At 37.4% G+C, this 144,179-nt stretch overlaps 1 protein-coding gene across 1 annotated transcript; it reads right to left on the minus strand.

The window, feature by feature from the left end:
- Nucleotides 1-35,534: 35,534 nt before the first annotated feature.
- SESN3 (sestrin 3) lies at nt 35,535-116,956 on the minus strand. Its single transcript, XM_027849353.1, has 10 exons — nt 116,753-116,956; nt 74,141-74,206; nt 65,325-65,522; nt 63,426-63,608; nt 59,759-59,992; nt 58,874-59,021; nt 47,930-48,048; nt 47,028-47,218; nt 46,026-46,170; nt 35,535-43,489 (listed from the first exon to the last, which is right to left on the minus strand). Exons 1-10 carry the CDS (start codon nt 116,837-116,839, stop codon nt 43,403-43,405), a joined length of 1,458 nt encoding a protein of 485 aa, XP_027705154.1. The 5' UTR covers nt 116,840-116,956; the 3' UTR covers nt 35,535-43,402.
- Nucleotides 116,957-144,179: the final 27,223 nt, after the last annotated feature.

Below are 144,179 nucleotides of genomic sequence, written 5' to 3' on the forward strand. Positions count from 1 at the left end.
CCTTTGGCCTGGTTGGCTCAGCATTGAAAGCCTCAAGGCATTCTCCAGGACCACAGAGGCCTGAGAGAGGAAGCCAGGGCATAGAGGGAGCTGGAATCCAAACCTGTCCAATGGGCCAGGACAAGGAGCCCAGAGCCTGAAAGACAAGACTGAGCACTAGCACGGCCTTCAATTCAATTCAACTCAACTCAACAGAGCAGTTATTAATCAATTATTAATTAGGCAGCTAAGAGGGACAGTGGATAGAACACTGGACTTGGAATCAAGAAGACCTGAGTTCGATTTCTACCTTGGACAGGGGTTAGTGTATGACCCTTGGCAAGACACTTGACCTTGCGCAGCCTCAGTTTCCTCATCTGTAAAATGGGATAATAATAGCACCTACCTCCCATGGTTGTTGTGAGAATCAAATGAGGTAACATATGTAAAGTGCTTTTCAAACCCTAAAGAACTACATAAGAACTAGCTATTATTATTATTAATCATCGTCATCATTAATCATCTATTCTGTGCAAGACATTTGACAAGTAGCAGAGTGGATAGAGGTCTAGCCTAGGAGTCAGGAAGATTTGGATTCCAGTCCTGCCTGGTGTGAACCTGGGCAATTCACTGAAGCCTCTCAGTGCCCAGGGCAAGTCTTCCCAGACTGGGAGTTGTAAAACGGGTGCTGATTTGCAGTGGTAAAGAGAATTTCCTCATTAGGGATTCCCTAGACCAACAAAATCATAGGACCTGGTTTTGTTTTCTTAATTTGCAAGTTACTGCATTAGTCCTTAGGAATACAAAGATGAGAAAGACAGATCCTGCCTTCAAGGAACTTATAGTCAAGTGGGAGATAGGCAGTTTGATAGAGGGATAGAGATAGATAGAGAGAGATAAAGGGATAGAGAGATAGATAGACAGAGACAGGCATTCAGATAAATACATAGATGAGAGAGAGATAGGCAGGCAGGCAGGGACAGACAGGTAGAGACAGGTAGATAGATAGATAGATACATAGATACATAGATACATAGATACATAGATACATAGATGGATAGATAGATAGATTATTTTACTATGTGCTTCTCTGTGATAAGGGAGATATGAGGCATGTATACAAATAGTTAAATAAAAGATAGAATATAAGTGCCAAGGTACAGACAACGTGATATGTGAATGGGACAAATCATTTCAGGCTAGCTAGCTAGCTAGGGTAATATGGAAAGGCTTCATGGAGAATGAAGTATGTGGGGGCAGCTAGGTGGCGCAGTGGATAGAGCACTGGCCCTGAAGTCAGGAGGACCTCAGTTCAAATCTGTCCTCAGACTTGACAATTATTAGCTGTGTGAACCTGGGCAAGTCACTTAACCCCAATTGCCTAAAAAGGAAAAGAAAATGGAGAATGAAGTATGTGACTTAGTCTTAAAGCAGGGGTTCTTAAACTCAGATCCATGGACAGATTTCTGGAGATTCGTGAATTTAAAAAAAAAGTTTTGATATAGTTCAATATGATTGATTTCCTCTGTAGTCCTTTGAATTTTATTTCATGCTTGTAAAAACGTTATTCTGATATGTCGGTCCATGAGGTTCACCAGACTGCCAGAAGGGGTCCCTGACACAAAGAAAGTTAAGAATCCTTCCCTTAAAGGGTAGACAGGAGTGAGGAAGAGAGGAGAGGGGAGAAATTCCCATATAATAACTCATTTTTATGGTGTTTTAATGTTTACCAAGCACTTTGCTCATGACAACCATGTGAGATAGGCAGCACCAGTATGATCATCATCCTTTTACCTATGAAGAAACCTGGAGAGGTTGAGTGCCTTGATAAAAGTCATACAGCTAATTAGGACTTGAACTCTATAGCTGCTTGTGGCTAACCCCTGGAATGATCTTGTATTTGCACATATGTGAGAGTGTATTTACGTGTATGCATGTATAACATGCACCCATGTGTGTACATGCATATATATTGTATTGTGCACATGTAATATGTATATGTGCATGTATAGGTACACAATCACATGCCTATGCATGAATAAATGCATGCATATACACACACATGTGTACATGCAAACATTCAATAAATATTCAGGTGTCTACTCTAAATATTCAAGTGTGTGCTCTAAATGCTGGAGATACAAAAAGAGGTAAAAGATAGTTCCTGCTCTCAAGGAGCTATATATACACACATACATTGTATGTTTGTGTATGTATGTATATATGTGTGTATATATATTTTATATATATATATTTCTTCCCCCGATAGATTATAAGCTCCTTGAGGAGAGAGACTATTTCACTGTCTTTGTACCCTCAGTGCCCAGCACAATGCCTGGTACATAATAGGCACTTAAAAAAGCTTTTTGACTAAGACCAACCTACTGGGAAAATGGCCAAGGAATCCAATCCCCAATATACAAAGTGCCACTGATGCGATTCCCCACACAGGGAGCCTGCTTGCAGGAGAGCTGTGATAACTTCTAACGAAAGCACCTCGGTGAGATTTGAAGCTTGTGAGCACATTCTGTAACCGGATCCAATCTACTAACCACATGGTGAACAGCAGCTTCTTTGATTAGTTGTGGCTTTAGAGCTGGAGCTGGAGGTCATTCAAAAGGCACTGTTTGACCTCGTCTTCACTCTTGGTTTGACCGACCCCTTCTCTTGGTTTGACTTTTTCCCAGTGGGGCAGCATTCCAGTGAGAAACAATGCTGCTGTGGGAGAGGCATTGGGCCATCCCCATCTGAGGCTGACACGTTGCCTGATAAATATGGCTTCAGTTTTTTGTCCTGGTGTTTGTTTTTGCATTTTTGGTAAAGAGATGACTAGAGCTTTGCGAATTACAAAAGATCAAGAGAATAAACCACTCGAGGTGGAGGAGTCTAGCAGTCTAGTCCAGGGGTCTAGTCTGCGCCAGGCTTTGTGGCCAGCCAAGCATTAATGCCCCAAGGAGTGGGGAGTAATCTTTGGGATGCAGTCCAGAAGTGGCTGAGATGACAACTCTTCATCTAATTTGGATGAAGAACAGAGAGGAACCAACATTGTTAACAAATTTTGTTCGGTCTAAGAATCCTCTCTCCGAGTGGAATATAATGCCCCCAAATTGATGGAGGGGGAAATGTTTGTGATCTGTTCCTGTCGTATATCCTAGAAGCAAATATTATAAAAGCTGCATGATGTCAATTGGTTAAATACAACTGGGTGCTAAGCAGTGGTGGAACAAGCTTGATGGGGACTTGAGTCCATAGCATTAGAGAAGAGATGTCCCAGTCTCTCAGGAGCACCATGAAAACCTTGAGGAGGGGATGTAGACAACCTTGCTTAAGGAGAGCAAGGCTACAGTGGTCACTACCAGCTCATTTACCACTGTACCTTACTCGAGGGTTCTCCTCTCTTCATCCCAGGCCAGCCAAAAATCAATGTGAAACTCCTTTTTTTTTTTTTTTTTTTGGTGAGGCAATTAGGGTTAAGTGACTTGCCCAGGGTCACACAGCTAGTGAGTATTATGTGTCTGAGGCAGGATTTGTACTCAGGACCTCCTGACTCCAGGGCCGGTGCTCTATCCACTGTGCCACCTAGCTGCCCCAATGTGAAACCCTTAATAGGTAACTGTGCATTGGCTAGGCAGGGTGTAGGGACTGAAGAGAGTGACTCTGACTCCTAGGAACTTTTTGGACCAGAACCTATGGGACCATATTCCCAGGAGGAGCCCTGGACCAGCCCAGTGCCTACCTAATTACCTACTTAGCTTACCCCCCTCCCTGACCCCAAATAGGCCTAGAAACAGGCAGATTCTAGAGATTCTAAAGATACTCTTACTCTGCTCTATAATTATTCTCACACTTTTCCCTTATCTCTAGTTTACCTTATCTCACCTATACTCTGCCCCTCCACAGAATGGCAGACTCCTGGAGGCAGGGCCATTACTCATCTCCAGCTTCTTTTGTGTCCTCCTATTGTGTCTATACCTCCACTGAAGTCCTACTCTGGAACACATTAAGAACCAGCCTGCACAATTATCAATTAACAAGCATTTATCAAGTGTCTACTAAACTTGGCAACACTAATATTATCTGGGAGGTGGTATGTTGCAAGAGAAAAAGCAATGGATTTGGAGCCGTAAGAACTGAGTTCAAATCCTGTCTTTGCCCCTTATCTCCCGTGTGACTTTGGGCAAGTCCCTTAAGCTCTCAGTCCTGGTTTCCTCCACTGTAGGAAAAGGATTATGGGCTTGGTCACATAGCTTTTCGAGCTCTGAGTCTGTGACATTCTTCTGAAGTTTGGTCTTTTCTCATAAATTATCTAAGGTCCCTTCCAGTTTTAAATCTATAGGCCTAGGGGAACTTCTAGCTTTTTGTAATAGGGGAGGAAGGGAGACATTTAATGAGATCATGCCATTTTATCCTGGTTCAGCGCTAGCCACAACAATAAATCTCAAGTAAAGGGACAAGCATGGGTTACAAGAATGGATTGAGGCAGCTGCTTTCTTTTTCTAACAGGATTAGACCACCTCAATTCAGAACCTGCCTGTGACCCTCAGATCTGGCTTAGTTGCTCAGAATACATGAGATATGTGTTTGCCTCCAACCTTTTAGGGGAGTGATAGGGAAGACAGTATGGAGACTAGTGAGGATGGCAATGACATGTGATCAGACTAGGCCTGGTCCTCCAAGAAAAAGCCATCCAGTGGACACAAGAGCGGCAAGAGTCTCTCTTCTGCTCTTGTGACCCCTCTGTAGACCTCCTCTCACACTCTGCAGGTGAGAGGAACATCCTGTCATCTCTTCTCTTTCTTTGCTCTTTTCCACCTCTTCATCTCTGGCTAGAGAGGAGCACATGGTAGCTCTCTTACATCTGCTTGGTGTGGATCTGGGAGGACTTGATGCTTTGTGTCAAGGCCTAGCTGAACCTGTTTGAGGCCTTTTAGTTCCATATCATCTGCAAGAATGGTTTGTGTCTGGGTCTTGAGAGTTACTGTGAAGAATTATGTCTTCAGTTTATGGAAGTTGGTTCAGATGGATTTGCACATTCATCCTGAGCCAAAAATACCTCTGAAAAGGCATTCCCCAGCATATCCTCATCAAACATTTCTCTCCTCTCCAGCAGAATTGTCTCTGTTTAGGCTGATGGGGGAGGAACCAATCTCGTGTCCTATGATTCACTCCTTTGAGCTACTGAGAGGTGTTGGCTAGAAGAGGGGGAGGTATTTAGCTAAGTCCCTAAATCCCTTCCCAAAGCAGTTAATGAACACCCCATCATGGTGTGGAGGTGGCTACACTATTCAGAACTGCGGAAGCTCTGACACATTCTGCTAAACTGAAAGGACATCCAGCATTAGCCTATGTGAGTCCATTACCTTAGGGCCAGCTTAGCTCAGTGCAGAGAACCTTTTCACTAGAAGGCTGGCCATCAGATAATGACTATTTTGGGATATAATCAGTCATAGGGTCAGATTCTGGCTTTGCTGCTTGTTACCTGTGTAACCTTGGACAAGGCATTTAACTTTTCTCTGCCTCAGTTTCCTCATCTATAAAATGGGGTGAGAGGGGGTTGGAATTAGAGTCAGTGGTTCCCACTTTAGTGGCTCACAAACCTCTCAGGGGTCCATGACAACGGTCCAGGAAGTTGATGCTAAAAAAATTCCTTAACGGCACCTTAAGCAGCAAGTAATTACAAAATATTATGAGTAATATATTACCTGAGTTGTTGTTGTTATTATTGAAAGGTATTCACAGAACAAAAACCATTTTGTTTTTATTATTATTGGTTACAATCTAGCCACTGGACTGGATCACAGAATCATAGATAGATTTGGAAGGAACCTTGGAGCTCATCTACTCCAACCCACTCATTTTGCAGTTGAGTAAACCGAGATCTATAAAGATTAAGTGACTCGCCCAGGTAATATAAATGACAGAGCCAGAAAAAGCCAGGTCTTCTGATTTCAAACTGAATATTCTTCCTACTATACCACATTGCCTCTGAAGTGTCTCCTAGATTGAAGCCCATGTTCTTAAGAGCCTATGAATACCAAGGGATGTTGGGGGGGTGTTCAGTGTGGGTGAAGGAAGTACCTGGTCCATGAAATCACAGAGCTTTGGGAATAACAACAGCCTCTGCACGTGAAAGGTGCTCTGGAAATGCTTCCAAGAAAACACACTTGTTTACAAAGAAAAAAAACCAATGGGTGGAAGGCTGTACTTCCCTAGAGTCAAAGCCAACCTTTCATGGGAAACAGGAAGGGCACAAGGCAGGTAGCAAACAGAAGGAGGTAATACCAGAGACCAGAGGACCTGGATTACTGACCCAGAATCACTCAGGGAGGGTCACTGCTTTTGAGGGGTTGAGTTAGGCTGGGTTTTGAAAACCTGGCACCAAAGAGTTACCAGAAGGTTATGGCAGATGCAGCTAGTAGTTTTATTTCATCAGGGGGACAATGACATTTTTGTAAGCCTCGGTATTCACAGAGACTTGGTCATGAAAGGAAGGGATGAGCTAGGAAGTAGAGCTATCCAACCTGTTTGAAAGCAAGTGTCACTCCTCACAGAAACCCATTTATTAGGTCAAGCCACATTCCGAGGAACAACTAAAGCTTAACCAGCACTGTGTTCGATCTCTTCCATCTCTCTGTCCTCGTGGAGTGAATCAGGTAAATAAGCCAGGGGAATTCAGACTAGTGTGTGGATATGTGCATGTATGTGTGTGTGCTTGTGTGTGTGTGTGTATGTATGCTTGTGTGTGTGTTTTTCCAAAGAATTAGCTCACCATGCCAGCACACTCCTGGAAAAGCAAAAACAGCAATAGTAAATAGCAGACAGCAAACACTGGGCAGAGATTCCCACCCTGCCCACCCTGGCCTGTGGCGAACCACCAAGCATACTAGTGAGGGATTGCCATCTCAACCCTGCAGCAATTGTTAGGCCTGTATCCCACCAAGGCTGAGTTGGCAAGAGAGCATGTTTTCAGTAACTGCGGCTTCAAAAAAATCTGAGTTGGCAAACTTGGGCTGCTGATTCCAGTGCTCCCCACTATAGCTCAGTTCATCTCTTGGGGAGATAGTTTATGGTTGCCTGTGTGGACCCTATTCAGAAGCTACATTTAGAGTCAGTCCTAGGGAAGAGAGTGAGGCAACTCTGAAAGCGGCAGATGACAAACGCTTTTAGGAGCAGCATAGAATCAAAAGGCTTGTGGTTCTAGCACCTTACTCATTTGTTGTTTGACCTTAAACAAATCCACTGTGCTTCTCTGACATCAGTTTCTTATCTATAAGATGGGGATATCCACAAGTAGGGTTGCAGTAAGGATGAAGCGAGATAATGTGTATAAACTACTTGGCAACCCAAGTTGTGTTTTGGGGGGAGAGAAACCTCAGAGATATGTCAAGGTTTATCTCAATCAGTCAATCAATCAATAAGCATTTCTCAGTTGGCTTCTATGGACCCAATCTTGTCTAAGATGCTGGGGATGCAAAGATGAAAGTGAAAGAATCCCACCTTCTAGGAGTTTACGTTCTACCAGAAGAGACATATACGTAATTATATACACAAAATAGGTGATCTAGCTGGGGAGGTTGCTAAGCATCTGAGGGCATCAGGAAAAGGTACATGCAGAAGGAGATATTGCAGGGCAGAGCCAAGATTGTACTCTCCCCTCCAACTTCTCCATGAAGGTCTAGAAAAAGTACCAAACTGAGTCCTTACTGAGAAAGTAAAGAAAAAAAATCGCAGCGAACTAGTTTTCCAGTCACTTTCCCAGGATGGCATAGAGAGACAGAAAGAAGTCTCTGCAGACACTGGGGACAGGGTGTAAGTATGTGAAGCAGTCCAGTGTAGGTATTAAAAGATAACCCCAAAAGGTATCAACTGACAGCTCTGTCACTACCCAGTTCTGGTTCACAGGTCCAGGTCATACTAAGGAAGAAACCTGCATAGGCGTAATGGTCCAGAATGAGAATTGTTTGTGGGTCCTAGGCTGTGTACCGAGCAAGGAATGAGTTCAGAAACCAGCAGTAGCTGTGTGGCGCTAACCCCAGGTGAAGAGTCAGGGTGAGGAACAAAGGGAGAGAGTCTTCAGTTCCAGCCTTCAGTCCAGTTTGAAGCCTGCATGGGAATAACCATATCCAGAAACCCAGACCAAATGGGAACCTACAATTATGTCACTCTGAAACTACTGGTGTTTCTAGTTGGTTGAGAGTAGCTGAGTCCAGTAGTCTACTGAAACTCCAACTAGGGGCAAGCTCACAGATTGTGTTGCTCAGACTCAAAACACAAGGCTTAGATTATCAGAGCACCTATAAGATTTCACTCTCAATCAGACCACTTTGGTAACATTGAAAGTTTTCAGGTCCCTGGTCTGAACTGGCCTTGAGATCATAGATTAAAATAAAAGTCAATACCCCAAGAAAGCAGCAACAGGGTCAGTCCAGATCTTCCCACCAGAAATATACAGAGCTCATCCCCAACATTAAGTCTGAAGTCAAAAAGTAGGTTGGAAGAATGAGCAAGAAAAAATAAAGAATCCCACCATAAAGAACTACTATGTGGCAGGGACACTCAAGCCATAAACCTAGAAGAAGAAAATGACTCCAAAATATTTACAAGCAAAAACTCAAAGAAAAGCAATTGGGCACAAGTTCAACTAGAATTTCTGGAAGAGATAAAGTAAGAATTTTTTTTTAATGAGTTAAAAAGGATTTTTAAAATCTCACATAGTCAAGGTGAACAAATAGGAAACTATGAGAGAAAGGTGGGAGGAGTGAATACCACATGAATCTTACTCCTATACGAACTGGTCAAAACATAGAAGAACACACATACAGTCATAGAAATACCTTTCACTTTGGAGAGAAACAGAAGGTAAAGGGGAGGAGAGGAGGAATAAGAGGGAGTTTAGATTAAAGAAGGAGCTAGTCTGAAATAAAACAAGTTCTGACTATGAAGGGTGGACCACAAAGAAAGGTTTAAAAGAAAACAAAGAAAATATAAGAACCTGTGATTGGGTTCTGAGTGAGGAAAAGAGAAGAGGGACAGAAGAACAGAAGCAGATTGCATAAAACCTAGAGCACTGGTGCTGAATATATTACTTTCTCACTACCCTCTTCTTTATAAAGAGGGGTCAGGAAACAAAGAGAAGAAAAATTATATAAGATAAAGATGGAAAGAAATACATCATTAATATTAATAACTGTGAATGTAAATGGGATGAACTCACCCATAAAATCAAAGAGGATAGCAGAATAGATTAGAAATCAAAATTTACCAGTAGGTTGTTTATAAGAAACACTTTGAAACATAGATTTACACAGTTAAGTAAGGATCTGGATAAAAATCTATCATGCTTCAGCTGAAAACATTCAGGGAAAGAGGTCTAATGGACATGGAACTCTTGGGAGTTGCAGCCCTGGGGTCAGGAGAGTAAATAGGGCAGGCTAATATTCAATAATGCGTGCAAGGGGTAGGGAAGTTTTCCCTGGCTCATTGTTGGCACCTGGGTCAAAGCTTTGGATGCCTCCCGCTAGTTCCAGCTCTACCTAAAAGACATGCTACATTTGTCAGTAGCAACAGCTCCAGAACAACTGGGCTTGGTGAGACAAGTTGAAAGGGAATAACCTGATGGTTTCACTAAATCCTGTTTACAAAAAATCAATTCAAGTCAATAACCACTTATTAAGTCCATACTGTATATAGTGTTCAGTATAAGGTGCTGGTGATATAAAAATAAATATATACAGTATCTCAGAGTTGAAAAGGATCTTATATGCCATCTAAACAAATTTGTACCTATACAGGTGTCCCCTCTACAATGTCCCTGACAAGGAGTAATCCAGCCTTTGTTTGAGGCACTACCACAATGGGAGCCAACAGCTTCCCAAGCCTGCCCATTCCAATTTGAGATGGTTGTCATTGTTAGTCCTAACCTTCGGGTGAAATCTGCCTTTTTGCTCCTCCCTCCCCACCCCACCCCACTCTCTTTTTGGTAGTAGCTGAGATCTCTGGAGCCAACCAGAACAAGTCTAATCCCTTATTCATGTGATGAGCACTTCAAATACTTGAAGATAGCTATGAGATAGTGGAAAAAGCCCTGGATTTAGAGACAGAGATCTGTGTTTGAATCCTGATTCTATGACTTATTAGTTGTGTGACTGGGCAAGTCATAACCTTTCTGAACTCAATTTCCTCAAATATAAAATAAGAAGGTTGAATTAGGTTACCAAAGGTCCTTTTCTGTTCTACATCTATGATTCTACATCATTTCTCTCTTCAGTGAAGGCTTTTCTTTTCTAGTAGACACATCCTTAAATGCCTCAACCAATCCTAATAGAACACAATTTCAAAGCCTTTGCCAACCTGATCACCCTCTTCTGGATATTCTACCACAATAATGTCAAATTCAAATAGAAACTGACCCCTGCCTGAGTGTATTGACTTAGGAAATCACAGATCAACTTCATCTATATTGTATTATATTTTAGGAGGCAGTTAGGTGTGCAGTGTATAGCGCTCTGGGCTTGGAATCAGGAAGACTCCTCTTCCTGAGTTCAGGTCTGGCCTCAGGCACTTACTAGCTATGTGACCCTGGGCAAGTCACTTAATTCTGTTTGCCTCAGTTTCCTCATTTGTAAAATGAGTTGGAAAAGTAAATGGCAAACCACTCCAGGATTTTTGCCAAGAAAACCCTAAAGAAGATCCTGATAAGAGAAGTGATAAGTGATTGCCTTAGGGTGGGTGCTGTGTTGGTGAAAAGAAGTGGTAGGTCAAATAAGGTGAGTGAATGAATTCCCCTAAGAAGTGAGTATAGAAAGAGAAGAGGTGAAAATATTAAACCTTGGGGTACAGTATTTAATGGATGAGTTTAAAAAAAAAAGATGAGTAAGGGGAGGGGATTAAGAATTTATTTATTTATATAGCACCTACTATGTGCTAAGAGCTTTACAAATATTATCTCATTTTGATCTTCTCAACAACCCTGGGATATAGATGCTGTTATTATCCCCATTTTACATTTGAGGAAATCGAGGCAGACAGAGGTTAAGGGATTTGCCCAGGGTCACACAGCTAGTAAGTGTCTGAGGCCAGATTTGGACTAAGGCCCAGCACTTTATTTTCTGTGCCACTTAGCTGTCTCTAAGAGAGGCAAGTAAGAGAGAGAAGATTCTTGGGCAGAAGCATGAATAAATATTTATGAATTTGAGTCTTCTTGTCATTATTTGTCAAGTATCTCTTCTTATTTCTCAGAAATGGAAAAGACCCTTATCAGGAAGCCATTTTAATAATCTCAAAATTTTCTCCAACTCTACCTTACCCCCATCTTTAATCTCTCTTTATCTATCTACTCGCTTATTCCCTACTGCTTTGAAACAGACTCAGGTCACCCACTCTTTAAAAAAAAAATACCTCAATTGCCCCTCCCATCCCTTGAACAATCATCCTATAGCCTTCCTTCTTTTCGCAACCCAACTCCTAGAAAAAAAAAACTGTCCATAATAATTGCCTTTCACTTCTCCTCTCACTTCCCAACATTCTTCCAATCAGGTTTCCTCCTTCATCACTCAGCTGAAATTTTACTCTCCAAAGTTACCAAACAAAATTAATAGCTGAGAGAAATTATTATTTTTCTATTATATTTAACCAATTATTAAATTGGGATTCAGGCTTTTCTCCTCAATTTCCTTATTTAAGGCCCAGCTCTTGTTAAAGTCAGTTTCTGAAGGACAAGACTGATTGACAAGCCCTCAAGGAACATGCTCTTCAGTCTTGGGTGAGACCCCTCCCAATTAGGAGACCTAACTTCTGTTTAGAGTATAAACAGAATCCAATCTGGACAAGTTCTTACCCTAGGGAAAGGAGCCCCTATCCTTGCACCCTTTTCATGAAGGAGAAAACCAGAGTGATCTGGATAGAGATGGATCAAAGTGACTGAGTCTCATGATCAAGCCACATTCTCAGCAGAAGGAGCTGAAGACTTTTAGCCCACCTCCTCATTAAATGTCCACCAATCAGGTTTAATTTTCAGTTGTCAAAGGAATTCCTTTTCAAGGCTTAGTTAAAGCTTTCAGACTCTCCATAGAATGCCTTTGGTTACCAAGAAAAACCACTGACCATCAATTTATTGATTGCTGGCCAACCTAATTAATAAATTGATTATTAATTACCCAGAAACTCTGTCTCTCAGATTTTTAATTCATTTTATAGCCAAAACTGGTTATAAATCTTCATCCTTCTTGACCTTCCTTAAGCATTGACACTTGTTGACCTTCCTCTTTTCCTGATGCCCTCCACTCTCACTGCTCCCTTTTGGTTCTCCTGCTACCTAACTGATCACTCCTTCTCAGGCTCCCTTAGGATTGTCATACATAGAGTCAGAGTTGGAATAGTTACCATCTAGTCCAACCACTTTATTTTACAAATGAGAAGACCAAGTCCCTGAGCAGGGGAGGGACTTGCCTAAGGTCACAAATAGAAGAATAAGATTCAAACCTGGGACCCATGATTATATCATAGTCAACTTTTAATCACTCCAAGTGAATTGTAATTCTAATTGTATTTTCCCCTTAACATCTCTACCAACTATTCAGAGGATAAAAATCTTTTAACATCGATATAAGCAAAATACAATTAGGAAAACAAATCTGCTGGTAGTGGAGGGGTGGAGAGAGTGGGGAGCAATGAAATACTCTCCCAATAAAGAGGATTATCAATTATTTGTTACTTTGGATTATCCAGTGCCCTGCTAATTCCCACTTATGTTGATATCAAGGTTCATGGTAACTAATTAAAAAGGGGAAAATGAGTTTAATTAAAATTGTGCTAGAAAAAGACAAGCATTTCCATTAGAAACCTACTTTGAAATACTTACTAGAGATATATAAGCCTTTATAATATAGCTGCACCATTTACTTGGCCCAGCACAGCCTGGACTAAACCCTGGGGTCAATATCAATTGATGTGCATTAAGAGAGAACAGCTTAAGCATGCTCTGTTGTCATGGGAGGTTTTGCAACAGCATGTTTGTTCTCTTTAAAAAAAAAAAAAGCTATTTTCAGATGAAGAAACTGAGGCACAGAAAGGGGAAGAAACTTGCCCAAGGACCTACAGGTGAGCTCAGATTTAAACTTAGGTGCCCTACCATCAAATCCAATGTTTTTTCCAGTGCTCCATGCTGTCCCCAGCACTCACTGGGCACTCGAAGGGATTTCAGCATGTACTTCCTGCAAACCAGTCTTCATTGTTCTAGTAACAGTTTGCCTTTCCTACAAATGCCATGGCTCGTCATCAGAGTGAAGGCAGAAAGAGAGTACCGCATGTATTTAAAAAGACCAAGATGGAATGGTGAAAGGCATCAGAGATGTTCTATTGCCAGAGGTGGTAACCAAAGAGGGTGCCCAGGCAAACATTCAATTGCACCCTTTCCTTATTGCACATGCATTCTGACTTCTCATTTGTCATCAGGTCATGAGAGTGATAAACTACAGTGTTTCTGCTTCAGGAAGATTTTTCTTAACAACTTGTGCCAAACTATAATTTGACAGCTCCAAATCAAATGACCATCATGGACAGGATCAAAGCCCACCTTCTTTTTTTTAAACTTTTAATTAACTTATTTTCATTTATCAACAATCACTTCAATAAGCTTTTGAGTTTTAAATTTTTCTCCCCTTTTTTCTCCCCCTCCCTCCCCAAGATGGTGTGCAATCTGATATAGGCTCTACATATACATTCATATTAAACATATTTTCACATTAGTAGGGTTGTAAAGAAGAATTAGAACCAATGAGAGAAACCACAAAAAAAGAGAAACAAAAGAAAAGAGAGAGAGAGCAAATAGTATGCTTCAATCTGCATTCAGACTCCATAGTTCTTTTTCTGGGTATTGATGGCATTTTCCATCATGAGTCTTTTGAAGTTGTCTTAGATCCTTGCCTTGCTAAGAAAATGTTAGTCTATCAAAATTAGTCATCGCACAATGTTGCTATTACTGTGTACAATGTTCTCCTGGTTCTGCTCACTTCACTCAGCATCAGTTTATATAAGTCTTTCCAGGTTTTTCTGAAGTCTGCCTGCTCATCATTTCTTATGGAATAATAGTATTCCATTACATTCATATACCACAACTTGTTCAGCCATTCCCCTACTGATGGGCATCCCCTCAACTTCCAATTCTTTGCCACTACGAAAAGAGCTGCTATAAATACTTTTGTACTGTGGGTCTTTTCCCCATTTTTATGATCTCTTTGGGATAAAGACCTAAAAGTAGTACTGCTGGATCAAAGGGTATGCACAGTTTTATAGCCCTTCAGGCATAGTTCCAAATTGCTCTTTCAAATGGTGGGATCAGTTCACAACTCTACCAACAATGCATTAGTGTTCCAATTTTCCCACATCTTCTTTAACATTTATCATTTTCCTGTTTTTTCATGTTGGCCATTCTGACAGGTATGACATGGTACCTCAGAGTTGTTTTGATTTGCATTTCTCTAATCAATAGTGATTTAGAGCATTTTTTCATATGACTGTAGATGGCTTTAATTTTTTCATCTGAGAACTGCCTGTTCAAATCCTTTGACCATTTGTCATTTGGGGAATGACTTGTATTCTTATCCATTTGACTTAGTTCTCTATATATTTTAGAAATGAGGCCCTTATCAGAGACATTGGTCGTAAAAATTCTTTCCCATTTTTCTGCTTCCTGATTATCTTGGTTGCATTTGTGCAAAAACTTTTCAATTTAATATAATCAAAATTATCCATTTTGCATTTCATAATGTTCTCTATCTCCTGTTTGGCCATAAATTCTTCTGTTCTCTATAAATCTGACAGATAAATTATTCATTGTTCTCCCAGTTTGCTTATAGTATCAGCCAAAGTCTACCTTCTTAAAGACCATAAATAAGACATCTCCTAAATATACTAGCTCTATTGTTGCTATTTTAAAAAGTGTTTTTGCTTCATGTCAGACTCTTTGTGACCCCATCTAGAATTTTCTTGGCAAAGGTACTGGAGTGGTTTGCCATTTCCTTCTCTAGCTCATTTTACTCATGAGGAAATTGAGGCAAATAGGGTTAAGTGACATGCCCAGGGTCATATTGAAGAGGGGTGGGGTTTTGGGGTGCTCTTAGATGCACAGAGGCACCCCAAGATCGTGGGAAAAAGCCCAAATCATGGCGCAGATCTGCCTGAATGAATTCAACTCAGATCTTCTTCCAGCCAGAGAAAAAGTTTTTCTAAGATAAGCATATAGGCCAGACTCCAAAACAACCCAAACATCAGTGATCTAAATAGGGTTAAAGGTGGTCAGGTGACACTTGCAAGGACGAGCAGCGTGAGGCAGTCTAGAAAGCTCAGCGTCTGAGTGGGGGCTGGGGCTAGGGTGGTCAGGCCAGGTGATGCCTTTAGGATGAACGGGCATGAGGGGTCTCAGCTTCTAAGCTTGAGAACAGCTCAGCATCAGAATAGGGGAAAGGTGAGCTTTAAGTACAGACTGAGGGAGGGGCCATCCAGTTTGGAGTGACCGGAGGAGGGGTCCAAGGAGTGGCCAAGCAGTTTGGGGTGAGGGGACGAGGGGGTCTAGGGAGATCTGGATGGGGGTGACCCGCAAGGTGGGGCAAACTGAACACTGGCCCTAGCTAGGATTAAGGGTGGGAATGGCCAGGAAGGCAACACAATGGGAAAGCCAGTTGATGGGGGAGGTGGACCCTCTGGAAAAGGGTCCAGGTGAGAATTTCCGTTTGGAATGTCTGAGTGATTTGAACAGACAATGAGAATAGATAATGAAGAGAGCGGGGAGGGGAAGTTTGCTTTCAAAGTGAAATAAGGCAGTTTCTAAAACTTTTAAGGGTTTCCTGGGACCGGTAAACAAAACTGAAGCCAGGTTCTTTTTATCAAAGAGAGATAAGTGAGTCTACAAGGAATCTAAAAGTTTTAAGTTTTTTGGGGAATTGTAGGTAAATATGGCTAGTAAGGGTCTGAGGCCAGATTTGAACTCAGGTCTTCCTATCTCCAGGCCTGACACTCTATCCACTGCACCACCTACTGAATTCCCCATGACTATTGCAATAACTATTTGTTTCCTCCTTCTCTCAAGTCTCTTGGACTCCACACTGCTTTCCACTTAGCTGCCAAAAAATGATTTTCCATAGTATTCCCCTATGTAATAAACTCAAATGTCTCCTTGTTGCTTCTAGGATCAATGACATTCCTAGGCTTACAACCTAGGAGTCATCCTTGACTCCTCACTCTCTCTCACCCCCCACCTCTCATATCCAACCTGGTGCTAACTACAGTCAATTCTACCTTCTCAGCATCTCACTGCTATCACCCTGGGACAAGCCCTCACCGCTTCACACTTGGCCTATTGCAATAGCCTGCTTTTTGGTCTCCCTGCCTCAAGTCCTTCTCCATTCCAATCTATCCCCACCCAGTAATTAAAGTGATCTTCCTAAAACAAGTCTGGCCTCTTCTCCCTCCCCCTCCAGCCCCCACCCCCATTCAATAAATTCCAGTGGTTCCTCATTACCTCCAAGATTAAATATTAAATTCTTTGTTTGGCTCTTAAAATCCCTTACAACCTGGCCCATTTTCAGTCTTCTTATACCTTACTCCCCACCCCCCACCTCTAACAGGTACTCTGATCCAGTGACATTGACTTCCTTGCAGGTCCTTACACAAGACACTTGATCTCACACAACTCCATGCATTTTCACTGGTTGTCCCTTATGCCTGGAATTCTCCCCTTCTCATTTCCACCTCCTGGCCCCCTGGCTTCCTTCAACTCCCAGCTAAAATCTCACTTCCAAAAAAAGTCTTTTCTGATCCGCCTAAATGCTAGTGCCTTTCGTCTGTGATTACCTCCAATTTATCCTGTATATATCTTGTTTGTACATAGTTTTTTGCATGTTGTCTCCCCTGTTAGATTATGGGCTCCTTTAAGATTAGGTTTGGTTTTTGTTTGTTTTGTGTTGTTGTTATTGTTGGTTTATTTTGTCATCCATTGTATCCCTAGCCCTTAGCTTAGTACCTGGTGTTTAGTAGGTGTTTAATAAATGCTTTTTGACCTTACTTGAGGCTAGCATTTAGAACCCTTTACAGCTGGGCTCCAACCTACTTTTCCAGCCTAACTGTACATCACTCACCTTCATTCATTCTATAGTTCAGCCAAACTATGTGTGCCCTACACACAGTTCTCTCCATCCTGTCTCCATACCTTTGCATGGCTTTCCCCATGTCTGGAAATCACTGTCTTCTTATTTCTGACTCCCAGAATTCCTCAATTCCTTCAAAGTTCATCTCAGTGCTACTTTCTATAGAAGGCCTTTTCTGGACTCCACAGTTACCAGTTCTTCTCTTGCTCCCAAATACCCTATATCCATTCTGTATATAGCTATGTAACTGGGATTTGTGCATGCCCACATCACCCAAGTTGGAGACACGTGAGAGACAGTCAGAACCTGATTCTGGAAGAAGGCATTCTGCATTCCCATACTACATAAGTGAGAACAGCTACTTTCCATTGGCTATGCAGCTGGAACAGGTGGAATTTTTTAAACTACAAGACTGGGACAGCCTTGCCCTTTTTTTGCAGCTACATCCAGGGTGTGAAAATCTGTTTACTCAAAACACAGGCACCGTGAACTAAATTAGGTGTGGGGTGAAGGTCCACCTCCCCCTGCTTTTGATCCTGTGGCCCTGAGAATTAAACCTGGAGTTTTGATCTGTTTCATTTGTCCTTTTAGGCAGTAGAGTCCCCAGATCCAAAGTTTGAGCTATGGTGACCTTGAGCCAGGATTTCAGAATGGATATTGCTGCTAGCTCAGAAGAGAAACCCTGAGAAGCCAGTGTGCTGGAATGCAAGCCCAGAGGGGAGGTTTTAACTTGGCACTTGATGGAACTGTGCTATACAGGAACTGAGTTAAACTCTAAAACCTAATCCCCCTCCCTACCCAGAGACATAGGTGGTGGGGCTTATGCCCTCTAGGAATTGGTGGGAGGAATATTTATATGTTTGTTCTTGCAATACCTTTGAAAAAAGTATTTCTTTGCAAAAGCTAATCTTTATTAATGTTAAGGGCTTAAATGGAACCAAGGTACAAGGGATCCCTAAAATTGGAGGAATGTAATCCTCATTCTTTTTTCCTTAAGGGCTCAGTTGCAACCTCCTACATGAAGCCTTCCTTAATCCTTCCAGACAGAAATATCACCTGATTATTTTAATCTCTAAGGCCTCTTTGATCTCTTCTTCATAATTAATACAGTTTAGATCCAGCCATTTTGGAGAGCAATTTGGAGCTCTGCCCAAAGGGCTATAAAACTGTGTATCCCCTTTGATCCAGCAATACTTGGTCTGTACCCCAAAGAGATCAAAGAAAAATAAAAAGGATCTATATGTACAAAAACATTTATAGTAGTTCTTTTTGTGATGGCAGAATTGAAAATTGAGGGGAGCCCATCATGGGGAATGGTTAGATAAGTTGTGGTATATGATTGTGATAAAATACTATTGTGCTATAAGTAGCACAGCAAGATGATTTCAGAGAAACCCAGAAAGACTTACAAGAACTGATGCAAAGTGAAATGAGCAGAACCAGGAGAACATTGTACACAGTAACAGGAATATTGTATGGTGATCAACTTAGCTACAATGATCCAAGACAATTCCAAAGGACTTAAGATGAAAAATGCTATCTACGTTCAGAGAGAGAACTAATGGAATCTGAATGCAGATTGAAGTTTACTATTTTAATTTCCTTTATTATTCTTGGGGGAGGTATATCTGTATTTTCTTTTGTAACATGGTTAATATGGAAACACATTTTAGATAACTATGCATGTATAACCTATATCAAATTGCTTGCCTTTTCAGGAAGTGGGGCGGGAAGGGAAGGAGGGAGAGAATATGGAACTCAGAATTTTTAAAAGATGAATGTTAAAATTTTTTCTTTACATGTAATTGAGAAAAAATTAAATTAAATGAAAAATACACTTTATATTTATTTTTGCATGTGGAAATACAGAGTGTGGGAAATAAAGTAAAGTAGATAATTTAACCAAGGAAATAAATTACTGTTGATTAATTTGCATAAAGAAAAAATAAATTCTTCCAACTAGGCTGATAAGCTTTACTTAAATCCCTAAAAAGAAAGTGATAGAACTTATTATTAAAGAGAAGGTTTGGGAACATTTAGAAGGAAAAGCTGTAATCACTGTAGTGAACAAAAGGTTTATCTAGAGTAAGTCATCCCAAGTCATATCTTTAATAATTAGTTCTGGAGGAATCAGTGAAAGTTTCTTGTAGGGGGTTGTACTCGAGCCTAAGGAGGAAAGGATATCAATGGATAAAATTAGGAAGTCAGATAGATTTGGCTTTAGGCATATGGGCTAGTGTATATGAAGGCATAGATGCAGGAAAGTGCAGAATGAGAACAGTGAACAATGAGTAGTTCTATTTGGGAAAAACATAGAATGAGTTAAAAAGTAAATAGGGGGCACAGCTAGGTGGCACAGTGGATAGAGCACCAGCCCTGAAGTCAGGAGGACGTGAGTTCAAATCCAGCCTCAGACCAAACACTTAACACTTGCTAGCTGTGTGACCCTGGGTAAGTCACTTAACCCCAATTGCCTAAAAAAAAAAAAAGTAAATAGGATAAAATAATTTTGGATAGGTAGGTTGGAACCAAATTATGGAAAGCCTTGAATGCCAGGTTTAGGAATTTGTATTTCATCCTATAAGCAATAGGGAGTCACTGAAGATATATGAGGAAGGGAATGACATGATTAGCTCTTTGCATAAAGGGCAGCCATCTTTGTGTAATTGTGTGAAGGGAGGAAGGAATAAAGCCTGGGAGAACAAAGGAGTTTAACCATGGTAGTCCAGATCTGTGGTGTCTGACTAGAAAAGAAATGGGGACCACTCCACTAAACCATACAAATGGATCCTTATGGGTTGCATATTGATTTAGAAAACCACATATTAACATTATCCATATTGCATTTCATTTTTATTTATTTTGTTAAATATTTCCCAATTTACATTTTAATCTGGTTTGGGCCAGACTCAGGAGTGTTGTGGGCTATATGAGGCTCCAGACCATGTGTTTGACACCTCCTGTGCAGATGAATAGTAACGGACACCTCAAGTAAATTCACGGCAGCATGAGTAGAAAGGACTGTTCGTACTTCCAACTGGACTTACCAAGTGATCAGTGCCTCTGTCCAGCCCCATCTGGAATAGTATCGCAGCATCGTTCTCTTATTTCATTGGTTAAATATCCACAGGGGGAAAAAGCCACGAAATAGAGTGGGTAAATAGAGCATTTTGTAAGAAATGGGCCAAATACTAAACAGAATATCACATTGGTCCATGGGATAAAACTACATGGGATCATCAAACCTCAGAGTTACAAGAGACTTTGGAATCAGAGTACAACCTCCCATCCAAAGCACCAACTTGTGCCAAAGAATGATGAGCTAGAAAAAAAAATTGAAAATCATCTAGTACAACCCTTATATTTCTCAAAGAAGAAAAAGGAAGACTTTGAAGATTAAATGACTTACCCAAGGTCACCCAGCCAGAAATGTTACAACTCCAGGTTCCCAGACACCAGTCCAATACTCTATTCCTTGTGTACTGTTTAGTGGAAACATTTTGAATCTCAACCACTCTCATGTCTATCTAGGAAGTAACATCATTAAATAATAATCTTGCTGTTTCCAGTATAATCACTCTGAATAAGAAACTATATTTCTTTACTCTGTGTATCCCTTAGCTCTGCTAATTATGTATCAGGTTGGCAGCCCTGGATCAAGGAGGCAGCAATTTTAACCATTTAACTTGGCTACATAACCATGATCTAGCCCCAAAGAGTACCATATCCAGAAACAAAAAGCCTAATGTTGAATGCTATTCATCACCACAAGTTGATTTGCTAAGGGAAAGGATATTTTTTGTGTTTTGAAGAGATATGAATAGGTCTGATTAGTTCAAATAATCCCTTGAAGTGGTCACATTATTCAAATTCACATTGTATATTTTCATTGGGCTGGAACCAATCACTAGATTTTATGTAATTATAACTGAAGAGTATGAATTCCAATGCATATGGTCACTTTAAGGGGCTCATTATTGACATTAATGAAAACCTAGATATATTCTTTACCATCGTCTCCTGACACATCATTACAGGTAGAGACAACCGTGGCTTGACTGAGGTAGGACTAGAGCCCACTGGACACACCGGAGATTTTCATTGGGTGCTGAATCAAAAGCATGTTCACGCACAAGTCAAGATATTATCCTTGTGATGTTATCAGTCCTCTTCCAGAAGGAAGGATGAACAACAACCTCAATAATAATGTGAGATAAATAGCATAACAGGATGCTAATTGACTGAGAACTCCATTTTTCAAGGAAGTTGAATTGTAGGTACACCCAAGGAGAACTCAGTGAAAAAACAAAACAAAACAAAACAAAACAAAACAAAACAAACATTTAATGGCTTGTTCATATCCTTACACCATTTATCTATTGGAGAATGGTTCTTCTTCTTATAAATTTTGATCATTTCCTTCTATATCTTGGGAAGGAATCCTTTATCAGAGAAATTTTTTACAAGGATTTTCCTCCCAGTTTATTTCTTTTAATTTTAACTTTATGAATTTGTGCAAAAACTTTTAAGTTTTATGTAATCAAAATTATCCATGTTATCATCTCTGTTACTCTCTACTTCTTGTTGGGTCATGAACTTTTCTTCTATCCATAGATCTGATAGGTATTTTTTTCCACATTTCTCTATTTTTAAAAATGATAACACCTTTTAAATTTAAGGTCACATATACATTTGGAGCTTATCTTGGTCTAAGGTGTGAGTTATTGGTCTAAACCTAATTCTTCTATACTGCTGTCCAATTTTCCCAGTGGTTTTTTTTTAGTCAAATAGTGAATTCTTATCTTGGTAGCTGGAGTTTTTATGTTTATTGAACGCTATACTATTAGGTTTGTTTACTTCTGGATGAGGTGTAGCTAATCTACTCCACTGATGGAACTCTCCAAATTTTAACCAGTACCAAATTGTTTTAAGAATTACTGTTTGCAGTATATTTGACAATCTGGTACTGCCCCCTTCTTTCCTAGTTTTTTTCATTATTTCCCTAGAGATTTTTGACCCTTTTTGTCTCTATATGTAACACTGCTACCCTGGTCTCCCATTGCCTGAAGGTCGGGTATATTACATTTGACCCCATCCCCAGGGTTCTCTGGGACCCTTCAGGGAGATTGGGAGGGGTTTAGTTTCTCTGCCATTGGCTGTACCTGCACCATTAGTGTTCCCCCAATTTTAAAGGGTGATCCCCTGCTCCCTAGTTCCACTTAACCAATAACAGTCAAATAAGCTTTTACAAAGGAATGTTTGCTTCGAAAGATATAAGCACAAATATACAAACTTATTCTATAACATGTGGGGCTTCATCTTTATCTCCCCTTGCACCACTTTCTTTACCCTTGGGAGGGGAAGGGGATTAGGTTCATAGCATTGATCAGTTTCTGTAGGGCACCCAGTTCCTGTTCAAAGTCCTAAAACCTGTGCTGGGCTCAAGTCCTAGAAGCCCTGTCTTCTCTGGGCTTCCCTGCTGAGCTGGCTGGCTACATCACCAAAACCATCATGACTTGAATTTCTGAGTTCAATTAGGGATCACTTCTGGCATGTTAAACAGAGAAAGACAAATGAAAGAGAATAGAAATAAATCTCCTCAGGCCCATTTCTCTGAGGTAGAGTTAAAGAGGGAGTAGGGGAAGGAAATCCTTCCCCTTTCAGTTCATGGTACCTACCCACACTGTGGTTGAACTGAGATCTATACCCTCTGGACACTTTGGGAAAGATTCTGAGCCAAAAAGAGAGCCCAAGAAAGCAAAGGAACCAGAAAGAGACTAATTATCTCAGCCTAGCCAATCAAAGAGGCTACACACATCCATGTGGTAGGGGAGGCAGAGTGCCTCCTTGTTAGGTAAACTGAGTATATTTTAAAGACCCCTTGCACATATGAATTTTGCTATTATTCTTTCTAGTTCTATAAAATAATCCTTTGGTGTTTAATTGGAATGACATTGAATACAGAAATTAATTTAGGTAGTATTGTCATTTGTATTCTATTAACTTGTCCTACCCTTGAGCTATTAATATTTCTCTAATTATTTAGGTCTGCTTTTATTTCTGTAAACAGTAGTTTGTAGTTGTATTCATATAGTTCTTGTATGTATCTTGGTAGGTAGACTTCCAAATATTTTATGCATTCGGGGGTTATTTTCGATGCAATTTCTCTTTCTTCCTCTTCCGGATGGATTTTTATTGATATTATATAGAATGTTGATGTTTTGTGAGGATTTATTTTATGTCTTGTAACTTTGCTGAAGTTAATTGTTTCAATTAATTTTGTAGTTGGTTTTCTTTGAGTACACTATTACATCAGTCAGTCAAAAAACATTTAATAAGCACCTGAGAGAGAGAACTAAGAGAACTGAGCTGTGTTGTTTCATACAACTCCACCATTTTGGTCCCATTGAGAAGAACTTGAAGTTTGAACAGATTGACTTCTTTTTTATAAAGAAATTTGATCCTGAGGACTTAAGAAAAACAACTAAATCTAGCCCAAGACCAACTGGGACAAAGAAAATGGGAAAGGGGAAAAGATGAGGGGGAACCTCCATTTCCTTGTGGATTTTTCCACTTCTGCCACAGTGTCCTTCTTATGTTAACAGTGCCTACATCCTGAAGCTTTCTTCTCACCCCAGAACCCAGATCTGAGAAAGGAACTGCACTAAACATATTCACTTTGATAATTTTTAACCCAGATCAGCTCCGTACTCTCTAGACTACTTTTCTACCTTCTCCTCCCTTTTATTTGTAGTTATTCCTTCCACATCATTGTGGTTAGGGACTCGGAGCCCCTGCCATCTGGAAAATCTGCATAAAATTTTTTGGCCCACCCTACATAGCAGAGAAGAAGTCTGAATTTTTTCTTTTTTCTTTTATGAGGTGTTTACAGTACCTTATCATAAAATTTGTGTTGATATTGTGCAATACTATACATATATTTTATGCATTTCTGAGTTTCTAGACTTTTTCTGTCCATAGCTTTCACAAAATTCCCCCCAAATTCCCATTTGATTTCTTATGTCCACCTGAGATATATCCAAACCTTGATGGGGAAAGTCACCATGTGGAAGGGATAATTGTATTGTCTTCCCCTACCCCAATTAGATTGTAAACTCCTTGAGGGTAAGGAATGTCTTTTTGCTTGTATTTGTATTTCCAGAGTTTAACACTGTGCCTGGCAACATAGTAAATGTTAATTAATCCATGTTTTATCTAATGATCTAATCTAAACTAATCTAATCTCCTTGTTTGAAACCATTCACAAATACACTTGATTATCACTGCAAGCTAAACAGCTTTCAGTTAAATTGTGCTTAGATTATAAACTGGGCTACTTCCCTGATTGGCTACACCTGAGAGATGGCACTGTTTAATTTAAAAAGGGCTACCACCTCCCTCCTTAGAGTTGGGGAATAGTCATGGAATGTTGCATGTGCTCATAGATGTAGTCACTGTCAACAGATTTTGCTTAATCTCTTTTCTTTTTCTCAAAGAATGCTTGAGTTGGGGTAGGGAAGAATAGATATATATGTGTATATATATATGATATATAAATATATATGTATGTGTATATATATATTATATATAAATATATATGTATGTGTATATATATGTGCGTATGTGTATATACACATATATACATAGAAATGACTAATATGGAACTAAAAGGAATCAGTCAAGCTATGGGTGGGGAGAGAACTTTTCGATGAGAAAACTTTCTACCCATGTAGATAGTCCACTTCTCTACTACTTTTAGTTTTAGAGAGATTGTTGTTTGTCCTTCATTCTAGAAGAGGACCAATGACATCAGGAAGGTTGAGTCTTGACTTGCAAGTGAATTGGATTTGAGTAAGGGAGGGCTGTGCAAAGTCACTAACCTCACCCTCTCCTCCAGAGCCATCTGGGTCCAGTGGCAAGATATAGATCAGGATGACTGGAGATGGCCCCAGATGCAGTGGGAGATCTTGACCTTTTTAAGCTAAGGTCTTTCCCAGGTCTTTGTTTGAGGCAACACCCATTCAATGATTAAGGCTAGGTAAGAAATGAGCCAAAAAAATGGCCTCCTTTACCTACTCAAAAAAAAAAATCCACCTGGGAGGAGAAGACCCTCAGGGTTTCTGGCTAGAACAGAAACAATAGTTATTTATACTCACTCTGAGCCATCAAAACCCAAATAATGACCAGGTGAGGCTTGGGCTATTGCTGGCCAATCAGTGAGAGCCAGAGTGATTTGGGTTTTAGGCATGATCAAGTAGCTCCATTTGAATCTCAATGGGCTTTATCAAAGCCTGGTTTTTCAGGGCTGTATTTTAAAAAATCATAAAAGAAAGCACATGGGGCACAACCAATATTTATCAAACACGGGGACCTGAACCCAGGTTTTCTTGATTCTGAGGCCAGCTCTCTATTTGCTGTACTGTGATGCTTCTCAAAAAAAAGGGGGAGAGAGAAAGGAAGGTGTGTGTGTGTGTGTGTGTGTGTGTGTGTGTGTGTGTGTTTTAAAGAGTGCTGGACACAGCATCAGGAAAGACCTGGGTTTCATACATCACAGAATCACTAACTTTCAAATTGAGAAAGGATACAAGCAGTTATTTGGTGCAAACTAACTCCCCTCCTGCCCCTTAATAAAAGGATTTGTTCTGTAAAGTTTGGATTCAGTTAAAGGGCCGCACTTGAAGACCTAGAGGGCCACATGTGGCTTTGAAGTTGTAGGTTCCTCACTCCTGTTTTACATGATTGCACATGTATAAGCTATATCTGATTACTTACCATGGGGGTGGGGGGTGGGGGAGGAATAGATAGAATTTGGAACTCAAAACTTTACAAAAAACAAATGTTAAAAAATGTTTTAACATGTAATTGGGGAAAAAATAAAATATTATATATTGAAAAAAAAAAAGGAACAGAATCTTTTAAAGTCTTTTCCTGCAATTTGTCCCCTTAAGTCTTTCCACTGTGTTATATGCCTGGCCTGCTGAACAAGGAAAGGGGGTTCTTCACCGTAAAGGAGGGCCTGGGACATCGCCTAACCTAAGCCATGATATTTTCAAGCACACAAACCTGAGACTGTAGCAGAAGAGGCCACATCATTAAGAGCCAATGAGTTTCCCAAAAGTGTTTTTTAAGTTAGTGCTAGGGAGTGAGGCCCTCTTCCTAACCAAACAAGGAAGAACTTTGTTGTTCTGGTATCCCACGGAACCCAGTTGCCTTGTGGCAACAGGAACCCAGTTGTTACTCAAAGGAAGCCTGTGATTATGGCCTAGCATTTCAGCTCTTAGTGGCTTGGGGTGTAAATTCACAGGCACTTTCCCCCATTTGAAGGTACAAGGGGGTATCATTCTGTAGTTTTATTTAAGAAATCAGTCTGGTGAGCAATGGCTTGGGTTTTTAGCTTTCTGGGCAATTAAAGGAAGAAAACCACATCCTTGTTTCAAGGAAGAAAAACAGGTTTCTAGACTGTTTCAAGTCTCAGTAACTCAGCCCTGACTTTTTCCCCTTAAGTTATGTTAAAATGGGTCTTCCAAGGATGGGCAGATTTAAGCTCTTCTTCCTACTGTCTTCATCTGCTTTCCCATCTCTAAAAAGGGATCCATGCATTCAATCCCATTTTTACTCTAAATGATAGCCATGCACACCCACCAGGCCTCTGCTTGCTGTTACCATCTTTGTTCAAACAACTGGACCACTTACTCAGGCCTCCAAGTATTTAGCATCCCAGGATAATAGGAATGTTAAGAGCTAGATGACACTTTCAGGATCATCTCATTCAACTACATTTGTTTGTTAGTTAGATAAATGTAGGGTCTTCTCCAAGATCATGCAGCTAAGATATGACAGAGCTAAGATGACCAAGGTCAATATACTTTCTATCATACGATGCTTCTTCAGGATAGCTTCTTCCCAATGGAAGTCAATAGTTTTTTGGGATTTAGTGTGTAAGCCAGAAGGATCATCCATTATTCACTGTCCCCACTTTAATTTTTTTCTTCAATTCACTACTATTTAACTAGTGTGGACAATTTCTGGGTAACATATTTCCAAGCTTTTCACAATATTTTTGTTATCAAAAATATATAGCTAATGCCACGTTGTTTTTGTGTTAGTAATACAGACATTTAAAAAATACAAATGAAATCAAAATAAACTTAGTAACTAATAAATATAAACTCTATGAAGGCAAGGATTGTCATTTTTCATTGTCATAATCCCAGTATCTTAAAGCAGATACTTAGTAGATATTTTCATTTATTTATTTATTTTTGCAAGGCAATTTGGGGTTAAGTGACTTGCCCAGGGTCACACAGCTAATAAGTGTCAGATGTCTGGTCTGAGGCTGGATTTGAACGCAGGTCCTCCTGACTTCAGGGCCGGTGCTCTATCCACTGTGCCACCTAGCTGCCCCAAATATGTTTTTAATTGAATAGATAATCCTCATCCCCAATCAATGGAAAGACAAATATATCTAATTTGTAGGACTTAACAGATTGAGCTCTAACCCTGGGCTCAAAATCCATTTGCACAAATGGACTCTTCCTTGATGTTTCATGCCTGCATAAAAGGCTGGGCAGAGTTGAGAGCTTGAAGAAGAGGAGAGATCCTGGTCTTACTGCTTCCAGCTCCTAGAAAAAAATATATGCATTGATGGACTCAGTGTAGATTGAAGCCTATTTTGTTCATTTTCTTTTTCTTGGTTTTTTTTTTTGCAACATGGTTAATATTGAAATGTTTTGCATGACTTCACATGCATAATGGGTATAATATTGCCTTCTGAATGGGTGGAGGAGGGACTGAGGTGATAGAGAGAATCTGGAATTCAAAATTTTAAAAAGTGAATGCTAATATTTTTTAAAATCATTTCAGTTCTGGTACTTACTCTCCAAATTCTCTTCCAGTGCCTGAAAGGAGAAAAAGGCTCTGGGAAGAAGTCAACATATGAAGAGGTCAGCATGTTGAACATGTCCCTATCCTTAGCCTACTACACTGGACACTTCAGGGAATTTCCCCTGACATGAGAGCTGGCTAGCTCTCTCTCTCTCTCTCTCTGTGTCTCTTGTCTCTTTCTGTTTCACTCTCTGTCTCTCTGTCTCTCTGTCTCTCTCTCTCTCTGATAGTTCTCCCACTTCTAGTAGGACAGCACGTTCACTTTGTGCATAGTCTGGCATGCATCCTTATCTGTATAACTTTCCAGATTTCTGTTTTGCTATCAACTTGGCTAAATGGGTTTATTTGCTGTTTGCTCCATGTGTTCATTATGGAACTGGCATTTGGTGGGAAAAGAGTCAAGCCTTGGATATATAGCTCAGATATATAGCCCTTAAGTGATAGCAATTGAGAGCTCAGCTTGAACCTAGAAACTATGTCATCTAGACTAATGATATGTGGGGGAGAGGGGGTAGATAGGTATCATTCTAGTCCAGTACCCCTCTCTTTGAAGAGAGTAGAGTATCTATCCTCTGGCCCCAACCTACTGTTTCTCCTCCTTGCAGGTATCTCCTTTGAAGGAGGATGGAGGATAGCAGATTCTAGACCTATTTGTGTTTTCCTTGGAACCACATCTAGATAGACCCACATGAACAAGTGTAACTCCCATGGGCATAAGAGACAATACACACTACCTTCTTGCAATTATTATCTTTAGATATAAATAGCTTTTATAGATATTCAATTATGAATTACTTACTATGAGTAAGGAACTAGACACTAAAAATAAAAATGCTCTCTGCCCTTCAAGGTGCTTATTGTCAATTAGGGAGAATGTGTCATGGAGACAAATGAGCATAACACACAGAATTTGACAGAAGCAAAGGAAAGGTCCAACATTCTAACCCAAGAAACACTTACTAAGATCAAGGAAGACACTGAACTAAGTACTGGGAAAACAAAGACAAAATGAGAAAAGCAAAACAAAACAAACCACCTCTGTCCTCAAAAAGCTTACGTTCTTTTGGGTCCAGACAAAGTGCTCCAAGAATATTTGGGGGAGAAATCACTTTTAGCTGGGAGGAACAGGGAAAACTTAATAGAAAAAGAGACACCTGTGACAGATCTTGAGGCAAGATAACACTTTTAACAGGCTATGATAAGGTGGAAGGATACTCCAGGCAAGGGGGACAATGTGTGAATGCATGGAGGCAGGAGAGTTAAGGAAAAGATTAGGGAATAGCTAGCTTGGTGAGAATTTACAATGCAAGACGGGAGTAATATAAATAAATCTGAAAAGGTAGGTTTGAGTAATGTTCTAGAGAGCGTTATTCCAGTTCAAAAAGTTTATATTTTATCCTAGACATAGGGCAGGGTACAACATGGTCAAACAGATTCAACTGGCAGGTATATGGAAAACAGAGTGAACAGGTAAAGAGCAGAGACCCTGAATGCAGGGGTTAGTGGTCAGGTATGTAGGTAGAAGAGGATACGTCATAAATGGTGAATGTGGGGTTGGGGGAGTAACAGAGAGGGAAGAATCAAAGATAACTCCAAGTTAACAAACTTAATTTAACAAATGTCTGTTAAGCACCTAGTATGTGGCAGGCACAGTACATACAAAGACAAAAATGAGAAATTCTTATCCTCAAGAAGCTTATGTCCTACTGGGGAGGAAATTAAATTGTCAAATAAGTATAAAACCTTTGGCATCTTTGAAGGGAAAAACAAATCTTGTTTGGGTGTATACTTTTTTAGCATTCTTGTTTAGAAACTTAACCAGACTAAATCATAGGTCCACTTTGCTTCAATCTGGACAAAGTCAGTATGAACAGACTTGTTTAAATTTCAGTTCTGCACGGATGGACTCAGCGTAGATTGAAGCATATTTTGTTCACTTTCTTTTTTGTGCTTTTTTTTTGCAACATGGTTAACATTGAAATGTTTTGCATGACTTCACATGCATACTGGGTATAATAGGGCCTTCTCAATGGGTGGAGGAGGGACTGAGGAGAGAGAGAATCTGGAATTCAAAATTTAAAAAAGCGAATGCTAAATATTTTTTTAAAAGCATTTCAGTTCTGCTACTTACTATCCATATGACTTTGGGTAAGCAACTTCACCTCTCTCGGCCTTCCTTTTCTCATCGTTAAATTGAAGGGGAGGACTTTCGAGATCCCTTCTGTCTCTAAATCTATGATAAAATAAATGACTGTGCTCATTTATGTCCCAATACCAAATCTCCCACTTTTCCAGGGCTGCTTCTGTCCAAATTTCATAGGATTTCTCAATAACTTTCCACCATTCTTTTTCATTTTGTGGAGGGGTTCAAGGCAGCCTTCTTTTCCTTGTTGGCCCTGTTCTAGCTTCCGGACTTTCAAAACCATGCTTCTGCTGTTCTGTCATTATGGAATTTCCCTGAGTGCCTTCATCACTCCCAGCTCTATTCTTGATTAGTAAAATTCAAAATCATGCCCTATCAAACCCACCCCACCCCAACTTATGTATCTTAATCTCTGCCCCCATTTATTTTTCAGCTCCCTTTTATAGGTTGGGTTTTTTCCCCATTAGAATGCAAGCTCCTAGAAGGCAGGGATTGTCTTTCTTTTTTGCTTGTATTTGTATCCCCAGTATCCCCTTAGCATAGTGTCTGGTACTTAGTAAAGTGGTCAATAAATGTTAATAACTACTGCTCACCTTGAGATAGAGAACTGACAGCCTCAAAGGGCAGATTGGAGCATAGTTCCTTCTCTTTTTCTTTCTTTTGCCCTCTCTCTGATCTTCTTTCTTCTTCTATCCCTTCTTCCCTTCCTCCTTTCCTTTCTTCCTTTTCTAGGGGTGGGGGAGGGAATGTGACTAAAATAGAAATTTGGGGTTTTGTTGCTCTTGCTTTCTCAGTGGGTGTGGGAAAAGGAGGGGGAAGGTAGAGAACTTGGAACTGAAAATAAAATAAAATTGAATTTTTAAAAAGAACAATAAATAAATAAATGTTAATAAAAGTGCTAAACAAAACAATTAAGTGCTTATCTTCTTTCTGTGAATAAATGGGCTAGTAGATGGTTAGCATAGGATACAAAAAGAATCAGAGGATGCAGCACACGTGTTTTGATAGATCCTCTTCAAAGGATTCACCGAAAGGCATGAACTACAGCAAGGGTGGGGAACCTGTGGCCTGGAGGCCACATGTGGCCTTCTAGGTCCTGGGTGAGCCTTTTGACTGAGTCTGAGTTTTATAGAACAAATCATTTTGTTAAGGGGATTTGTTCTGTGAAGTTTGGATTCAGTCAAAGAGCCACCTGCACTAGAGGATGAGGACTGGTGAGTGTAGACACTGTAGACAAATGGAGAGAATGCCCACACAGACCGAAAGGAATTCGAAGAAACATGGGAAGACTTGTATGAACAGATGCAGAACAAAGAAATTAGAACAAAGATAACAAGCTACACAGTGACCCTGGTCATGTAAATGAAAACAACTAAAAGGCTTATTTCAGATTAAATATGAAGACCAATCTGGGCTCCTTCAGAGGACTAACAATAAAATAGGTCTTTACTCCTCTCAGTAGGGAGGTGGTGGTTAGAGATACAATGTTGCACAGATGGTTACATTCAGTTGCCCTGATGGTTTGTTTTGCTTAACTATTTTTTCTTTTGTTGTTGTTGTTCCAAGGGAGGTGGGGGCGTAGGGGGTGTGGAGAGGGTACTGGGAAGTCACAGTAAGATAAGAACAAAAAAGTATCCATAAAACCTTAGAAATAAGCTCTACCTTGATAAAGAGAAGAGGAAGAAAAGGGCCCTATTGGCTTCTTGTGGTGGTTTGAAATGACCACACTGGATCCTCTGCAAAGTCACAGAAGGCTTTGTAGGCATTTAACTCTGACCAAGAGAAAAATCTAAAGTTACTTAAAGCCAAAAAAAAAAAGGAAAATAAAACAGAGATAAGTCAAAATGGAGGACTGTCAGAGGATGCCCTCTAGAATGACACATTCCCTCCTGGGGTCTGCTTTGCTTGTTTACAGCAGTTCCAAACTCTCTAGGGGAAGGGGAATTTGGTGTTTTTTAGAGCTTTCTGTGGTCTCTGGCTAAGGCTGGCTCTCCCCAGCTTTTGCAAATATTGCCTTCTTCATCTGCTCTGTGGGTTGCACGTAAACTGACCCAAAGATAGATATATGGCATTTGAAGGGGGAGTCCCTGAAACGGAAGAACAGACTCATATTTCTTGTCCCCAGTTCACATGGACAGAGCTGAATGATTTCCAGGTTAGGATCCCCACCTTCCACCCCTTAAATAGCTATGCAGAACAAAGTAACTCAAGCCAAAAGGAGTGAAATGCTTGTGTGAGCTTTGCCCATGGTATTTAAAACAAAACTAAACAAAACTCTCATAGTCTGTCACCCACTCTTAAATAGGTTCTTAACTTTATAACCTGCCAATAAAGAATAACCCCCTTGAGGGCAGGCCCCAATTTTCATTGTGTCCCTGGTGCTGAGGATGTTTACACATAGCTGGGACTTGGTTAAGGCCTTCTGGATTGGATTGGGTTGGTGCTTTCCACAAAGGCACTGACAATCATGAACTATCAAAGAGCAGATTTATTTGGATGAGGCAGAAATCTAGCCAAAGCCTTGGAGGTAATGATGAGCATGGTGAATGAGTATGGTTAACACAAGCCTTTCAGGAGGTGCTATCTGACTGTTGTAGTTAGAGGTTCCACTTTTAAGTTAGGAAATCCCAGTAAGAGCTTGGTTTTTAGCGCAGTATGCTTTTTAGTTGGCTGATTTAAATAGCTCTTGAGGAAGAAATAGTTTGTAGAATGAGGTTAAAAAGTTTAAAATAAACTGCCTCCTGATTGGGGGGTCTTGAACAAAATAACAGCATGTTCATGTTAAAGAACATTTGGGGGGTCTTGAACAAAATAACAGCATGTTCATGTTAAAAAACATTTTTGTATCCCAAGGAATGATGAATACGGAGAATTAAAAGAAATGTGGAAAAATTCATATGACATAATGCAGGGTAAAGCAAGCAAAATGAAAAAGAAAAATGGACCCAACGACTATAGAAGTGAATAAGCAATGGAAAAAAAAATCAAATTTCAAAAACGGATAAAATTGGTTCTGGAAAAACTCATGCCCTTCCTTTCTTTTCACAAAGGCTAAACCAAGTGTAGGGCTGCAAGTACCATTGGTTACAATCACTTTTCTGTCTTTCTGCTTGACTGTTTGGTGGGGGAGTACACATTATAAGAGATTTCACGGTGAACTACTTTGTGTGATGGTGTCGAAACGAAAAAAAAATTAAAAAAAAAAAGAGGAAGCTAAAACAGATCTAAATGCCCCACTGCTAGTGACATCTTCAGTCCACTGAAAAGGGAAATTGTCCTGAAGGGACATTTGTCTCAGATAAAGTGTCCCTTATTACCTACTCCCAATGTTAGTCTTCTCAAATGCTACTCATTCTTCAAAATCTAAATGCCACCCCTTCATGAAGCTCTCGTAGGTCCAAATTAGTAAGTATTTATGAAAATGATAAACCAAGCATTATATTACACACTGAAGGATACAAAGATAGAAATGAAGAGGTGTTTCCTTTAGCTGTCTGACAGCACTTTGTTAACCTCTGTGGGGTCTAATTATCTTAATCCTTAATTTTAACTATAGTTGTTTGTCTATTACTTTCTTGCCAACTAGATTGAAAAGATCTTGAGTGATGGCTTCATGTCTTTGAATCAATCACAGCTCTTAGTACAATGCTTTGCACACAGTAGGACAATATTAAATATTATTGAATACTAGTTTCAAAAAATGTTAATGATACAGGTGACCATTGACCAGGAAATTAAAGTGCACTGTGGGAAATTCTGTCTTTAACCTGTAGTGAAGGCCATTCTATGGAGCACTGATGGGGAGGGGTCTGTGCCTGTACTCTGTCCCTTTTCAGTGGGCCTTGAATGCTGTGGGCCCTTGCTAAAGAACACAATCCATGGTAGAGGTCAGGGAAACAGTCATGCACATTCCAGAGAAGACCTCCACGGAGGGGTCGCACATAGAGATGATATTATTTTCATTAGAAGTCAAAGCAAAAGACTTCCTTTAGGAAACATGCACAACTGACCTCACACGTCTTCTTCAGGTTTCAGAATGCTGGGCCTGTGAACAGCTTAAGCACTGTGTCCTCTCTCCAGTTCAACATGAATCATTTTTTTTCCCCTGAACTTAACCCCCCCCAAAAGGAAGCATTTCCATAGATTCAGATCACAAAAGAGGATTGCATATGACACTATGAATCTCCATTTTATGTATTTTTTAAAAAAAGTTTTTACTTCCTTCTGAACCCTTTTGTGATTTTAAAATGTTTCAGGGGATTTTTTTGCATCATTATTGCTAAACATGTTAATGCGCCTGTTGAATTTGATGTATTTCTGTGCCAACTGTCCAGCCTTCCTTCGTTCCCCACAAGAGAGTCATTTGATGCCCATGTATCCCAATTATGAGAAATAGCAAGCTTCACCCCTTCCTTCTTTCTACTCTAGAACATTCCTTTTTCCTTCCCTTCTCTGTCCTCTTTAAACCACAAGAATAGAACCTAGCCACCCATCAGTACTGTTATTTTTCTTCACTTCCTCAACACCCTATGAAGACATTAAGACTGGGGGAGGAGTACCTGTTTCTTCTTCCTCTATTAGAATGTTAGCACTACATCATCATATAGCTCCTTCCAATCGCTCAAATTTACCTAAGTTGCTCTGGAAGTTCCTATTCAACTCCAGTCTTTTCATTACGAATGCTTGACAATTCTCTGTTCTACATTTATTTTTCCACCTGTAGGATTATACTCAACCTCACAAGGCAGGTTATTCTCAGTTGTAAGCCCATATCTTTTTGCCTTTTGGAATATTGTTCCAAAATATTTTGTTTATAGTAGAAATGACCAGGTTTTGTGTGGTGCTGACTGTGGTTTTATTCGGACTGCTTTGAGTTAATAGAAAGGTAAGCCTCAAAAGTCACCTAGTTTGGCGCCTTTTCACAGCCACATTCTGGATGAGTGACCCTGGGTAAATCATCTAACCTCTCTGTGCTCCAGACACTTCTCTAAACCTGCAAATTGCAGAGCAGGTACTGACTTGCTTTGACAGAGGGAGTTTTCTCACCTGGAGTCCTCCATATCAATGAAATTACAGGGCTGGGCCCAGTACCACATGGACCACCAAAGGACTCAATGGCATGCTAAAAGGGAATGCTTCCACAATGACTATACATTTAAATTTATACAACAGGTTTTATGTATTTTGTACATAAAAGAATTAATGCAAATATCACAAAGTATTTTAAAAGTCCCCATTATATTGATGGGTCAGGAAGAAAAGAGGAAGAAAATACTTCCAGGACATTTGATGACATCTTTTGGAGCATAAATAATCATGCAAGATGGAACCATGGCAACCAGTCTTACTCACCTACAAATGTTCATCAAGCAAATAAAAGGCAAATATCAGGGGTTGGTTTTGCCAATTTTATTGAACCAATAAAATTCCTACTAATAACAATGAAAGAAATTTCAGCAAGTATAAATGTGATACAGTTTAACAAACCCCATTGTTCCGTACCTATAAATAGAATTTCAAAATGTCATAAAAAGTGCAGATTTATGAATTGTTGTTAACATGTTAATACACAATTCCTTTATTTAAAATGTTGTTTGTCTCGACTCTCACTAACAGTTCCTTTTGCATCTGGTCAAATAATATTACCATTCTCCCCCAAAGAAATTCAGACTAAAAGCACTAGAATATTATACTCCAACTGATCTGTTCATGTCAGTTTATAGTCAGTTACAAAAACAGCAACATAAGAAAAAAAAACAACTAGTAATGCAAAAAGCTCTCATGGTTCCCCTAAGAAAATGTCTTAACTGCTGACTCATGTAGTGGGCACAGGTTTTGTAAAGGCATATCATTAACTACTACATTAGACTTTATGTATAGCAGGGCTTGTTTTTAGCAAGGGCAACTTGAAAGTGACTGTTTATCAAGTTTGCTACTTTTGGAATTAAAACTATAAATAGAAGACTGATGTTTGACATCGTATGTGTGAATCCTAAATTGCATCAATGGTCTATTTGTTAAAAGCTTATTCTAATTTGAAACCTTATGTAGTACAATATTGCAGTCTTACAGATCACACCATCTGCCTCACATTGGCCCAAAGTCACGTGCTTCATAAAAACAAATTTAAACATTACAGTAACAAAGCACAGGACTACAAAGGCAAAACATCACAGCTTCTGATTACATTGGATAAAAAGTACCAAGGAACACAAAAGATAATTTGTATTAATACTGATGAATTAAAGAATATAAGATAATAGACGTTCACAGCATGCTACATCTATTGCTCACGACTTCTGGATGAAACCATGTCTAAAACCAAAAGTCAAGAAGTTGGCAATCTGATCTTGATTTGCATATCAGCTACAAAGTCTTAATATATACATTCATTATTGTAGCTGGTCCAGCAAAATCAGTAACAAGAGGAATTTCAAGTTCAAATCCTATCATAAGCTACAGGATACATCCAGTTCTACCATGATCAGGAAAAGTATTATCAGTTTCTAAGAGGTTAATCCAAGTATTGAGGCAGCAGCCCAGGTTTACAAGACTTGCTTCTTTGCCTTGTATAGACTGTGTGTGGATTGCCTGTCCTATTAGCAAAAGGAAAATTCCTAACCACCATTCAGTTTGCTTTCTGTGACTGTCCTGTTTTGGATAGCCCAGGGAATAAGGAAATGTGAAACAACAGAAAGCAAAGGGGGGCAGGAGGGAAAAATCACATTTTTCTCTTGTGACCACAAAACAAAATGATTTTGGACCGAACAAAAGTCCAGCCTATTTTCATTTGAGAACATCTCTAAACATTTAACTTACACAATTGACAGAACCAGTGAAATTCAGCAAAGAAGTTGTTTCTCAACATAACAAGAGAAAATTGTTCGCTTAGCTGTCCAACTGGCATTCCTTCTCCCCTCTATCTGCTACTTCTCCCTGACTGTGGCATCTTAACCCAATGGAGAAAATAGCCTAATTAATCTCACATGCAATTATATGTTTATGAAGAAGCCTTATTCAGGAAAAGATCTCTAGCCAACTTCAACAGCAAGCTTCCTAACATGTGCAGGGAAGCCAGTCAGGCTTCACAAGTAATACTTCCTGTTAGGAACAGAGAAAACCGATCTTTCTCCTTAAAAGTAGTGCTTACATATGCTCTGCTGTGCATTCACCTGCAAGAAATTAAGTTGATAAGTACAAGAAACTCCAACGTTTGAGTAAAATTTCAGTACTAAAACCATCATCATCAGATTTTTCACATGCTCAAAGTGTCCTCTGAGCTCCAAAATAGTTATTTGTTCTAACGGCGATTTTATCGTCTGTCCTATTTCCAGGATTTCTACAGGCACTGAAAAGAAATCAACATCCCAACAATGTGGGCTTTTTTGTTTGTTTTCTTCAATCTGTACTTCATGGTGGGACACCCATAATAGGTTTAAAATATCTTATGATCTGCTTTAATAAAAATAAGCTCCTTAAGTCACTGTTAAATCTTTCTCCCTAAACAGGCCAGCAATTTGTTCCTGGCCTCTTGAAGTCTGCGCTTAGTGCAATGCTGGGCACATAGTAGGCGCTTAATAAATGTGTGCTGATTGACTGACTTGACTTTTGTCAGAGTGAGTTTTTCCTTACTGAGAATGAATAACATCCATAGATTACCACAGGATCATGTTTTATCTATACTATAAAAACATGGTTGCTGTTCATCTGCAAGTGAGACATAGTCATATAAGATAAACTGGAAGTTCCTTGAGGGCAGGGACTGTTTTGTTTCTCTTTTGTATCTCCTAGTACCTAGCATAATGTCTGGCACTTAATAAATGCTTGCTTAAGTGAATGTCCATGCACTCCCCAGACTACCTCACACAAATGGCTAATCTATACTGCAGCAGGACTCTTTTCAGAAGCCCTAAGTGCAAGAATCCTTGTTGATGACACTGCCTGAAGCCCTAGCTGGAGAAGAAACATTTCACAGAGTACTGCATTCTTGCTATACAACACATTTTCACATAGAAAAATGGTATAACTTTTTTTTTTTGTAAGAGAGACAGGAGGTGTGAGTGAGAGAGTGAGAGAGAAAGAGAGAGAGAGAGAGAGAGAGAGGATATGAATTCCTAGGATAGCTCAAACAAGCCCATTTAACACAATATGTAGCTGATTTCACATGTATATTTTACATTATGAGTTAAGCAGTCTTTTGTGAAATAGCCTGAGATCTTAAGCACCATAATTCCATGAGAAGAAGTGTTTTCCATTCCACATAACCAAGTTAATAAATGAATTTTTGGAACAATATACTTTTTTAAGATAGGGATTTCTCGAATCTCCAAAAGATAGCATAGTAAACTGGATGAATGGGGGGAAAATTTAAGTTCCTATTCTAATGACTTACATAAATATCAATGTTTTTGCCCTACTGTTGACCCATGGAAGGATGGTGACTTCAAATCCCTTCAAAATTCTGCACTGCTGAAATATTTCAAGTTCTGTGTTATATATGAGTAAGATTCCTACTTCAGTAGAAGATAAAAATCTTTTTTAAAAAATATACAACCTGAAATTTTGTACTCCTGAATAACTGGTTACCTCTTTAAAAAGTAAATCCACAAAAATGCTGGACACTCATGGTTAATACTCTCTTCAGAGATGAGGTAGAGGAGAAGAGAAATATTGGCAGGTTGGGATCTGTAGGGTCAGGATACATTACTGAAGTGTCCAGAAACTTTAGTCTGGTGCTTCCTAAGACAAGGTATGGTATCTGGGACAAAGTCTGGGTGGTGGGACAAATCTGAAGACAGAAGATATCTGGGTGGTGAAGGGATTTTAGAAGTTTAATGGAACAAAGTCATTTTCTGGAAGGATGAAGACAAGTAGGAGCTGATGGCTCTAAGCAGATGGCTGGTGATGGTTTGGGGACTGGATAGGCTGGGGGAAGCAGGTGAAAGGCTGAGGCACTTGGAAGAAGATAAAGCAGGCAGGAAAGTTTAAGATTATATTTGCATGTAGGAGTTCCCACACTGAAAATTTTATTTCTGTCTTGCATGCACTCTATTGAGAACAGACATAGACTAAGAATTATATTCCAAATGTTCCCTGAAACATTTCCAAGTCCAGGCAATTCTGGATAGAATTCTTTTCTCACATGGTTCTACTACAGTACTTCCACGTCCATAACCTGCTTCATTCTCTGTCTTAGTTTCAACTGAGCACACTCTGCTACGTAAGCCAAATGAATACCAAAATGAGCTCCACATTTAACAGTCACTCACATTCTGTTGACTGAGATGAATACATTCACATTACAGAACTGTTTGGGAGAGAGACTGCTAAATTTGAATCCCAGATTCCACAGGGGAAAGAGAATACAGAAGATTCTGACCATAGAAATTACACAATTTAAAACTTAATCTGAATAGAGGAACCATGTGTCTCCTTTTTTTGAGTAGTTTAAGCTATATCTATAAAAGTACTCTATTTATATCATTTACATTATTTTCCTGTTGCATACTTTTTACTCTTGCAAGACCATATCATTTGCATAAGAAATTAAAAAGTCCTATTTGATAGAGAGGAGTTTAAGGTCTCACTTTTCCAGAGAAATAATGATTTACAATTTTTTTTAAAACAAAATAAACTCATTTTACCACCAGAGTGCAAAATCACTTCTATAATATGCACTGAAATTGAATCTTTTTTCCTACTGATGTGTCCTTAAAGCTTTAATTAAAAGTTACTATTTTATATGCATGCAGACTGCCTCAAAATGGTGACTGACTATATTGTTTTCAATTACGTTCATTAATCGTTTTATTTTACTGAGGCAGATAAAGAGAAGATTTTGTCAGAGAAAAATCGCCTATGGTGTGAAAGAAAAAGGTGGCTGTGGGACAATGCTAATTGACTTTTTAATATATTTCAAATGTTAACCCTCATAGGAAACAATTTCTAAAAATTAAACAAGGGGATATAACTAAGCCTAAGCTACAACCTTAGGTTGTTCAATTATGCTTTGGCATTCTAAACATACAATGAAAGGCAAAATGGTTTTCCCGTAAGATTCCACCTTAATTGTCTTTGAGCCTCAGAAAGCATCACAAGATGTAGCTGTGATCCTTTTGGGGGTGTTGGCTATGAACTTAATTCAAAGAGGTGCAGTTAACAAGTAGTTCTTTCTCAAAGGCATCATCCCTTCCTCCTAATTATTTTATGAGTTAATTGAAGGTCCATCTGATTGGAAGATTCTCTTCTATCTGCCTAGTTCCTTCATCTAAGCACCCTGTCTGTTTATCAGCTGAGGGTCTTGACTTAAGATTTTATTGGGGCAAACTGGGATAGCTGAGCATATGCTTCAAGGGACTATTAAAATGAATTTTCAGAACATAAACAAAATTCAAGGATTCACATTCACACGAGTATTTTTTTTAAACTTACATTTGCACATTTATGTTTGGCACAATGTGAGCCCAAGGTGTAGGTAAGCATATGATATAATCATAACTTTACACCTATTCTGAACAAATGCCTATTTTAAAAATATTACATTTGAGTATAAAAGCTATACTATAAATCATTACATAGTAAATGCAATACTCTGAAAAAATACCACCCTGGAAAACCGCATCAGAATTTCGAGTTTGCAATATATGCAGAAAGGTAATAGCAAACTCGTAGTAGGTAATATGGCATTCACCACTTGGAATGCTGTGCATGTTGCATTATAGAAGGTGCTCTGGCACCTTCAGAAATCAATTTCTCTAGGCTGATTCACTTTGAGGTTCACAATGAAATAATTTTATTTTCTATTAATAATTCCACATCTGCTTTCCCCATCACTGACAAGATGAATGCTGAGCTCAAAGGAAACTCTGCCAGATAAGAGATCGAGTAAAGGCACTAATATTTCCATATTCCAAACTCTGGATACTTCAGCTTCCGGAAAGAGAACTATCGGTAGGTGGTTATATTAGTTACCTAAACCTTGTTTCACACCTTGTTTTCTAAAAGCTCCTCTGATGACCTGTGAGAACTCCTCCCTTCACGTCTTTGAAGTAAAATTTTTTACACTACAGTACAGTTGATCTGCAACAAAAGTGGGGCCACCAACTGAAGGAATTTCAGTTAAAAAAATATCAAGAGTACTAGGTATCCTCGACTTGAAGCATCTACATAACTAAGTCAAACTGACATTTATGTGGTTGTCTGCCTCTTGCCATTCTCCTGAATAACTTAGTTAATTGCGAATATGTGTGTATATATTTATATATGTGATAATGAATAATGTCAAAATATAGCCTATGTAATAAAAAAAAACACAGAAGAGATTCTGGTATGCAGTTCTTTGAATAATCTCTTTAAATAAACCACCCTGTCTTCATAAAAATTTATGATTTTTCCTCACAAGAAGGATTTCAAGCAAAAGTCTACAATCCCCAAATGCAGATCTTATATTACATTTACAATCATTTTTTCATTTTCTTATCTGGAACTAAAAAACAAAACAAAAAAACCAGTCTAATGTCTTGTCACAGCAAAGGGATGATGAAATGGAAGGGGGAGAACTGATTTTAGTAACTTATGGATCCATGATTATTGCAAGGAAAAAAAAGTTAGTCCTACTTAAAGATGACCAAAATGAAACTCTCAAATGAAATCTCCATGGATAATCTGGGTTTTCATACATTTTTCATGAAAAACTGAAAATTCTTTTAGAAAGCTTGTATATGTTAAAAAAAAAAAATCAAGTCACTTTTAACCTAAAAACACTTAAGCAGTGTGGTTGTGTCCTACTGGATAGGTGTGAGCATCTCTTTAGGCACTTCACTGGTTCATCAACACAACACAAAGTAAAGCTATAAACACAGAAATTTTGTGCTCTCTGAAGATAGTCTAGTCAAGCAAAAAAAAAAACCAAAAAAACCCCAAATGCTAAAAGATGACTTTTTTGGCAGCTAACTTCCCCCCACTTGGATATTCTCTGTTGTCTAAAGAGCTTTTTCTGGGGAAGGGGATGCTTTGGCATTTAAAGAGCAGATTGTTCAACTCCAGTAAGGTAAAACAGAAAAGTTAAGCCTTGTGCAATAAAGAAATTTGACTCAGAATTTCTTTATGGCTATACTTAGAAGGACACTTTTGCAGTGACATAATAGGGGGAAAGTTGGTGGTTTTAATAAAAAAAAACATATTGCACTTTCTTTTTTTTGTTCACTCACATTAATGCATAGAAACACAATTTTTACCTTTGAATAAACTGTTCAACTTATTAAATGAATGAAAATTATGGGAAATAATTCCTGAAGACTTAACAGGAAAAACATATTAGCCTTCCTTTGCTTTTCACAATAGAGAAAAGCAGTATGAGAAAGGAAAAATGTGCAAAGAAAAACTTTTTGGTCAGTCTTGTGTGTATGAAAGTGTCCAGGTGCCCACTTAGTGCATGGTAAGCAGCACTCTAAGCAAGCACTCATGCCTTCAGAAGACTGAGGGTCACTGTCAGTGATAGAAAGGATTGTGCATAATTCCACTTTAATATGTACATCTGAAATGGAGAACTAAAACTTCTGTTGCACGAAAGAAAGGAAAATGGCTGAATTTGGCATTTCAGTAGCATGCTAGAGAATTTATCATGATTACTTTCACATTAAACTGTGGACAATGGTTGCATCACATTTCACGACATCACCAATAGCTGTAGAAAAACCAGTGCCTGACAAATAATCTCCTGGAGACAAAGAAGCACCCAGCGAGCACAGCAGCTTGGCTCCCCAGTGCATGCTTTTCCTCTGCCAGCGTTAGGACACAGCATTAGGATCTGAAAATGGCCAGATGGGGACATTCCTAGCTGGATTCATTCCAATAACCTGAACAATGATGGCTTCAACAGAACATAAGCGCTTCTCCTATACTTGAAGAAAACAAACAAAAACACAACACACACACACCTCAAAGCACTGAAGTTAAGCTTTAACAAAGCAGGTTCATGATTTATAACCATTATCAAAAAAAAAAATCCAACTAGAAATGATGTAAAGTAGTGCTCCTCAGTGTTATGTTTGCTATCATTAGTAATGTTACGCATCAAGAAAAATAAAACACATCATTGCACATGACAGCCGCAAAACAAAAAACACGGCTAAACTTGGACACTAGAGAATTGAATCATTTTTTGATGCTACATCACAAGCAGCTTCTGGTGCGTATCTTCCGTGAAAAGGTCTTCCACACATCTGTGACGTGGCGCTTTCTCTGCAATGATGCTTCAGGTCAAGTGACGAGTTATAGCACGAAGAGCGTACAGAAGTTCAGCTTGCATGCGGGCTTCCATTAAGAGCAGATTTACATGAACCTGAAGGGGAAAGCACGTTTTTTCCTATTAATAGTATGACAAGCAACTTTGCATTCATTTTCCTTAAATCTGATTTCTGATTATTAACAGAAAGAGGTTTCCTAAACACGTAAACACAAGTATCTGTATATTTTCCATTTTTCAGTGAAATCAGTACATTTGTAGAAAAATATACCTCTCTCAGAAGAGTCACATTAGCTTTGCCTAAATATAGTGAAACATAAAAGGTTGACTCAAAAAACTCAAATGAATGATTGCTGGATTCCAAAAGAGGTTATTACTCATAGTAACATTAACCTACAACCAACTTCAGTTAAGAACAACAAACTAAACAAGAAAACTTGATTAAAGATATCTCTGAGTTACTAAGGCTTTAATTACTTGGTTCTGATTAGTCAGAGAAAGAGCAGAATTCATTTTCACTTGAGTAGAGCTTTCTTTATGTTACTTTTCTCAATTATAAGGCTATACTCTTAATGATTTTATCAGCCCCTAAATATTGCAGAATTTGGGTGGGGCCAATTTAATTAAGAGCTGCTGCTTACAGACAGCTTTGTATACTGGCAAATGGGTCATAATATTTACATACACAAAGCGATACTTCTAATTTTACATGATTAATTTATATAAAGTACATTTTCCCACAATTTGCTTTCACATTAACCCATGTAATTTCCTATTTTGCTGTTGTTCTGAGGTGTAGGAATATGCTTTTCTTTTCTTTCAGACAGTGCACTTCTGTTTGTTCTCAGAAATGCCAGATTTCTTGCCACACACCTCTCCTTCCTTCTCTAAAAAGCCAAGACAGGTATTTATTTAAGCTGCTAAAGAGCATCTAGGACTTTCTTTAGAGATACACAGCTCCCTCCAGTCATAGTACATGCAAGAATTCTTATGGGCTGTTTTAGTAAGTGCTTAAGCCTTTTATAGATGCTGTCATATATTAACATGAATGTTATACTGAAATCTATCTTAAAGTGCTAAGCAAATACCAGGTTTCAAGTAACTAAAATAAATTACTATATTTCTTTTAAAATATCTTTATATTATATTTCTTATTTATTCTGACTGGTCTTCTTAATTGTTAAAACCAATGAGTTGTAACTGTATTCAAATCATTTCTCTTTCTTAGCTTACAGGATGTTTCTCTAATTAAGAGGTGATGGTCTTATTTAAAAACACAGAGAAAGGTCTCCTACGCAAAGGGATAAACTAGGAAATGCTAGATCAGCCAACAGTACCAAGCATCATCACAGATAAATGCTCATATGTGATGCTGCTTTTTAATTTTTATGGTTTCCTTCAAGCCTCATCTCAAATCTCACTTTCTTGAGAAGACCTTTTTTGCTCTCCCTAGCTTTCCCCCTACAGTCTGCCTTCCAATTATTCTGTATATTTCTTGTATATATCTAGTACTTACGTGTTTCTCTCCATTAGAATGTAAGCTCTCTGAGGGCAGGAACTGTTTTTCCTTTTCTTTGTAGCCCAAGGACTTTGTTTTAGTTTTTTTGCCAAGTAATGGGGGTAAGTGACTTGCCCAGGGTCACGCAGCTAGTAAGTGTCAAGTGTCTGAGGCTGGATTTGAACTCAGGTCCTCTTGACTCCAAAGCCGATGCTCTATCCACTGCACCACCTATCTGTCCCGAGCCCAAGCACTTAAAAAACAGAACTTGGTGCATAATAAACACTTAATATAAATTTTTAGTGACTTATTAACTGTACCTGGATAACACCATTGATATTTTGGTATCAATTAAATTGTTCTATTTATAACCAAATGATCTCTCTCATTAATACATAACTTAAAAGAATAATGGAAATCAAAGATAAAATATGATTCCTTTTAGACACAATTTCTTTCAGGACCATATTTCTTTCTTTAAGTGCATTTTATCTATGTTACATGATGGACTTAGCCAAAAGTAACTGTATAATCAAAACTGGCTTACCTCAAATCCAGTGAATTTTGTCTAATGGCTAGAGAGTTAATGGAACACCTTAAGAGGGAGATGCTAGGGTAGAAGGTTACTGACCACTCACTGAACAAAATATCTCACTGGTTTTAATTTTTAGTCAGAAATGTTGGTTTCTTTAAGTGTGTATGTTGAAGACCGCACTTCAGGAAAACTTGCAAAAGCAATTGTTATTCTACCTTCTGTGCATCCACATGTGGCAGAAAATATGACCAAGAAGCTAAACAGCGAATCAGATGCAATTGGAATTTAGTGGTCAATAAACAAACTTACAAAACTTTGCTCTCAAAGTGTGTAGAATTTTGTCTTTTTTTTTTTTTAAAGATAATTAAATCTACTTCCTTTACTGAAATGGCTACCTTGTCCTACCATCTTCACATACCATCTTTTGATTTTTTTTCAAATCTTGCATGGTACCCAGATATATCAGTCACTTAATTTTCCTGAGCCTCAGTTTTCTCATCTGTAAAATAGGTTGAACTAGATGCCCTTTGAGGTTGCTTCTAACTCCAGACCTGGAATCTTAGGATCTGGCACAGTGGATTTTCTTACAAAAGGCTTACCTTTTCTGAGTGCTTGAACTGACGCCAATAACTATCATACATGCGCTTGGTAGTTCTCTCGGGATAGCAGGTCACTGTCTTAATGTAAACCTTCAGGCTTCGTTCAAGTAACTGATTAACTTCTCCATAATCATAATCATCATACCTAAGCATTTATAAAATGAAAGCGTCGGATTAGTTCATCTCCAAGATTCTTTCCAGAGATAACATGATTACAATTCTACTTTTTCTGATTTCTACATTTTAATCTGAAACATACTCTGATTTTTTGGTTAGAAATCTAGAATTTACACTTTAATTTAGAAATCTAGGATTATTATAGAAAACAGACTCCAACCATTTGAATTCTTATTCCATTCTCAAAGATTTTTGGAAAAGTTAAGAAACGCAACAGCACGATTTATGGAGTGTCAACATGTTATATCTGTTCCTGACTGGAATGAACTACATTTCTCCATAAACTGCTTCAAAGCCCAGCTTAGAAATCATATTATCCAGGAGCTTTCCTGATCAATAGCATCCAATACTCATTGGTTCGTTGCTCTAAAGTCCCTTTAGCATTTGGTACTAAGTTAATTTGTCCCTATGCATAGAATCTATAAGTTATGAGCTCTGAGGGTAGAGAATATTTCTTCTACCTCTTCTATGGCCTCCCAAATAAGATATAGTTGACAAAATTCAATAAGCACAGCATGTCACTAACATAGTCATTCTTCCAGGAAATTTTTGCCAAATTTCATCCATTCCCTTCCAACCAAACAAAAATTGCTGATCCACCTTCTCCCCATAGCATACTTTAAATACATCTTTTACACATTCATTCACATGAAAATACAAACACTTATCTGAAATAGAAAATATACTCCACATTTTCAGCATTAAGGTGCTTTTGTCAGGAACCCACAAACAATATTTTTTGACAGAAACTTACTCTTTATATCTGAGTATGAAGTCACACAATTGCAAAGCTAATTTCAAATGCATTTACCATAATTCACCTACCTGATTCCAAACATACAATGAACATAGTTAAATAAAGCTCTTCGCAGCATGGTCGTATCCACATCCTCATGAGTGGCCATAGTGTTGTAAGTGAGATTGTAGACCATCCTGAACTTTTCATCAAGAAGGTGACCAATATCAGAGTAAAGCCTGTTAACCAGGGAGAACCCATGATTTTCCCAGGTATAGTCCTAAAAGAATTAAAAGTTCAGATTAAAAAATTTGTGTTGTCTCAATTTTTTCTGTTTCCCCACAAATAGCAATAATTTGCTCAGAGATAATTTGAAACTTTACTCTCTAAGAACTGACTTTCATAATTAGCCTATTTTCTGATTTATCAGTACCATCCAGTAAATTCCCTGGGTTACCCACAGGTCCAACTTGTATTCTCCAGGACTTCCTTAGACAGACTAGTACCACTGTTACAAATTTTTTCTTTTTCTCCTTCCACTACCCTAGGAGAGGGAATTCAGTTATCTACCTTTCTATTGTACATATGAGCAACATCATTTGTTTTTGATGGTCAGAAATACCTTGAAGAATTTGCATTTTCTTATTGGTACTATCTCATTTATGCTTTATCTATGAAGGTGTTAAGTAAGCAAAAGGTCAAAAAGGTTCACTTTCCATCAGGTTCCTGCCAAAGGAAATAATGAGTCCAACACTATCCTTTGTTACCTGAAACCAGTCTAATGCCCAAGACTATACTAAAGCAAATAAGGGATGGGCCTTATACTACATGCCCAATTGTGCCTCTTACATAGTTGGTACTTAATAAATTATTGTTGAGTAGGAATGTTTGTTGAATTTACTTAATTCCTTTATATTTCAATTTATTTTCCAACATTAATTAAAACAGTTAAAACCACAGTATTCTGATTTGCTCTAAAGAAATCATATACCTGAGCTCGGAATGTTGGCAAATGATCTTCTCCTCGTCTAGCAAAGTCTTTGTACCCAAAACCAGGGTCTTCAATATATCTGGAGACATCAGATGTTGAAACTATATCGTCATCAAAAGCTGAAGATGATAATAACATAGAACATTAAAAGAACTGTAAGTAGCCAAGACCTGAACTCCATTTTCCATACTTCACCCCTTTAATGTCGTTTCTGAAATTGAGCGCTCCTGACTTCACTATTTAAATTCATAGGAAACATCTACTGTTAGGGTTTCTGGGTTCAATTTCCCTAATAAACACCAACAATATTTAGTGACCATGTATCTAGGCCAAAGATTTTAACTCAATTGAAAAACTGAAATAAGAAAGCTTACAGGCAACCCTACTGGTTTTACTGATGGGGAAAAGACGAGAATCATCTTAAGGGAAAATACATCCATTTATAAGGCACACATGTCTCATTTATACTTATTCTGCATGGCCACAGAATAGTCCAAGTTAGATTGAGTAAAGTCTCTAAGAAGCTGGATAGCTACTTGTCAGGGTATTTGAGAATGGTCTTATTCTTCAGGCAGAATTGGATTAGATGACCTCTGAGGACCTTCTAACTTATACATTCTTTGTTCTAGTTTAGGTAATGAAAGACCATCTTCAGAGCAGTCAAAGCAAAGCTTCACTAAAAGTATTCTGCATATGATCCAGAAGTATTCATGTACAGTAGCTTTTAATAACTTTTTTCCCTATTAAAAAAACCATATGACATAGATGTTTATGAGATGTGGAACCCCCACACCCTCCAAAAATCCTCAAAGTGACAGGGAGATGTAATAAAAATTTAACACATGATTTTAAAACATTAAGCTATTTAAATACCAGAGGACATGATGATTTTTATAAATTGAGTATTTAATTTTTTTTTTCTTTTAGGCAATTGGGGTTAAGTGACTTGCTGAGGGTCACACAGCTAGTAAGTGTCAATTGTTTGGTGTGAGGCCGGATTTGAACTCAGGTCCTCCTGACTTCAGGGCTGGTGCTCTATCCACTGCGCCACCTAGCTGCCCCTAAATTGAGTACTTTTTAAATGCCTTACATACAGTAATTTTAAGCCACCATAGTTTTTAATCTAGTGTCACATTTGTTTAGTCCTCCAAATCAATTATAATCAATCAAGACTATGACTATTAAAAGGAAAAGTTTTTAGGGTTTTTTTTTTCTCACTTCCAAATATCCTAGAAAATGAAAGTAGATTGCTCTATCCAAAAGAAAACTTGAGGGGGAGGAGAATCCCTTTGGGCAAAAGTAATATTTTTCTTGCAGATTATCTGTTCTGCAATTTACAGCTGGACACAAATATTAAGAAATTTGCCAGTCACACAATCAGTACGTGTCAAATTCAGGACTTGAACCTGAGAGTTTCCTGAATCCAAGGGTGGCTCTTTGATCTAAGGCTTATTTCATAAGTCTGGATCGAAAGGGCCGAGTGAAAATACTATTTTTCCTGGAAAGACTTACGTGAACTGATGCTGAGTGAAGGGAGCAGAACCAGGAAAACATTACCCACAGTAACAGCAACAGGGTGCAATGACCAACTTTGTTAGACTCAGCTCTTCTCAGCAATACAGTGAGCTAAGACAATTCTAAAAGACTCATGATGTTCTCCACATCCAGAGAAAGAATTATGGAGTGTGAATGCAGATCGAAGCATACCATTTTCTCTCTCTCTCTCTCTCTCTGGTTTCTTTCTCGTGGTTTTTGCTTTTTGTTCCGATTTTTCTTTCATAACATGACTAATATAGAAATATGTTCAGTATGACTGTACATACATAGCCTATATCAGATTGCATGCTGTCTTGGGGAGGGGGAAAATTTAGAACTCAAAATTTTATAAAAGTGAAGTTTGAAAACTAAAAATAAATAGAAAATAAAAAAAAGAAAAATACTGTTCTTAACTAGAAAGGGATAAAGAAACTTTAAAAATGAAGCACTTAATTCTTCAGAAATGAGAAAAATGAAATCATGACAGTAACTTAATGACATATATTTTGAATACTATTCACTTGACATGGCTTGTCAGGTAGATTATAGTGGAGTTTACTTTTGGCTACGGTTTGTACTGCATGGCCACAGAGGTCCCTGCTACCTCTAAAATCCTGCAACCCTGTTATTTCTGTATTGTGCCTTAACACTGCATCATTACTTTGATTTTGAAGTTTCAGAGAAGTCCTATTAAATGTAGCTTCTTTTCGCATCATGTTTATGCTTTGCTTTCCATTGCTTTTATCAGGTTAAGAGGGGATGTTTGACTTTGTAGGCCCAAACCTGCCTAGCAGAAAGGCTCTTTTAGGAACATGTACTGGAAACTAAGCACTCAATAAAAGTTCTTTGCTATAAAATAAAAAGAACTACAGAACCTTTTACCTAGAAGGGACCTCAAAAATCACATTCTACTTACAGATGGGAAAATTGAGGCCAAGAAGATAAAAGTAATTTGTCCAAGGTCATATACGCAGCAAGTAGCAGAGATGGGAAAGGCACCATTGAAGCTAGAGCTGGAGGGAACTTGAGAAATGGACTAAGGCCCTCTTCATTTTACAAATAGGGAAACTAAGGCCCACAGAAGTCAAATGCTTTGCCTCAGATCATCCAGATGTAATGGAGCTAGGATCTAAGTCCAGAACCTCTGACTCCAAAGCCATTACTTTTTCCCCACTATACCAATGTAACTTTCCAGAACCTGGATTTTGTGCCTTCTGTAGTCGAGTCTCTACATACTAAAAGAGGAATTAGCTGCACTACTTAGATACCAGAAAGACAAAAGGTATCATTTAATAAGTTGCTGTTCAGTCGTTTCTGACTCTTTGTGACACCGTTTGGGGTTTTCTTGGCACAGAAACTGCAGTGATTTCCTTCTAAATGCTAAATCATTTAAAGATGATTTTAGTTCCTAAAAGTCTCAGATTCTTCATCAATTGCATACTATCAAAACTATGAACTTTGGTTTATATTAGATTTCATTGTGTGTTTCTTAGATATTTTCATAAATATCTCTTACTAATTTTGTTTCCCAATCACTCCCCGCCTCCAATAAAGTACAGAAAGATAATCACTCTTTGACTGATCAAATGTTATTCTTCAGGGTGATGAACTTTGCCTTCTTCAAAATGGGGAAATATTCTGACATTTTGACAGTTTTTGTGGAATTCTAAATTCTTATGCATATATAATTTTAAATCAGGCCATGCTTTCACAATCAAAAAATATCACAAGTCACTAATACCATGATCTCTGATGGTTACAACTTTCAAAGAAAGATGACATAATGAGGAGGATAGTAGAGAACATGGTAACTTTAATAATGCTTGTTCTATTAGGATTATAGGAATAACAATCCAATGTACTCTCTCTCAAAGTCTGTTATTATTCTTTCCTTGACCTATTTGATTATATAATAATAGAAATTAAACCAAAAGTAGGAAAAGTAGTTTACAAAGAATTCTAGGCAGATCTAGAATGCGACATAGAACAAAAGCATTTTATTTGTTATTTTGTTCTATCCTGTTAAATAATGGTTTACATAAGACTTTCTCTCTTTTGTGTTCATTCAATTATGTTTTATTTATGGCTATTAAAGCTTATAATTTTTATATCATACCATCTTGGAAGAACTGAAAATTTACAGGTCCCTAGAAGCATCTCTGAAAACAGCTACACAAAACCCCCAAAGCTTGGGACAGCACACTGGAAGCAGACCCCCTACCTTAACAAAGAGTTTATAACTCAAGTAACTGGCTGGGATCATGAGCAAACTGTGCAAAAAAAAAAATCAGACCATAGAATCTTTCTTTGGTGACCAAGAAAATCAAAACATACAACCAGAAGAAGACAACAAAGTCAAAGCTCCTACATCCAAAACCTCCAAGAAAAATATGAATCAGTCCCAGGCCATGGAAGAGCTCACAAAGTATTTTGAGAAGCAAGTAAGAAAAGTAGAGGAAAAACTGGTACAAGAAATGAGAGTGATGCAAGAAAATCATGAAAAACAAGTCAACAGCTTGCTAAAGGAGACCCAAAAAAATACTGAAGAAAACAACACCTTAAAAAACAGCCTAACCCAAATGGCAAAAGAGGTCCAAAAAGCCAATGAGGAGAAGAATTCCCTAAAATGCAAAATTGGCCAAATGGAAAAGGAAGTCCAAAAGATTACTGAAGAAAATACTTCCTTAAAAATTAGAATAGAGCAATTGGAAGCTAGTGACTTTATGAGAAATCAAGACACTGTGAAACAAAACCAAAAGAATGAAAAAATAGAAAACAATGTGAAATATCTCATTGGAAAAACAACTGACCTGGAAAATAGATCCAGGAGAGAGAATTTAAAAATTATTGGACCATCTGAAAGCCATGATCAAAAAAAAAGAGCCTAGACATCATCTTTCAAGAAATTATCTAGGAAAACTGCCCTGATATTTTAGAACCAGATGGCAAAATAGAAATTGAAAGAATCCACTGATCACCTCCTGAAAGAGATCCCCAAAGGAAAACTCCTAGGAATATTGTAGCCAAATTCCAGAGTTGCCAGGTCAAGGAGAAAATATTGCAAGCAGCCAGAAAGAAACAATTCAAGTATTGTGGAAACAGAATCAGGATAACACAAGATTTAGCAGTTTCTACATTAAGGGACCGCAGGGCATGGAATATGATATTCCGGAGGGCAAAGGAGATAGGATTACAACCAAGAATCACCTATCCAGCAAAACTGAGTATAATCCTTTAGGGAAAAAAAAGGATATTCAGTGAAATAGAGAACTTTCAAGTATTCTTGATGAAAAGACCAGAGCTGAATAGAAAATCTGACTTTCAAATACAAGACTCAAGAGAAACATGAAGAGAAAATCATAAGGGACTTATTAATGTTGAACTATTTACATACCTGCATGGAAACATGATATTTGTAACTCATGAGACCTTAGTATTAGAGTAGTTGGAGGGGAAAAATTATATGTATGTATGTATGTGTGTGTGTGTGTGTGTAAATATATATATATATACATACACACACACACACACACATTTATGTATAAATAGATAGGTAAACAGAGAGCCCAAAGTGAGTTGAAGATGAAGGGGTGATATCTGGAGAATAAAATTAAGGGGTGAAAGAGGATTATACTGGGAGAAAGAGAAAAGGAGCGGTAGAATGGGGTAAATTATCTCACATAAAACAGACAAGAAAAGACTTTTACAATGGAGAGGAACGGAGGAAGGTGAGAGGCCATAAGTGATTATTCTCATCAGATTTGGCTTAAGGAGGGAATAACATACACACTCAATTGGGTATGGAAATCCATCTTACCCTATAGGAAAATGGGGGGGTATAAGAGAGCAGGGGTATGATAGAGGGGAGGGCAGATTGGGGGAGTGGGTAATCAGAAGCAAACACTTCTAAGGAAGGACAGTGTCAAAAGAGAGAATAGAATAAATGGGGGGCGGGATAGGATTAAGGGAAATATACTTAGTTTTCCACAACATGACTACTATGGAAGTGTTTTACATGACTACACATGTATAACCTGTATCAGTTGCTTGCCTTCTCAATGAGGCTGGGTGGGAAGGGAGAAGTTTTAAAAACAAATGTTAAAAAAATTGTTTTCACATGCAACTGGGAAATAAGATATACAGCAAATGAGGTATAGAAATCTATCCTGTCCTATAGGAAAATTGAAGGGGAAGGGGATAAGAGAAGGGGGGAGCGGAGATAGAAGGAAGGGCAGATTAGGGGAAGGGATATTCAGAATGCATGCCATCTTGGGGTGGGGGGAGGGACAAGATGGAGAGAAAATTTGGAACTCAAAATCTTGTGGAAGTGAATGTTGAAAACTAAAAATAAATAAATTAATTTTAAAAAGTCAAAAAAGTTTATAATTTTTTAAAAAAATATTAACTATAGCTTATAAATAGCAATACTAAGGCTACTATAACAACTTGAAGTTCTTGAAAGTCTCAAGTTGAAACCACACCAAGGACAAAAAGAGCTAAGAAGTTTACAATGTACTCAAAGTATGTTTTTTAGTTCAACTGCCATCTTTTACATTATTCAATTACCTGTACAGGGAAGATGACTCCATAGCTGACTGCCTTTGACCTTGGTGTTAGTTAGTTAGTTAGCTACTTTCAATAGGCATTTTAAAAAAGTTTTATTGCTGTGTTTTTGGTTTTGTACTACAAATTATAAATTACACTTAGATTATCCCAACTCCTTGGGATAACTTTATAACAAAGTAAAACAATTAAGCAAAAACTATAATAAATTAACCTCATCTGAAAGTGCATGCAACATTCTACATTTGTAGCATCCCCAACCTATTTTTTAAAAAAATTAATAAATAGAAATCTATTTTTTTCTTCTTTCCATTCCCTCATCCCAAAGGAAAAAAGAGAAATGAACAACAAATTCTTTGTAACAAATATGCAGTTAAGCAAAACAAATTCCCTCACTAGCTATAGGTTGTAAGTTTCTTGAAGGCAGGGACTATCTTTTGCTTTTCTTTGTTTCCTAAGAGCTTAGTACAATGCCTGGCACATAGGAAGTACTTAATAAATACTTATTAACTGACTACACAAAAATAAAGATATCTCATTTTGCAACATAAGTCTGTCACCTCACTGTCAGGAAGCAATGTTTCATCACTGATCCTTTGAAATCAGGGATGACGAATGTATTGATCATAGTTCTTAGAGCTTCCAAAATTGCTTATTTTTACAAGGCTATTTTTATATAAATGATTCTTCATATGTTTGTAAAGTCCTCAAAATTGTTCATCTTTATAATAATGATCATTCTGCTCACCTCATTTTCTATCAGTTAATACAAGACTTTCTATGTCTTTTTGAAATCATCTACTTTCTCATTTCTTATAGCACAATAGTATTCTATCGCATTCATATACCACAACTTATTTAGCTACCTTTCAATTGATGGATTATTACTTTAGTTTCCAATTTTTTTGCCACCACAAAAAGAGGTGAGATAAATACTTTTGGTCACATAGAACCTTTTCCTATTTTTTTTTTAATCTCTTTTGGGTGTAAGTACAGTGACAGTAGTAAAGACAGGCTGAAGAGCATGCATTGTTTAGGAACTTGTGTATAATTTCAATTGCTTTCCAGAATGGGTTGTTCTCATTCACAGGTCTACCAAGAGTACACCAATGTGCCTGTTTTCTCATTCACCCTCCAAAATAGAGAATTTTCCTTTTTTTAATCATCTTTGCTAACTTCATGAGTATAAGGTGTAACCTAAGAATTGGTGTAATTTGCATTTCTCTACTTAGTAGTAACAGAGTAATACAGGAACATTTTTTCATATGACTGCCTAGGCCATTTATCAACTGGGGAATTGCTCTTATTCTTATAAATTTTAATAAGTTCCTTATAGATCATGGAAATGAAATCTTTATCAGAAAAACTTATTGCAAAGATTTTTCCCAATTATTTCCTTTTTAATCTTAGATTTATTAGATATTTGGGCAAAACCCTCTGAAATACAAAGACTGTCATCCATGTTATTTTCTGAGATCATCACTAGCCCCTGTTTGTTCATGAACTTTTCTTCTGTTCATAAATCTGATAGATAAAGTTTTCCATGTTTGCTTAATTTGTTTATAACATGACCTTTCATATCAATATCATGTATCCATTTAGACTTTATCTTAGTAAAAGTGTGAGGAATTGGTCTAAATCTAATTTCTTCCATACTGCTGTCCAACTTTCACAACAGTTTTTTTGTCAAAAAGTGAGTATGTATCCCAGTAGCAGGGGTCTTATGTTTACCAAATACTAGGGTACTACATGGTCACCTGGGTGGCGCAATGGATAGAGTGCTGGAGCTGGAGTGAGGAAGACTCATCTTCCTGAGTTCAAATCTAGCCTCAGACACTTACTAGCTGTGTGATGCTGGGCAAGTTACTTAACACTGCTTACCTCAGTTTCTTATCTGTAAAATGAGCTGGAGAAGGAAATGGCAAACCACTCCAATATCTTCTTCGGATATTTTCTAGATTTTTTTAGAATATTGATTTAAGCTATCAGTTTTATTTTTCTTCATTAGTGATGTTTGATTTGGTTTTCTGCCTTCCCTCTTTTTAATCAAATTAGCTAATGATTTATTTTATTACTTTTTTCAAAAACTAATTTCTAATTTTTTATACATTCAATTTTTGTTTCTGTGTTGTTAATCTCTCTTTTGATTATCAAGATTTCTATTTTGGTGTTTAATTTTTTTTGTTAATACAAGTCTTTAAAGATCAACATTTTCCCTTAAGGAGTGTTTGGTTGCACCCTCAAAATTTCTCTATGTTGTCTCAATTGCTGTCATTATCTTTAATGGAACAATTAGTTGTTTCTATTTGTTTTTTGACCTTCCAGTTCTTTAGGATTAAGTTATTTAAGCCTCCAGTTATTTCTGTCATTGAAAAATACCTATTCATGTCTTCATCATTTATCATCTGGGGAAAGATTCTTATTCTTATAAATTTTAATCAGTTCCTTATGTATCTTGGAAAGGAGATCTTTATCAGAGAAACTTGTTACAAAGACTTTTCCCAACTGTTTCCCTTTTAATCTTAGCTTTATTAGGTTTCTATGCAAAAGCTCTTTATAATGTAAAGAAAATTATCCATGTAATCTTCTGTTTGTTTGGTCATGAACTTTTCTTTTATCCATAGATCTGATAGGTAATTTTTTGGTTATAAGTGAAATCCTATCACTCTTCTATTCACTAAATCTAGTGGCTCCCTTTTACTGCCAGGATCAAATACAAGATCCCCCAACCACATTGCTCCTACTTCCATTCAATAAACTCCAGTGGTTCCATATTAGCTCCAGGATCAAATATCAAGTCCTCTTTTTGGCATTTAAAGCCCTTCCCACCTTTCCAGCCTTCTTATATTTTATTCTCCCCTCCACACACTGAACAATCCAGATGAACTGGCCTATTCAGTGGTCCTTACACACCACACTCCATCTCCCAATTCCATGTGTTTGCACTGGCTGTGCAAACTGTTTCTATACTTCCCTTATCACCTCTGCCTCCTAGTTTCTTCCCTGGCTTCCTTAAAGTCTCAACTCAGATGCTACCTTCTGAAAGACATCTCCCTCTTCTTTATTCCTTCCATTTACACTGTACATAGATCTTATCTGTTCATGGTTATTTGCATGTTGTCTCCCCACTAGAACATGAGCTCTTTGAAGCCAGGGACTCTGTTTTTGCCTTTGTTTCCCCAGGGCCTGACACATAGTAAGCAGTTGATAAATACTTAGTGACTGACTGACTTCATCACAAAGTCAATTTAGGTAGTTCAATATCCTTGTTAGAATAGTAGGAAAAAGTTGATATTCCTTCTCCACATTGTGGAGCTGCAGCTGCTGAAGCACAAGGAGATGGAGCTATACCAAACAAAAGAACTTCATCTCAGACATAAAGAAAAAGATGTTTTAATTCTCACGATTATGAAGATGGCCAGGGAGAAGGGTTCTGATAAAGCACAGTATCATACCAAATGCTGCAGGCCACCTGGCTTTCTTATAATGGCTAAATGTCATAAAGAAAATCTAACATTAAATGATTTTCTAACTTCCTACTATAAAATCCCAGTTTTTTTTTGTGAAGAACACAAAATGAAGGACTTGAAGAATGACAGAAAGAGAACACAGAAAAACTAAAATTTGTACTAAGAAAAGGTTGCAAAAGCTTACTAACAACATGTAGTGAAATAGCTAATTCTGAATAACTGTTACTCCAACTATAATGGCAAAGGCATAAGAAAAGAAACTAGTATCTTTGGCTTTGCCCTTAATATCATGGAAATGTTTGTCTTGATTGAAACAAGTTTTTTGTTTATTGAAAAAAGAAAAATCAGTATTGAAAAGTTTCCTTTATATTTCAAAATCCTTTATAGCATTAAAAAAAAATCTCCAATAGGTATTTTATATAAGGAAAGACTGCCTTTTTTAGTGTGAGAAGTTGATATCCCAAGATGAAAAGCTTGACAAAACCCCAATACTTTTTGATGAACAGTCATGTAACTTTAGAAATTATTGTTAAGAACAAACAAACAAACAAAACCCAGCAATGTGAATGAATTGCTACTTAAAATTTACATCACACATGTAAAGATGTATATCCATTTGGTTTATTATAATTTTGCTGCATGCAATAAAGAATCATATGGGAAAATGAGAGGTACAATATTTGGAGAACACCAAAATAACTGTTTAATGGGTCAACCTGGCTAAAATTTTTTTTACCTCATACCCACCTTTATGATTATGGATTAGTCTACTTAACTAAACTGGTCCTTAGCCAATATGTTGCTAGGCCTATAAGAATCAGATCAGAGGAATCTACATAATAAATATTTGAAAAGGCCAATGGAAAGCTGTATGGTAGGTATAAGTAGGCTACAACTTGTTATTAATGAAGATTTTTGTGGAAAAAGTAACACAAAAGTCATTGTTAACACCAGAAAAGGGGCTATACCAGTTTTCTAGCAAGAAAGAGATAACATGTGAGTAGGCTAATACTATATTTGTTGCTTGCACATGTTAAAAGGATCATGCAAATGTCGCAAGCATATTTAATATAACCTCTAAGGAAGATTTGTGCAAAGACATAGCTAAAAATTGTGCGATAGGATGTGATCAATATCAGTTAAACGTATCTCCATACTGAAGAAATCATGGATTCAAAGTACTAAACTGCCCATAAGTAAAATATTTAAGGTATTTATGGAAATACATATGGAAAATACTGTTAGGAGTCCTGGGTGCAAAGAATACAAATATAAAGGCAAATTGAATTCTCAAGAAAATCTATGTTCTAAAAAAAAATATTTTAAAGAAAGTTTTTTATAAAAGCACTTATGTGACAAAATGAAGGGAAAGTACCTCTGGAAACAACAAAAAGACTTTCTTTCTGCTCCTTCTCAAAACGAGTAGTCATTTCTTCTTGGGAGGCTTCCTCATCTTCCCTCTCTTCTTGAAGCCTCTTCATTCTTTCCATTAGGGCCTCTAGCTCACTTAGAGAATCCACAATCTATATTCAGACAAGATAATTTTGAGAATTAGCACTGTTAAAGAAAACCACTCTAGCATGTCTCATTATGCTCCCAAAGCACTTTATTATGGTAACAGTGATACCCATTTGATTAATTTATTGTTATCACTTAAGAAAATTATGTGGTTGATTCAAATATTAAGAGTATATTATTCTTCTTTTACCAACGAGTTCAAAAACAGGAAATAACTAACAAACATAGAAGTATTATTCCAAAATGAATGCAGACTACATTACATTCTATGTAAATATATGGACGCTACAAATTTGCTATTTTCAAATAACAGTTGTAAGACCAATATTTGATGGTACAAAGATAAACACCATCCAAAAAGTATTTTAAACTCTCCAATTGATTATATTGGCGTCATAAGGTTAGGAATACTCTCCCAGGTTCTGGCTAGAAGGCTCTATGATTCAGGAAACAACTTAAATGTACTAGCATTTAAAAATTTTTTATGATTACTAAAAAGATCCATCTGTATCTGCTATCAAGACTTGAAAAGGTATAATTTAGACAAAGTGGTACTCAGTATTAACAATTTATATATAGTCACAAAAATTGAGTTGAAAATGTGTAAGAGCCTATTTGTAGAAGAGATTATACATAAGAAAATCCTTTCACATCAATAGTCACAGAAAACATATGCAAAATAGCATACAATTTCTAAAGCAAAAATGGCAAAGAAACTAGAAATGGTTTTCACAACACTGACCCCAAAGTTGCTGCTAAGGGATGCATTTTCTATGTTGTTGTCATTGGCGAGATCACAGACACAGAAGTTGTTGACCGATATTAGTCTGAATCCATTGGAAGTATCTGGATCTCTCTCCGGATTAATGCCACTACCAAAAACAAAGCTAGCCAAGGCATGATAATGTGCCAACAGGACCACAGCATGTACTAGTTCAGGCAGAGACCAATTATTCTCTCCAGTTTTGACGAGTTTCTGAAATTAATGAGAGGAAAAAAAGCAAACAGCTTAAGTTTTACAAGGCCATTTTACAAATCAAAACAAAAATTCTTCAATCCCATTTATCCTCTTTTATTCTGAAAACCTTAAAACAAAAAAAAAGTATGTTCATCAGTACATTAAAGACACTATTTTTTTTTCCCAATAAGAAACACCTTAACATTTTAGAGCTTCTTTTTGTTAATGATTCTAGACAGAACTTTTACCTTTGAAGTTTCATATAATCTCATTTTTAAGTATTTTGTAGTTATTAAAAATAGGTAAAAAGTTATACAATTAAATGGAAAGCAATACATCAACGAGCATTATTAAGTACCTAATGTGTTTCAGGCATTTTGCTGAAGGATTCAAAGTAAAAAATGAAAGTCCCTGATATCAAGAAGGAGAAAGGGAGAGAGGGAGGGAGGGAGAAGCAGCGGGAGAAGGAGAGAGAGAGAAAATGTGTGCGGGTGCACGTGTGTGTGTGTGTGTGTGTGTGTAAAACATACAAAAAAAATGCAAGTTAGCCTTTGAGGTAGAATAACCAGCAGAGTCCTTCTGTAGAAGATTAATTTGAGCTGGTCTTAAAAGGAAACTAGAAATTATAAAAAGTAGAGGGGAAAGGGGAGAACATTAAAGATTTGTGAGGAATGCCAGTGGAAAGGCATGGAGAGGAGAGATGAAGTAAGTCAGTATGACTGGATCACAGATCACATGTAGGAGAGTAAGGATTGAGAAGATTTTTAAGGTAGGAAGAGACAGGAAAAACAGAGCTTTAAATGCCAAATAGAAGAATTTCCATTTGATCCTAGAGGTAATTGGGACCACTACAGTTTACTGAGTAGGGGGTAATATGGTAAGACCTGTACTTCAGGAAAATCACTTTGGTAGCTGTGTGGCACGCTAATTAGACTGGGGAGAGACCTGAGGCAGGGAAGTCAAAGAAAGGCTATTGAAATAGCACAGGTGAAAGGCAATGAGGTCCTGAACTAGGTTTATGGCTATGTGAACACAGAAAGAAGGGGATATATGAAAGATGCTGTGGAGACAGAAATGATAGGATGTGTAAACTGACTGGAACATGTGGGATGAGGGAGAATGAGGAGTTGAATGTAACACTGGGTGATCTTGGGTGACTACAGAAATGGGCAAGTCTAAAAAAGATGGGTGAGCTTGGGAGAAAATCACAATGACTTCTGTTTTGGACATGTTGAGTTTGACATGCCTAAAGGACATCTAGTTTGAAATGCTCAATAAACATCTGATATTACTGGAATGGGATCTGGAAAGTAAGGTTGAATACAGATCAATCACATAGAAATTCACTGAACCTGTGGGATTAGCTGAGATCACCAAGTGAGAGTGTACAGAGGGAAAAAGAGACTAGGGTCCAAGACAAAACCTTGAAATCCATCCACGTGTAGCTGGTTATGACATAGACTGGATCCAGTGAAGAAGAATGAGAAGTGATTAGCCAGGTAGGAGGAAAACCAAGAGAGAACAAGCTCAGAGAAAACCCAGAATGGAGAGACTAGTCAACACTGTCAGATGTTACAGAGAGGTCAAAAAGGGTAAGGACTGAGAAAAGTCCATTAGATTTGGCAATCAAGAGACCAGTTGGGTGACCTTGGGCAAGTCACCTAACCCTGTTTGTCTCAGTTTCTCATCTATAAAATGAGCTGGAGAAGGAAATGGCAAACCTCTCCAGTATCTTTGCCAAGAAAACCCCAAATGGGGTCATGAAGAGTTGGACACAAATAACAACTGAACAACAACAGACTATTGGTTTAAAAAAAAAAAGGAAAAAGAAAGAGAGAGTAAAGTAATTGAGGCATTTTTAAAAATGCACAGTTCTTGATGGATTCACAGGGGAATGTTTCAAAAAATGAGAAAGCATCCTTTTAGTCCTAATACCTAAACCAGGGGAAGATAAAGTACAGAATGAAAACTATAGACAAGTATCATTATTGAATACTGATTTAAAAGTTTTAAATAAAATTTTATCAGACAACAGCAAGTTATGTAAGAAATCAGTCATTATGACCAAGTTGAATTTAAATTAGGGATGTATGGATGATTCAATATTAGTAAAACAATCAACATAATTCACCATGTGAAAAACAAAAACATCCAAAACTGCATGATTATCTCAATAGATGCAGAAAAAGCCTTTGATGAAGTATAACATTCATTTAAGCTAAAAAAGCAAAATACAAATCCTACAAAGTCTAGGCAAAGAGAGATCTTTAATATCATAAGCAAGTATCACATGCAATAGAGACATACTAGAATCTTTCCCAATAAATAAGAGAATAAAGCCTTAGGTGTGTTAATAGTCAGCAGGGAAGGAACCAATAAATATAATGAGATTGAGGATCCATTTTTGATTACCACCTCAATGGAGGAATAAATACTTATTCAGGTAAAAGAAAACCTTAAGCCTAGATAAATACTGTATTTCTCTAAGTCCCACATATATTGAGAGTTTCTCAGATCATGGGGTAGGAAATGGACCTGTGATTTCAATGGAACAGAGATCTCTCTGGTGAGGAAACTCTCATTACCAAGGCAGGTTGTCACCTTCTTTGCAACTCAGTCTGACCTCCATGCCATACTGCCCCATGCCCAGAGCACATTATGGTTAGTCTGCAAGGCTGACAAATAAGCGGTTGACCATAAAAATGTTAATGAAAAGTAAAAATTCATATAAGCAGACCTTCAGAATAGCAATCATTTCTCACAAAAAGAAATATTTGTCTTGAAGACTGACTGGAAAAAAAAGATTTTTCTGGTCTGTAAAAAGGGCTTTCTTGGATTAAGGCCTTCAACGGAAATAGTAAAATTATACACTTTTATTCAAATGCTCCAGCTGATCTTCCTAGAGGGATTTTTATTTATCATTAAGCATTCACATAACAGTTGGTAAATCATCTCATACTTGTGAGACATTTCTGCCAATTCAAAGAAATAGAATAGAATTATAGAATTTTAGAGCTGGTAGAATTCTTAGAAACCTTTTTGCCAACTTATTTATTTACTTTGTAGATGAGGTAATGGAGACTCAGGGACAACAGTGATAAAGATGGGACTAGAACTCAAAATTCCTGGATCCTGGTTCATTGCTTCTACTACTATACACATTGCCTCAAACAAAGAACCAAAATTCCTCAAAATAAATCACCTAAATATTAGTATAAAACAATTACTTATTTATATTTCAGGTAAAAAGAATAGTTTCCAATAAAGATACTTTCCTCAAATATATCCCCTCAATACATAAATGTTCAATACTGTTGATAGTTCTCAAATTCTAAACAGTTACACAAATATTTAAATTGAAAAACTTAAGCAAGATACTAAACTGAAGAATCAGCTATTGGTCAAAAGGAATGTTTCCTTAACAGTAAATCCAGTCAGAGAAGAGTGGTACCTGAATGTGGTCTTTTGTGATCAGCCAGGGTCGGTGTGCTAGCAGCTTATTTATTTCATTGAGATTTTTCAGTCTTTGTGGGACATATTCCAAACCATTCAACCACTCTGCAATACCTCCAGTCTTCAGAAACTCATCCACATGCATGTTTATTAGGTAAGAACACTGGTGTCTGGCTGCAGCCTTAAATGAGAAAAAAGAAGAGGAAAAACAGCTCAGGAAAAAGAATGCATATTCTCATTTTTACTGTCTTTATGAAGTTAAATACCTTATAGCCATATGTAATCTCTCCTCTAAAATCCCCCAAATCTCAATAATTTGGTATTCTCCCACATGCTGATCTTCTAATTCAAACTACAGATGTTTCTATACATATTTTATCTCTCTTACTAGACTACAAATTCCTAGAAGGCAGGGATCATGCAATTCACCTCAATGCCTTACACTACAAGTGTTCAATAAATTTTCATTGAATCAAGCAGTGTAGAGTAGGGTAAATACTTTTTATAGGCCATTACCCTTCTTTTTTTTCCCTACAAGGTCCTTGTTTTCCTAAAATCTTTACCCTATAACAATCCACTCCCAGTTAATACGTAGGTAGAAACACAAAGCTGGCAGACACACAAGCAGAAGGCTGCAGCATAAAATCATTGCTTGCCACATTCAGAGTTGACATCAATTGATCTAAACCCCTGCCTCCATATATCCAAGAAAAAATATATATCCATTTTCCTTATAAGTATTAATTTTAAAATATAAACATATCATAAAAGCCTCATTAATTTATATTCTACTAATTAAGAAATTATAAGACAGGACACCTTTCATTTTTATTTTATAATCATATCTTGGATGCTTCCAGCTTTCGGACTGAGCTTAGAATCCTGATTATAACAGCCACAAGAGTAGTCCATTCACCAATTATCTCCTACTAGCTACCCTTCTCTCTTTGAAGCAGATTTGCTATTGATAGCTTGCCAGCTCCTTGCAAAGTAGAATTGAGACCTCTTGTTTCTATATGGCTACTTCTTAAATAACTTAATGTATCTGATTTTATTCCTCCTATTGATTTTCTTCTTTATCTCCTAATCATTATGACTATGTTTTAATTTTTGTTGTGCTCAAAAAAACCCTGAGCTAGAACTGGATCCCTATTGAATTTTATGTTGCACCAAGACACTGGCTACAACTGAAAACAGTTTTACCCACTACTAGAGCACTGGAAAGACATAAGGTTAAATTTGTGACAAACATAAACCGGACCTCCTGGCATTGACTCCCAGGCCAATTACTCTTGCACTCACATAGATGATTCTCTCAATGACTTCTTTAGCACCAGTCAGATTGCAAAATTCTGGATGCTCTTCATTCTTGCCCATCTTACAATCTCCTAATTTATATTAGCTTAAGTTTATAAATCTGTGCAATAACTGGATGATAAAAATTAATTTCTTTAAAAGTACTATCATTCAGATTGTTCACTATTTTAGATAGAAATTTCCCTGAATAACCACAAATTACTGACTTTTTTCATGTACATAAGAAGATTCTTTACAGATACCTAAAACAAATAATTTTCTCAAAATAGAACAAGACATTACTAGAAAAAAATTTATCATTAAAGCACAGATTAAATATGTTTTATAAATTAATTGGAAAAATGCTCATATTGTTTTAAGTATGGATTACATGATTCTGATACATCAATTCATAACATTTCCACAAATGTTTAATTGGTCATACTAAAAATAACTATGGAACACTAATTTGCTCCATATAACAGGATTCTTTTAAGAGAATTCCTCCTTTAAGAGAGGAAGGAGAAAGGAGAGTGAGGGGGAAATCTGTTAATCATAGCTTTACAAAAACAAGCTTCAGGTACAGGTCATGAACACATACCATTATAGCAATGTAGTGTCGGTAAGGTAAAGGAAGGGGACCATCCATCCTCAGCATATAAAACTGGCTGCGCAAAAAAGACTCCAGGTACTGAGCATGCAAACTCATGACCTGAGTAATGTTGTCCAGGCGCCCGGATGTAGAGTATTCTTCCACGAGGAGGTTAGTACGCTCATCCACTGTATTTGCTTGAACAACCTAAGAGCCAAAAAAGCAACAAAGGGGGAAAAAGGCAGTTATTAAGAAACCAGTATATCCTTTGTTAGGCCACGCAGGGTATGAATTGATAAATTATGGAAACATTAAAGCAAATGAGTTATCCATTAATAAAGCCTGAAAATTCTGGAAGTTGTTTATTCTTGGAACATAAAAATAAAAAAGGAAAAACTATTCTCATTTTTTGGACATTACACTACAATGTACTACAAGGACAATGTTTGTTTGATAATTGACATTTGCTGTTTAACTGAAAAATTGGAGAAAAAAACAATTCCATCTGCTTGGTCAGGCCCAGTGAAAGATTTCGAGAGCTTACTTGCCTAGCTTATGGAATTTGTGCTTAAACACAGCAGTTGCTCATATGAGTTTCCAAGTTCATCTCAGCAACTTATGAAGTCAAATAGTCACAATGTCTTATGTCACTGCATCTTCAGTCTGACCCTTGCTTTACTTAATGCATTAATGAGTAAACATAAAAATTCTTCTATTTTCAGAGAGCAAAAGACATGTTGCCAAGAGTAGGAGGGTGTTGACTGAGGGGAAAATGACACATAGTTTAAGGGTAATAACAGTGATCGTGACCATTGAGTCTAGCAGTCATTATGGACTTCTTTCAGATGTGGTGATCAAAAAAACCTTCCAAAGGAATAGATAATAATTTCACAGGGCTTTGAGGACTCCTGGCTAGAGGACTACTACGAGGAAGGCTCTGACAACCAACGAGGAACACTAGGATCAAGCAGTTGTGCTTAAATTCAGAATATTCACTTTAAAATCCAGCTCTGCCTCTTACTAGCCGTGTGTCCCTTGCCATGTCACAATTCCAGCTACACCTGCTTCCTCATCAATAAAATAGGTATCATAATATTTGTACTATATTCCTCAAAGCTGTCATGAGGAAAGTACTTTGTAAACCATTCTATACTGGTGTATAACTGTATAACACTTCTACACTTAAAGAATCTCATTCAAAATGGGTATGATCATTCTAAAATTTAATAGATAGCCTTTGAAAAATGCTGAAGTTAAAAACTACATCCTTCTTCAGGCAATCTTGGATTGAACCTCTCCAAAGCTGGCTAGGTTGTTCTCAGATGACTAGCATACAGACCGTTACTGGGTTCACACATGAAGCCTTTCTAACCTGGCTAAAACCTGCCAGAGTTTGTATGCTACTGGCACAGACCTTCAAAAATCCAGGTTTCACATCATGATACAGCATCAGATTCAGATTTTAATGAAAGAAATCTATATGAAACATGAGTTATTATTTTAAGCACCTCTGATAAGTGGCTTATAAAGGAATTCCTACTTTTCAGTTATACACAGTAAACATTGGGGATTTTACCAAACAACAGGCATTTGTTGTTCAGCCTTTGCAGTCATGTCTGACTCTCTGTAACCCCATTTGGAATTTTCTTGGCAAAGATACTGAAGAGGTTTGCCATTTCCTTCTGCATCTCATTTTACAGATGAGGAACTGAGGCAAACTGGGTTAAGTGACTTGCCCAGGATCATATAAGTAGTGAGTGTCAGAGGTCAGATTTGAACTCAGGAAGATGAGTCTTTTTGACTCCAGACCTGGCATTCTATCCACTGTGCCACCCAGCTGTCCTAACAAAAATTTATTAAGCACCTAATATGCGCCAGGTACTATGCTAATGATAAAAAGACAAAAGTGAAATAGTCCTTATCCTCAAGGTGCTTATACTCTATCAAAGAAGACATGTACATATATAAATATACAAAACATATACAAAATAAATTCCTAAATACAAATTAAAGGGAGGGTAGGGGGTCAGGAAAAATTTCATCTAAGGTAGCACTTGAGCTGATTTTGATTAATGAACACAAATTAGAAGAACTGTAATGCAAATTTAGAGAAATGATAAATTGGGGAAATTATGCAAAAAAGGTACAGAATGTGAGGAAATATACATTGCAATAATATAAACAAGAATCTTCAATTTTAAAAATTAACAAGCATTGGTCAATTTGGCCATTTCCTCCTCATTTAATAAAAAGATCATAATAGAGCAATGATAGTATATAAACCAATTATGCCAACAACAGGTGGCTCTTTTTGAACAAAAAGCTATTGAACTACTTCGTGCTTCACCTCCCCCCACACACAAACCTTCCCATATATAGTTAGCATTCAGTATAAAGTATATTCCAAAAAGGGGCATTATGAATATAGCATAGGAAGACAATCTCAAGTCATAGTGATTGGTAAGGTTCTCTTGGGGATGACGACATAATACAGCAGAAAGCACTAAACTGTGAATCAAAAGAACAGTGTTTAAGTAACTAACTGTATTTACTTGTACAAGCCACTTAAATTCTCTGAGCCTCAGTTTCCTCTAATATTTAAAAAAAATTAAAAACAGTATAGTTCAATTAATAGTATCCTCAACTCATAAAATTGTTGTGAGGATTAAATTAGGTGAACATTAAATTGGATTTAAATACACACACATTATATCTGCAATCATGGAGGAGTGTGTGTGTGTGTGTGTGTGTGTGTGTGTGTGTGTGTATACCAATTTATAGGCCAATGAGCTTATCTTAGATTCCTGGGAAATTCCAGAGCACATTATAAAAGGGATATTTTGTGAGTGTCTAGAAAAATGAAGTAGTGGTCACCAATAGCCAACATGGTTTCATCACTACCACCACCCCCCCCAAATGACAGAATCACTTAATTTCCTCTTAAGAGACTGGTGATATCACTGGTGAATCCATAATTGGTTCGCTAGACCCAGAGTCATCAATATTGGTCTGATGTCACCTTAGGAGGAGCTCTCCAATGGAGTACTCCCAGAATCTGTGCATGGCCCTGTGTCATTTAATACTTTTAAGGATGACTTTGACAAAGGTATGGATGGTATGTTTATCAAATGTGCAAATGATGCCATTTGACAAATCTAAGAGGAACAGTTAAAGAACTGGATGACAAAGTCAGAATTCAAAGAAATACTGAAAAATTAGAATGTTGGCAGAAACTAATCAGATAAATTTAACACATTTAAATGTAAAATCTCATACTTGGTTTAAAATTTAAAAAAATCAACTTCAGAAATATGGGGCGTGGGGGGGAGGGATATATGTCTAGATAAATTCCTTTGAAAAAGCTCAGTGAATAAATGATATGACTGCCAAAAAAGCTAATGTATTATTAGACTGTATTAAGAAAAATACTGTGTCCAAGACTATGGAGAATCACATTCAGTTCTAGATGCCACAGTTTAGAAAGGACATCAATAAGCTGAATTTTGAGAGGAAAGAGACTAGAACTTCTGCCTTTGGGTGATATCATATAAGGATAAGTTAAAAGCATTGGGGATTTATTTATTTATTTTTTTTGGCTAGGCAATGGGATTAAGTGACTTGCCCAAGGTCACAGAGCCAGTAGGAGTCAAGTGTCTGAGGTCAGATTTGAACTCAGGTCCTCCTGACTCCAAGGCTGGAGCTCTATCCACTGCACCACCAAGCTGTTCCCCATTGGTGATTTTTAGCCTAAATAAGAGAAGATTTGGGGTGGCCAGTTTCAAATATTATATTGTCACATATTAGAGTCATTAGACTTTTTCTCCTTGACCCCAGAGGACAGAAGTAGGGGGAACAGGAAGAAGCTATGGAGAGGCTAATTAGTTAGGAATTCAGGGAAAATTTCCTAACAATTAGAGTTATGCAAAAGTGGAGTGGGCCAACTTGAGACTAGTGGATTTTCCCTCATTAGAGGTTTTCGAAGAAAATTGATGAATATAAGTCAGGGATGCTGTTGGAGAGAATTTTATTCAGTCAATGATTGAAACAGATTACCTCTGATGTTCTTTCCAACCCAGATACTATGAATCCTTCCGGCCTTATTTGCTTAATTAAGTTTTAATAAGTTTATTTTGTTTCCTAGAAGATAAGAGATAAGAAGTAACAAAATATAAAGTATGACTATCTATTTAAAAAAAGCTGAGGGCCAAGAAAGAAGAGATGTGTAGATTGTAGAAGTAGACCCACGGATATAAGATATAAGAAATGACTACTCAAAGTTGGAGTGGGAAAGAAGGATCATAAAAACTAAGCAGCCATAAGAATTTTCTAAAAAGTGGTAATCAGGAATGATTTAGCAGAGAAGTTGAAAAATTCACATAGGTCATTAACAGCAGCCAATCACAACACTTAACAGCAAAGTAAAATGAATATTAATAAAAATTTGTATTCATTTTAGTGTGTTCTATTTAAAATATCAAGAAATTGAGTAACCTATTTCCCATAAAAATTACTGAAAAATAGATTTTTGTTGCCTAAAAAAGAACCAATAAATCAGGAAAATTAGCTTTAGGAGAAGACTATTCTGTAATAGTGCCAGATAAATAAGTATATAAAGGGATTTATTATAATGAGACAGTAAAGAGTTAATCTCTCAAAAAGGACATTAGGATCAGGGAAAAACAGACACTAGGAGAATCTTGCTTGTATGCCACAGAAATCTAAATTAAAAATCTTTGGTTTGGGCAACAAAAGACCTAAGTGTTTTATAATACTTAAAATTTTGCTGCATATACAATGGAAACTCAAATGTTAAATAGCCAAACTTTATTCATTTAAACTTTAAGAAACCTTATTTGTGAGATACTGAAAAAAAATGACAAAATTTAAAATAGCAATTTTCCATGTGGTTTGGCCATATTTACCTCTGGTCTCAGTAACATAACTAGAGAGGACATCAAATACAATCGTATTAAAAAATACTAAAATCACAGAATTTGAGAGTCAGAAGGATACTCCAATCTATATTAGCAAGGAATTTTTACTCTAATATTTTTGACAAGTGGTTACATCCAGCTTCTGCTTGGATGGGAGAAACCTATCATCTCCCAAGGCAACCCAGTCCACTTCTGCATAGCTTTATTTGTTAGGAAGTGGGTTTTTTTGTTTGTTTCTTAGTAAATCCAAGTCAAATTAGCCTCTTTTCATCTTCCACTGAATGATCCTGGTTCTCTGAGGACAAACAGAACAAGACTAATCTCTCCTTCCATTTGACAGCCCTTCAAATATTTGAACATAGCTATCATATTATCCCTTTAATCTTCTCTTCTCTAGGCTATTCCCAGTTCCTATGCTTACATGACATGTGAAGCCCATTGAGGCCCTTCATGGTTTACACTTCTTTAAGGCAGCACCATTCAGTAATTAAGGCTTTAAAAAATGAGGCAAACAATGGCCTCTCAAAAAAAAAAAAAAAGGTCTGGGAATGGAAGAACCTCACGGTTTCTGGCCAAAACAGAAGCAATTGTTATTTATGTCAATTCTGAGCCAATCAGTGCCCAAACAGTGACCAAGCAGGGCTTGGTATGAAATCAGAGTGATCTGGGGTTAAGGCTGGTCTTTAAGAGAAAAAAAAAGTTTCAGAGATTACAATTTACACTGAATGGCCACTGCCTCAGTCAAACTGAGACCTATTGAAGATCTTAGCTTGAAAAGGCCAAGGTCTCCCACTACATCCTGGGCCATCTTCAGTTGTCTTGATCCCTATCTGGCCACTGGCTCTGGAGGAGAAAGTGAGACTGATGACTTTGCACAGCCCTCCCTCACATAAATCCAATTCACTTGCATGTCATGGCATCACCTCCCTGATGTTTCATATAAATATTCTACATTAGATCACATCATTACTGTCACACAATTTACTCCAAGGTCCAAGGAATAGAAGATCCTATTCTCCTTAAAAAACTGTTCAATCTGGCAGAATAAAATGCATGCCTTAGAAGATTCCTTATGGAATACGTCTTCTACTTGGGTGATTAAACTGTGATCTAACGGCCTTCTTTATTTCTTCCCCCTTTTCTTTCTGCCACTATCACTGAGGAGGCCTAAGAGTTTCACAGAAGACCAAGGTTTGAAGTTCAGTACTTTTCTTTGTTTCATGGGTTACTATTGCCAATAAATTTATCACCATATCATCATCAGCTAATTGGTGATGTACCTCTCTGTACTTAGTAAGTCTGCTCCGTGGTAAGCAGACACTTGGGTGCTAGCCCACACTGGAAGCCCTTCCAACAATGCAGAACCTACCAGAACTTATGCTTTCAAGGCATAGATTTCAACAACAACTAGCTGTTAGGCCTATCTTCCTACCTCCTTTTTCTCCTCTTTTTAAAAACCGATTAGGTTTGACTCCTAATGTTCACTTACTTTTCCCATTACATTTTGACGTGAAAGGTTTATGGGGTCTCTTGGACTTCCAGAATCTGTCTCCCTAATATTCAGCAAAGGAAACTGGAACCCAGGAATGCTCAGTCTTGCCTTGCCACAGAATACATCATCCTAGATTCCTGGTTATGGAGCTAGAGACACTCTATGACCCACAGATGAGAAATGTGGTTTCCTATCAGAAACCTTAAAATTAACGACCCATTGGAAGTCTGTCTTTGGTATCAAATAATATTCTTTATTCCTGTTTGAAAGAAATACAATCAACTGGATTTTTATATTTAGTTCTGCCCTCACTGGCTCTTCCAATCAATGCCCTAAATTGGCATCAGGCTTCAGGGTACAGGATTAATAAAAGTTTAAATCTAGCACCCCATCTTGCATTTCCAACATGGGCTTCCTAAAATGATTTGATCCTCCTCTTCTTGAGATCACCCTCTTTTTTTGAATAATATTTAATTTTTTCCCAATTACATGTAAAAACAATTTTAATGTTAATTTTCAAATCAACTAAATCCTGAACTATTTTTTCCATTATTAAATTTTATTTTTAATTTGTGGAATAAAACAAGCATTTCCATAACACAGTATAATAAAAAGGATTATTGCATGTGAAACTGCAAATCTACTACACACAATTTTCCTTTCAAATATACAACAAAATTATCATGTAAAATTTTTTTCTTCCCTTCCCTCCACCCTAAAGATGGTTACCATTAGACACAAATAGGATTGTGTGTATGTGTGAATACACACACACAAACACACACATACACATATATATGTAAAATTATTCTAGACATACTTCTATTCATCAGTTCTTTTTCTAGATGCAGACAGCATCTTTCTTAATATATTCTTTAATATTTAATTTGGGTATTTATAATAGTCAAAATAACTTAATCACTTAAAATTATTCTTAAAACAATATTGCTGTAACTGTATTGTTCTGCTCATTTTACTCTTTGTTATTTCGTGCAAGTCTTTCCATGTTTTTCCAAGCCCTCTCTTACGGTAACATCTTTGTTACTGAAAAAAAGGATACACATAGCCATAGCCTTCAAATCAAGAGTTCTCAACTTGTGTATGTATGTATGTGTATGTGTATGTGTCTGTGTATGTGTGTGTAATAGCTACTTTAATTTACATTCACGAACATATGCAAATGTATATAACTTTTTAGAAGAGAGTAGGGGTGTTTGTGAAATCTCTCAGTGTAACATGGGAAGAAATCAGTGACACAACTGTCCCCTGAAAATAATTAGTTGAGTCTTCACAATCAGTCACAGTAATAACTAGTGAAGTTTAATACAGTACTTTAAAGCTTCCAAAGTACTTTACATATATTATTTTATTTGAGTCTCTCAACAACTCAGTGAGGTAGATATTACAGGTATTATTATTATCCACACATTTTCAGATGAAAGAATTCAGTTTATTTATCTGATATATTAAACTTAGGGATAAGCTGGATTTAAATAGATTAAACAGAGAAAAGGTAATTGCAAAGAGTAAACATTTCATACCATTACTCAGTCCACTCTTCCTAGGTAGCAAATAGAGGATTCTGTGATATGCCATCCAAGTGAAGGCTAAGAACCAATCAGTTGATGAGACATAACAATTGGTGAGGTAACATTCCCTATTTCATGCTCTTTAAAAAGTCTGATAAGGAAGTGAATAACTGAATGTTCCATTTCAAAAATTTTTCTTCTTCAAATTCAGATGATCTTAGAAATACTAGGAAACTGGCCATTTAAAAAGAAAGCAAAGTTATCAAATTATGCATTTTAATACTTTAGAGGTGTCCTTTTCAGAAAAATTACCTATTAAATTGCTGAAATAATAATAACAATAATAATTCCAATAATAACTAGCAATTTTAAAGTGCATAAAGGGATACAAAGCACCTTACAAATGTTTTTTTTTATCCTCACAACAACCTTGGGAAGTGTGTGCTATTATTATCCTTATTTTACAGATGAGTAAATAGAAGCAGACATAGCCTAAGTCACACAAAGCCCAGGGTCACGTAGATAGTAAGTGTCTGAGGCTGGATTTGAACTCAGATCTTCATTACTGTGCTCTATTAACCACGCCCTGTAGTTTCTTCAAGTGATATAGTACATATCCATATTTTCAAATTAATTGTACCATATCCTAATAACTGAGATTATTCAAATTACAGAAAGCTTACAATCTCAAGAGTCAGACTATTAGGATTATGCACTTTAAGTCAGGCTTCCTACCCACAAATCTATCTCAAACAGCAAAACACTTGGATTTCAACATTTCAAAGACAGAATTTGGTCTTTGGTCCAGGCAATAATGTTTTTGATTTCTCATAATTTCTCATTGTAATTTCTCAAGACGGTTTAACTTACCTCCTTCTCTGGTATAAAGGCACTTGGTCCTCTTGTCGAAGGCTGAGATACTCTGATTCTTTTCTCCTGTTTAAAAAAAAGTTACACACCATTAATGATGTCTTCTTAGAAAAAGTTTTGTCTTGTACAGTCACTGCATAAAGCTTTAACATGTGCATTTATACAAATGCAGCCTGCAATACTGTAACAAGGTATCTCCTATGTATATACTAAGATAATACAAATTCCTTGACAAATGAAATCAGAGAGATTTTATTCACTCATCCTCTGACTACCAATAGCACATAAAGCGTTTGTCAAAGGTATCTGCCCATGTGCCAGAGGATATCCTAGCAAAAAATTCAAATGGAAAGGAGATCTTCCCTAATTAATGGTGATGGTCTCCAGGTGCTACTGTTTATGGATGATATTATGCTGACTGCATCCAGCCTAGTAGGAAAAAAACCATAATGGATGAGGAATGAATATTACCCAGATTGTCACATACAAAGAGATGGTCAAGTCTACCACAACATATTCCTATAAGTACCACAGATAGACAGTGAGTGAAGTTCACAATCAAACAGGACAAGAGCAAGCTATGTGATCCATGGGAAAAGATGTTGTACTTTTGGATGATCTGAAGCTGTTTCCTCCCACGAAGGTCCATCTTATGAATACAAATGTTTTCCCAGTAATGTCATACTACTACAAATTATAGATCATTACAATCACAGAAAAGCTAAATTTCAAGTTACAGAAAGGAAAACGGAAATGATGCATTCCCAGCTATGATTTCTGTGTCTCTTGAAATCTAAATGACATCTTCTACCCCTCCAGATCTAGATCTCATCATTGTCTTTTTTACCTTCAATCTCCCATATCTCCTTTCTACCTCACATGGCCTAGTACAGGCTCTACCCATTCCTGGCCTGGACCACTGCAGTAGTCTTTTCTAATTGATGTCCACTGCAATTCATCTTTCCTTCAGCTGTCCAGGTGATTTTCCTGAAGTATAGGCCTGCTCATATTACACACCACCTTCTTTCCCCCATTCCCCTACTCAACATACTTGAGTGGCTCCCCTATTTCCTCCAGGGTCAAATATGAAGCCTTGTGTTTGGCAATATAAAGTCCTTTACAACCTGGTCCCTTCCTCCCTTTCTAGTCTTACATTTTTACTCCCTTCTACACACTCTACACAACGTTTCTGTGCACAAAATCTCCAGATTCTCTGCATTTGTTCTGGCTCTCCCCCAGGACTGGAATACTCTACTCTCTCCCCTCCATCTGAGCTTCCTTGCTTCTTTCAAGACTCAACTCAAATCATTTCTACTGCAGGCAGGCTTTCCCAAGCCCCCTCAACTGCTACAGCCTCTGAATATAAATTGTGTATGTCTAGTCATTTCCATGTTGTCTCCCTCAATAAATGTAAATTCTTTGAGGGCAGGAACAATCTTTTGGCCTTCCTTTGTATCCCCAGCACCTAGCAAAAGGTCTGACAACTTAAGCGATTAATATATGCATGTTGACTGACTATAGCTCCACTCAAGAATCTCTGTAATTCTGAAGAGTAGCCTGCCCAAACCAGAGATCCTTTTCCTGGCCATCATACCTGTTCCCTACACTCATACCTGTTCACAGCAGGTTCCCTATTATGTCCTTATGCCAGTTTCCCTAAGTTTGCATTTTGCATTCTGGAACTCCATTCTATTAGTTTAAAACTGCCCCTATTAGATCTGTGCCCACCCCTCAATACCTTTATTTTAAATTTAATTTTCTTTGTATATATTATTTCCCCCAATAGAATGTAATCTCCCTAAGAGTGACAAATGTTTAGGTTTTATCTTTTGGCTTATTATCAAAGGCGTCTATCACAGTGCCTAAAACATAATAAAAACTTAATAAATGCTTGTTAAATTGAATAGAAACCAAACTGTAAAAATACCACAATGAACTACATTTGGAAAATTGTTAAGGTTAATCAATTTACTAGTCAGCTCCATCAGAGGATTAAGGTTAGCAATTCCTCAAATTATGAGCTTTAAATAAAAATGAGAATAAAGTCATTAGTCTCTCAAAAGGCAGTGCCAATGAAAACATCCTGCTGTTTTGTAGGCTATTAAGTACTTGATTATTAAGTTCTTAAATTCAATTTTCATTCGTTCTTTCTTTGGTTTATTTTCAGTTAGAAAAAAAACCAAAAATATGCAAAATGCTATTCTCTAAGAGTTAACAGTTTCTTTATACAGAGCTCTCTAATTAGCAAATGAAAATATAAAAGTGGAATTACACTTTTATTTATAATTTTATATAAGGGACACTTATAAAGAGTTTTTTTTTCTTAAACAATCTGTTTTATACGTAAAGAGTTCTGCCTAAACAGAAATATTTTACAGCACATTTTGACACGATTCATAATTAATACCTCCATTATGAAGATCTGCTTAGTCTTCAAGATACCAACACTCTTTGAACCACAAGCTTGTAAATTATAGCATACAGAAAATACAGATGATCAAAAAGAATTCTCAGTTAACAATTTGACTTAAACAATAGGAACAGTAAGTAAAGCAACACTGTACTGTCCACTTCCTGACCATAATAGTGGTCTATAGCCTATTTTTAGCATTCACACTCTTCACAAACTGGTCCCTTCCTACCTTTTCAATCTTCTTACATTTTACTCTCTTCCATACACTCTACAATCCAGTTACACTGACCTATTTGTTCTGTCTCAAACACAATTCTATCTTCCACCTCTGTCCCTTTCACTGGCTGTCCCCACCTGCCTGAAATGTTCTCTGTCCTCACCTCTGCCTCTTAGTTTCCCAGGTTTCCTTGAAATCTCTGCTTAAATCTCACCTTAGGCAGCAGACCCTTCCTGGTCCCCCAAGCTGCTAGTGACTTGCCCACATTTACATACTATCTCACTAGAACGTGAGCTCTTTGAGAGTAGAGCCTACTTTTTTTTTTTAAACCTTTTTTTGTATCCCCACAGTACCTGGCATATAGTATTTGTTGAAGAAATGTTTTTTGATTGGTTAATAAAGATACCCGGTACAGAAAAAAAATTTCACACAGCCTTTGACAATATATGCAATAATCTTCATTTATAATTCACCACCAAAAGGAAGGGAGTTAGTTATAATTCTTGAACAGTTCTCTCTGGAACAGACACTGCACATTTTATATAATCTGGATTTTGATGTATTTTAGCATTCTTTTTTATTATCTTTGCCAATTTGATCAGTGTGAAGTAAAATCAGTTTTAACATGCATTTCCTTTATTATAAGTGATTTAGAATTTATTTCACTTGGCTAATAACTTGCATTTCTTCTTACTGCAGTGGAATTATTGGAATGGCTCTTAATAGCATATATTAGTAATGAAGATGGCAGATTAGAGGCAGCAGAAAGTTCAGCAGAACTCTCAGCATTCCCCTACAAATAATTTTAAAATAACACTTCAATTAAAATTTTGTTGTGGTAGAGCCAACAAAAGGTCAGGGGGGAGACATTTTTCTGGCCTAAGAAAACTTAGGAGGTCAACAGAAGACATCTTTGACATGAGGGTGGGAGGCCTGTCCAGAGTGCACATGGGGGCAGCAACAGCTGCTGCTGCAGCAGCTTCAGGAGCTCTCAGTCCAGAAACTTTCTGAGTCACAGTTCCAGGGCAGAGTGAAAAGAATGAAAAATGGAAGAAAATGTGAAATATGTCATCAGAAAAACAACTGATCCGGAAAATTGATCAAGGAGGGAGAATTTAAGAATTATTAGACTAAATGAAAGTCATGATCAAAAAAAAAAAAAGCTTAGACATCATATTTCAATAAACCATCAAGGAAAACTGAGCCAGTATCTTAGATTGAGATGGCAAAATAGAAACGGAAAGAATCCACTGATCACCTCCTGAAGGAGATCCCAAATGTAAACTCTCAGAAATTTTATAACCAATTTCCAAAACTCACAGAAAATACTTCAAGCAGCCAAAATGAAAATTCAAATACTGTGAAGCCACAGTAAGGATCATAAGACTTAAGAGCTTTCATGTTAAAGAAGCAGAGGGCGTGGAATATGATATTCCAGAGAGTAAAGGAACTAGGATTACAACCAAGAATCATCTACCCAGTAAAACTGAGTATAATCTTTCAGGAGAAAAAATATACATTTAATGAAATAGAAGACTTTGAAGCATTCCTAATGAAAAGACCAGAACTGAATAGAAAATTCGACATTCAAACACAAGACTCAAGAGAAGTATAAAAAGGTAAACATGAAAGAGTAATCATAAGGATCTCAATAAAGTTAAACTGCTTACATTCTTATATGGAAAGATCATACATATAACTTTTAAGGACTTTATCATTATTAGGGCAGTTAACACAGAGGGCATGGGTATGAGGTGATTATGTTGGAATGATTTCCAAAAAAAAATGAAGGGTGAGAAAGAGGGATGTGCTGGGAGAAGGGGGAAGGCAAAGGTAGAACAGGGAAAATTTTCTCACATAAAAGAACTCACAACTAAGAACTTTTACACTGGAGAGGAAAATGAGATGCAGGGGGCAATGACTGAACTTCACTTTCATTAGAATTGATTCAACAAAGGATGGTGCTTCATTTGTCTCTCCCCTATGGTTTTTACTCTGTGACTGTCTACAATTAGGGCGTTTATTCATTTAACAAGAGGCAGGTTAGTGTGGTCAAACCCAGGAAGACCTTGGCTCAAGGCCAAACCTCAGTCTAGAACAAACTTTATAACCTGGCTCCTCTCTACCTTTGAGGTCTTCTTATACCCTCACATCCCCCTCCCTTTGTACTTTCTCATCCAGCACTGCGCCTTAACAAGATACTCCAGCTCTCTACTCTGAGCATTTTTACTGCCTGTCTCCTGTTCCTAGAGTTCTTTCCCTCCTCTCTGCCTCCTAGCTTCTCTGGCTTCCTTCAAGTCTCAGCTAAAGCTCTACTTTCCTCAAGAAGTCTTTCCCAATACCTCTAAATGCTAGTGCCTTCCTTCTGTTGATTATCTCCAGTTTATCCTGTATATCTTGTTTGTACATAAATATTTGCAAATCTCTGATAAGGATGTGAACTCCTTGAGAACAGGGACTGTCTTCTGCCATCTTTGTATCCCTACCACTTAGTACAATGCTTAGCACATAACAGGTACTTAATAAACACTAGTTTACTGATTGATGTTAGTTTATACTAAAGCAAAACCTTTCAATATCCGCAAAGTTCCACTATCTTTAAAGTTATACAATAACTTTATATAATATAAATATAATATATATATATTATAATATATATTATTGCATAACTTTATATATTTATATATTTATATATTATATATAACTTTATATATTTATAATATATATTATAATAAAATATAATATATAATTATATATTTAATAATAATATATTTATATATAATAATAATAACTGTCCCCACCTGCCTGAAATGTTCTCTGTCCTCACCTCTGCCTCTTAGTTTCCCAGGTTTCCTTGAAATCTCTGCTTAAATCTCACCTTAGGCAGCAGACCCTTCCTGGTCCCCCAAGCTGCTAGTGACTTGCCCACATTTACATACTATCTCACTAGAACGTGAGCTCTTTGAGAGTAGAGCCTACTTTTTTTTTTTTAAACCTTTTTTTGTATCCCCACAGTCCCTGGCATATAGTATTTGTTGAAGAAATGTTTGAAATTTGTTGAAGAAATGAAGAAATTATATATAATTATATTTATATATATATAAAATATATATTATATTATATATATAATATATAGATAATTATATATAAATATATTATTAAAAACATGACTTGTTTATCGTGTTTTAAAGAAACGTTCCCCATGTACCCTCTTTTCTATTCCTTTTGTTATGCAGTTTTATACACTGTTTTTTTAATTACTTGCAAAGAAATTAGTCTATCATATCAAAATAAATTGCTTAGTAACAGAATTTTTGTTTTTCTCTATAACTAAAAAGCCACAATTCTCCTATAGCGCAGTAGTCACCTCTATATTCACAAAATAAACTCATTTATCTACATGGAGATAATCCAGAGTGAATTTAATATAATTTTAGTTTTCCCTTTCTCCCTAACATACTTTCAACTGCCTCCCACCACTACAGTAAATAAGTGGTTGGGAAAAATTTTAATCTATGTAAATAAAACAAAATCAGGAAGATAAATATATTGTGCATCATAACCAAGCCAATATGTATGGTTTTTTTTTAATATGTATGATTTTTAAAACTATTCTGGATTATCCATTTCACTGACCTCCTGAGATAATGGACATGATGATCTCATTGGTGTTGGTACTTCCTCAACTGAGGAAGCTCATATATCTCTGTGCCTTCTCCTCTGAGTCTCTTATCTGTGTCTTCATAAATCTTCCCAAGGAGAACCTGTCCTACACAGGGTGACTCCTTACTCTGATTCCTTTAATATTTTGTATGAGCCATTATAACACTCTGGCTCAGTCTTGGATTCTCTTCTTTCAATATACTCTTGAGATAATTTCTAGCCCTCACAAGTTTAGTCATTTCTATACAGATAACACCCAAATCTCTGTATGAATCCCTAATATCCCGAATTTCTTAGAATTCTTAGAATGAACTCAAAAGAATTTAGAGCTGCAAGGAACTTTAGAAACCATCTCTGCCAGCACTCTCATTTAAAAGAAAACTGAGGTTAAGTGATAGTCATAAAATTATGACATAAAATTTAAGTAAAATGCTGGCATAGAGATAATAACAATGTTTAAAAATAATTCATTACAACCAAGTTAGAATTACATGAGGAATACAAGGATTGTTATATAAGTAGGAAAGCAATTATCATAATATACTAATAACAAAACGGTACAGTGAACGGTACAGCTGGGATTTGAGCCCAAGTCTTTTGACTCCAAATTCAGCATAATCTTTCCATTACACCACACTGCCCTCCACTGTCATTTCCCTACTGGATACATCCACCTGGATATTCTAGCTTCTCAAAGTCAACATGTACAAGATAGATTTTATTATCTTTCCCCTAAACGCATCCCTCATGCAAATGTCCTTATTTCTATGGAAGGCTACCACGATCTTCCCAACTGTACTTGTAACATTGGGAGTCACCTCCTTCCCTTCTTGCTTCTCTTTTATTCAATTTGTTGCCAAGTTCTATCAGTTCTACCTCTGAGTATGGAAATAGTAAGAACAGGTAGTTAGAAAGCTTTAAGATAGGGACCTTGGAAACCCTAGGGAGTTATAGGAAAAGGTACTAACATGGTACTGGCCAGACCAACGCTGTAGCACAGCTTAGAACTGGATAGCCCAGACCCAAGGGTTCAGAGCTTTCTAACACTCTGTCCTAAGAAACCAGAAAGGGTCCTTAAGTGGATATCCAGTATCCTGAACCTCAAAGATCCAAGAGGACTTAATTCTAGAAGGTAGAAGTGCGTACAAGAGTACAAGAGGAGGAAAATCCTATCCCTGGCACAAAAGAAAGAAGTACTGTGTTAATCAAAGTACCAGTTAGTACCAAAAGGTTTTATAAATCTAACTCCATGACAACAGTAAGCAGAGAATATAAAACTGCATTTTCCACAAGGACCATATAAATTCATAGAAGAAACTAAGATATAGCAAATAAAATTAAAGCTCTTTGAGGAAAGAATTAGAAAGAGAATTAAGTAGTTTAGAAGAGAGAGTGGAATACCTTCTGCAAGAAAATGAATTCCCTAAAAACTAGATAAGTCAAATACTAGTCAATGACTTTGTGAGAGAGCAAAAAATATTAGAATGAACTCAAAAGACAATAAATAGAAGAAAATAAGATATTTGATATCTTTAAAAACAGACCAAAAAAAAAAACACAGATCAAGGAGAGCTAATTTAAGGATCATTAGACTCTCTGAAAACTATAATAATAATAATAAAAACCACACACAAAATCCTGGAATCTACTGATCACTTCCTGAATGGAACCTCAAAAGGAAAATTAAGGACTGTTAGACAAAATTGAGGACTCCCATCTCAAAGGAAAAAAAAACTATAAGCACCCTTTAAAAAGGTAGTTCATGTACCAAGGAACTACAGTCAAGATATTACATGGCCTGGGAGCTTTTTCTGTTAATGAAAGAAGATCTTGGAATATGATATTCTAAAAGCTAAAAGATATTTGATGCTCACTGACAAGATATACTAGCTGTATAACTTCTTTGTACCTTGGGCAACTCTCTGGCACTGGCAGATATGCATTGGTGTAGTATAACCAAGAGTCACAGTTGGATTAATGCCACAGGGAGAAAAAAATGAACCTTTAATAGAATAGAGGACTTTTTGATGAAAAGCCCATAGTTCAGTAGAAACTTTGAAATACCAACACAAAAGTCTAGAGAAACCCAGAAAGGTAGTTTTATTTGAGCAATTTAGAAGGAGCTGTATGATGATGTTGTAATAACATTACAATGGGACAGAAGAAAGAAGTGTGCCTTAATAACTTAAAAGAGTATTGAGTTTTCAGAAGAAATCAAAACTATTGTCATATGAAAAAATGCTCTAAATCACTATTGATTAGAGAAAGGAAAATTAAAACAACTCTAAGGTACCATCCCACTCCTATCAGAAATGACAAATGCTAGAGGGGATAAAGAAAAATAGGTATATTAATGAACCGTTAGTGGAGCAGTGAACTTGTCCAACCATTCTGGAGAACAATCTAGAACTATGCCCAGAGGGCTATAAAATTGTACAATATAAGACCCAGCAATACCACTACTAGGTCTGCACCCCAAAGACATCAAAGGAAAAGGAAAAAGACCTATACGTATGAAAATATTTATAGCAGCTCTTTTTGTGGTGGCAAAGAATTGGAAATTGAAGATAGTCATCAACTGGGGAATGGCTGAACAATTTGGGGTATATGACTATAATAGAATACTATTATGCTATAAGAAATGAAAAGTGGGGGGCAGATAGAAAAACCATGATAAGACCTATGTGATGCACAGGGAAGTGAGAAGAGCCAGGAGGTCATTGTGCACAGTAACAGCAATGTTGTAATGATGATCAATTATGAAAGACTTGGCTAATCTTATCAATAAAGTGATTCAAGACAATTCCAAAGCATTCATGATGAAAAAATGCTACCCACCTCCAGAGATAGAACTGCTAAACTCTGAGTGCAAACTGAAGTATAATTATCTTGCTTGCTTTTCTTTTTGCAATATGGCTAATATGGAAATGCTTTACATGATTTCACATGTATAATTGGTATCATATTTTTGCCTTCTCAGTGGGGGAAGGGAGGGAGGTGATAGTAGGGTGGAAGGGATAGGAAGAAGGGAGATAATCTGGAATTCAAAAGTTAAAAAGAAAGTTAAAAATAAATTTTGAAGAATAAAGTGTGCGGAGTGGACAACAAATAAAAGGTCAGCTAGGAAAATGTTTTAACCTGAATGTAGACAAGCAAAGCATCAATCACACTTTGGAAAAATTGTAGACAATATCTTAGATAAAGCTGGAACCGTAAGAATTTTAAAGGTTAACATTAAAGACTTACAGAAATCAACAAAAAGCCATTGGAAAAATGAGAGAATGGTACTCGAAGTATCCATAACATCTTGTATAAATGATTTAAGCAGGAAATACAATTACTATTAATGACTAGAAAAATGTCCTTGAGGCCCTAAAGAAATATGAGAGCCAGATCTCATGTTTTTAAAAGTTCGTTTAAAAAAATCAGTCTAAGTACGTATGAATTTAATTCCATATATTTCTATACATAAAAGCCTATTGTTTTTGACACCAATACTGTCCTGGATATGCATTATTGCTGTAAATCACTGAATTGTGATTTTAGAAGAATCACAGGTAACCAAAAGATCAATGGGAACTATGAGAAAGCTGGAGTGCAAAGCATAAAACATGAACTCAATGATCTGCAAACAAAGAAACTTAAGACTAAACTGAACAAGAAGAAATATTCCAGAGACATAAAATATCAAACATGAACAGAAGTTGAGTGATGGTGAAAAAAGAGGATAAACAGTCGCATAAGAACCACAAAGACTTCCAAAAATACCAAGTAGTTCTTCTATGGAAGATATAGAAAAACACAGTCAAGAATTACATAGCATCAGAGGATATGGAAAGGCTGTGATGTGCACTAATGATACAATTTTGAAAGCATAAAATGACTGTGACATGTGAAGGGTAAAATTAAATGCATATAAAGTCTGAAACTTTCCTGTAATTTCACCATAATTTTACAGATTGCAACATTATTTTACCTTATTAAGAAAATATGATGCAGATAGGAAAATAATTGTTATTGATAATAGAGGTTATCTCTTAGTCATCTGTGTGCATGTACAGTCTAACCAATAGGTCAACAAAATTTGATTAGAAAATATGGATCAGAATGAGAAAAATATGTGATGTAACATTAAAACAATTTAACCTGGAACTACTTAAACAAGTTATTGAAAATATAAAGTTGGAAATGGACAACAAAAAGGACATTGACACCAACTATAATACCTTAATCCAGAAGTTAAATTATCACAATAAGAAAATCAACAGTCTAGAAAGGACCTTAGTCAATCAATAACTTACTTGTGAAATGGAAAGAGATAGTTAACGAAGCCAACCCCCAGATCAGACAGAATATAAACTTATCTGTAAAATCTTAAAATTTAATTAAAATTAATTTAGTTAACTTAATTAAATTAAAATCTTGGGCAGCAAGGTGTTGCAGCAGATAGAGTGCCAGGCCTGGAGTCAAAGAAGTTTTATTTTCCTGAGTTCAAATCTGGCCTCAGACACTTACTAGCTGCGTGACCCTGGGCAAATCACTTAACCCTGTTTGCCTCAGTTTCCTCATCTGAAAAATGAGCTGGAGAAGGGAATGGCAAATCATTCTAGTATCTTTGCCAAGAAAACCCCAAATAGGGTTATGAAGAGTCAGACACAACTGATACATGACTAAACAACAAAAAAAACTTACTAAAAAAAGAGAAACAATTACAAGTAGATCAAATCAGTTTGCTTTAGTTGGATATTTTGGCAAGCTACACTGGAAAATGAGTACTATAAAAACAAAAGATACAAGTAAAATTTTATTTTTTTTCCATCCTGCTTCATTAGTAAAGTATATTCATTGAGCACTTTAAAATCTTAAGTGTACTAAAAATTATACACATTTTAAAAGACCAAATTCCTTCTTCAAGAAACTTAACAGCGCAAGAATGGGTTTGGCTCTCCAATCACACCTCTAAGGGAAAGTCAATACCCCTTCCTAGTTTTAGTTGTGGCTACACAGTCATCAGAATGTAGCCAAACTGGAATTATCCAGAGGAACCAAAGACAGGAATTTTATTTTTACCACATTGGTGACTTCCCTGACGTCAGGAATTCTCACTGAGAAAATTCCTACCCAATGTATATCAGCATCTTGTTGCCAAGTTATAGTCTTAAAGAGTTGCAGAGAGTACTAAAAGATAAAAGGAGCTAGTATGTGTCTGAGGCAGGGCTTCCTCTCAGCTGGAATAGCTAGACTAACTTAAAGCCAGGGAGAAACCAAAAGTCCAACTTTATCTACTTAAATGGATGGTTATCATTACACACAAAAAGACCCTCAACACATGGAGGAGAAAGATCATGTAATATGCGTGAGGGAGAAGAACTGGTAAAAGGTTGCTCTGAAATGATAGAGCCTCATTGGCAGATCAAGAAGCAAAATGAGGAGTTGATAAAGGCAAGATTTCAAGGCTGAGTATTACCTATTCTGTATAGAAAAGAAAAAATGTTAAAAACCTGTCTAATACCAAACCTCTGAACTCAATATGAGTTTATTAATGATTCTTAAGACAATAGTCAAACTTTTCCCTGCATTTTGACAAGTGTCATCCTACCATCATTTAGGAATCTGCCCATCTACAAATAGGACTAAGTGCCATGATAGTTAGTGAATCTACCTTTAAGAGTTACGGGAGCTAGAACAGTTAGTCTGAAAAGGCCTCACAGTAAAGATGAATTTTGCATAGAATTTTTTGGTAAGGGACCTTGTATGATTGAAAGGAAGGAAAGGGCAATTCTGTGGGGAGCTGTACTTGAGAATGATATTTAAAGTTTGGAAGCAGAAATATGCAAGTTATAGAATAGGCAGGAAACATTTTAGAATGGAAATCAATAAGGGCTAAGCTGAAGATAAAAACTTTTAGTTAATGGTGTGCCAACTGTGGTGGGTCCTTAAAGTTCATTGCTTAGGAATTTTAATTTGATACGCAAAGCAACAAAAAGAGTCACTGTAGGCCTCTAAAAAGGGAAATGGTGTGAAAAGATCAAAATAACACCTGAAGAATGTTATTTTGCAGTGAACAGAAAGTTCTGGATTGTAGAGAAGATTGGAAAGGTTGGCAAAAGCTTTTTTTGTTTTTGGTTTTTTGTTCCAGTAATTGAGGTATATGGTGCTGGTTGGGTGGGACTAGACTAGGATTAGAGGAATAGAAAAGGAAAATTACAAGAAATAATTTAGACTCAAACTTTTAAAAATTACTCTTCTGTACTGTAAACAAGATGTGGAACAAGGAACCATAACAATACCCAAGTAAGGAAGACACTTCTGGATAACTCTTAATTGATAGAGCTTCTGTCACACAAAGAGTTAAAATAATTTTACTAATGAGGTAAACCACTATGTTTTACTTCATCCTCAAAAACATAACTGAAGAACAAGATGAATTTGAAAAAAAATATTCAGTAGTAGATAGGTAGTTCATCAAGAAAACTTTTGAAAACTTTGCTTTTCAAACTTTTTTGAAAACTATGGTTTAGGGAATTAACTACAGACAGCAGTACTCACAGGTTCTCACGTCCAGGGCTAAAAATGGCATCAAAGGCCATCTGGTCTGAAACCCTTCATTTGGAAGGTGAGGAAAACTAAAGCCCAGGAAAGTTAAGTGATTTGCTCAAAGCTGGGATCTTCCTCGAGGTCCTCTGACTCCTGAACCAATGCCTTTTCATTTGTGTGTGTGTGCACACGTGCACGCATATGTATTTATGTATGTATATATATGTACATATACATAGGCACACATACATGAAATATGGGATTCTGAAGACCAGGAACAAAGGATATCATTGAGAAAACACAAAATTAAAAGAGAAGATGGTGAGGCAGAAAGATGTCACAGTGGAAGAAGTCCTGGCTCTGCAGTCAGTAGACCTGGGTTCAAATCCTGCCTTTGATGCTTACCACTTCTATAATTTTGGGAAGTCATTAAATCTCCCCAGAGATTTAATTTATCAATTGAGATAATACTTATTTAAAAAAATGCTTAGCACAGTGCCCAAAATACAGTAGGAGCTACATAAATGCTTAATTCCCTTCCCCTTATTTCCCTTTTCTCTAGGTCTCAGTTTCCTTATCCTTAAAAGGAAGGGGCTGGATTAAATGGCTTCCAAGTTCCTTTCCAACTCCAAATTTATGATCCAAAATCCAGAAAACATTCTTTCTTGTCCTAGAGAGACATGTCAATATAAATACCTCTTGGACATGAATAACCATATCTTAAAAACATTTTTTATTAGGCCCTGTGCCTAACAGTGTTCTCAGAGAGTACACATTCAGATATCACAAGGGTTGGCCTCAAAGAGCAGGAAGTGCGAGGTTCCCAGTTAGCTTACAGAGAATGAGAGGGATGTTTACTCTAAGTGACTTTACTGTGGGAAGTTCACCAACTACATACAGCTTGAAAGTATTAAGCTGAGTTGCTGAGGCAACCTTAATTTAACAGATGACAGGGCTAGATTCCACCTCTGATCACTGATGTGAAGACCACCTACAGGCACAGAGAAAGGAAGTAAAGAAGGGAAGAAGCACTAAGAAGAACAAATCTGACATTTCGGTCTCCATCCTCCCTCCTGTTTGTTACCTCCTAAAAGACATCATATCAAAGGTTGAACTATCTACCCAGAGACATGTTTGTTAAAGAACTACTTAGGGTTTTTTTGTGGGGAGATTGTGGTAGTAACTGCAACAGAAATAAGGTAAAATTAGTAGTACACAGTATCTTTTTTCTCAACTATTCTACAAATTTAAAAAAAGCCTGAGAATCACTATGTTGGGGGAGGAAAGAAGAGAAATACGGGATCATAGGAATTATATTTCTGCAGCATGAATTCCTGCAACTTTCCATAAATATCCTCATAAGCATAACATTCAATTCTGCCTTTGTTATTTTTACTTCATAGGAAAGGTCTGTCTCCAAAGGCCAGAAGGTGCACTCCCTCTTTCTCTACCTCAGCCTCCATTCTTAGGCTTCACATTCATGATTCTCAGTTTTTCTCTAACGTGGTAGACAATATTAGCAGCAAATTTGTTAAAGGCAGAGTATTATGACTTAGCAATTTGAAAGTCTTAGAAAAAGCATTTTATGTAAAAAAGATCATTAATCTCATCAGTCAACAAGTGACAGGAAATATGCTCTAAATTTGAAGTTGATACTTGAAATTATCAAAATGCTTTAAAAAAATTTTTTTTCTTTATATATCTCAAAGTCAAAAGCTGCACTGCCCATTGCTATGGAGACAATTTTCTACTTCAAGTTATAGTCTTCTCATGGCAGAGGACAAATAACATTTTGTTGTTCAATCGTTTCAGTTGTGTCTGACTCTTTATGACTGCCATTTGGGATTTTCTTGGTAAAGATACTGGGGTGGTTTGTCCTTTTTTTCTCCAGCTCATTTTACAGATGAGGAAATTGACTTGTGACTTGTCCATGGTCACACAGCTAGTAAGTGTCTGAGGCTGTCTGTGAACTCAGATCTTCCTGACTCCATGCCCAGCTCTCTATACACTGTACCACCTAGTTGCCCTGATAAAGATATTAGCTAGCATTCACATAGCACTTTAAGGTTTGCAAAGTGCTTTACATTATATTACCTCATTTGATTTTTACAACAATCCTGTGAAGTAAGTACTATTATTACCATCCTCATTTTACAGCTGAAGAAAGTGAAGCAAACAATGACTCAGATACAGCCAGTTGTCTGAAGCAGGATTTGAACTCAGATCTTCCTGACTTCAAGTTCCAAGCCCTATCCACTGGGCAAGGTAACTGCCATGAAAGAAATTGGCCAACAGAAAAGCTTTTGATCTCCATACTTAAGTTCTTAATCAATACTTTTGTATTAAGTAATCATGGGTGTTTGTGGATAAGCTAATACACACAAGACAGTGAAAGGAAAAGAGTAATGATGGACTTCCCCTAATTGTATTTAAACTAGATCAATAAAAGTAGAATATTTACTCACAAGAAAATAAGGGCCAAACTCATCCCATCTCCCAACTGTATAATGAGAATAAGTTTAAGGACAATCAATGTCCTAGATCAAACTTGAAGAAAACAGAATGTGCTTGTCTTGCAGAAAAGCAGTCTTTCAGAGCTTACGCTAGTTCACCCTAATCTAACCTTTAAAAAGATATTATAGGTCTCTTGTATAGAATTTCTGACATGAAGTATACTAACTGTAACTGAAGAAGCAACAAGTTAAATAGTCAATTTAAAAGAATTTCTAACAACTTGAATAGATTGAATCTGCCCCAAAAGAGTTCGAAAAAATTTGTCAATACTAATCCTGGCTGTGAAGTTGGTAATATGCTTTCACTTCAGAAATAAGAAAACAGCAACTCTGAGCTGCTATCATATAAATAACATAGCATTTGCTTAAGGGCAAAATACTTTAAGAAGATAGGATGTGTCATAATTAACCAAATGTTAATGCTGATATACTATTCTTCACCCTAAATTTGTAATTTTGTAAGCTTTTTTCACCTGATTTCAGATATAAGAACTATATATTAGTCTCTAATGAACTGAAAATGAGTATCACAAAAGGGTAACTGGAAGGTTAACAGTAGGTATAGTCAAGATACATGTGTGTGTGTGAAATAACATTCTTATATATCACATATGTGTGTATACATGCATGTATACTACACACATACACATACACACATGTATGAAGTAAGGGTTTCTGAAGACCAGGAGCAAAGAATGTCACTGAGAAAACATATAATTAGAAGAAAAGATGGGCTGGTCCCAGACACAGACAAGGAATAACAGGTGGACAGCCTGAGTGCTCCACTGCTATTCTGGAGATGTTAGCAGAAATCAAGAAAGGCTTCCAGCATTGTGGGTGGATCCCATGATGAACTTGTAGGTGGGTCACAGACAAGTCACACAGGATAGGTTGACAAAATCTGTATCACTAGAGAGAAAATCTAAATTGATGAGATCATAGCTCTAGTTAAGTATTTTAGTTATAGGCAGCATGCCAAAGTTCAGATGTATCTTCTCAATTAGCCTGATCAATAATAAGTCATAAGATCTACATTCATTTTTCTTAATTTAAAAATGCTTTAAAAAGAAGTAATGGAAAGCTAGGATTCATTATGTTTTAATACAGGCAAAAGAGACTACCTAAATCTGTGACTGGTACAATCAATATTCTATCTTTAGAGATTTTCTACCAGTGGTTTGTAAAACCCAATTACCTTTTTAAATTACTTTTTATACAAATAAATAAATCATGCTATATAGGATATGATAAAAATGGAATTGAAAAATAAATTACCTCTTACAAAAATGCCCATTTGATTATTCTCTACGCTCTAAACAACTCTGATATAACCAGCTGTCATTCAAAATATCTCTTTTACTAATGTATCCCAATCTTTCCAAAATTATGCTCCTTTCACATGATACAGTAAGTAGTAGTTCAGTTTCTAGGCCCTATTAGTTCCTAAAAAACGGAGACTCTCAGTTATGTCAATTTACAAAAAGGAAAATGAATTCAGTCAAGACCACCTTAATTCAGAAGACTGCTTCTATTAAGCGGCTACATCAACCATCTCTGGCCATATCAGTTTTCAGGGAAATAAAATGCTGACTTGGAGTAAATAGATCTATATTACATTACCAATCACTAGAAATCACCTCTACCAGAGAACAACAAATATCAACTATAAAAGGAACCAAGCATAACCTAGCCCATTCATTGAATTCAAATACTATTTTAAAATAACTATAAACCAGTTCTGCATTAGACGTGTTCCACCAAATGTGTGTAAATGAAATTTCAATATTTCAAATTGTTTTCCCATTGATTTATATGATCATTTTAGAAATCCTTTATTTATTGCTTATTTTCAGCTCATATTTTCCTAATATTTTAATTTTAAACTTAAAAATATCTTGTCAAAGAGTTTATGATCCAAAAATATTTAACATGATATATATGATAACAGTTCTAATGCAGGATTCTTACCATGGGGACCATAAACTTGTTTTTTGTTTTAAATTTGATAACTATTACTATATAATGAGTTTCCATTGTAATTTTATGCCTCTTATTTTGTACACTTAAAAACATTATTCTAGAGAAAGGATTACGTTGCCAAAGGGATCCATGACACAAAAAAGATCAGGAATCTCACCTTTAAAAGAAGTATAGAGGAAATGTCTTCACGTAATAAAAATAATCACCTCCTCATCTATCACCTTAAAAAGCCATGCTTGTTAGTCAAATTATAGATGTTAGGCACTTTGGAGAGCAAAGTGATTTTTTGAATTTCAGAGTCTACATAGTTGATTAAGTTCTAAATTCATTAAAGGCCCAAATGGCAGAATAAAAGCAGCTCAATTATATAGCATTTTATAGTTTACAAAGCATTTTCCACATAATGACCTTGAGGAGGAGATAATGCAATTATCCTCACCATTCACGTTTTTAGAGGTAAGGAAACTGAGCCTCAGAGAGAGGTTAAATGATTTAGTTACTAAAGTTACATAGCTAATACATTAAGTTCTGAATCAGTATTTAAACCAAGATTGTTTGACTCCAAATACCACACCATCTCTCAAGCATAACTATTACTGAATTAAAACATGTAAGCAACATGGGGGGCATTAAATTTGAATGAGTTTCTTAGCTACTTTTCAAAAATTCAAAATGAGTTAATTTTCTAGCAGGGTAGATAATAAATTCTTTATGACAAATTCTCCATAACAGTTCATATAAAGATCACCAGAACAAGAAACAGCAAACACACAGGTATCATATAACTAACATTTTAAAAGTTTACCAGTGGTTGGAAGTGCAGCATTACCCTTCAGTGGTTGCTGAAGCACTACATGGATTTGTTTACCAAAACAAAAGGTAAAGAACTAGTGATTTATCTCACAAGATAAAATAAGACAAAAGAATAAAGACAGCATGGCTTACTGTATAGAGGAAGGCTAACTTTAGCATAAGGCATTGCGGATTCCAGTCCTGCCTCTGATGCTTACTGTGTGTGTGGGCCTGGGCAAGTTACAATCTACCCTGCTATCTTGCCATTCTACGTATTCTTCAATCTCTCCCTAAGTCCTTAAGAAATCTCTTAGATCAACGAATCCCACTAGCCATTGGGCATCCTCAGCCAACTTTGGGTGGCCTTAACTTACTCTCTTCTCACTCTCTTACAAACTCTCTGCAATCTGACTTTGGACTTCTTCATTAAATTAAAGGCACCCTCTGCAAACATCAATGACTTCTTGTCAGATCTAATGAATGGCATTTTCTCAATCTTCATCCTTCTTGACTCTTCTCCAGTCTTTGACACTGTCAATCACTATCTCTGTTTTGGGTTTTCATGACTATTCTCTATTTGTTTGCCTCTTGTTCACCTACTCTTCAGGTTCCTTTGCTGGATACCTTTTTTCCATGCCACGTGTACAACTGTGCATTTTTCCAAAGCCCTTGTCCCAGAACCTTTTCTCTGTATATGCTATCTTGCTTGGGGACCTCATCAGTTTCAATGAGTTTAATTATCTTCTCTATGTTATATGATTATCAGATCTATATATCCAACCCTGGTCTCTCTCCTGACCAACAATTCCCCATCGCTAAACTGCCTTTCAGTTTCCAACTGGATGTCTGTATCCCATAAGCATCTCAAGAGCAACATTGTCAAAACAGAACTTGTTATCTTACTCACCAAGCTCTCTCCTCTAATCAATTTTCTGATGACTGTTGAGGGCACCACTATCCCTCTTAGGCACCTAGGGTCACAACTTTACTGTCATCCCAGACTCCTCACTCTCATTCACCCCCAACACAGCCAACATATCGTCAAACCTTGTTTCTACCTTGTATATGTCCCTTTCTCTCTACCCAAACAACAATTACTCTAATACAGATTTTCAAAACACCTCTCTCCTGGACTACTACAACAGCCTTCTAATTGGTCTCTTTCCCTTATGTCTCTTCTTTTCCAATCCAGCCTCCACTCAGCTGCCCAAAAATAGTTTTCTTAAAGTGCAGGTCTGACTACATGACTCTTGTATTAAATAAACTCCAGTGGCTCCATATTAGCTCCTGAATCACCTATAATATAAACTCTGCAGTTTGACAAATTTCTGGCCACCTTCTCACCAATTTCTCTACTCCAACCACCATCTCTACCTCCTTTCCACCAGAACCTTGGATTCTGCCTTGGGTTCCCTCCCCTTCCCCTGCACTCCCCACTCTGAGAAGTGAGCTTTTGCCTTACCTTGACAGGGGCCACACCTCTGTCCTCACCAAGCCCCCATGAGGGTATCTTTCCTCTCTTCCTAGCACTCTTTGGTTTGGTATTTTCTCCATTAGAATGTAAGCCCCATGAGGGAAAGCAGCTTACAGTCTAATGTCTTGCTTGTATTTGTATTGTCAGCCTTTAACACAATGCCTGGCACCTTGTAAGTGCTTAACAAATGCTCTATCACAAATCTACCTATCTTTCTATCTCTTTGTCTGTCTACCACCTATCTACCTACCCATCTTATCCACCCATTTATCTATCTGTCTGTCTGTTTTTCTGTCTATCTACCTATATACCTACCCATATATTTATCTACCCATCCATCTATCTATCTATCTATCTATCAATTTATCAATTTATCTACCTATCATCTCCCTTCACAACCCGCCCCCTTCTTCTATTTTACTCTCCTCCATACACAATCAAGAGCTACTGGCCTGCTTGCCCTTCCTCACAGGACACTCCATCTCCCCACTCTGTGCCTCTGAATTGTCTGTTCCCTATGCCTGGAAGGCTCTCCCTCTTCATCTCTGTTTCTTAGTTTCTCTGACATCCTTCAAGACTCAGCTAAAATCTCAACTTCTATAGGAGGCTTTCTCAGCTTACCCCACTGTTAGTTCCTCCTGTGCGAAAGATCTTGACCTAATCCAGGGAAGTTATGAAGAGACAAATTTAGACTTAATGTAAGGGAAAACTTCCTAATGATTACAGCAATCCAACTTTCAGACCTGAAATTATTATAAAGCAGTAATTACAGCTATTTGAAATTTGTTTAAAAATAGGAAAAATATGTCACTAGAAGAGACTAGATAAGGAAGAAATCAGATACAATCCAACTCAAGGACCCAGGGTTTGCTAAACCCAACATGAATTACTTTAGGAAGAACTCACTATTTGACAAAAACTGCTGGGGAAACTGAAAAGCAGTTTAGCAGGAATTAGATTTAGACCAACATCATAAACCATACTAAAAATGCACACATGACCTAAATATAAAAAGTCTTACAACTTAAAAAAAGTAAATGACAACAAAATTAATGTTCACAGTTAAGGCAAGGAAAAAAATTCTTAAACAAGTAAGAGAGAACATCATGATAGAAAAGACAATAATGATTACATAAAACTGAAAAACTTCTGCAGTAACAAAATCAATGCAATTAGGATAAAAAGAGAAAGCATCCATTGGGGGGAAAATCATTGCATCAAATATGTCTGATATTCAAGATACATAGGTAATGAACACGAATATATAAAATTGAAAGTCATTCTCCAATGGATAAGTACTGAAAGGATATGAATAAATAGCTCTCAAAAGAATTGCAAATTATTAGTAACCACATGAACAATTGCTCCAAATTACTAATAATAAGAGAAACTAAAATCAAAACAGTTCTTAGATTTTACCTTATACCCATTAAATTAAGAGAAATGACAAAAGATCAGAATAATTAGATGAAGAAGCTATGAAAAGACTAGCGCTATGAATTAGTCAACTTTTTGGAAAGCAATTTGGAATTATGCTAAGTAATATCCATACTTTTTGACTTGAGAGAACACTGTCAGTCAAATAATCCAAGGAAGTCAAAGTCAAAAATACTAAAAATATTTAGAGCAGCACTCACCATGGTAGCAAAGAACTTAGAACAAAGTAGATGACCATCAACTTGGAAACAGAAAAGCAAATTGTGGTACATGAATTTAATGGGATATTATTTTGCCATAAGAAACAAGTATGAAGAATTCAGAGAAGCATGGGAAGACTTTATGAAGACACATAATAAAGTAAACAACATTTACACTGACTACACTATAAATGGGAAAAAACAAAATAGAAACTAATGGCATGCAATTATAATGAGCAATTTGACCTCGAAAAAGAGCTGAGAAAATGTATCCTGCCTCCTTCTTCATAGATGTGGGGGATTACAGGTTTAGAATATTGCATATATTGTCAGCCAAGTTCTTCTCTTTTTAAAAGGTCTTTGTTATAAGGGATGGCTTACTGGATGAAGGAGGAGGGAAGTATTCAGAAATAATGTGATGTAAAAATATGGTATCAATACAAATAAGACTCACCTAGGGTTAAGCTTCAAAAAAATTAGAGCTATCCAATTGTCAAATCAACTGCCTCAAGAGAGTTTGGGCTTCCTTCTCACTAGAGGTCTTAAAGATAATATATCTTTTTTTTTAAAGATATTATATCTTAAAGATACTTTTTCAGGTATATTGGAGATGGAATTATTGTTCAAGTAGGAGTTGGGCTAGATGGCTTCTGAGATCCCTTTCAACTCAGAGATTCTGTGAGGTCTAGGTATCATGGAAAAGAAGCTACAAAACAGTCAATACATTCCCTGAATAAAGAGCAGACGGTAGAATTGTACTTTGGGCTATCAAACTTCCAAGACCAAAATAAAAGATTTCTATTTTCTGGTACCTATACCTCAGGATGTCTTCTACTTGCCAATATCACCAACAAGTTTTAAGTACTATTTTAATATAATTAATTACAAGAATATGTGGCTAAAAACCCCGTAAAAACAATTGCGGCAAGAGGTTCCAAAAGTAGTTTAGGCAGGTTATTGTGCACATTACGTGCTGAAGCAATGGAAAATTATGGACTTGAGAAAGATGTGGGGTGTGTGGTTTTAGGAATTTTCTGTCTTTTGTAGACCCAAGTCTTTCTCATTTCAAAGATAGCCTTCATCATGGCAGCCAAAACACTGGTACACAGGCTTACATAAACTATTTCCAGATGAAATCCCTTCTCCACTCACCACAAATTTAAATTTTAGCACAACAGCTTAGAAGGCTTTTTGCTTTCTTGACTTAAAGAATAGCTGAAAAAAATTAAATGATTATACCATCATATGTCCCAAAGAACCTATAAACCCTTTTTATACTGTCTTTAACAAGCAAAACTTCTATCTTCTCACTTTAATCATTTCACTGAAATCATGCATATTCTAGAAGAAACAAAAAAAAAAATACAAAACGGTTTTTGTACTTCTCTGAGAACAAAGCATTGCAGATAGTGGAAAAGTATAATTAGAGGGAAATTAACTAATTAATTAGGGTATAAAGCATTCTGTAAGCTTTGAATAAAGTGATTATGGTTTTTCCTAGATCAAACTATAAATAAAACACACACTCTCTCTGAAAATATCATAGGTTCTTTATCCATGTTAGCTTGAGAATGAGCTCAAGATGCTCTGAACAATGAACACTTAAGAAGACTGCCTCTAAAAATGATTAGTTATTCAAAAGGCAGTCTTATCTGTAATATAGCATTACAAAACAAACCCACAGGACAGCATTATATTAAGTCTATACTTCCAAATGGTGGCCTAAATGTCTGCTTTGACCCCCAAGCCCAAATTTCAGAAACTGTCTCTTTACCCTTCATTAGTTGCAAAGTAAAAAGGATCTACAAAGGTAGAGCTATTTGTACTATATTTACAGCTATTTTTTTTCCCAAAGGACACTGAGGAACAGAATTTTTATGTAGGGTCAGATTGTGGACCCACATGTTCTCTCTCAGAACTAATGGAAAATTACTCTAGGGCAGGGTTCCTAACTTTTTTTTTGTGTCACAGAATCCTTTATCATTCTGGTGAAGTCTAATACTCATGGTTTATACCTACATTTAGAAATGGAGAAAATGCTAAATTTCAGTTTGAGGTCAGTAAAAATAAAGATGTAATTTTCCCCCCATCCAAGTTCACAGCCTTCCTGAATTCTATCCATAAAACCAAGTCCTTGAGAGAGAGGTGGTGCATGGAACACAGATTAAGAACTCCTATCCTAAGGATGGAATTCTCCTCTATATCATCAACTCCAGTGGGTTTCAAGATATACTTCATTAGTTTCCCATAGTAATTTATCTAAACTCTTCTTGAACTTGTTCCCTTAGGAAGTTATACAGATGGAAATGATCAGATTCCATAAGTTTATTACCCAGGATATATAGGGCTTCCTTCATAACAAAACCCCCTTCTTTCAGCATGGTTTTGCTAAACTGTTTCTTGCTTAACTGCCTTGCATTATGGATGCATACATCTTTTCTCCCCTACTAAGTTAACAATACTGAATCTGCCTGATGGTCAATCAGCCTGCAAGTCTCTCCCTAGTCCAATCCATCCTCCTTTTAGCTACTAATATGATTTTCCTAAAGTACAGGTCCAAACATGTCACTCCCCTTCCAAACTCAAAAAACTCTTGTAGCTCTCTATTACCTCCAGAATCAAATACAAAAACCTCTTTTTGGCATTCAAACCCCTTCATTACCTGGCCCACTCCTACTTTTCTAGCATAATACCTTACCACCCCCCACATATTCTTTGATCCAGCTATACTGGCCTCCTGGCTGTTCCACAAACAAGACTCTCCATCTCTTGGCTCTGGGCATTTTCTCTGGATGCCCTCCATACTTGGAATGCTCTCCCTCATCATCTCTGCCTACTGCCTTCTCTGGCTTCCTTTAATTCCCAACTAAAATCCCATCTTCTAGAGAAAGACTTTCCCAATCAATCTTAATCCTTGTGCCTTCCTCTGTTAACAACTTCCTACTTGTTTTGTACATTGCATTTTTGTATATTTTTTGTCACTGTTGTCGTTTCTCTCATTAGTTTGTGAGCAACTTGAGGTCAGAGATTGTCTTTTGCCTCTTTTTGTATCCTCAGCGCTTAGTACAGTGCCTAATAAATAGTATTAGCACAACATCACACACAGAAGATACTCAATAAATATTTATAGACTATAAGAATGAGAAAAAAAGTGTTGAATCCCTGTGCAGTGTTAATTGTACTGAACTTTATTAAAAAATGCCTGCTACAGCACCCCATATATTCATATAGCACCTCCTTAATTATAGCTCTTGGACCCCCACAGAATATATTGCCAATGTGTGACCTTCATCGAACCGACACAATTAGCTCAAAGCAAATATGTTTATTAAAATAGCATATAAAATATTCCCCCCATAAAATCTGTGATTCTCTCTCTCACAAATATACACAGTCAGTAGTAGGGTACACATGTAGATATAGCCAAGGCAAGTCACACCTCCAGAAATTCAGGGCCCCAATGTTCTATCTCTTTTCAAGTTACCTTCAAGTTGCTTCTTCTGGGTATAGTGTCTCTGAAGGACAGGTCATCTAGCCTACCTGGTATTGTTCCTCACCTCAATTTGACTTCCAGTTTCCAAGAATACCTCTCCTTCTTTGCTTCCAGGAGTCAGATTTTTTAGTCATCTCCTCTGAATATCTCACCTCTTTGACTTCTGGGTGGGTTTGGTGTTGCTCTCTAGGCAAATAGCTATAGACAATGTTTTATGGTTGAGAGGGAAAGAGAAACTCCTTCCTCTCCCGAGAGGTAAAGAGCAAATCTCTGTTAGCAGGTAAGTTTTTCCTCCATAGATGGTTCTCTTCTCTGCTGCCAGTGTTACACTTCACATCTGTCTCCAGGACTGTTTCCAGGGTTCACCAACTAGTTTTTTAAAGACCATGATATGGTCAATATTTTTGCCAGCTAGTGACAAGTTTCCCTCCAGTTCTATCAGGGAAAACTTCACATTTTTCTAAAAATATCTGTGTTGTAAGGCTGTACTGTGGGGGTAAGAAAACATACCAACTTCGCAAATCACAGGATTTCAAAAAAAAAAATTCTCAAGTTCCAGCTGACAATCCACTTATTTCACGCAATCCTAAATAATGTTACTATATATCAGAAGAATTTGACACTCCCTAGTTCACTAAAACAGAGTTCACCTCTTTGATGCTAGTGAATTCCCACTGTCCTCCTCCAATGCCCATGTTCAATCCCTATTTAAATCTAACTAGTAGAGTTAACTAAAATGAACCCTTTTCAAGCAACTTAAGCTAAAACAATACAGGTCCATATATAATTCTAAACGAAATATGAAGTGGAAATTTTCTTTTTTTTTTTTTGGTGAGGTGATCGAGGTTAAGTGACTTGCCCAGGGTCACACAGCTAGTAAGCGTTAAATGTCTGAGGCTGTATTTGAACTCAGGTCCTCCTGACTCCAAGGCCAAAGCTCTATTCACTTTGATACCTAGCTACCCCTGGAAACTTTCAATATATAACTAAAGTGGGATTTTACTGACACGATGTCATTAACCAATGAATTAAAAAGAATGTGAAATGAAGTCCAGAGAGCTGGGTTCTAGTCTCACATCAGCCACTTCCTTGACAAATTACAACAGTCCTGGGCCTTATTTCCTCCAGCTATAAAAGTAAAGGTGTTGGACCAAATTATCATTAATATCTTTTCCATTTATAAAATTCTACTATTTTTACCCTGACAGAAGCCAAAGGTGATCAAGTTATTAATTTATTTCTAATGTAATGGTTCTCATCTAGCATATTAGGACCATAGAATATTAGACAGGAAAGGTCTCTTACAAGATGAACTAATGTAAACCTCTTGTTATAGATAAGACTAAATAAACCAAGCCAACTTGGCACCTAATACCTTCTCTTTCCCTCAATAACTTCTCAGTTTTAATCTCAGTCCCTACCTAAATATAGGAAAGAATGACATTAGAGCAATTTCCAATAACAGCAGACATTTTTGTAGTGGTTTGTTTATAAAGCATTTTCTTCAAAATCCTCTAGAGTAATGCAAATATTATCCCCATGGTACAGAAGAGGAAACTCCTGAGTATGAGAGAGGTTAAGTGACTAACCTGTAGTCATATTATTTAATATTAGGAGTCAAACTCAGGTTTTCTAACCCTAGTCTAGTAATTTTTCCACTTTACCAAGAAAATGAAACAACCAATAGTAAAAGGCAAACATATATTCAGAGTAAACACACAAAATAGATAGTATCAGAAGAAACTTTAGTGCTAAAGAAGAAAACTTGTCTTTAGGCCCCCAGTATACATAGCCCTCAATTTACAAAAAGATCAGTTGTTTGGAATCCAGACCTTATTTTTCACAGAAACAATGTTATACATGGTTTTTCAGTTCAGGCCACAACGTCTATATTTTATATGTAACATAATTAATGTAGATAAGCATTTACAACAATGTTTCAATGAGAAAATGCATTAAAACATCCCATTTAGTATGCCAGGAAGATTCCTCCTACTGCAAAAGCCTGGCTATGGGATTTGGGATTATTACTTCCTCCTCATATTTCCTACCTCACCCCATCCAACACCCTAGAACAAGCGTGGCCAGGGCTAGAGGCTATACAGGGACAGGGGTGAAGGTCTATTAGAATAAGGATAATAAAGGAGGCAAAATGGCTACAAGTATAGATTGATATGTGAATCTTCTACCTTCCCAAGATTTATCTTTTCTTTCTACTGAGGATCTCAGATTGGCCCAGTACCACCTGTCAATTTCCACTAGGGTTCCTTTCCCCTGAGCAGGCTACTATAGACAGAACAATCAAACAACTTTATCCTTAACCCCAGTCTAAAGCAAGAAAGAGGTTAAAAGCCCTTTACAGATATTTTAGGGGATTTTATTGCTAGAAAAGATAAGGAAATAGTAATGACCAAAGCTATAAAGTTTCCTTCTTTCTTCATTCTTTTTTTCCTTAGACCTTGTGGAGAAAGATGAAGGCCTAGGAGCTAATAATGATGGCTGGTGGCTTCTGGGTATGGTGTGCAAAAGGAAGAAGAAAACTTCAAACAGACTAACCTGGGCATCCAGTTGAAAATACTGTGAGAGAGTTGAAATAAACAGCAAGATGGGGCTATAACAGATCTTCAAAGTTATAAAGCGGGAGTAGGAAGGAAGAGAAATAGCTTAACACTTTATACCTCAAGCTAAAAGTCAGGTAGAAGGCAAAAGTAGAGTCTACAGTGTCAAGAAGGAAATGCATAATAGGAAAGGAAGGAAAAACTAAGCAATGGCAGCTAGAAGGAAAGGAGGCGGGTGAGGGTTCTTGTTGATAGGCCGCTCAGCTGGGACAACTATCTGTATGTAAGGGGTGGCTGCCCACAGATTTTGAGTAATGTCCAAACAAGTAGGCAATAGAAGGAAAAACATAATCTCAAACCACAACTCTTAGTTAACTTCTTAGCTCTCAAAACACGACTTAAGATTAAATATGTCAAACATTAAACATTAGAATAGAAAATTTGTGGTTTTTTTCTTATTTTCATCTATAACTTTGTTTTTACTCCTCCAAATAAATCATGTTGCCTCCAGGTCCCTAACAATCCCAAATTCCTCTACTTTTTGGAAAGAATCACTTAGTTACTTTTGTCAAGAGACCCAATCAACAATGGAATACAATTCTGAGGTTCAAATTTCCACACTTGGACAGTTAATTTGGGAATTCTAGCAACAAAAATATTTTGTAAGTTCAGACATTTCATTAAATAAAAAAGCCACTTGGTATAAGGAATATTCCCAACAAATACATTTTTAGGTTCTCTTTTGTGTTAGTATATTATCATCATTTTAGGTTAGAAATGTACAAGGAAAAGTCTATTTCACCTTAGGTTTGTTTAGAATGAATAAAAATAAAAAGCTTCATAGGGTCCTCAGCCAATACAGAAACTGGAGCTTCTTACAAAGAAAGGCAACAGAAACAAAAGTTTAGTCAAAGAAAAATTAACTATATGGGCAGTCAAGTCTTTGTTTAGCACAATGATATAGTGGAAAGAACTCCGGACTTGGAGTCAGGAGAAATCCAGAATCTGAATCCAAGCTATGATCCTTATTACTTCTGTGGTGCTATGCATCACGTTATCTTACTTTTTTCATCAAAATTAGGAAAATGGGAATAAAAACACTTGTACTAGCTACCTCAGAAGGCTAAGGGTCAAGTGTAAATATACATAAAGCTTCTTCCGGATTTTCATGTGCTATATAAATATGACTGGGTTTTTTTAATTCATAATGGCAGTGTCACTGTAGATTAGGTAAAACAAAATAATCCAAAAATGAGTTGTATTTTGCTGTGAAATATAGTGTATTATTTCCTGGCAGCTTATTTGTATATTAATATTTTGGCTCAGCTAAGATTAAAATTACCTTGTATTTCCTGAAAACATGCTGACCAGACAGTAAGGGATAGATGGCCCAAGACCATCCTGTGCCATCGGAAGGATACAAGATGGTATTAAAAACCAGCCACAGAATCTACAAACAGATAATTCACAGACAGGGAACCATATAATAAATGTGCTCAATAAAATTTTTGATTGGATTTTAAAAATATTTTATATAGGGAGAAATTGCAAAATGGAAAATATATTTGAAAAGCTGGGAAACCAGATTTTATTTAAGAGTGCTGGCACACACAACCTGAACAAGAAAACTTCCATGCAATGGCTCCTTTTCTATTTTTTAATCAATTACTAGGAATTTTCAAAGTCAAAATTTTTAAAAAATGTTTATTGACTATTTGCTAATATGCCCAGCACTATTACTATGCACTGAATGAGACACAAAGAAAAGTAACAATGGAAAACATTTGATCATGGAAATTTAGATAATATTAATTTCCTGAGCAACTAGGTCATATTCACTTTAATCAATCCAACATTTTACAAGACCTCTCAATACAGAAATGTCTACCATGAAGCTGGAGGTGAACTATATGTGCATGTATAATTGACACTTAGCACAGAAGTCTTCAAAAAATAAATGAAACTTTAATCATGTATGTGTGGTAAATTTTACCTAAATTTTTGTTGACTGTATTTTTAATAACATGCAATTATAATTTCACTTTCCTTAGCCTCTCTCTCTCTAACCATACACAGAGAAAAACAAATCCTGTTTGTAAAGAAGACCTTATTACCCAATGAATTATATGTAGCCAAAAAAGTCTCAAAAACATCTTTTTTTTAACCTCAGTAATTTAACGAAACTCTAGAGTAGTGTAAGATGTCCAAAAAGGAAGAATCTTTGTACTTAGTCATAATTGTTTGTATAAATAATCATAAACATGTTAATACCATGTATAAGCTGAAATGTCCATCACACCCTACTAGAAAATTAAGAGCGATAAAATGTAAGATGTTAGAACCCCAAGACTAAGTAGCAAATGGGTATATAACATGCTACACATTCCCCAGATAAGCACCTAATCTCCTAATATACAGTCATGCTTGCTGTATGGTGGAAGACGGGATTCTTTGTAGACCAGAAGAAATCTCAAATAAGCAGCACAGTTTTGAAAGTTTGAATTACAAAAGCTCTGTATAATGAAATTGGCAGTTTTGTGTTCAACCCTCTCCTATTTTACACTGTCTATGAACATGTTCATTTTAGTTGATGTTTGTTAAATTCAGAATAAAAAATAACAAAACTTAAAAATAAAAATGGTTCCTGCAATCAAACACCTAAGGTCAGTCAGTAAATCGAGTTTTATTAAGAACTCACACTGTTTTAAGCACATGAATATAGAGACAAAAACAATCACTTCCTTCAAAGGGTTCACATACTAACAGGGAAGACAACATGTGTACAAATAGGTACATACAAGACACCGAGAAATTAAATGGAAGGTAACCTTAGAGAAGAAATAGCTAGCTCCTAAAGGGACTAGGGAAAGCTCCCGCGGAAGGTGACATTTGAACAAAATCTTAAAGGAAGCGAAGGTCTCTAAGAAGTGAAGGTGAAGAAGAACATGCTAAGCATGAGGGTCAGCCATGCAATGGCATGGGAAAGGGAGATGGGAGTTCTGTGTTCAAGGAACCACAAACATTTCACTACTGCTAGGTAAGAAATCTCCTACAGCCAACAGCTAAGACAAGCCTACTCCTCACTTGGGCTAACTATAGATATGATAAAGATAGGTTTGGTCTGGAAGCCTCCCAACCAAGGAGAGGACCTACCTCCATAGTTCCTCACTGAAATTTTGGGAAGCTTACTATGGGGACTCAGGAGTTGCCTCCTCATTTTTGCCTCAAGAATCTCTAGCTCTCCAATTGGAGAATGGCTGAACAAGTTGTGGTATATGAATGTAATGGAATACTATTGTGCTATAAGAAATGATGAACAGGCTGACTTCAGAAAAACCTGGAAAGACTCATATGGGCTGATGCTGAGTGCAGTGAGCAGAACTAGGAAAACACTGTACACAATAACAGCCACATTGTGCAATGACTAATATTGATAAACTTAACCCTTCCCAGCAATACAAGGATCTAAGACACCTCCAAAGGCCTCGTGATAGAAAATGCTATCCATATCCAAAGAAAGAACTATGGAGTTTGAATGCAGATCGAAGTATACTACTTGCTATTTTTTTTCTTCTGTTGTGTTTTGTTTCCTCTTTCTGGTGGTTCCTCCTATTGGTTCTAATTCTTACAACATCACTAATGTGAAAACGTATTTAATAGGAATGTATATGTATAGCCTATATCAGATTGTGCACCGTCTTGGAGAGGGTGGTAGGGAGGAAGGGGGAGAAAAATTTTAAACTCAAAAGCATATGGAAGTGATTGTTGATAAATCAAAGTAAATTAATTAATTTTAAAAAAAGATTGGAAAAGGAAAAAGAAAATCTCTAGCTCTCTTCAAGGCTCAGCTCAACAGTCTCCTATGACAGCAACCCTTTCCTAAGCTTTCTTATTAACTCTCTCCCTCCTCAATCTCTCTCACACACATTTTACATGTTGTATCTCCCAATAGAATACAAGCTCCAAAGACCAGGGACTACTTTTTGAATTCATATGCCCAAAATTTATACAATACCACACAGAGGTTGCTTAATAAATGCTAATTAGATTGGTTTAGTTATGTTCTTAAATGCCATACAACCCCAACAATACCCTAAACCAGATTCCCACTTAGGAAGGGCAGGGAGGACAAATCCTGAGGCAGGCTGGAATTTAGCGGTCCAAACTGCAAATAGAAATGATCCATCAGCCAATGCAATCGCTCAGACTCTCTGTGCCAACACAGACCATCTGGGAATCCCAAGAGGAATACTTTCTGTTACAACCTAATTTTGAGGGGATTCTGAATAAGGTGAGATGAGAAATCATCTGAAATACCCTGACGACCACCCAAAAAAGCCATAAAACAGGTAGCAATGGGAACCCAATGAAGTCTTTCCTTATGTAATCATTATCTCCACATATCTCTAAATTGAAGCCTTACCAGATAGCTGATTTGATCTTTTATTGGATAAGAATAAGTAGGAATGTAATGAAGACACAAAGCTAACAACTCTCACTTTTATTAACACTTACCAATTTTTTGTCCTTTTTTTTTTTTGTTAGTTTAAAACATGCCTTCAGAACAAGTTATTATTTTAGCTTGTTTAGGTGCCACAGTGGATAAAGTTCTAGGCCTGGAGTCAGGAAGACTGATCTTCCTTAGCTCAAATACGGCCTCAGACACCTGTGTGACCCTGGGCAAGTCACTTATCCCTGTTTGCCGTAATTTCCTTATCCGTAAAATGAGCTGGAGAAGGAAATGGCAAACCACTGCAATATTTTTGCCAAGAAAACCCTACGTAGGGTCACAAAGAGTCAAACACAACTGAAATGACTGAACAACATTGTAACTTTATCGGGCACATATTCTGTGGTATACATCTACTGTCAAGAGAGCACCACACTAACAAAATATAGTACTTTGCCTCAAGTAGTCCTTTAAAAAATTCCAAATCTGAAGTAAAACCATTCTTTTCCACCGTAAAACATCTATTAACCAGAACCCAAGTAACAGGAATACAGAAATCGCCAATTAGTATTTTACCAGCTCCTAATTCCACTTTTAAGAGAAAAAAAATGTTTTAAAGCTCATCTCATACTAGGAATTTTAAAATAACAAAATTTTGCAAAGTATGTGTTGGAGTCAATAAGTATTCAATCTAAATAAGGATACTTTCTATAAAGAAGATCCCAAATCAACCCCTCTATTCTATTAAATTATAACCACTACTGTGAGTCAAGAAGACCTGAGTTCAAATTCAGCCTCAGACACTTAGTGGCTATGTAACCCTGGGCAAGTCACTTAACCTCCATTTGCCTAAATGCACTAGAGGAGGAGATGGCAAACCACTCCAGTATCTTTGCCAAGAAAATCCCATGGACAATATGGCCCATGGGGTCACAAAGAGTCTGACACAACTGAACAACAACATAAAACTGCGTATTTATGGGTAGATGAGGTAAAATAGAAAGACTGCTGGATTTGGAATCAGATGACTTGAGTTCAAATCCCAATTGTGCCACTTACTACCCTGTGTGACAAGTCATTTTACCTCTGTAGGACTGTGTCCTCATTGATAAAATAAGGAAGTGGACTGTATCTAAGACCCTTTCTAGCTTTGAATCTATGATTTGATGGAAGGTCCAATACATTTTTTTTAATGACAAACGGTTGCAACAAAAGCAATTCCTGTTTATCTTCAATTAACCAAAATATATATTCTCTGCCTCTTGATGAAGTTTTACCAGGAAACATCACTTTTACCCGATTTTAAAAAGAAATCATATATAGTAAAATCCCAGATAATCCAGCATCCTCAGGGAATGATTCAGCTAAAATCAAAAGTAAAAGTAGTTTTCTAAATGGTTACGGTTAACCTTTTAAATTCCAGTACTTTTAATTCTTTTATAAGAAGCTTTATAAAATTTCTAACTACTTCTCTACCTTTTTAAACAAAATATGCTAAACATAATTTAAACTTTGCTTACTATAACATAGGCCATCATTATTTATTATACTGTGCTATAGTGATAATCATTATTTATTATACTGTGCTATAGTGATAACGCACATGGGTACATGAGACATTAAGTCTTACCTTGTTTTTCTAACACTGCATATGGCAAATGTCCTTTTTCTTCTATTCAAACACTCTATTCCCCTGACTGCTAAACTGTACTGGCTTTTCAATATTCCCTACTAGTCATAGGGGCTGAAATACAAATATTATACACAGAAAACTATCCCCAAATTCCAGAGCATATCCATCTTATCTCTTTAAAAGGTATAACAAAGATTCTTAACCTTTTTGTGTCATGAAGCCCTTTGGCAGCCTGGTAAAACCTATGAGCTTTTCTTGGAATGTTTTTAAATGTACAAAATATACTGGATTACAAAGGAAACCAATTATATTGTAACAGATATCCAAATATTTTTAAACAAGCTAATGTACTCTAGGTTTTATACATAGCAGTGTACTGATGAATGTTTGCTCCTCCAGACCACATAACTGTACAACAGAACAAATAATGGATAATAATCTGTCACCTGCTGATAATTCTCCTCACAGCCAGAGTACCCTAGCATTTGCTGCCCCTATTACAACTTTAATTACTAACACCACTCTCTTCATCTTGCCACTTTCCTTGTCTCTTGTGTTTCTTTTTGCTCTCCAGTGAAAAGGCTGGCTTGTTTATAGTCTACCAATCTCAATTCTGCACCATAATTCAACCAGAATACTAAAGGTATAATCTTTCAGTCTTCTATTCAATTCTTTTTGGCTGTGTCCATTTGTTGCTAGGTACTCAGGAATTACTTCTCCCTGCCCCAAGAAGTTTTCTTCCTCCAATTACTTCTAAGATCCAAAGTTGTTCTACAGGACTGGTCCTTCGGACAGCCAGTGCTCTTCTGTGTTAAAAGTTGAACTGAATTGCAGGACAGTTTTGAACACATTATATAATGTGGTAACCCTATCATGTTTGGTGAAAAGCTCAATACCATTTGCTTCCGTGGATTTATTAAGCACTACCAAATGAATTTAAGTGTAAATGTTAAGTTGGAGCATATCCAGCAGCTTAGAAAGCTTGTGTGTGCCCGGGATACCTCTGCAATGTCAAAGTTCTACAGGAAGCCACCAGCATTCTGTGTGAAACTCTATGGAGGATCCATGTATGGACATTGGCAAACATCATACAGGGGAGATAAAGTGAAGGTTGGAACCAATGGAGGGAGCACTCTCCAATTATCTTCAGTTAACAGACTGACAATATCCAAAAAATTAATACAAATGACAAGCTGAAATAATAAGGGGAATTCATTCCACTGCTGGCCTTATTGCTGGCTTCCAAACTTCAAGCCCATGTCTCCGCTGCTGTTTCATTAACGCTGCTCAGCCCTTGGGGCCTTCTCGCCCTGAAACATTCAACTTTCTCTGTGACCTTTTCAACCTGAACAACCTCTGTGAAGCTTGCCCCAAGTCCCATTGCTAAGTTTCTCCTGAAGTCTCCATTTTGTGGAGAGACCCAGGTCAACTTTCATTCCCCTCTCAGCCCCTTTCCTGATTTCCAGACTTCGAAACCTTGCCCACCCCAAGACTCTTCACTCTCTACCTCCTTTTCAGCTTCCTTCTGTGTGCTATCTTCCTCCACTAGAATGTAAACTCCTTGAGGGGAGAGACTGTCTTTCTTTTTCTTTGTATCTACTGTGTCTAGCACAGCGTCTGGCACACAGTAAACATTTAATAAATGCATGTTTCGTTCCTTCTTTTCTTCCTCCTTCGCTCATTCCCTTCTTTCCTCAAAAATACTATCGTATGAAGATTGACTGAAGGAACCTGATAAAATAAAACATGAGATGGACATCATAATTGCCTTCAAATATCTGAAGGCATTTTGAAGATAGATTTTACTTGTCCAATGTGGCAAAAGAGGGTAGAACTAGACCAATGGTTCAAAGCTAGACAGAAGCATTTCAGTTCAATGAATAAGGACGTCCTAACAACAAAAGCCATTGAAAATAGAATGAGTTACCTCCTTCTGGAACTGTGCAAAGACTGGATGGTTGTTTGTCAGGAACACCATATCCCATAGTGGATACACCTCCAGTTAAACTGCATAAAGTGCTAAATAAACATAAACTACTATTAAAGCTTAGAAAGGACAATATACACATACATACATACACATATATACAAACATATTATTGAGTTACATATGTATGTGTATATACGTAAACGTATAATCTTACTTGCACCAACCATGACAGTTTACTATGTTGCTTCTCCAAAATGGAACATATTCAGAGCAGTTCAACCAGGATGGTATCAGGATTCAAAATCATGGGACAAAGGAAGGGCTGTAGAGTTAAGGATGTTTGAAGAGAAGGCTTATGTTCAGAAAAGTTGTCTTTAGTTATCTGAAGGGCTATCACATAGAAGGAAAATTAAACTAATTCTGTATGGATTGTTAATCCATTTTTCAGTCAAGCAAAGTGAGGCTCAGAAAGGTTAAATGACTTTTCTATCACACAGCTATTAAGTGTTACAGGAAGGTTTTATAACCCAGGTCTCTCTTCATTCCAAATCCAATGAAGTCTCCATTGCCTTGGAAGACATCTGGATAACCTGTTAGAATCATGGCTAAGAAGTTACGATTCTATAAATGATCCCATGATTTCTAACAAAGACCCCCATGCCTTCTGACTGTTCAATGTAATTATAGCACTAGAAACATAAAAATATGACTATCAATAAATTAAAAATCTCTATTTCAACCTTCAAACAATAACTTAAAGTGTCATTGGTTCATGAAGCCAGAGATGAAATTAGGACTCCGTGCTAAGTATCAAAATGTGGGAAAAACCAAGTAAAATCTTCACCTCTGTAATCTCCTTCTGAGTACCCTTTTCTGGTATAAATCAAAAAGTCTATGTAGGTTACTCTATGGCACTAGACTTGATGCTCCACTTAATGATATCTACTGTAAAGGGTTGCTGTGATGTTCAAATGAAATAAGGTGTAAAAATTCTTTGCAAATTTTAAACCCATTATATAAATGTCAGTTGTTGTTATCAAATTCTCTCTTAATAATGTGGCACCTGGAGCTTAATACAAACTCTAGGAAGCGTTTGACTAGCACAGCATACAATAAGACCATAACCTACTTTTTCTGGATAACATATTTATATTGAAGCAGACTAAGATTGTTATTACTTTCTTGAGCAGTCATACCATAGTTGAAATTCATATTCAGCTTATAATTAATTAAAATTCTTAAGTCTTTTCCACATAAACTTCTATTAAGTTAGGTCACTTCCATGCTGTAACTGATGAAACTGTTCCATGAAAGAGCAAGGTTTTACATTTAGCACCATCAAATTTCAACTTGATTGTTTCAGTCTACCTATCAACATATTTAAATCCTGATGCTGTTGTTAACTCAACAAATTAGTTATCACTCTAAACTTTATGTCATCCAGAAATATTAATACAGTATTTATGTAACTTATATATCTAGAAATTGTTGATTAAAATATTATCAAACAGTACACTGCTGAGGTCTGAGGCCTATGGTCCTTGGCTATATAACTCCCTCTAGGCTGAAAATCAACACCTTGTTCAACAAGCTATGTGGATCTGCCAAACCATCCAGTCTATAATTGGAAGAGGGCCTGCACTTTACTGAAATATAAGCTATGTCTATAGCATTCCCTTGATCTACCATGTTAGTAAAGCCCCTCCCTTTTTTCCCCATCTCATACCCAACCCCCTAGACAAAATAATATTAGTATGGTTTGACATGGTTTAGGAAGTTAGTACTAACACATGGTACAATGGAAAGAGTGCTGGATTTAGTCAGAGGGTCCAGGTTTGAATTCTGGATTTGCTGCTTACTATCTGTGTGACCCTGGGCAAGTCACTTAAACTCTGTAAGCTTCATTTTTCTCATCTGTAAAATAAGGTGGTTGAAATCAATGACCTCTAAAGTCCCTTCCAACTATAATTCTATGATCTTCCTTTTCCAAGATACATCCATCTAATAATCCATTCTGGAAATTCACTGAGATTAACACCAGGCAAAGAAATTACAGTTTCCAGAATTCCCCTTTTTTGGTTTTAGAAAACTGAGGTCACGTGTCTGCTTCCAGTCATTTACCTAGAGCACGACTTACCAGGGACTAGATAGCCCAAAAGTCACTCAAAGTAGATAGATGCTCTGTTATTGTCTTCTCATCTATCTGGGATGAAAATATACGACCTATGAGAGAGGTGACTCTTAAGACTAGAGTCCCTCCCATTTATGAGCTTATGATTAGTTTATCAAATTCATTCATTATTACTTTGGAATGGGCAGAAAGCCTGGCTTGAGGCACAGAAAGCATGAGGTAGATGAAGTAGGTGTCAGCAGATCATTGGATCTCTATCAACAGAAATCTTTAAGCAGAGGCTGGATGCCACTTGTCAGGGTGGCACAGAGGAGGATTCCTATTTGATCTCTGAGGTCCCTCTCCACACAAGTGATTCTGTGACATACGACAGGTAAATTTCAGTGACATGAAAAGTTGGCAAAGAATGGGATTCTGTTCAAGATCTTTAAGGTATCCTGGGGATACCCTCAGGTGGTGGCTCAGAGGCTACATAAGGCTGGATTAGACCAAAGGTATCAAACTTGCACAGCTTCCAAATGTTTAACAAAGTAAGTAAAGATAAAATACAACATAGATAACGTAGTTTCCTAAGTCCATAGGCAGGCCACAGGGATCAGTTTCTATTTGAGTCTGACATAACTGGTTTAGACCACAGAGGACAGATGCTTGGTATACGGAGGAGTAGGGGTAAATTCGGAGGAATACTTGAGTGTTGTGTCGGGGGTCAATCCTTGACCAAGTCTTTTAAATTACATAATTCCCTTAGTTACACCTTCCTATTCCATAGTACCTATTCAAGAATCAGGAACCTATGAATATTCTATAGATAGCACATCAATACAGCAATGTTTCCTAAGTGTAGCAGGGGCAACTAGCCTATAATAGTTACCTAGGATAAAAAGAAGCTAAGTGACTTACCTGCCTGTAGCCCAAGGTCTTCTTCAACCCAAGTTCAGCATGCTATCCATTAGACCACTGCCTCTTTCTATACATCTATAAATATTAACTGAATAAAATATCACAAAGTCTAAGGAGAGCCACCTGGCCAACCCTGTTTCAGTCAACTTAAAAAGACCTAATAGTCACTTGTGGCCTTAGTGTCCCAGTGAACATTAGTATAATGTTTGTTATTTCACTCTTAAACCTGGCACATAATAAGTGCCTTGAAAATGCTTGATTGCTTGTTTTTAGAAAAAGGGCAAATGAAAAAACACATATCTAAAGAGATATAGGGAAGTTTCCTATCCTTCCCTTAAAACTTAGGGAGATTCTTGGGAATTACCTTCTATCCTCTGATTTATCTGGTTCAAAACTAAATAATCTCCCATCAATCTCAGTTTCATTCTTTATTTCTAGCTAGTAGATTTCCCCCCTTCTGTTAAAGTTTTAAAACTTTGTTTCAATAAATTTAAATTTGAAATAATTAAAGTATCTAACCAAAGGTTGGGTTTTTTTAAAGTAGGTAGAACACCAATAGAAAAATGCAAATTTAAAATCAATGTATAAATAGTTCTAGCTGAGAACATAATCGCTTTGTCTCTACTGAACAGCATAATTACATACATTAGAAAAGCTACAATTACCAAAAGATCCAAGTCTAAAAAGCCATAGTCACACTATGAAGAACTTTTTAGCCAAAAAAAGGTGTTGCTCTTGCCTGTACCATTATTAAGAGAAAATCCTGTATTTCACCAAGTTTGAACATTTCTCCAAAGGAAAAGTGCACTGAGCATAAAATACTGCTTTGGGAAAATTAAATAAGTTAACAAGAATAAAGAAAGGAAAACTATAACTGTTAACTCATACTCTCAAATGAGGGTACAATCCAAAATAATTCTATTTAGAGATTTAAGGTGGTCACCACATTAATTTTTAAATCGTCTTTCATGACAATTAAAGTTGTAAAAACATCTGATTTTTGTGGCAAAGTGCAGTAGCCAATTCAAAACTGTAAGTATTGCTAAAAGTATAGAAATGCACATGAAAAATTATTAATGTTCAATTTTCATGGGTCAGTAAGTCGTCTCATTCATTTCATCAGGGGCACTGACTACAGAATCCCTAAAGGTGACTGCGCTATGCTATTTGTTGTTGTTGAATTGTGTCCAACTCTTTATAACTCCACTTGTCTTTTTTTTTTTTTAAAAGCAAAAATACTGGAGAGGTTTGCCACTTCCTTATCCAGCTCATATTACAGAAGAGGAAACTGAGGAAAACAGGGTTAGGTCACTTGCCCAGGGTCACACAGCTTGTAAGTGTGGAGGCTGGCTTTGAACTCAGATCTTCCTGATTCCAGGCTCAGGCTCCATCCACAATGCCACCTAGCTATCACTGCTTGCTGACAGGAAGAGATGCTGTATGGATTGATCTTCGGTTACTCTTCTTTAATTGTTTGGCCCACCACTTTGGAATAAGACAGAAGGATCAAATCCAGCTGGCTTTGGCCAGGCTAAATTCTACTCCAAAAGAGTATTTCAAACTTCAAAAAACTAGTTATCAAAATTCCCACCTTTATCACAACAATGTTTAGAACCAATGCAATTGTATGTGAAGAACAAGAGACAGGAATGTATCTTTAAAGATTGGCAATTTTGGTTTGGTGATGTGTTTTGTTGTTGTTTTTTACCCAAGTCTATTATATACCTCTATTTTTGTTGACCTACTAACTACAGAATTGTTCATATCAAAAAAACAGAAGCAATCTAAATTTATTCCGTATTTCTGAGAAACAAATTCAGGTTAAATACAAAATTCTGGTTTTATCCATATGTCCCTGGGGCTAAAGCCAATTACTTAGTGGAAGGTGAATTCTGAATTCTTTGAAGTTACAAAATATAAACTATGCAACCACCACACCCACAAAGGCAACATCCAGAGTGAAAGGCTGATCCATTCTCCTACCTGTAGTGATAATTTGAAAAAAAAAATCAGAAGGCATGATTGATATCCTTTTCACAGTTCTTAACTGAGCACATTAAATTAAAAATATTTAGGGAGCCACCTGAATATCACAGAACCCACGGAAGAAAAATATAATCACAAATTATTGATAAAAAGGGAAAAAGTATTTTTCAAGAAAACACTGAGAAATTGAATTTTACTTAAGTTTATTCTCACTAGTAAAAATAATCTTAAATGTTAGAAAACATCAATCTGCAAAAATCAATATTTAGACAAAGCTGGCAATCTTACTTTCAGAGCAATCAAGAATGGTAACTCCCCCAAAGCTACAGATGCTGCAATGTCATGCCACAACTGGCTCAAACAATTCCATTTCCACCTAAAGTTAGTTTAAGCTACTGCATATGCCAACATTACATGGCTGAAGTTACTAAAAATAGTAACAATGGCACAGATCTGTAAGGAGCTAATATAATTACTTGAAAATGCATAACATTCACTTTTGCTTTTAAAAATGCCTTAATCAACATCTAGGAAAGAGATTATGTTAAAAATATGAGGACTACTTTAACAGTTTAGTAATGCCAGACTCTTCCCAAACATGGTTGCTTCAAAAGAAAAATCACTATACGATATAATTTATCTACAGAAAAGCCATTAAGACAAATTTTAATTCTTTCCTTAAATCAATAGCGCACTCATTATCGATACTTTCATAATGCACATGTGGAGTTTAAGCAATCGGCTCGAATAAACTTTAATAGCTCGATTTACTTTGATAGGAATTAAATAAAAATAAGCTACAGCTAACAGTGGAATGACATCTGGCCCTGCAGCGAAACAGTTAACATCGAACTGCGCTGATCTGCACTTCTGATCCATTACATTTCTCACAAGCTGCGCTACAATGAGCTGAGCAAGTATCAACTGTAATACGATCCCAGAGTTTATGGAAAAAATAACTGCACATACCAAGCATGCACATTTAATAAAATCTTTTTTTTAATAGAAACATAACCGATAAACACAATTTAAGGCATATTTCACTTTTGGTTTAACTTTAAATCTGCAATTCCTTTGCTTCCCTCACCCCTTCAAATAAAACGACTTAAAAAAAAAAAAAAAAAAGCCAGCAGCCCTACTGCAGGGAAAAGAGGCTTGAAAAACAACTTTGATTGGCACTTGGCCTGACCCACAGAGGAAGAAAAACAGTTTTTGGACAAAGAGCGCAAATATTTGAGCTTGCTTACTTACATGGTTTTTTAATATTTACAAGAACAATCCCAGCGCAAAATGCATTTAGAGAAATTGACTAAAAACAGTCCTGCATTCCTCCTACTTGGTCTTTCGGTCCTGATGCATTTGCACAGCTCAGCAATTTTAATTCATTTACACTGGACAAACAGAAGCAGCTCAACTAATGTTTCTACTTAATCAAATGTAGAAATTGGTTGGGAGGAAGAAGTATAAACTGATTATAATATTACCCAGTGGGGTTTTTCAAAGCTGAAGTCTGATTAAAAGCCCTTTCATTCCAAAGGAGCACTTCCCCCCTCCCCACCAAGGGTTTGTTTTTTTCTTTCAAGTAGAAAATAGATTAAGCCAGATATACTAAACAATACTGGAGCGAACTTTCTACCAATCACTCAAAGAGTGTGGCTGATTAATCCAGGAAGACAAGTAAAATACTTTTAAAAGAAGTGGGGTTCGATAAAATGGGGGAGGGTAGGCATCTCTACCTCAGTCTCCCTAGGGAAATATTGATTAGCATTTTCCCACAGGCATAAAGTTCGAGTTGCTTTTTTCAGTTATTTCAGCCACAGCCAGGCACAGAAGAATAAAAACGACAAGACTCGAAAAAGGGATTGGGGGGGATGAAGACATGGATGGTGGCAGTGTGCAAAAGATGGAACCAACCCACATAGAGAAGCTCACCAGGTTCTTTAGGTTAAACGGACGGGCTTTTTAAGATTTTATACAGACCAATATGCGTATCAATAAAAAACTGCAGAGGGAGGTGGATTAAGTTGCAAGGGCCAACAGAAACAGGTCCCCCCCTTCATTCTCCCACCGCCACACACAAAAAAAGAATGGTAATGGGGACAGTAGAAAAGAAAGCAAAATCAGCCAAATACACACACACACACACACACACACACACACACACACCGCAGATAACCCCCCCCCCGAAGTCCCTGGAGCAGACGGGCGCCCCTGGAGCCTGGGGACGCTACAAGCTCTGGTCCCTCCAACCACGTTCCCCGGGGGCAGTGGGGGGGACGATGTCCAGGGTACGGGGGTCCCGTACCTTCCGCAGCACTTTCCGGCAGTTGGTGCAGAGCAGGTAGTCGGCGGAGGCGGTGGCAGGGGTGCTGCTGCTGCTGCTCCGGTTCATCCTGGCCGAGGGGCACCGGGAGGGACAGGGCGGGGGCCGGGACAGGAATATGGGGGGGTCGCGGAGGGGTAGAGCCCTGCGAAGCGCTGTGTCACCACCACCGCAGGACCCGCCGCCGCACACTGCCCACCCCCGGCCTCCGACTCCTACTCCCCCTGGGGGTGGGGTGGGGAGGGGGCGGGATCGTCGGGCTCTGGACCGGACCGGGACGGGACGACCGGGGGAGCCGGAGCAGGGAACGGAAGCAGCGGCTGCAGCCGGCGATCGAGGAGGAGGAGACGACAGCGGCAGCGGCAGCAGCAGCGGCAGCAACGACGGACAACTACGGCGGCGGCGGCTGCTGCTCCTCACCGGCCCGAGGTTCCACCCGCCCCCATCCTCCTCCGGCCCCCCGCCCCCTCCCCCCTACCAGGCTAAAGACGAACCGCCGCCGCCACCGCCGCCGCTGCTGCCGCCGCCGCCGCTGCCGCCGCCGCCGCAGCAGCAACTCCGAACGGCCCCGCCCCCCTCCTCCCCACCACCTTCGCCACCTCCACTCTCTCCCGGAACCGCCCCCTCCGGCCAATCCGAGGGCCCCAGCCACGCCCACTCGGCTCTCGCCCTCAACCAATGACCACCGCCCGTGGCTGGGGGAAGCACGGACCAATCGTCGGGGCCGAAGTCGCCTTGAATCTCCGGGCAAGTTGAGTTTATTTCTGAGGCCCGAGCTGTAGGGAGATGGCGGGTTAGTGGAAGGGAAAGAGCGCAGCATGCACTTCTCAGCCAATAGGAGAGGAAGGGTGTCGTGTATGCAAATTAGCTTCAGGTAGCCCTGCCCCCTTCTTGACCGGCTCCGCCCCCTTTTTTCTTCCTCTGCAGGCAAGGAGAAGACAGTGAGATAAATAGCTGGAGGCGAGAGAACTAGAGCGGGTCTGAGATTGAGCTAAATGTTTTCTGTGCTCTTGGGGGGGGCGGGGTTAAGCCTCTGCTGCCAACAGTTCAGTGGTTAGGGTTTGTTTTAGCTGAGCCAAGGAAAAGCAAAGCCTTGTACAGAAGACTTTGCAGCCCCATCACACCTTGCATCTGAGGATCCCAAAAAACTTTATGCATCATTTATCATTAACCTTGTTTTACGAAGGATCAAATGAGGCATGGGGTAAAGGGGGAACATTTTCAGTGAACGGTGACCAGTCAAAGCAAAAGCCAGCACTTAGTTTAGCAGCTTCCTCCTCGTTCTTAGACCATGCATTCTTACACTCTTATCAAGGAGAAAGAAGAGGAGAGTGCATTTATTTGGGGGACTGGAAGGGGCCACAGGAGACACATCTGCCTTCTTAACAGAACTCTTCTTTGAGACAAGTTGATCGCAAGCATGCAGACACCAGAACAGTATAGGAAGGCGCTTTTTAAATTGTCTGTAGAGCCTTTTAGAGTAGTTGAGCTGTTAATGCCCTCTTCCCCAGGGCTTTTAACAAATGGTGAGTCAGGGTTTTTCGCGTCCATGCTAATGCAAAGAAGAGACGATATATAATTAGGACGAAGAGTCCAGTGGAAAGTGTTCTAAGCTCAGGATGGGTAGAACCGGGTCTCTCTAGTGTTGCCAGCAAACCCCCACGCCCCGGTTCGACTGGGTGGGTATAATACTCCTACAGTCCGTGACCTGAGAAATTTGAAATCCAGTGAGAACAAAGACAGTTGTTATGAACTAACGCGAATGAATGCCTCCTCACGAGTATAAGGAGATCTGGAGATGATGACTTCGAAACCTATGGCTTGGGGGGTCTGGAGACGTCTGCCTTTATTTGAATCATAGCTGGGCTGTGAGCACATATGGCAGTATCTTAGGAATGACATCACCTGTTTTTTGCCTCTAGGACAGGAACAGTATTTTCAGCTTCTTCCGCTTTAAAGGTCTCTAGCATATCCAGAATTGGTGAGATACTGCAGCTGACAGAATCCGTAGGGGTGATTTAAATCTACTGTTTCAGTTTGCCTGCATTTTTAATGGAGCTGCACCGGTTGGTTTCCCCAGTGTAGTGTTTTGTTGTGATGCAAAATCAGAAAGGTACACTTGGAGGAGCTAGCAAGTTTGCATATCAAAGCTATTATACGAAAATTAGTGGGTATAACCGTCTCTTTCTCCTTTTCCTAGCAGCTGCCTCCACTGTGTCGCTTTGTGAAAGCTTTACATACGTAGGCAGCTCTACACACCGGACAAAGGGAATGGAAACCTGGCAATTTTTTAAAAAATTTAATTTCATCAAATGGATAAGGCAAACCCGAAGGTTTGTTTTATTTGGTTTGACTGACTGACTTAATGAGATTAAACTAAATAACTACTAAATGCCAACTCACTTGGTACTGTGTAGTCATAATCTGTAATGGGATTTGGAAAAGAGAAAAAATATATTCAACTAGATTAAAGTGTAAAAGCAAGGAAATTCCATAAAGGAAGAAATATAACATATGTCCTTCAGTGCAGCGAAACAAGGGACACAGTAAGAAAGTCAGCAAGGCAGTTTCCCTAGGAACTGGAGCACATATGTTTCCTCCTTTAGTTCTAAATTTCTTGGGCTGTATCCTGGCTGGCTCCTTCTTCTAATTCTTCTAATTCAGTTTTTGTGTGAATTAGTTTTTTAAAGGAGAGGAGCTCTGAAGATTAAATAAATTTGGTACATAGGATTGAATACCCTCAAATGGTATTTTAATTTTTCAGTGGTGTTTACTATTACACTGGAGCCTCCTTATGTCACTGTTTTTGGCTTTATAGGTGAAACCATTTTCTTAATGAGGTCCTTTAGGTAGTTCAGTAACTAAATCCCCCTGGATTGAGTCCAAGATTATCTAACCTTACACTGAATTTCTCTATAGCAAATAGTGTTATAGCAGTACTGTGTAGTATTTTATTGAGAAATCCAGCCTTACCCCAATCTTCTCCCACTGTACACACACAGTGGGCTAAGCACAGGCCTGAGATTCAGAAGTTCTATCCCCATCAAAAAAAAAATTAAAAAAAGATATTATACTCAAGAGCCCATGGAATCATTCTTGTATAAACCTATACAAGACTGCCCCTATAGCCTCTGTTTGGGAGAAGGGAAAAGATTCAAAGTACAGTCTTATCCTTTAATTTAGGATTATGGAATGTGGAACTGGAAAGAATTTTAGGGACCATTAGTGTGGTTTACTGGAAAGAGTACTGAGTATGGAGCCGGAGACCTGGGTTTGAATGCCAATCCTATCACTTACTATCTTGGCGTGTGACATTGGTCAAGACACTTGCCCTCTCTAGGATTTATTTTCCTCGTTTGTAAGATGAAGAGGTTGGACTGGGTGACTTCTAAGGTCCTTTCTATCTCTAAATCTGTGACCATAGTCCAGTCTTTTTTTTTTTTTTTTTTTTTTTAACAAGTGAAGGTTCAGAAAAGTTAAATGACTTGGCCAAAGTTATACAACTAGTGGCAGGGCCTAGACTAAAACTCAGGTCTCGTGACTTCCAATCCAATGTTCCTTCCAGTATATCACATTAACTGTATCCCATAGTTCACCGATAGTTTATATGCCCACTTTTTCCAGACTCCAAATGAGGCAACTTGATCTGGCAAAGCATATTCCTATTGCAAAGCCTAGTTAAAAGTAAACTTTATTTTCTTGAAATTGGAACTGTCCTTCCCCCCCCCCAACCCCCTCACCCAACCCCAGCTCTGGGATATATGGTCACCATACCCATGGCTTCCTTAGACTAAGCCATGCTCCATGTCTGGCAAGCTAATGTATGCTAATAAAAAAAAGTTCCAACTTCAGCAATCAGTTGTGTCTTTCACTGCTAGGGCCTTGGTACTATTTATTGAAGCATAGCAATGCGCCTATATTTAAAATCGTGGAATTTTTGAGTTTAGAGATCTTTGGAGATAATCATTGCCCTAGTCTAGTGGCAACATTTTACAAATGAAAAAAAAAAGACCCAAAAGAATTAAGTGATTTGCCCAATAGTGTTAGTTAGTGGCAGAGTACTAGAACTTAGGTCTCCTGAATTCCTAGTCCAATGTCCTTAGCATTGTACCAAATTTCTTCCCTTAAGGCAATATGAATATTCATGCAAGAATATATATGAGGATGTACAAAGCAGACACATTCTTGGACACCTGGTGGGATTGGTAAAAACAGATAGGAATTTTCATTAATGATGATGATTATCAATATTAGCAAAGTTTGAAATATATAGAGCTATTTGTATTTTTTTAGTGTGCTAGTTTAAAAATCCACTGTCAGGGTTGGAAGGTCCCAACAATTCCTCATCATGCTGCTGATGAACAAAAGTGTCTAATTTCAGGGAGCAGCCAAACTCCACTTCATCTGCAGTCTCCTGGTGTGTGACTTTAATTCAAGGTTTTAGCTATTGGCTGTGGAAATCATTCCAAATGCTATTCTTTCCCTTTCACTCCTGGGGTCACCTTCCTACCCCACCTGCTTTTAGATCTCAGAGAGGGTGAAATATAGACAACTCTCTGTCTACTTTTGTCCAGTCCAAAAGCTGTATATACAGAAGGCACTGCACAAGTGTCTGTTGAATGAATGAATGAATTCAAGATCTTTGTTACTCCTTCCTAAGGAAATTGAAAGCATTGAAACTCTAAACAATCAATTTTAATATTTAGGATCATAGATTTAGAAGGGGAGAAGAAGGAATTTAGAGGTAGATGGAACCTTAGAGGTTATTTTGTCCAGTCTCTTTATTTTATAGATGAGGAAACTGAAGTCTGGAGAAGTTATGTGACTTGTCCAAGATAACAAAAGTAGTATGTACTAGACCTAGAATTCTGACTGAGGGCCTTGGATCCCAGTAGCCATTCTGATAAAAGGCTTTGGTGGAAAAATAAGGTTGAATTTCTTGGATAAAATGAGGTTTCATATTATTTGTGGATTTCAGTTATTCATGACATATAATGAAAAAGTTTTCATAGTTCCAACTCATAGTTAACATTCTATTCAATTTGTTGAGCCCTAGAAAAACCTCCTTAGTTAAATTTAAGACATAGCTAGTCAGTCAGGCTGGAAAACCAAAGTATATGCATGTGATAGCATGAAAATGGATGGGCAGCACATTGAGTTAATCCACCTATAACTATATTTTAATCTATACTTATATGTTGTGCACATGATAATTGCTTTAGCTAGATACTGGGATGGTCTCAGAATTGAGCAGGGAGATCTTGGGTTGAATGTATTTGGGGAAATCATGTAGTGCTTTCAGTGGCCCTAAATTGCTTACTATTGCAAAAGCCTATCACTTTAAAACTGATATTCTGTCTGCTGATGCTACATGACTAAACATCATGAACACTAAGATCTGAGAAAAATTATAAATATGTGTAAGCCCAAGATCAATGGAAGATGTGTAGAAGGTTGCAGCATATGCCAAAGAATGACTTGCAATGGAGAAATGGTTTCAAAAACATCATTAAGAACATGAGACATGGCCATTGTACAGTGGTAAGCAAAATGGGTTTGAATCTAGAGGATTCGGATCTGATTCCCAGCTATGTCCCTATGTATAATAAAGAAAGGGATCTGTCTTATATTTAGGGCTAGGAATAATCAATTGATTTGACTATGTATTGTTATATCCAAACAATATTAAAAGAAGCAGAAAGAGTCCCTGGTATGTAGATGGATCTTCCTTGTGGGAATTATAGAACGGCATGGTCCACAATGGCAAATGATTAAAAAGATTGTGACCTGAACTCGTGTGGCTATGAGTTCATGGATTTGTTCAATAGAATCTAGACTCCTTGAGAGATGGTCTGTTTTTATTTTCATTTTTTTGGCCTCAGCATAGTGCCTGGCATATAGTAAGCATTGATTTGAGTCTAAATATCTGTCAGTCTTACATAGTAACTAAGTAAGAAATACTTCTGAAATTATGTTTACTTAAATTGGCAAGTGCAAAGTAAAAGGCATATAGTGCTTAGAAGTAGTACCACACAGAAAATATACTAAGCTTTTACCTTTACTAGCATGGACTGTAGGTTGTTTTTAAAAAATAGGAGTCAGCTGAAGGTGAATATAGTTCTGTCTTAGAAGCATTGTTGAACAGAACAGGCCATTTAAAAGAAAAATCATGCATTTCCCCCTGTCTGGAATGCCCCACCTTCTTTTCTCTGCCTATCAAAGTCCTACCCATCCTTCATCCTTACCCAGCCAACCTCCTCACAAAGATTTCCCAAACTACACATGCCTATAATGATCCCTTCATTCTCTGAACTAAAATATGAGTCATTTGGGACCTAACAATAGATCCCTTTGTGACATTTCTTGTATTATGTTGAACTCATATTCTATTATTTGACTTTTCATGTTATTTATGTTTTATCTCCTCAACTAGATTATAAGCTCTTTGAAGGCAAGGATGACAGGTGTAGTGGTGAGAGCAACATACTAGTAGTGTAGTCCCAGCTCTGAGCCTTACTATTTATGTGATCTTAGACCCTGTTTGATCTCTGTGGGCCTCAGTTTCCTCACCTGTTACCTAGGAGGATTGTATGAAAAGATTCCTAAGATTTAGTCATTTCATTTTAATAAACATTTTAAAGCACCAGGAATCTTTTGTTTCCTTCAAGACAGTTCAATTGCTAGGTTCTACTTTTCCTGATCCTCCTCCCAACTGTTGGTGCCCTCTCCCCTTGTCTCCTTGTATCTATTTAATATATATTTCTATCTATACATGTTGTCTCACCGATAGAGTATAAGCTCCTTGAGGGGCTTTCATATCCCACTGCCTGGCACAGTGCCTAGTACATGTTAATGCTTAATAAATTCTTGTTGATTGATATCTTGACTGATTGATTGCAAGGCACTATGAGGGCACAAAGAGTCAATCAACATTCATTTAATTAAACATCTACAGTGTATGAGGCACAGGGGTGAGAGATGGAGTGTTGTATGAGAGAGGAGGCCATTTTGGCAGGACCCCAAAGTGCTGGAAGGGAAATTATATCCAATGAGGCTGGAAAGATAGGTTGGGGCCAGGTTTTGTATAATTTTAAAAGCTAAAGTAAGGAGTTTATATTTTATTCTACAGGCAATAGAAAACTACTGGAGGTAATTGAGTGGGGAGTCACATGATCACATCTGAGCATGAGTAAAAGTACTTTGGCATCCACATGTAGGGTGAAGAAGAGAGGTGAGAGACTTGAGCGAGAGAGACCGATTTTGAGATTATTGCAATAATTGAGGTAGTTGTTGATAAGGGCCTACACTAACTTAGTAGCCGGTTAGTAGAAAGTGAATGGAACAACAGACATTTATTTAAGCAGCCATGATGTTTGTGGCACTGTGTTAGGTACTGGAGATTCAATTTCAAAGAATGAAGGGCCTAGAACAGAACCTTGGAGAACATCCGTAATTAGGGGGTGTGATATGGATGGTAATGAGAGGGATGGTCAGATAGGTTGGAGGAAAACCAGAAGAGAGTAGTATCATGAAAACTCAGAGGGGAGAGAGTATCCAGAATGAGAGAGTGGTCAACAGTGTCAAATAAAGCAGATAAGTCAAGAAGGATTAGAACTGAGAAGAAAATATCAGATTTGGTGATTAAGAGATCACTGGAGAGAAAAGCTTCAGTTCAAAGTTAAGAATGGAAGCTAGATTATAAAAGGGTTGAGAAGTGAGTGAGAGAAGAGGAAAAGGAACTTTATCAAAGGGGAGAAATATATGATGATAATTTAAGGGAATGGTAGGGTCTAGTGAAGGTTTTTTAAAGATGTGGGACACCTGTGCATGTTTGAAGACAACAGGAAGAAACCAGTAGATAGCGAGAAATTGAAGATTTGAGAGAGGGGAGGTGGTTAAAGGCTCAGCCTCTTGCAGAAGACAAGAAGGGATGGGATAAAGTACAAATGTAGAGAGGTTGGCCTTGGTAGAGAGAAGGGTCACCAGATGGGAGAAGAGAGAATTCTCATAAATGGTCTCAATTTTCTCAGTAAAGTAAGGGCCTACTAAGAGAGGGAGGAAAGTGTGTGAGAAGCTTGAGGTTTGGAATAACTTCTGTGGGAAGTGAGATAGGGAATTATTTAGTGTTGCAGTGGACCCAGTTCAGACTGGATGACACAAAAGTGTAATGAACCCAGTCAGCATAGTTGTGAAATCCTCTAGCTTTGTTTAACAGTACAAGAGTAGGGGCAGAGTTGGCAGATGGCAGGAGCAATCCAGGGTTAGGGTTAGCAAGAGAAAGGCAATCTTGGGACCAAGGGACAAAGGAGTCAGGAGCAAGCAAAAGACAATGCAAAATTGATATGGCTAATTATTGGGTTGAGCTTGGAGATTAAAGTGAAGTCAGAGTGGAGATTAGTATGAAAAAAAAAATACCGGGGTAAAGGCAATGGAGTTCTGAATGAGAGTGAAGAATAGGTTTAGGAGAGGTGAGTTATAGGGAAAGGTTGTAATAAGACAGGATAATGTCAGAGTTTCTAATTAAGAAGGTTGAATACTTGTGAGTAATTGTGAGATTTGGTGCATGACCTCATCCTTATTCCCCACTGAGGTGGAGTGAAAGAGTGAAGGTTACTTTATCTAAGGAGACCAAGGAATTGGAAGGTTAGGGAGTTCAAGGAAGAATCTAAGTGGAGATGGGTGAGAAGTTGGGAAGGCAAGAAAAATGATGAACCAGGTATTCAATGTCTTAAGAAAGAAGGGAGAATGACTTGGAGAGGTCAGTATGGCATAGCCACCTGTAATTTGGTTGGGGTAGAAAAGTTGGATTGAGTAGACTTTTGATTTTTGATTACATAGGAGGAAAGTTTGCTGAGTGATTTGGGAAAGGGTGAATCTGTAAGTGACAGCGGGACACAAGAAGCATTCTGACTTTCCTTCAAGGATCAGAGGGAAAGAATACTCAACATTATGAGATGCTTGCATGGTGGTAGGGAGACACAACATCTGTACAGACACAGACAGATAAATTACTTATCTTAAAGATCTTTAGTTATATATATCCTGTGTGATATGTCCTTGTAGTCCCATAACTATAGAATCTAGAAAAGCTCTTTGCCTGTGATAAAGATAATGTTTGTTGACTGAAAATTGATTTATTAAACAAGCAATTAGTTGGGAGTCAGAAGACTTAGGTTTCATTCTTGTCTACACTGAGTCTCTTTCTCCCTCTCTCTATGTCTCCCTCTCTGTGCCTCTATGTCTGTGTCTATGTCTCTCTATCTCTATGTGTTATCTGTCTCTCTCCCTCTCTGAGCAAGCTCTGAGTCTGTCTCTTCCTGTCTTTCTCTGTCTGTCTCTGTCTCTCTTTCCTCCCCCCTCTCCTTCAATAAAATAGTTTGCCTCCCTAGTGGTTTATTGACTGCTTTTGCTCATACTTGCCACAAAGCAAGGATGTGGAGGGAATTAATAGGGATAAAGTTACACATAACGATTTTGAAAGATAGGGCTACATAAATAAGGCATGTTTTAACTTTGAGATTGGTGATTCTTAGTTTCTCTAACTAGAACACCCTCATTCTTATCAAGAATAATTCAGCAAACATTTATTCAGGATCTTCCTACTCTCTGAAAGGCCTCATGCTTGGTGCTCTGGATATTTACCTAAGAACCTAGGTCCTCTTGTGGGTTAGTAAATGTGCATTCCATTAAACAATATAAAGACTTTTTTTTTAATCCTCTTTTTTCTCGGGAGAATACATCATTTTTCATTCTCTTACTTTAGCAGAGCTTCACCTCTCCCGCCTCCCCTTGGATCCTAAAGAAATTGTTGTATTATTTACCAGTTTGCAAATGCAGTAATTTGTCTCTTACACAAAGGAATTTCCACTTCACACAGTTGCAAATTGATTACTCCCTTTGAGCTGCTAATTGGGTTCTTGGTATTTTTTTCCTATCCACTGCTTTCTCCTTCCTTATACACATCTCACTGGGAGAGAGAGCATATAATCAGGAAAGGACCAATGTTCTAGTAGTATGTTTTTAAATGCTGTCAAAAGACTATAAATTCTAGTCTTTGTTATTAGTTGGATCTTTCCCCTCAAAAAATATCAAGGTAAATTCATGGCAGTGAAAGTGAGCGTGAGGGATTACAGTTGGACACAAATCAGGAGATCTGTGACCTTGGATTGAGAAACACAGGTTGTATCTTCATTTTGGTATAATTGGTTTCCTTTATAATCTTATGTATTTTATTTTATGCATTTAAAAATATTATTCTGAAAAGTCTATAGGTTTCACCAGACTGCCAAAGGGGTCCATTACACAAAAAAGTTAAGAAGCCCTGATATAGAAGAAAGCCTCCAATATGCACAGTGAAGGATCTGGGGGAAACACAGGTGACAGTCCCATCGGGAGAGAAGGCATGAATGAGTTGTGAGGTTGTGATCAGGCCCCATGAGGAGGATACCCACATGATCTGTTGATGGCTGAAGGTTGAAGAAAAGTGAATTCACTGAGGAGGCAGCATGATATTACGGTCTAAGAGCACTGGAATTCAAGCAAGAAGGCCCTGGGTTCCAATCCAGTCTCCAAGACTTACAACTCATGTTAAGTGTGGATAACTCACTTAACTTCTAGAGTTCCAATTTCTTCATCTGTAAAAGCAATCAGTCAAGTATTTATTAAACTCCTGTTATGTGCCACTACAAAGAAGGAAAGGATCCCTATTTGCAAGGAGTTTACACTTCAAGGAGGGAGTTAACAAATGTATATATATAGAGAGAGAGAGAGAGAGAGAGAGAGCATAAATACAAAGTTAATAAAAAGAGCTATAGATATGTGAGCCACTAATATTATTCACTTTGACACCATTCTCATCAACTACTCATCTCTACTTCCCCTGCAACCTTCTAAGTTCTATCTACAATGCCAGAGATATTTTTTTTCCCTTTCCAGGTATAGAATAACATATTTCCTTCTCCATAAAAGAAATAAATTCATGTTGGCCAGTACTTAATGTGTGCTACAGTAACGCCGTAAGGTTATTGTACTCTTCCAGGAGGAAGACACTTACTTAGAGCTGCAGACTTATGCAATGCCTTCCCATCCCCGTCCTTGTAAAGCTTATTCCAACATTGAAGCTACTGATTCATTCATTGGCTGACAGTGAGCTCATTTCGGGCATAGCAGAATGATTTAGAAACTAGTTTTTTATCTGCTGGGAAGGGAAGCCAAAAGCAAGAGTCTACTAGCAGGTAGGCCTTATTATTAAAGTTTGGACAAATACAAATACTCTGTATGGCATGGGGGGAGTGGGGGAAATCATCTTCCCCTGTCCCTGTTAACAAAGCCTGAGGCACAGAAAAAGAGGGACTAGTCCTCTCTACCTCTAACTCCAAATTGCTATGATTTTAGGAATGCCTTATTTTTCTACTAATTCCCATACCATCTGCTACTTTAGGCTGGGGGAGGAATAGGGAAGAGCACTAAAGGAGGGGGGTAGAAAACAAAAAACCCCAACAAACCTAGAAGTGATAGGACAAAGGAGACACTGGGATTGAAAGAAAGGAGGAATGGATACATTGACAAAGTTGGGTTCTGGTTTTTTTTTATCCCACTCCCCAAACCCCAAATCCTTCATCTACCTAACACTTCAAGCACTGGCTATGTATGGTAATAAAATCCAATGTAGAAAATGCTGGTTTGATACAATATATGAATTTTTCCAGGCCTTTTAAACAACAGAGATCCTCTCTGGAACCTTGATTTTTAAATCTTATAACCCCATTTAGTATGGATAGCTTAAAACATTCATGTTGAGTTTTAATTCGTTTTATTGTAATGTTGTTTTATTCTCAGGAGAGTACACTTACTTTTCTGACTTAAAAGTAATATCTATTTTAAAAAATGTTACCTGCCATTGCTGCTTGCATACCCCACAAGCTCCAATTTTATCTTACTGATGCAAAAAAACACATTTGAGCTAAAACTCCCCTAGTGGCAATTTTCATAAATGTCTGTAGGTAAGACTGTTACTCCCTGAAAGATGTCATTTGCTCAAAAAAAAAAAAAAAAAAAGAAATTTGATCTGCCTTAATTTCCTCCAAATAATGGATTATTTCCCACTTTCATTGGGTTATTATGGGTAGAAAATTATGGGAAAGCATTTATTCTCCCTAACTTCCATTTCTAAAGAGCATATATTTTATAATAATTTCCCCCAGATTTTTCAGAGGTAAGCATGAGATTTCATTCTCTCTCTCCCTTTCATGCTAATATTCTGGGTACATAGAATCTTTTCTGTGGATCTTTTTTTTCCCTGAGGCAATCAGGGTAGCTTGCCCAGGGTCACACAGCTAGTAAGTGTCTGAGGCCAGATTTGAAATCAGTTCCTCCTGACTGCAAGGCTGGTGCTTTATCCACTGGGCCACCTAGCTTCCCCTCACCTTCCGATGTTCCAAATTCTATAATTTTATTTCAAAATATTCCAATTCTATAAAAGTCAGAAGTGCTTTTGTTTGGAGATTTTTCCCTTTTCTGAGGAATCTTGAACATTTGAGAGCTGATGATTTTCACACCTCATCTCCTTTGGGTTCAAACTTACTTGCTTCAAAGGCCCATTTCCCCAAATTATATGCAATCATATTTAAGGAGAGGGGCATGTAGTTGAACAGGTATTTTCCCCCAAGCTTATAATCACGTATAACCGTCCTGTTTTTATTTGTCCAGACCTGTGATGTCCTTGCTGTAACTGAGAAAAGAAAGCCCAGGATTCTGAACCCAAGAGCATTTGGAATAGCAGTGCTTGCTTCCTGCCCTGCCCAGCCCTGCCTCACCCACCTCTGCCTCCAAGCAACATCTGGAGAAGTAATCTCTGGGGAAAGCTCATGGTATAGCCACAGCTATGGAAGACAGGGAGAAGAAAATTCTCACCACAAAAGTCCTAGGTAGGCACTATCAATTAGTTCAACATCAGCAATGGATATAATTTTGTGAGTGGAGACAATATTAAGGAAGAAGCGTTACCATTTCCTTTGCTGCTGCACCCTAAGGACTGTGGGACTCGTCCATCTGAGGTGTAGCTGAAACCTTTCTTATGTGTTGTCTCCCATGGTAGAATGTGAACTAGAGAGCAGGAACTGGCTTATGGATCTACTTGTATCCCTAGAGCTCAGTAGAGTGCTTTGAACATAGTAAGTGATTAATAAATCCTCATTCATTCATTCACTCATTCATTCATTCATTCATTCATTGATTCTTACCAGTACATTTCTGCAGCTTTTCTGCACTAGAGAGTTGCCCGGGACACTCAGAGATTAAATAACTTGCCCAGGTGAAATGACAGCCAGTTTATGTCTGAGGAAGGACTTGTGCCTGGGAGCCAGAAAAATAGGGGTTCAATTTTAGGATACTTCTCTTTAATATTTAAAATTGCCAAGGCCAGAGATGGGTGATTTTGTTTCTGTTTTCTAGGACTGTTGGTCTAAAGGTTATGGAATCTTCAGGAAGCCATTTTAGAATGAGAAGTGAGATATGATGATAAACTGTCAAACTGTCCAAGACTCAACCATATGTTGAGGAGTGCTCCCAGTATAATTTTGGGACAGCCTTTAACCTATACATAAAAACCTATGGAATATAGTATTTTCCAAATATTTTTCCACTATTTTGGGGGGAAAGGGGTGATGTTTTATTCTGCTGGCGTGGAGGGAAAAAAGTATCGAAAAATAAAGCCATCATTGTAAGTTGGTTTAAAATGAAACTGTTTAACTACATTGATAATGTAGCTTTTTATTCTGTTTTCTTCTTGGTCTTAGTTTGATATCCTGTGACTTGTTTTGGACTTTGATTTGAATTTAAATATCAACCAGATGAGACACTGACAGACCCATGAATTTAAAAAGAAAATCAATCCAAGGAAATTATAACCAAAATAGCAGCTAATTACAAAAGCAATTGTGTTGCTTCTTACAGCTAGGAGTTCTTCCTGTCCAAGGGAATAGAAGCTAGGTCTGAGAGCAATGTTATAGTTGGGTGATTCTCCGATACCTCCCCCACCTCAGAAAATAAAATCATACCCTCCATCTCTGTAATAATTCTATCTTAGAATCATAGAATTTCTGAGTTAGAAGAGACTTCAGAAACCATCTCATCCAAACAATAACCCAAAAGAAATCTCCACTATAAAATATTTAACAAATCTTCTCCACCACCTTTTAAGGAGGCTCATTCTACTTTTGGGTAGCTCTGATTGTCAGGCAGTTTTTCCTAACATCAAATTTAACTATGACTCTTTGAAACTTCTACCCACTGCTCCTAATTGCCCTTTGGGGCCAAATAGAACAAATCTATATAATCTCTCTCCTACATTTTAGAAAAGTTCATTTCATGAGTTAGGTAGGATATTATTATTGTTATTATTAATTATTATTATTACCATTTTATAGATAAAGAAACTGAGGATCTAAGATTTTTGAGTGACTTTCCCACCACTAATAAGTGTTAAAGGAAGGACTTCAGCCTAGTTCTCCTAACTGCAGCTGCCTTAGTGGAGAGCCCTCAGAATTTACCTAGGCAGGCTGCCAAGGGAAAGACATATAGTCTACTCTTCAATCCATAATTGAAGACTTTCTGGCTTGGTAGAACCTGCCAAAGCTTTCAGTCCACTGGTATAACCTTTGTGAATCCAGGGCCACATTTTTTTAAGATAAAACATCAGTGTAAAATCACTATACTTCAGATTTCAGCAGTTACCTTGTTCAACACCATGACTGAACTGAAGAATCTTTACTACTTTATGCCCACCAAGTGGTCAACTAGTTTTTGCTGGAAGACATTCAATGAGAGGAAATTCCCATTTCTGAAGGAACCTCATTCTATTACTGAAGACTTTAATTACTGGGAAATTGAAACTTCTCATTGTTTCTGGTTCTATTCTCTGAGACCAAATAGAAGCCTAATCCTTCTTCCATGTGACAGCTCTTCAAATAATTGAACATTGCTGTCATGCTGCGCTAAGTTTTCTCTTCCTCTGACTAAACATCTCCACTTCCTTCAACTGGTCCATATGTGAAATGAATACCAGGCCCTTCACCAATCTAATTGCTCTCCTCTGGATTTTTGCTATTTCTTAAATCTGATGTCTAGAACTAAACAGAATAATCCACATGTGGTCTGAGTCCCAGGGCAGAGTACAGCAGGACTCTCTCCAACCTGTTCCTGGAAACTATGTCTCCCTAATATAGTCCGAGATGACATTAGTGTTTCTGGCTGCCATATAATATTTGACTTATTGAGCTTGCAGTCCTCTGAAACCCTCTGATCTTTTTCAGACAAACTGCTGTTTAGCCATATCTCTTCTATCATGTACTTGTAAAGGTGATTTTTTTAACCTAAGCATAAGGCTTTATCTTTATACCCTTTGAATTTCATTTCTAATGGATTCAACATTCTAACTTGTCAAGATCTTTTTTTTTTTGGATCCTGAACTGTCATCCGATGTGTTGCCTATCACTATTATCTTTGTGTCATCTGAAAATTGTATAAAGACAACCTCTATGTCTTTAGATGAATACAGAATAAGGTCAAAATCCAAAGAAGCAAACATGTTTGGGGGAATTCCTATCAAGTGCCCAGTTTTGCTTTGTGATTTCACATTTTCAGAGAATATCAAATAAACAATGACATGGTCTTTACCCACGTTTGAGGCTTACAATGGGAAGACAAAACCTGGACATGAAACATTAAAAAATAATCTATCATTAAGAATTAAAATTTTGGTATGTTTTGTAAGAGTTCTAAGTGTATGGGTTTGCGATCACCTAGAATTCATGATAGAGTTAATCAGAGGTATGCATTAGGCATAAATAAGGCCCCAATTTTTAAATCACTGTATCAGTCAATTGAAGGCATTAAACCAATGCATTCTTGCCACGTCCTATAAAAAGCCATTTTAGAACCCAAAATTGTTTTCCAGTGATGAGCCAAGATCAGTAGGCCAATAGTTCCAACTCAGCCCTGAGAGGTAACCACTGGAAAGTAGTAGGGAGAGGGGGAGAAGAAGAGTCTTTCTGGAACTTGTCAATATTGAATGGACAGAGGATTTAAACTTTTCATCTTAGCAATTTCCTCAGGATAGCAGTGAGTGGCATCAGTAGCCACATTAAGAACCAAGGACAAGTTAGACACGATGAGGAAAGACAGCTTCAGGACTCTACAAGGATCCCACCATAAAACTATACTACATGTATGGGGAACTTCATGAGTACCCACAAAGAGGGTACTTCCAACACTAAGAGCTAAAGTTGCCCCTTTGCCACAAATGCTCTCTCAGCTTGAATCCACTTTACCTCAGACTCTGTATGTACTGGTTGAAGATCATGTCACTGGGAGGGAGGATATTTTGTGCCTATCTTTCTTACTATATATTATAATATATTATATACATTATATACCTTAGTAAATATCCTTTTTCTAAAAGATTCTTAAGTCTGGATAATTGTTAACAATTGATAATCATGGGGAGGAAGCATATTGGCAGGGAATGTGATCTATAGGATTAGAAAATTACAATGTTCCCCACTCCTCAGGGATCCTCAGAACACAGATGGGAGAAATTGTATCTGCCCTCCCAGGATTTGCCTTCCCATCGGAAGTAAGAGTTGGCATATTGGCCCCTAATCCTGTGTTACATAAGCATTCCCTCTGAAGGAAGTCTGGCACAGTATGGAAGCTATAGACTGGCAATGGCTTCTGGCAATTTCGATGTCTTCAATTCGCTGGCATTTTCCATTCTGAGCACTCACCTTACTGCTTTAATTCCCCAGTTGTTCCTATTTGGTTGTTCTATTCCAGTCACAAAGTAAGCTCTGTTAGTGGAGTCATATGAGTGCCTGGTACATTTTTTTTTCCTGATTCAATCTATTATATCAAAGCCTTACATTCATTTCCTAACAAAAATCCCCTAGTATCATTCTCTTCTTCATTTGGCTGATAATACCATACTTACAATGATGAGTGTTCTAAGTGTGGAATCTTAGAATCATAGCGTCGAAGAATCATAGGACCATGTGTTCAAACCTGGAAGGAACCTGAGAGACCATCTAGTCTAATCCCCTCATTTTACAGGTAAGGAGACTTAAGCCCAGAGAAGTTAAGAGATTTGTCAAAGGTCACACAGGGAGTAAGAGGCGGAACCAGTTTTGAGTCTGGGTCCTCTGACTCAAATCTATCTTTTTTTTTTTTTCCATTCTACCACACTTCCTCCTTAGAGTGGGAAGAGAGTTCAGAGATCATGCAGTCCAAACCTTTCATGTCATAGGTTAGAAAAATGAATTATAGAGAGGTAACTTGCCCATGGCCCACAGAGAGTTAGTGACCCTAGATTTAAACCCATATCTCTTTTCACTTCAAAGGTTATTACATTCAGGCTATGTAGAATCATCAAATCTTACCTTTGGAAGATAGCTTAGAGATCATCTAGCCCAAGCCCGTTCAAGATGCTGGAATCCCTTTTATAGTGACCCTCATTGTCATCCAGTCTCTGCCTGCTTTAATGATGGAGAGTCTCAGAGATAGCCTTTGGATGGTGGGATGAACACTTAAGTAAGAACAGAAAAATCTGGATTCTAGTCCTGGCTCTCCCAGTAACTACCTATGCGACTTTGGACAAATTACCTAACTTTTTCTGCATTTTAGTCTCCCCTTCCCCCTGTAAAATGAATAGCTATGACTAAATGATCTAACTCTAAAATTTCTGATACAAGTCTGACAGGATTTACACTTCACCCAATAAATATTAGAAAGTTCTTGCTATAGTTCTGCTTTCTAGAGCCACAGAGAGTAGATAGGTCTTCATATATTTGAAGACAACTATCACATTTGGCTTAAGTCATCCCCTTTGCAGATCCTTCAACTATGCCTCATTGTCACAGTCTCCAGATCTTTCATCATCCTGGACTCCCTCCCCTGTATGCAGAATACTTTCTCTACATTCCTCTTAAAATTTGACATCTAAGCTGCCTGTGCATTGGGGAATAGCTAAACAAATTGTGGTGTACAAATATAAAGGGATGTTACTGTGATGTAAGAAATGACAAATATGAAAAAACATGGGAAGACCTATGTGGTGACTACAGTAAGAGATATTCTGTAAGTGGAGTGCACTCTATGATGCAAAATGAAGTAATTAGTGAAAGGAAAAAAATATATATGTATATACATAATGACTACAATGATATAGATGGAAAGAATAATAAAGCTAAACTGAACACTGTATGAATTATAATAACTGGAAAAGAGATAAAAAAATATAGCTCCCACCCTCCACTATAGAGGTGGAAGACTGTGGATATGGAATATTAATTACAAATACCATCAAAAGTAATTGAAGTGCATAAGCAAATTAGAGGAGAAGGAATTATCTTTCTGATCTATGGATAGAGGAAGAGTTCATGTTCAAACAAGGGATAAAGAAGATCATAAAAACTCAAGTGGGCAATTTTGATTATATGAAAATTTTTTAATTTTTTGAACAAATAACACCATTAAAATTAAGGAATCAGGGAAAAATCTTTGTAGCAAGTTTCTCTGATTAAAGTCCCATATCCAAGATATATATGGAACTGACTCAAATTTATAAGAATAAGAGCCATTCCCCAAAATGACAATTAAGTTTAAGTTTATTAACAGGCAGTTTATAAAAGAAGAAATCCAAGTTATCAACAATTATACAAAAAAAGTTTCAAACAACTAATAATTAGAATAATTCAAATGAAAACAACTCCAAAGTTCCACCTCATCCCCCTTAGATTGGCAAAGATAACAAGAGAGGAAAGTAATCAATGTTGGAGGGGGTCTTAGGGAAAATAGACACAATTAATGCTCTATTGATGAAGCTGTGAATTAGTACAGCCATTCTACAAAGTCACTTGGAATTATACCCCAAATCTCACTAGTGCATATACTTTGACCTATCAATATCATTCCTCAGGTTGTACCCTAAAGAGATGTGAGAAAGAGAAAAGGAGTCACATGATAAAAATATTTTTGTAGTAGCAAGAAAAACAAAACAGAACAAAACCATAGAAACTAAGGGAATGCCTACCTATTAGGGAAGAGCTAAAATTGATGGCATATTAATGTAATGGAATATCACTGCACCATAAAAAATGATGAAATGTACAATTTCAGAGGAAATTGGGAAGCAGAGATGAAGCAGTAAAGTGAGAAGCAAGAGAACAATTTTTGCAATCAAAACATTATTAATTTTTGAAAGACTTTAGATCTCTGATCAATGCAGTTTTTTTTGGAAAGACTTTAGATTTCTGATTAATGCAGTGACAAACCATGAATTCAAAGGGCCAAAGATGAAGCACTCCAGAGACAGATGATGGACTTAAAATGTAAAATGAGACATTCATTTTTGGACAGAGCTAATGTGGGAATTTGTTTTGCTTTACTCTATATATCTGTTTTGAGGATTTTAATTGTTTTTTATTTTTATTTTATTTTTTTCTTTAATTATTCAATGCTATGGAGGACTGGGAGGGAAAATAAATGCTTAAACATGATTGATGTTTTGATTGGTTTTGCTAAATTGTTTTTTTTTTCTTAATGTCATCGGAAGGCTTAGTGAGTAGAGAAGGGGAGTATATTCAGAAATGAGTGTGATATAAAAACAAAAGGTAGAATGAAAAAATAAAGAAAAAAATTGTGACCTAGAAATGAACGCAACAGCCCACATGTGGTCTGAACCATAGTGAGTATAGGGAGCCCTTCCTTTTTCTGGACACTACACTCTTTAATGCAACCTAAGCTCCACATAAGCTTTTGTGGCAGCCACATCATACAATGATGACTCATACTGAGTTTGTAGTCAACTAAAACCCTAAGGTTTTTTCACCATGAATTGCTGTCAAACCACATTTCTCCAATCCTATACTTGTGTTGTTGATTTTTTTTAAGTGGGGTTTAATAAACTTCACAACAAAATATAAAAATAAACATGCAGGCATGGATTGATTTTTTAAAAATCTAAGTGCAGGACTTTATTCTCATTAAATTTTATCTTATTTTATTTAGCTCATCATTTGGGATACTAATGTTCTTTTGCAACAAGTTAGCTATCCGTCACAATTCTGTGTTATAGCCGGATCTGATAGGTGTGCTTTCCCTATCCTCATTCATCTTGTTGATAAAAATGTTGAACAGGACAAAGTCAAGGACTTAAGTGGTCAAATGAATCAGAATTCACCTGAACTTTTGTTCAGGCCCTTACACATCACTAGAGGCCTCCCTTCAAGTTGACGCTGATTCATTAATCAATATCCTTTGGGTATAGTTGTTAAATAAACTAGAAAGTTTCTGAACTGTACAATTATCCAGTAAACATGTCTCCATCTTGTCCAGATGATATCAGGAGAGAATAGAAGACAATGCTGAAAGACACATATGGTGTACCTACAGTAGTCCCATGGATAAAGGAAATGAAACTATAATTATTCCTTCCACATTGCGACTTTCCCCATCAGGTTTTTGATATATCGCAGGTCGGCATAGAAAACTAAATGGAAATTTTGGGGGAGTTTTGTGGAAGCTGCAGACAGCATGCGAAGGCCACCAGATGACACAGAAAAAGTTTAGAAACTTAGAAATGTATAAATATTAATATTATTAGTATTAATATATTATATATTATATTATTATATTTTATATATAATATACAATACTATAATATTGTATAATATCAACATATTTTATCTTTTAATACCATAATAATTCAGACTTCTTCTCTAGTACAAAGGGAGGGTCAAAAATTTTTACATGAGTTTTCCAGAATGGACCCACATCCCTAACACCTCCTTCCCATGTGGAAGGGATAACTGTAGTCCGACAGTTTATCTTTAGTGAACTCAGACTGGTTTCTAGTGGTCACAGGTTTCTTTTCTAAATGCTCACATACCATCTGTTTAATAACCATTGTAGAGTTTTGGAAGGAACAGACATCATGTGTTGTGTTTAATGTACATAGTTCCTTTCAACTGCTATGTATGTCTTTTCTGCTTGACTATAAGATTCTTCAGGGTAAGTGCCCACACCTAATTTATACTCCGTATTCTCCATAGCACCAGTTACGTGGCACAATATACTCTCTGAGTGTCAACTATTGTAATAGTCATAAAACTAACTTTTTGTATTAGGTTATAAAACCATGTGGTTCATTGAAAAGTACAACTATCTGGCTTAGATGGCAGATTAATTCAACAAGCATTTATTGAGAATACACTAAATCAAATGGGGTGCTATAGGGAATATGAAAGAAACATTATGTGTTCCATATCCATGAGATAGTGGACAGAATCCTGAAGGAGATTTAGGTTTTACTCTCTGCTCAATCACTTTTTCATATAACTTTAACCATGCTACTTAACCTTTCTGAGACTTAGTTTCATCATCTGTAAATGGGAATAATAATAAATAGCCTACCAATTTCACAGGGTTATTGTGAGAACCAAACGAAATAATGGAAATGAAAACTCCAAACTTTTATACAGTTATAAGCTTATTATGCTTATAATACAGAAGCAGTATTAGATAAGGTGTAGATAGAAAGCTAGTCTTAAAGCAGGAAGACCTGAGTTCCAATCCTTCCTCTGGTATATATTGGCTGTATAAACCTAGTAATGAACTTAACCTCAAAGTGATCTAGTCCAGGGGTTCTCAAGCTTTATCCCTTTATACTCTGAAAAATTATTGGGTGCCCCAAAGAACTTTTGTTTATCTGGATTATATCTATCAATAGTTATCATATTAGAAATTAAAACTGATAAAATTTTAAAATATTTATTAATTCATTTTAAATAGAAATAACAAAATTATTACATGTTAACATAAACAATATATTTTTATGAAAAATAATTATATTTTCCCAAACAAAAACCTTTATTGAGAAGAGTGATATTATTTTACATATTTATGCAAATCTCTTTTATGTCTAGCTTAATAAAAGACAGTAGAATTCTTCTATCTGTTTCTACATTCAATCTATTGCAATATGTTATTTTGGTTGAAATACATGAAGAAATCTGGTCCTATACAAATATGTAGTGGGAAATGGGAAGAGTATTTTAATAAGAAAATAATGCACTAGTATTATTATGAAAATAGTTTTGCCCCCAAGGACCTCCTGAAAGGGTCTCAGGGAGGGGTCAACCGATCACACTTTGAGAACCATAGCTCTAGTCAACCCTTTATGGCTAAAAACGGCAGAGAAGGTGACAACCTACATGGGTAGGTTTATCTCACCTGGGAGTTCCCTGTACTAATGAAATCACAGTTCTAATCTCTATCATCATCATCATAACACTGTATAACACTTCGCAGTTGACAAATCTCTTTCACCCATTTTTTTTCTATTATTTCATCTTTTCAACAACCCTGTGAGAGGTAAACTGAGGAGGAAACTAAGGCACTAAAGAGTGAAGTGACTTACCTAAGGTCACAGAGCTGGTAAGGGACTCTGATTCAGGGCTTCTGATTTCTGGTCTAGGCCCATTCCTCTATGCCACCCTGGTCTTCTAACGATGAAAATCATAGTTAGATAATCCTAGCTGGAAGCTGCAGTGTTTTAGTGTTTACTAATAATTATGCTATTCTGAAAAAAAAAATTGAAAGAAAACAACTGGTTATTTTTGGAGAATAAAAAAATCTTTCAATGTTATTTTCCATCTGAATGTTAACTAATCAGGATTCATCCAGGCAGACATTTTTTGGATAACTTAAATTTTAAGAAATTTTGCAGGGTAAGTCTAAGAACCGCATGTAAGAGAGAGTGCTCTTAATACTCCCCCAGGATGAACCACAAAGGGAAGTACTTGCTGTGACTAAATGCAGCTGCTGAGAGCAAAGGGAACGGCAGGATTTCCACATAACTGGTAAACTAACTCTCTCTATATGAATTCTTTTCCTCTTGGAGAATAAGGCATCTCTAAAAGTCTGGTTAGAATCAGGAAACAAGATTCTCAGTTACTATTAGTAAATAAGTTTGAAAAGCGAGTCTCGCTGAGAATCATTGCGCCTCAGTTTCTTCATCTGCAAAATATCAGAGCTGGCAGAAATAGATTGTCTCTAAAGCTCCTACAATTTTTACATCCTAGGAAACGGAATTCACTGATGCTACAGACCGAGCTTGACTTAGACTGGTCTAGCATTTGGGTTCAAAATTGTAATGAAATGAGATACTTGCAGAACACCTAACATTTAACGGAAGAAGGGTTACTTGACCACAGCCTGAAAAGGATATTCAGCAGGGAACAGCACTCATTTTTTTTTGGTGCAGTACCTCTGCCTCTGTATTTGCCACAGTGGTGCACCCAGTTAGCAGGATTTGTCCAGTTTGAGGGACTTTTATACTTAGGGAACCACAAAGTACACCAATGCTTAGAGCTTAAATCCCCTGAACCAATTAAATCTCAGGGAGAGGGAGGGGAAAATTCTATTTCCTTTTAGGGGAAAAAAAAAAGTATTTCCTACATGGAGTAGTTATTGTTCCTATCATAACTGGAATGGCAAGTCCCATTTAGTTGTTTTTATGTATGGAGTTATGCATTTTGGCCCTAGAATCAGAGAAACCATCTGGTTTAACACATTCATTTCATAGATGAAGAAACGGAGGCCCAGTGAGGTGAAAAGATATACCCAGTGACTCATAGTTAGGTAATGGGAGAGCTGCAACTGGAAGCCAGGTTTCCTGATCTGTGGCCCAGGGGTTGTTTTACCACACCAGGCTACTTCAATAAGTAAGGTCCTCCTTTGTTAAATCCTCCACCTGTGAGTACTTCATAGGATCAAACTTTATTGAAGTTTTCCCTCAAAAATTTCACCTGAGTTGCTTCTCCCCATCAGATTGGATTATAAAATTACTATAGCATGCACAGACCCTTAATCTTTGTGAGGTGACGACTCCAAACTAGAAAGGTTTTTCCCCAATATCCCTTTTGGCTTCTATTTGTACCTAATAGTTATTGGAACAGCTTGATGATTTTCCAAAGTTTGTAAACCAGGAAGATAAAAACAAAAGCCATCCAAAGACTCGGGTTAAATTTCCCCAAAAGTCTTAAGAACTGAGATAGAGAGCAAATAACCTAAGGGTACAGGTTAAAGATCAGTCTTGGCTAGCTTTATTATGTTTGTGTTTATATTAGGAGGCCAGTAAGACTCTTAGTGAGAGTGATATTTAAAAATTCTATCTAGTCCACAATATGTCTCTCTTTGTATGTATATATGTGTTTATTATTTATGTATGTGTACATACATGTTTATGTGCCTGGATCACAAAATAGGTATATACATATATAGGTATGCACATGCATATCTACACAGCTATACATGTACACAAACATATGTGTATATATATGTATACACACATGCATGCAGATATTTATGTGTGTTTATGTAGATGGTCTGGACCTATGACTTGATCAGTGCAGAGAAAACTCTTTTTGAGGAAATTCCCTCCATCATTGCAAATCAGTAGTAACTCATCTGTAATTTAGGGTTTTAGTCAGTTTCTCATGAGATTGTGGCTTGCCTCTGATCACACAGCCAGTTTGTTTCAGAGACTCGAAATCAGATCTTGATTCCAAAGCCAGCTCTCTATCCACTATGCCTCACACTCATGTGTGTCTATGTGTATTTATATGTATTTCCAATTGGCTAATCCTGCCAGAAGTGGACAGTGTATAAACAATTGCCCTATCTTCCCCAGAGCCTGTGTTATACTCATGTTTCCATCACCTCTGTGTGCCTCTCTTGTGGAATTAGGCACCGCCTACTCTAGTATACAAAATGAAGAAAAGAGGATGAAGGAGAGGCCATCTGGTACTTCAATAGAAGAAAAAAAGCTGCTGCCGCTTTATCTCCTTCGTCTTCCTTCCAAGGACCCACAACAGCCCGCTCCTCCTCCGTGTGTGGATATGCGGTCACTTAAACATATGGCTGGACATTAAGTTTTTAATCCTAAGACCTTCTAGTAGGGTTGCTGTCAGTCCCCCCATGGGAGTTCTCCTTCAGGATTATCTAACTCTTTGGAGAACAAAATGACCTTGCCAAATGAGGCTGTCAGATTTGACTTGGCTCACCTTTAGAAATCTTATTGCTAGAAAAGGGGAGAAATTCTGCTTTGGAAAAGACTATAGTGCTTCTCCCCGAACAGGGATAACAGATAGGTTGTGACTATACCAAACTAGTTCTAGATGAGGTGAAGCTGCTGCTATTTCTGCCCATAGATGACCTGGCTGTCATTTTGCATTTCTTATCACTCAGCTAAGGCTTGAAAGCCTGAAGATTCATGTGACTTTGGGGACACAGAATATATGGGGGGGAGAAGTGAATGGAGATGCTCTTACATCATTCCAGTGTAATGATATCTGTGACCCCAAATGCATTATATAATACCCTGGTATTCCAAGAGTCAGCTCACATCTGAAGAATTTTGCTGTTTATTTTCTACCCTGGTGAGGCATAATTTGATAGATCACATTGTGACTCCATTCTGGCTAGAGGTGAGTAACTCTTGACACTTGGCTTTCTTTTAGATAAGGTACATACAAATCACTAAAAATGATAACTTTTAAAGATTCATCTGCATTTTAATGCTATTTGTCTCTATGGAATCATTTACAAAGATGCTATTCTTTGATTTTAAAAGGGTCCCAAAACCCGTTTGCATGTAAAGTTTCTTATTATGCATCATTTTCACATTTATTTTGTAAAGTACTGAAAGAAGGTGGTTTTTCAAAGCAGGGCCCCCATGGCTTTGTCCCAGGGTGACAACATAGTGGTAGTGGTGATGGGGGGATAGGGAGGAGGCAGATGATGGGGTTATGGTTGTACTTCCTTTCTGCAGTGATCTTCTGCCTTAGGAAAAGGAAGGGAGGGAGACTCCACTTTCCTGGTGGGTCAGTCCCAGGATAAGGAGAAGGGAGGAAGAGTGTTTGCTGGGAAACTGCTGTTGTTTTAGACCAGATAGAGCTAGAGGCAGAGGGACAGTGAAACTCCTAAGAAACCCAGGAATAAAGGATGGGCAGAGGTGCAGTTTCTTGGACGCCTTTCCATGTAATGAGAAAGGGTCTTTCATGGACCTCACTTCTTCAGAAAGGAAGTATAATTCTCTGGATCTCAATCCCCTCCATTCCAAGAAAGGGTACTTCAAGGGAAGTTTCAGGGAAGGTTGAAGAGAAGTAATGGGTTGAGAAGGGGTCTCAAAAATGTGGAGAATAGGCCCTTCTACAATGTAGATAAACTACTCTGCCTCCTCAATCTATGGGAAATGGTAGGCAACTACTAAATAGCCTCAAGAGAAGGGAGGGGTTTACAAGAGGTCTCCCAAGACTATGAGTGTCTCTTTGCCCCCATTGCTCAAATTTGCACCTGGTATGAAAATTCCTAATGCCATCTTTTTTTTTGTGATGCTATTGGGATTAAGTGACTTGCCCAGAGTCACATAGCTAGGGAATGTTATATGTCTAAGGCTGAATTTGAACTCAGGTCCTCCTGACTCCAGGGCTGGTGCTCTATCCATTGCACCACCTAGCTGCCCCTCCTAATGTCATCTTTATTGTCTTCTATGAATTATGCTGCCAAATTATAAGGGAAGTAGATGAGTCTTATAACCCTCTCCCCCAGTAGACTAAGTATTACTCACTTAAGTGGTATTGGAGGCTGAGAATAAGGGTAGTGGAATGAGGGAATACAATGATACTACCTACTACTCTAGGCATTCCCAGGCATAACCCTTCCATTAGGCCTAGATTTCTACCTAACAAGGATGTAAACTGTATTTGACAAATAGAATCATGCTTAATTTTTCCTGAGAACACAGAAGGACTTTTCCTGAACTTGTCCTCTCTGCTCCCCCATCCCCAATCTCTAGCAATCTTTTCATCCTATCCTGCCTCCATCATTTCTATGTTGTGTTTGCTTGGCTTCATTCCAGAGGGAGGTTTGTTATAGAGGAGACAATTGTTCAAGTACAGGCTGGACTAGATGACCCCGAGAAGCCCTTTCCAACTCTGAGATTCTATCCAATTCCCACCTGAGGAGCTAGAGACATTAAAAATCCCTTTAGTTTAAGGATAAGCGTTCAGAAATATTGCTATAAATTTCTCTTCTTCCCAGATGTCTACCTTTTATGTAGTCTCCAGTGACTGTGCCCAATGTGGCTACAACCTTGGCACAGCTCTGTTGAACATAGATATATGGTTAGGGGTGTTCACCCTTTGTTCCTCCAATCCCTCCTCATAGTGGGGTCACTCAACTATGAAAAGGAGATAAATATGGTTTTATAAACGGCTGCTGAGTGAACCTTATTGCTCCATATTGTTACAGGTACCACTTCTCAGAACCGTTTACTGAATCATCATCCACGTCC

This window comes from Vombatus ursinus, unplaced genomic scaffold, assembly GCF_900497805.2.
Source record: "Vombatus ursinus unplaced genomic scaffold, bare-nosed wombat genome assembly UNPS02007344.1, whole genome shotgun sequence".
NCBI classification, from domain to species: Eukaryota; Metazoa; Chordata; class Mammalia; order Diprotodontia; family Vombatidae; genus Vombatus; species Vombatus ursinus.

Excerpts from the sequence above, each read along its gene's own strand:
- SESN3 (XM_027849353.1), bottom strand. The coding sequence starts at position 116,839 with ATGAACCGGAGCAGCAGCAGCAGCACCCCTGCCACCGCCTCCGCCGAC. Across the intron at positions 65,523-74,140 it reads CCTTTATACCAGAGAAGGAG|GTTGTTCAAGCAAATACAGT; the intron begins GTAAGTTAAACC and ends TTTGGCTCTTAG. Across the intron at positions 47,219-47,929 it reads TGCCAACATTCCGAGCTCAG|GACTATACCTGGGAAAATCA; the intron begins GTATATGATTTC and ends TAATTCTTTTAG.